The sequence below is a fragment of the Cyprinus carpio genome, chromosome A23 (assembly GCF_018340385.1).
Source record: "Cyprinus carpio isolate SPL01 chromosome A23, ASM1834038v1, whole genome shotgun sequence".
NCBI classification, from domain to species: Eukaryota; Metazoa; Chordata; class Actinopteri; order Cypriniformes; family Cyprinidae; genus Cyprinus; species Cyprinus carpio.
The window spans coordinates 7,941,433-8,067,417 of record NC_056594.1 but is presented as its reverse complement, the minus strand read 5'-3'; the positions used below and the strand labels follow the sequence as shown (position 1 = coordinate 8,067,417).

General features: G+C 36.9%; 4 protein-coding genes across 8 annotated transcripts; 3 read left to right on the top strand and 1 right to left on the bottom strand.

Moving 5' to 3' along the window:
* Positions 1 to 3,578: 3,578 nt before the first annotated feature.
* Positions 3,579 to 5,524, top strand: LOC109046443 (40S ribosomal protein S21-like). 2 transcript variants are annotated; one of them, XM_019064186.2, is made up of 6 exons: positions 3,579 to 3,676; positions 4,021 to 4,101; positions 4,308 to 4,371; positions 4,857 to 4,928; positions 5,044 to 5,099; positions 5,476 to 5,524. In XM_019064186.2, exons 2-6 carry the CDS (start codon positions 4,052 to 4,054, stop codon positions 5,483 to 5,485), a joined length of 252 nt encoding a protein of 83 aa, XP_018919731.1. In that variant the 5' UTR covers positions 3,579 to 3,676; positions 4,021 to 4,051; the 3' UTR covers positions 5,486 to 5,524. The 2 variants fall into 2 exon arrangements, with proteins under 2 accessions (XP_018919731.1, XP_018919734.1); XM_019064189.2 differs by having other exon boundaries at positions 5,044 to 5,109.
* A 2,367-nt stretch (positions 5,525 to 7,891) lies between these two features.
* LOC109047057 (acetyl-coenzyme A synthetase, cytoplasmic-like) lies at positions 7,892 to 21,026 on the top strand. Of its 2 annotated transcripts, XM_042712886.1 has the most exons (19): positions 7,892 to 8,669; positions 9,468 to 9,663; positions 10,957 to 11,048; positions 11,158 to 11,261; positions 11,467 to 11,539; positions 11,925 to 12,000; positions 12,550 to 12,658; positions 13,643 to 13,690; positions 16,105 to 16,242; positions 16,334 to 16,504; positions 16,633 to 16,766; positions 17,915 to 18,047; positions 18,135 to 18,191; positions 18,712 to 18,792; positions 18,895 to 19,003; positions 19,090 to 19,158; positions 19,376 to 19,552; positions 20,224 to 20,298; positions 20,389 to 21,026. In XM_042712886.1, the coding sequence occupies exons 1-19, from the start codon at positions 8,543 to 8,545 to the stop codon at positions 20,514 to 20,516; spliced, it is 2,097 nt and encodes a 698-aa protein (XP_042568820.1). In that variant the 5' UTR covers positions 7,892 to 8,542; the 3' UTR covers positions 20,517 to 21,026. The 2 variants fall into 2 exon arrangements, with proteins under 2 accessions (XP_042568820.1, XP_042568822.1); XM_042712888.1 differs by lacking the exon at positions 13,643 to 13,690.
* A 40,609-nt stretch (positions 21,027 to 61,635) lies between these two features.
* LOC109099725 (protein SOGA1-like) lies at positions 61,636 to 107,357 on the bottom strand. 2 transcript variants are annotated; one of them, XM_019113247.2, is made up of 14 exons: positions 105,967 to 107,357; positions 104,296 to 104,520; positions 98,563 to 98,721; positions 77,282 to 77,344; positions 75,348 to 76,661; positions 74,054 to 74,182; positions 72,681 to 72,806; positions 72,337 to 72,567; positions 71,540 to 71,686; positions 71,236 to 71,406; positions 66,530 to 66,790; positions 65,449 to 65,519; positions 63,911 to 65,363; positions 61,636 to 63,746 (listed from the first exon to the last, which is right to left on the bottom strand). In XM_019113247.2, the coding sequence occupies exons 1-14, from the start codon at positions 106,831 to 106,833 to the stop codon at positions 63,594 to 63,596; spliced, it is 5,370 nt and encodes a 1,789-aa protein (XP_018968792.2). In that variant the 5' UTR covers positions 106,834 to 107,357; the 3' UTR covers positions 61,636 to 63,593. The 2 variants fall into 2 exon arrangements, with proteins under 2 accessions (XP_018968792.2, XP_042568819.1); XM_042712885.1 differs by having other exon boundaries at positions 71,236 to 71,403.
* Positions 107,358 to 112,377: 5,020 nt separating this feature from the next.
* LOC109048673 (oxysterol-binding protein-related protein 2-like) lies at positions 112,378 to 124,619 on the top strand. 2 transcript variants are annotated; one of them, XM_019066318.2, is made up of 14 exons: positions 112,378 to 112,518; positions 116,805 to 116,946; positions 118,081 to 118,204; positions 118,508 to 118,583; positions 118,976 to 119,110; positions 119,309 to 119,406; positions 119,588 to 119,770; positions 120,093 to 120,200; positions 120,296 to 120,385; positions 121,283 to 121,409; positions 122,142 to 122,264; positions 122,529 to 122,652; positions 122,753 to 122,843; positions 122,927 to 124,619. In XM_019066318.2, exons 2-14 carry the CDS (start codon positions 116,910 to 116,912, stop codon positions 123,027 to 123,029), a joined length of 1,419 nt encoding a protein of 472 aa, XP_018921863.2. In that variant the 5' UTR covers positions 112,378 to 112,518; positions 116,805 to 116,909; the 3' UTR covers positions 123,030 to 124,619. The 2 variants fall into 2 exon arrangements, with proteins under 2 accessions (XP_018921863.2, XP_018921864.2); XM_019066319.2 differs by lacking the exon at positions 112,378 to 112,518 and adding an exon at positions 116,221 to 116,703.
* The last annotated feature ends 1,366 nt before the right edge of the window (positions 124,620 to 125,985 follow it).

Below are 125,985 nucleotides of genomic sequence, written 5' to 3'. Positions count from 1 at the left end.
TGGTGGTTCACGTCATTCCTTGACGGGTAGGTTTATGAAGGATATAAATGCAAATCGGGAGCCAAAAATAAGTTTTTCGAGATTTAAGCTAATCTCAGAATGTATTGCTTGTGAGTTACCTGATGGTTTTACTTACACTTCTTACACTTTAGTGTCTTTCTTCATACATCGAAACTTGTGTTATTAAATGAACAAAGATACTATTACTAAAGTTTATATTATTATTATTATCATAGTTCTATATATTTATTAATAATGTGTTATTAAATATATGTAAATGTATAATTGTTTAATTGAACATTCGTGTGAAAGCAATTGCATATATGGTCATTTTGATACCTTCAGCAAAAGTATCATTATTTTTGACACAAGCATCACTGATCAAGATACTATAAGTAGGTATGTGTATTTATAGAAGCATATTTTATTGCCTTTCTCAAAAGACCCTATTGATTTTGTGAGAGAAAAAAAAACTCTCACCTCCATCAAGCTCTTTCCCACACAATAAATTTGCATGCGATTTTTATCTTTTCCACCATGTCACCTTATAAAATTTTATAATCTCACCACAAGGAAACACATTCACAAGGTCATTCCCCCCTATGCAGCAAGTTTAACATGTTTACATAATGCAGAGGGAAAACAAAAAGCACAAACAATTCTGTACTGAGAGTGATGATCAGGGGCGTTTCTAGGATTTTCATTTTAGGGGGGCTCAGCCCCCAATAAGGGTATGATTAAAAAAAAAAATATTATTTGACTATTAGGGTAGGGTTGTATACTACTAACCTTATTGTAAACCACTATTCCATTGTATTCCCTGTATTTCATATATGGGAGTAGAAGTAGCTGACTGAGCCATATACAACACCGTAAAAAAAAAAAAAAAAAAAATAAGAAAAATTTAGATGTGGCCAGTCACTAGAAAATTTTGAGTTGGGAATGTAGATTTTTTTTTTTTTTTTTAATGAAGACTTCCTGATTCATTATTAGGACATTCATGTTTATTCTTTGACGATACCACTGCTTTTTCTCATGAAATGTACGTGGAAATTGCGCAGACAATTAAAACAACATAAGGTTTCAGTGACTGCAGTGAATCTTGGGAACACAGTGGTATTGTGTGTGTTGACTGCTGTGTACGTTCTATTCTCACCTGACTTGCTCATTTGCAGACCTACTCCCGCACGACAAGAAAAAAATGTGTATATCCATCTACAATGAAATATAAATTATTATTATTATTATTATTATTATTGAGCTTTTTAGCCTTTATAATCAACAATACGGTTGGTTATACATCAAGTCACCCCCTGAAAATTTATTTCATTTCAAATCATTTAACTAACCAGCTAAATATTCATTGAGAATATAGACAAAACATGTATTAATGTAATTGTCTGTTGGCAACATGTTTAATCTGTTCTATATGTATTTCTATTTATTAAAAATAACAACATGAATTATCAATTTGCCACTTCTATAAATCAGTTACTTAAAAAAAAAAAAAAAAAAAAACACACAAATCCCTTTACTCTACTCGCCTCTTACTCTAATATACAGTATGTATCATGATACACTAATGATTCATTATTACTTAACACAAAATTATATTTAATAATACAAAACAAAATAACTCCACATGACGTTTCTCTCTCTGTGCCCTTTAGTGCTTTCAGAAAATGATGTGTGTCTTTAATCATTTCTGTGCATGGCTGCATAATGTAATGCCAAAATACACAATAATATGTTTTAAATTTTAAAAAGTAAATTAAAATAAATTATGATCGTTTTCTAAAGTACGTTTTCATGGGTGTTAATCGCTTCATTTTTGTTGGGAAGAAAAAACAACTATCACACTGTGATGAGGGCTGAAGGTGAACGCAGCGAAGACGTATTGGTATTGGATGAGAAACCAAACTGTGTATTGGTCCAGTAACATTGGACCAATACTGAAGCCCCCCTAAAAAGGGCCTAGTGACGCCCCTGGTGATGATGCTACAGGGTAAAGTAGTTCAAGTGTGCTCAGTTAAGACATCATCGTTTTAAGTAATAGTTCACACAAAAATTCAAATTTAGCCTCAAGCCATCCAAGATGTAGGTGATTTTGTTTCGTTATCAGAACAGATTTGTTCACCAGTGGATCCTCTGCAGTGAATAAAAACATCACAATAATCCACACAACTCATTAGTTAACGTCTTGTGAAGTGAAAAGATGCATGTTTTTCAGGAGCAACTTTTTCAGGAGCAAGCAATGTTATGAATAGAGGACTTGTTTTTATATAGCTGAAAGCAACAGTTAAAACAATCTATTGTGAACTATTCCTTTAAGGTGTAAAGTCTATGAGAAATAGTGAAATTCAAGGCTGTAGACAGAGGAATTCCTTTTCTGTCGTTGTAACTCATCTGATGGTCCATGGACAAGAGTGCCCACAAGCTGTTCACATCTCCCACAGACTCTCGTAATGGTATTTTGCTGCAGGCCTTTGCAAGCCGGTGTCTATTGTTTAGCATATGGAGCATGACATCAAAAAACAGAGCAGGTGGGAAATAGTTGGCTGTATCTATTGAGGTTAGTTATTTTAGAAGCTTCATCTAAAAACGAATACACAAAAAAGGTGGTAATTTCCATGGATTGCGCATTTTCTTTTGTACTGAAATTAAATTCCAGTGAATTGTTGTTGAGTTATGTTACATAAATTATGTAACTTGACGTTTCAACTATTTAAAAGCTTGTGACATTTAGGATCTCTACAATGTATGCACAAGAATGGCCCGCAGTGGATGGTATAATATCTTGTCTCCACCCACACTTTGAGATGCCCATCATGAGGTCCACTATAGCTCCTGCGGTCAGATCCATCCCAGACTTGTGGTCCGTGTGTGGACATGAAAATTCAACTCATCCCTCTGATTGCATATTTCATAGATTCTCCCAATTTTCTATTTCATTAGAAGTCATTGTATTGTCATGATGGTTTTATTTTAACAACAGATTATTCAGTTCCATCATACAATGTGGATGGATTAAATCTGTTTAAATGAATGTTTGTGCATACATGTGTATGAATGCATGCTATTTAAAATCGTTTGACAGTCCAAGAAAGAAAGTTTCCCCAACTGAAATGGCGATTTCTTCCTCATCTATCTAAACGATTCCCACTCATTTCTCATTTCTGCCACAGTGAACATACATTTACAACAGAAGAATTCTGTTTCATTTCTCTTTCAACTTGGTGTCCAGTATACTTTAATTTGATGAACATAATGAAGTGTGTTGTTCTTGCTTTGATCCATTTTTAAAATGCTGATAAATTTATGTATCTATCCATTCATCGATATATATATATATATATATATATATATATATATATATAATATATATATATATATATATATATATATATATAAACAATAATGCATATTAAATAAAATGATACAAATCCACTGATCTATAATAGATAGATAGATAGATAGATAGATAGATAGATAGATAGATAGATAGATAGATAGATAGATAGATTCGTTTCATTTTGCTATTTAATATGCATTATTGTTTATCAATAATTATTAGTTTCCCATAAAGAGTTCGCACTCTTATTGTGTTTTTTTTTCGTGTTACGTCACTTCCTGACCCTTGCTCCTTCCTTTCCGCGTCGGCCATTTGTGATAATCGGTAAGAACATCACGAGCTCTAGTTTACTATGATATTTTTACTCGTTTGAGCTCATATTTATAACATATACCTCACACCATTTATGCACGGAACTGTTTGGTACCGCGTGTGTCACATATTCGCCGAGTGTTGAGGGTCGTGTGTGTTTTATCGCGAGAGAATGGCAGCAGGGCTGAGTCTCTACACGTGTGGGAGAGCCGCGCGCTCAGGCCCTGCGTCCGAGTCAACTCTCCCCGATTCAAATACAAGACTCAGTTCTGCTTCCAGCTTGTAAAGGAAGGTGTTTGTGTGTGAATAGATCTGTTTTCTGCTTGGACACTGACTGGTTTGATTGTTTGATGCAGACTGAGCTGATAGTCATCTGATAAAGTCAGGATGCAGAACGACGCTGGTGAATTCGTGGACCTGTACGTCCCTCGCAAATGGTGAGCTCAAATTGAGAAGAAGCGCTTGTTTGCTGTAGGAAATTTACTCATTAAATCCTTGATTTAAATTTCTGTGTTTATTTTCATAGTATTTTGAACTGTACGCACAGTTCGTTTATCTAGAAACACATTTACAGTTAAAATATTTTGTGAGCACATATTTGTATACAATTTGGGAAAATCTATTTATTCATATTTTTTTCTAGCTCTGCTAGCAACAGAATTATTGGTGCCAAGGATCATGCCTCCATCCAGCTCAACATTGCTGAGGTTTGACACTGTTTTGAGCATTACAAACCTATTTTGTTTTGTTTATGTGTGTATCTATGTGTATCATATAAGTTATTATTAGATTTTTATAGGTGTTTGAGATTTTATTTTGTATTGTAAATGAGGTTTTGGTTTCTTTTGATAGGGAACACATATTAGATCAAAAAATGTTAGCCTGAATGCACTGTAAGTCGCTTTGGATAAAAGCGTCTGCTAAATGCATAAATGTAAATCTACACATGTATATATTATTAGATTGCATGCTTATATTATTACAATTCTAAAATGCATTTTAGGCTGCATACATGAATAAACATAAAAACTATATTTTTTCAGTGACAAAACTGTTGGTATATATTGTAAGTGACAGCAGCCGAAATCACAACTGTTAGATACCAGTAGGTATATAAGTCAATTATTGTATTCTAGCCAACAAAATCTCAGCGTTGTGATGATTAATGAGCTTCTCCTAATGGTTTTTACAGGTGGACAAGGCTACAGGCAGGTTCAATGGACAGTTCAAGACCTACGCCATCTGCGGTGCTATCCGTAGAATGGTATGCTCAAACACGCTTTAAGGAATAGTTCACCCAAAATAGGATATTAAAATGTGGAAGCACTGATTCGTTTACATCTGGTGTGGTCTCAAGACGTTTGCTTTGTCATCTGCAGGGTGAAGCTGATGACTCCCTCCTGAGGCTCGCAAAGAACGACAGCATTGTGGCAAAGTAAGCCCATGTCAGTAAACCGCTGCTTTTTCATCTCCTTCATGATTTTTTCGGCAGGTTTTAAATGCTTTTTGAAACCACTAGTGTTAAGTTCATGCTTTAAACGTCCTGTAAGATTTAAGTTTTCCTATAAACAGTATCAGTGAGCACTTTTAAGAGTGACAGCGCAAATCGTCCTTATGTAAAATCATTTGTATTTTTAAGAGTCTTTTTAATAATGCATAATACTGATTTTAATAACTGTCAGAGTATTCACTGAATTTCTGCTGTTGATCAAGTTTGTGGTGTAATTGTAGACTGTTTAAATCAGACTGTTTTTGTTACAGGTGGATGCTGATTATGCTTGTCTCTAATGATTGTGTTTTTCTCTTTACAGGAACACCTAAAGGAAGTTTCTTTGTAGAATAAAAAAATCTAATTGGTCACCTGTGTTTGTGTTTTTAATATATGGTGTGAGCGCATGAGAATTATTAATGGATGCTTGGTTTTTCTAAGTGATGTGAATCATTAAAATGATCAATTATGAAAATATCAATTACCAATTATTGACTAAATCAGAAGGGAATTTTAATTATTTCAGGAAAAGAGAACAAATTGTGATGAAGTTATGAGAGCATTTGGTCTGTATTTGTTTTTTTTGACAGGATGTGGTTTAATAAGATTTACTGTCTTTTGCAATCTGTGAATGAGCATCAGAAGAGGCCAATGAATTTAATTTCTTTCTCAAATTGTATTGACTCTTCTAAAATATGAGACACCAATGTTTCAGGAGTTTAGGACACATGCTTATTCAATAACTTTTATTTCTTATTTGGGCTTATGTATTTAAAGGCATTATCAGATGCCAGTGTTTCCTGTCATAGCTATGAAAAGATTTGACTTCAAAAACAGTATCATAGCTAATAAAACATCTCTTGTTATGATTTTAAAGCGGTGTTTAACCTCAGAACAATCGCAAAGTAAAAAGAGGTGTGAAAAAGTCTGATTTTGAGGTAGCTGTATTTTAAAATTAAATGATTATAATGTAGTGTGTGTGTTTCTCTTCCTGATATACCCATCTATTTTAGGTAAAAAAATAAAAAGGCTATATACAGTGATAATAGGCTATAAGGACGGTCCTCCGTCCGGTAGAGGTCGTGTTGAGCTGCCGTTGCGCGTCAGTGACTGGTTCTGCCTCTAGAGGGCGACTGGGGCCCAGAAACAGTCTAGTGCCGCATTCAGGCCCGATTTTAAATATGATACAGATGAGAGTAAAGTTACACCCTTTGCCACAGTTTTTGAATATTAATCGTTTAAAGTTCATCTCATTTGGCATACTTGAAAGTTTAGTCGGAAATTGCAATGTGATTACCGAAAATAATAATAGAGTTATTCATATCGTTTAAAAGAGATGTTGTTACAATACCAAATGTTATCCCATACTGGCAATTCCTTTGGAGTGAAAACTGTTGCAAAACCCACTAAATGTATTGTTCAAAATAATATTCATATTCGTGTACTTTTGATTCGATTTCAAATAAATAGATGTTACTTCACCAATACAACCCCGAACTTTGTGGTGTTGATAAATTCAGAGACTGAATTTAAATAGCTATATATAGGCCCCATTGTATAGTTTTTTTTTTTTTTTTTTTTATTATGGTATAGCATAATTTTGTCCAAAAAAATAATGAAAACTACCTCCACCATAACCACAAAGGAATCACCTCTTATTATGGCTTACTTTGAAGAAGACTTTTATTTCTAATTACCATTAATTGTATAAACTATAGAACACTATATGCCAGTCACTATATGTCGATTAAATATATGAAAAAAATGAATGTTTATTTAGAAATTATCAGTAAACTATGTTTGTTTTATTTTACAGAGATGGTGACAACATTTTATTGATTTCTAATGCATAAAACAATGTGTGTCATTACATAAATTAATGTTTTAAGCACATTTTAATATATATTATATATTTAATTACATTAAATATTTAATTATATGTGTGTGTGTGTGTGTGTGTGTGTGTGTGTGTGTGTGTTATATATATAAATGTATATATATATTAGGGCTGTCAAATGATTAATCACGATTAATCACATCCAAAATAAAAGTTTTGTTTACATAATATATGTATGTGTACAGGGTATATTTATTATGTATATATAAATACACACACATAAATTATATATGTAGAAAATATTTACATGTATATACATTTATATATTTATATTCTTATATTTTATATTATATATAAATATATTTAATATATAAACATAACATATTCTTCTTAAATATATACATGCATGTGTGTGTATTTATATATACATAATAAATATACACAGTATACACACATATATTATGTAAACAAAACTTTTATTTTGGATGTGATTAATCGTGATTAATCATTTGACAGCCCTAAATATATATATATACATATATTATACATAATAAATATACACAGTATACACTATATTATGTATTATACAGAAATAAACAAACAAATAGGTCTGACCACATACTCATTTTGTTTTTATATATTATAAAAAGTTGTTCATTTAGGAATAATATGGTCTTAAATTTGAATATCTTAAAAAAAAGTTCAAAAATAATATGAGTTATTTATAGGCCCCATTGTATATTTTTGATTTTTTTTTCTTTCTTTTTTCTATTATGGTATTGTATAATTTTGTCCAAAAAAAAAGGTACGCTGTGAGTAGTAAAATTAGCAGAGGGCCTATAAGAAACAACATCCGGTAGATTAAGCCCCGCCCACCGAAGAACGCACGTTACTTGTCGTTCTAGTCGCGTACGTTATTTCTGCGCTTCAATGGCTGTCCTCCTGCAGACATACTGAGGATCTGCAATCCACGCGTGGAAGAATGACTAATCTCACCCTGCGTGCACGTCTACTGTGATTGCATGTTTGATTCAGTTAAAGACTGCATTTCCTCTCTAATTACCGGAGTTTTTCCAGCTTTAATCGACCTTACACAAGATCCCCTCGAACTGGAGGAGACCTGGTCTGTTTGACAGCTCTCAAGTGCATCTTGGTTTTTAAATATAACGCTAAGTTATATATTTTCTGTCTGTACGACTTATTCTAAATCCAAACTTCCTTTGTTATTTCGCCTACAATTGTCGGAGCATCATTTTAGCCTGTTTATAATAATAATAACAACAATAATAATAATTGCAAGTCCAGTTTTAAACGCGTCTCGGACAGCTTCTCCGTTAAATCCGAATCGACGCCGCTTCATTAAAACACAATAGCAGCGCAAATCTAGATTAAACTTGTGTTTTATTTGTTATTTCAGTCTCAGATGCACACAGCGGCTGTATGGGAGTGAAACTCTCCCACACGGAAGTGACTTACACACGTTAGGCCAGTGATCGCTGGTGTTTTTCTAGGAGAATTTGTATTAGTTGCGTCCATTGAATTGGTTATTAAAATGATTCCCGACAAGGCACCAGGCGAGGATGTGTTACACGCTTCAGCAGACTTGAAGAAACAGGCGCACATCCCCAGCTTTGAGAAATACAAAGAGCTCTACACCAGATCTGTCGAGTCTCCCGAGGGTGAGTTTCACTGGGCTGGTCAGTAACGGGTTAAAAACTGCTGTTTTAAAAGCTGCACTTGGCTGTGTCTCAAAGCATCGTGCCCCTGTTAGACAGCAGTTTTGGACATCCACCTATCATGATTTAAGTTGTTTATTATTAAAATGTAAGCATTGCATTTAATCTGTTACTGTAGGATCTAACCAGCGTAGCTGTGTTTAGCTGTTCGTGTATGTTTAAGGTGTTATTGTTATTTGCAATATAATTAAATGTTGTTGTTATTTTAATTCTAAATACTTGAGAAATAAAGCATTACTTGACCCACATGCACTTCCTAAAAAAATACAAAAAACACCACATTCCCTTGTAGGCATGCTTAAATAAAACAGTATCCTCTGTTTATATTAATACATATATTATATATTGTAATAGTGTTTTTGTTGTTATTTTTAATAATAAACATATTAACAACTATTGTTGGTTTTTTTAATACTTTAAAAATACTTAAAAAAGTGTTTATACTAGTACAATTGAAATATAACGTTTTTAATAATAATAATAATAATAGTACATCATTCATGCATTTATTATTGTTGTTTTTAAATATTTTTTAAATACTTTTAATAAATAAAAGTCCTTACTTGGCCCAAATGCACTTCCTTGAAAAGACACAACCAATTTATTTGAAAAAATAAAAAAATAAAATAAAAACATTATCTGTTGATAGCTAGGAAATTTGTCTATGGTTCTGCTCTGGATACACAAGTTATGAATCAGCTGTGCATTAATGTTCTGGTGTGTTCGTCCTGCTGTGTCCAGAGTTCTGGGGAGATGTCGCCAAAGATTTTTTCTGGAAGACGAAATACACCGGGAAGTTCCTGGACTACAATTTCGATGTGACCAAGGGTGAAGTTTTTGTGAAGTGCATGGAAGGTGCCACAACCAACATCTGCCATAACGTTTTGGACCGCAACGTCCATGAGAGGAAACTGGGTGACAAAGTGGCTTTTTACTGGTTAGTATTTGTGAAGTATGTGGTTTAAATGTTTCAGTGTTCTCCAAAAGTTGTGCATGTGACATTAAGTCTTTTCCATGAATTTTGAGGATGGCGTTAGTGTTTTGAATTTCAACGTGTCTACATTTAACTGTCATTTTAGCCAATGTTATTATACAAAACAACCTACAGTGCAGTACAGTACATGTAATAACTCTGAATCAACATTGGTTTATGATAGTTTCTCATGGTTTAACCTACAAATTTTCAGTAATCAGCTCAGTTCTTTAAGCACAATGTTGAGCCACAGTTGCATTCAGGTTGAGACCTGGATATTTGGCCACAAGTTTACATGGTATAGATCCCTTCCAGGTTACCTGAGTCAATATAATATTACTGGGCCTGGTCTATTAATACATTAACATGGCAAATGTTGTCAGAAGGGTAAGTCAGTGCAAAACAACTGAGATAAATTTAGACTCTCAAGCTGTTTTAGTAAATCATGGAAGCTCAAACCAGGTCCCTGCAATAGCGCTCCACCCAGTATGAGGTGCATCTGCAGTGTTGCGTCTTCACAGCATCGTTTCTTCATGTGCATTGCAATAAATCACTTTATCTGTGCTGGATGCTATGAGGACTTTTTTTGGCAGTCATTGTTCGCTGGCATTCAGCTCTACAAAAATAGCTTGTGAATTCTTTACGTGCAACAAATATTGTCCGGGGCAGTGGCTAGTTCTCTGCTTTCGCAACGCCAGTTTAGCAGTTGTGAAGTTTTCAGTCGTTTCTTGTTACGACATACTGTACGTTCAAATCATTTCACTTCTGCAGTCGTTTGTCTTTTGCCAGACTTTTCCTTTCTGTGCCGGAGCACGTTTCTATTTTAAGAATGTCAGCTGACATACAAAGTCAAAATAAAAAGCTACTTATTAACCCGTAGGGGACATTTAAGGGCACTTCTCACAACAAAATAAGTGTTTTCAGAAGTTTACAGCAATGTCAGAAACACTGAGAGTGAAAATTGAACATACAGGTGAATTTAGGAGATGCACAAACATTTTAAAATAACTTCTCTCTATATTTTAAAATGTAGTTTATTCCAGTGATGCAAAGCTGAATTTTTTTAGCATTATTACTCCAGTCTTCAGTGTCACGTGATCCTACAGAAATCATTCTAATATGATGATTTCGCGCTCAACAAACATTTCTTATATTTACCAATGTGGAAAACATTAGTGTGCTGATTAATATTTTTGTGTAAACTGAATGATTACTGTCGCTCATGGGAGTCATATTTCTGGACATTGTTTTGGACAGGGAAGGTAATGAACCTGGAGATGAGAAGACAGTGACCTACAGAGAACTGCTTCAGCAAGTCTGCAAGTTTGCCAATGTCCTCAAGTCACAGGGTAAAACACGAATGCTTTGAACTGCTGGTATAATAGTGACCAGCAGCAGGTTAAAGATTTGACATTGATATTGTGTATTAAGACGATGTCCTCTTCTTGAACTGTGCAGGCGTGAAGAAAGGTGACCGTGTATCTATTTACATGCCCATGGTGGTGGAGCTGGTGGTGGCCATGCTGGCCTGCGCTCGGATTGGAGCGGTTCACTCTATTGTGGTCAGTCCTTTGTCCTCTCTTGGATCTTAGCTGTGTTGACCAACCAGCTATTTCTAAACACATGTAAAAACAAAGTACCCAAACATGTTTTGCAGGGATTGTTTGTAGAAAAAATTTGCCACTGTGTCAAAAATTTCATACATAGAAAAACACAATAATTTGTTGCAACAGTATATTTACTCACATTTTTGTGTTCACAACCCAGTTTGCCGGTTTCTCCGCCGAGTCGTTGTGTGAAAGGATCATGGACTCTCAATGCTGTATTCTTATAACGGCAGGTAGGAAAAAATTAGATGTAATTTACTCAAAGTGTGTAATCTTAGAGCGGCTAATCCTAAAGTTAATCAGCTGCATTTCCATCGACTGCGAAAGAGCACCGCTTTTCACATTGTTCACAAGGCTGGGGATTAGAAGTGGTGTTAATCGTATTACCATCAAAAGCTGTTTAGCCTGCGGCTGTGATCTTTGAGTAGTGACAGGAAACTTGTGGACTATAACCATAAAATACACATTTCAGCCACGATAAGACCAGCATCTGTTATCACCTAATAAAAGTTTACTGTCTTTGTCTTTTTGGGATCATCTGTGAATAGTAGATTTTAGGTAAATGAAAAGTTAATAGAAGTTGTTTTATTGTGTGTTCCTCTCCCTTTCCTTCCCCAGATGGTTTTTACCGCGGTGATAAGCTGATCAGTCTGAAGCTTATAGCTGACGAGGCGCTGCAGAAATGCAGGGACAAGTATGATAAACACTAGTTAACTAGTGAAAATGAGCTGTTGTGCAGTGCTTATCATATGTGCATGTACTCAGAGTTATTAGGTTCAGTTTGTCAAATGAGGAATAGCAGCAGTAAAGAACGATGAGAGAAGATTGGAAAAATTATGCTCGTTACTGATTTGGTTCACTAATTCAGTTCTGAATCAGTTCCATTTTGGTCCCTGAATGATTCTTTAAGAAAACATTTAGAGGAAGAAATACTGGACTGGACAGTGTTTACTGTCTTGAAGCAGCATTTAGTCACGCAGATGGATTATCTTCAATTTCAAACAAATTAGGAAATATTACAATAATGTTTTTCACTTTTAAAATATTTTAAAATGTAATTTCTTCCAGTGATGCAAAGCTGAATTTTCAGCATCATTACTCCAGTCTTAAGTGTCACGTGATCCTTCATAAATCAGTCTAATGTGAAATGATGGGGACCTAATAAAGTGTCTACTGTGGTTGTGTACATGCTCGAGAGTGTCTCTTTCGTTCATTAATTCTTTCATGTCTTTTACACTGTCAGGTCTTTCACAGTGGAGAAGTGTATAATGCTAAAACACCTCACAAAGGAAGAGGAGGCTTCGTCTGGATCGCTGTCGCCCCCTGCGAAACGCGCCTGCCCCGATCTGCAGGTGAACTTAACCTCTTCTTAACCTGCTAACAGGCTTCACACTTTCAGTTTTTTCATCTTAATTTGTTTCTTGTTCATTTTGACATCTCCACATTGCTGCGGGTGTTTTTGTAAGACGTCTATAAGCTCACAAAGGCTTTATTTGATCGAAATACAGTAAAAATAACAGTAAGATTGTGAAAAATAATTACGATTTAAAATAACTGATTTATATTTTAATATGTTAAAATGTTAGTTATCCCTGTGATGCAAAGCTGAATTTTCAGCAACATTACTCCAGTCTTCAGAGTCACATGATCCTTCAGAAATCATTCTAATATGCTGATTTGCTGCTCAAGAAACATTTCTCATTATTATCAATGTTGAAAACAGTTGTGCTGCTTAATGTAAATTCTCAGATTTCCCCTCAGGAGCGCATGAGGCCATGGCTTTGGCACTATCCTGAGGTTTGAGTTGAGTTTATAATATAGGTTAAAAAGAAGCCACACACTTTGTGCATGAAGAAAAGGAAAAAAAACAAGTAAGCTTTAATGTATTATAACACCGGAATCAATGGAGAGCTGTCTAAGTAAATAAAGGGAATAGATTCAGATGAAAAAGTACTGCATTATCCCTTTGTTATTTTGTTTCTCAAATGTTAACTCTTGTCCTGTACATCTCCTGTGGAGTTTTGAGTCTTGCATTGTCCCGAGTGTTACAGATATCTCATGGTTATTTATCAAAGGTTTTGTCACTGTTGTAAATCCATAAAGGCCTGGCATGATTTCTGAGCAGTTGTGCTGAAGACCTTTGCAACAGTTGAATGTAATTGTGTGTACATTCGTCAATGCAAGATGACCTGTTTTAAAACTCTAATTCTAATAACGTCAGTTGGACTTTTACATAATATATCTTTGCCATTTCATTTCCTCCTCCAATGTGGGTCCACGTCTGTGTGTCCTTTTCCTCTTTCAGTGTAAGTAATCTCTCCATTAACCCCCTTTAGCAGGAGAAACAGAAAGAAAGAGTAAGGAAGGTCCGTCCCCCCCCACAGGTATTTCATGTCTTCTTTGTGCATAACTTGTATTGTTTAAACTCCTCATGTTTTATTAACACGGGTTTGTGTGCTCATGGGCGGCTCTCTCGCTCTATGGATGGCTTAAGACCTTTATCACTATTCTCACATTCTCTCAGAATGCAGTGTGTGTGTGTCTTTCTATGTGTGTTTGCTTTTGCAAATGCAATTTACACCATTTATGCATGCATCAGACTTGGCGTTCATCAGTAAATTATGAGGCAATAATTTAAAGGCATATCCTTGACTATTAAAAACTTGATGTCTTCAGAGCATTAAAGGGATAGTCCACCCCATAATGAAAATTTTGTCGTTAATCACTTACCCCCATGTCGTTCCAAACCTGTAAAAGCTCCATTTAATATATTTTGGATGAAAACCAGGAGGCTTGTGACTGTCCCATAGACTGCCAAGTAAATAGCACTGTCAAGGTCCAGGAAAGTATGAAAGACATCTTCAGAATAGTCCATCTGCCATCAGTGATTCAACCGTAATGTTATGAAGTGAAGAGAATACTTTTTGTAAGCGAAGAAAACAAAAATAACTTTATTCAATAATTCCTTTGTCAACAGTCTCCTCTGTCTCTCCATATCACCGTATGCTGTGTATGCTCTTCTGTATCATCCGCGCCACAACGATGCACTGTTTTATTTCTAATCAAAGCTAAATACACGTAGAAACAGTGCATCCTTGTGGCGCGGATGACACAGAAGAGCATACACAGGTGATATGGAGAGACACAGAGGAGACTGCTGACAAAGGAATGAAGTCATAATTTTTGTTTGTTTTTCGCTTACAAAAAGTGTTCCCGCCGCTTCATATAACCCAGATTGCATGTCTGATGGCAGATGGAGTATTCTGAAGATGTCTTTCATACTTTTCTGGACCTCCACACTGTTATTTACTTGGCAGTCTATGGGACAGTCACAGGCCTCCCGGTTTTCATCCAAAATATCTTAAATTGTGTTCCGAAGACGAATGTAGCTTTTACGGGTTTGGAACGACATGGGGGTAAGTGATTAATGACAAAATTTTCATTTTGGGGTGGATATATGAATCTTGATGCATATAAAATGTTTACTAATTCTTTATTACATTCAAAAATATCAACTACTGTTCAGTATTCTAACGTTCGTGGATGATGGTTATTATGAAGTGTTTCTGTTTGATCTGATCGCCAATTCTGATCCACGAGCTGGCACTGAAAACCTTTTACTGTGCCTAGTAAAAGTACTGATAGTCACAGCTCTGGTAAATGACTGGTGTGTCCTTGTGTCCATGTTCTAAATGATCTCCTCACATAAACTTTATTGGTCCGTTAGTGCACGATTTCATCACAGGTGTCTGGAAAGCTCTTATATCGTTATAGTGACTAGACTCTAATAGCTCTCCCTTGTGTTAGCAGTTGTATTCTCTCTCTGTGTAGTCCAACACTAACTCTCTCCTATGAGCTCCATGCAAATGCTCATATCACTTAAATGAACTCAAGTGCTCACGTAGTTTCCTCAGTCTCTGAACTGCATGAAAAACTAGATTTGTAGAGTTGTCTGTTACGTTCATGTCTCTCTTTGTTTGTTTGTTAGTGTTTTTGTGTTATTAACTCAACCTGATCTTTTCAGATGCTTTTTCTTTCAGTTTTGAGAACACCTTTGTCTAAAGCAGATGGGTTTCTGCGCTCCATTCACGTTGGTTAGATTGAACTGAATGAATCAAATAAGTCTGACTGGAATAAATACCACCATGAGCCTCTAAATAACGTGTTATATGCATTATTTGCATACAACACTCTTCACATTTCATCTTTTTGCTGATTTCAAGTCATTCTGGAATAAGTGTGTTTATAAGATAAATGGTTGTTTTCCACTTCAGTGACTGTTCCCTGTAAAAACGAATTGAAAACCCATTGTAATCAATCATACTTATGGAAGACTATAGGGCATGTTGACTGGAGGGTAAACGAGGAAGTAGCTGGAATTACTTTTTATAGAGATGTAATTGTAACATGATATAAAAAATAAAAACTTTCCAGAAAATATTACATGTTTTTCCAGTTTATGAGATGACTGGCTATGAGAATGATAAAGTACATAGATAACGCACCAGTTACACGGCTTCATTTTGTTGCACTAGTTCTACAAAACAACCAAATTCTCTTAAAAAGACATGTTATAACTACAAATTGGAACGAAGTAGGGACTTCTCTTGACTTGAAAGCAGCATTTGTTCTGTTCAGCCCAGCATCATTTACAGTTTACGACCTTCTCAGACTGATTTGATAACATCATGTTCCTTAAATGTTGTACCGTTCTCTGGAGTGTGACACCAGCAAGAGTTAACACAAGTTATATGGGCCGAGGTAACTACGAGCGCTCTCTGTGCTGTGATTGGTGCAGGTGCCGTGGAATCCTGAGGTTGATTTGTGTTGGCACTCTCTGATTGGTGGAGCATCAGAGGAGTGTGAGCCTGTCTGGTGTGACTCAGAAGACCCGCTCTTCATCCTCTACACCAGCGGCTCTACTGGGAAACCTAAGGTAGATCCTCCAAACAACCAACTGTGACATTTGCTTTCCATGCATATATCTCAAATATATATTTGTCCCTCTTTTTCTCCCACTCCACTAGGGAGTATTGCATACAGTGAGTGGCTACATGCTCTACACTGCGGCCACCTTTAAGATGGTGTTTGATTATCACTCTGATGATGTGTACTGGTGCACTGCGGACATTGGTTGGATCACCGGTCACTCATACATCACATATGGGCCCTTGGCCAATGGTGCGACCAGTGTGTTGGTGAGGGGAACAACTAATAAACACTTTTTGTGTCCGATTTTGCATTACACCCCGTGCTATCACTTTCTTTTAGTTAATAATATAATGACTCATCTACACAGGCATTTATTGTTGTCTTCTGTGTCTAGTTTGAGGGTCTTCCCACATACCCGGATGTGAGCCGAATGTGGGAGATTGTTGATAAATATCACGTCTCCAAGTTCTACACAGCACCCACTGCCATCCGGCTCCTGATGAAGTACGGCAGCGAGCCCGTTCAGAAGTACGTTTGTCGTCTATTGTGTCTGTCCTAGATTTAGTACACTAGAGAGAGGCTTTCCACAGTCATGGAGAATTTGCTAAAATCAGACAGTTGTGATTTCCGAGCTTGGAAGTCATGGAAATGTAAAAAATCTTAAAATTTAATGAAAAAAACTTCAAATAGGAAACGTGCATCACTGTTCAAAAGTTTATGCTTGGTACATTTGTTTATTTATTCAAGAATTTAATTTATTTTATTGAGCAAGGATGCATAAAATTGGATGAAGTCACTGTACAGACTTGTTGTTAAAAAAAAAATTATATTTAAAATAAATACTGTTCTTTTGGACTTTATATTCATCAAAGAATCCTAAAAAAGCATCATAGTTTCCGCAAAAATATTAAGCAGCACTGTTTTCAACTGATTATAATAAGAAATGTTTCCAAATCAGCATATCAGAATGATTTCTGAAGGATCATGTGACCCTATGATGCAGAAATAAATGACATTTTATTTAAAATTGCAATAACATTTCACAATATTCCAGTTTTTACTGTATTTTAATTAAATAAATGCAGCCTTGGTGAGCATAAGACACCATAAACGTTAAAATATTTTAGATTGTACAATTAATATTTTTCCTATTCTTTTTTTTTTTTTTTTATTCTTTTCTCTTTTTTTGTGAAATTCTTAAAGAATAGTCAAGAATAACTAGAAAAGTCTAAGAATTTATTGGTCAAAATGTGAAAACACTGACAGTCTGAAAAAGCTCTTTAAAACTTGCTTATAGAATGTTTTCATGGTTTAAATAATATGAAATATTTTTACTGACACTGTGTGTATGTGTAAATATAGAGTAGTGTAGTGTTTACAGTATGAAGTATAATGTTTAGGAATAAGTATTGGCTGTATTATGAAAGTGTATTTGTTATTGCCATTGCTTGGTAATGTGTTATCCATCTAGGACACTTTCTCCCATTGCCGGAGAACACTTGATGATAACACTTGATAGTACTCATCTCTTTGTGTTATGTAATTGCTCTGTATTCTGTCTTGCACTCTGTTTGCTTACAAACTGAGCGGTGTGCCTAAATCATTTTCTTGTACATTCAGGTGTGTCCTAACTTGTTAATGGTATTCAGAATAGTTTGCATGTTTGTTGTCGTCAGGTATAAGCGAACCTCCCTGAAGATTTTGGGGACCGTAGGGGAGCCCATAAACCCTGAAGCCTGGCAGTGGTACTACAGCGTGGTGGGAGAGAAGAGATGTCCGGTGGTGGACACCTTCTGGCAGACTGAGACGGTATGAACTGGATTCTAACAACACATATAACACCTGTGTTGCTTTTAATCCGTCTACAGTATGGTCTTTTGTTTGCGTCTTCATTAGGGTGGGCATGTGTTGACCCCTCTGCCGGCCGCTACTCCCATGAAGCCTGGCTCTGCTGTGAGTGAACCTGTGATATGAATGAATAAATGAATTAAAAAGTTTGGGGTTGGTAAGATGTTTTTGTATATGAAAGAAGTCTCTTATGCTCACCAAAAGACTCCTTTCACTAAGAGAAATCATTCTAATATGCTGAGTTGGTGCTCAAAAAACATTTCTTATTATCAGTATTAAAAACAGATCAGTATTAAAAACTGAAAATAACAGCATTTATTTGAAATAGAAATTTTGTAACATTATAAACCTCTTCAATTATTCGAGTGCATTCTTGCTAAATAAGTGTTTATTTTTTAAAAGGAAAAACTATTTTACTTACCCCAAACTTTTGAACAATAGTGTATATATTTGTCATGTTGCTAAAAGAAACAATTAAATGATACAAGGCTGATGCAATGTTCATTACCACAGAATATGTAAAATAATTTCTACAAAACATATTTGTTTAATTAAGCATAGTTTGGTACAGTAGAATTGCTTTTATTAATTTCTGTATGGTGCTTGTTGTTTTTTCATTTTGTAGACATTTCCCTTTTTTGGGGTTGTACCTGCTATTCTGAATGAGTCAGGGGAGGAACTTGAAGGCCCAAGTGAGGGCTATCTGGTAAAGTCAGTTTTGAAAATAAATGAATGTTCCTTATGTTTTCATGTTTTAAACGTCTTAACACTGATTAATCAGCTAAATTATATCCATTCTCTTTCTCAGGTGTTTAAACAGCCTTGGCCAGGTGTGATGAGAACTGTGTACGGGAACCACGAAAGGTTCGAAACCACCTACTTCAAGAAGTTCCCTGGATATTACGTGACTGGAGATGGTAATCTGTGATGTGATTCATATTTAGTTGGGCATCATATAATTGAAGTGCAGTGCTTTAGTTAAGGGTGTTATGTGTCTGTCCAGGTTGTCGTAGAGATAAGGACGGGTACTACTGGATCACTGGAAGGATAGATGACATGCTGAATGTGTCTGGTGAGTAGAGGATGAGGACATTCATTCATTCATTGTTTCTTTAATCTCAGTGTGGAGAGAGAAGATGTGTGGACTGGTGCAATCATTTGTCTCTTGCTTGTTTTCTATCTCTGCTGATATGACTCTAGAGATTTACGAAGCATTGAAGTAGCCTAATTAACAAAAAATGGCCTGTAATAGAGCACAAGCTTTGATATATTGGTGCTGGATCTTCCAGGGCACTTACTGAGCACTGCAGAGGTGGAGTCGGCTCTGGTGGAGCATGAATCTGTGGCAGAGGCAGCGGTTGTGGGGAGGCCACACCCTGTTAAAGGCGAGAGTCTCTACTGTTTTGTCACCCTCAATGATGGAATCAACTACAACCAAAAGCTGGAGGCGGAGCTTAAAAAGCAGGGTATGTGTAAATAGATTAATTCAGTCACTCTCATGTAAAAGGTTGGTCACTTTTCGTTCCACTGACTTCGTTCATACGCATATGAATGCGGGACACAGGCAATGCAAGATTGTGTGGATTTTGCGTTCCAAAGTTCAAGTTTGATGAACGCTGCCCTGCAAATTCGTATCGTGTGAAGACCAATAGAAGATCAGTGTGGTCTCTTAGCTTTATTATAAGAAAACAAACTTTACAGAAAAGTGATGTAAATTTTTACATTTTTGGATGTATTATATGTGGGAATTATGTTTCTTAAAAGGACACCGGAAAGCATGGTGTCATATTACGAGTTTAGCATTGTCTGTAGAAATTTTTGAGCAATTCTAGTGCATTTGAATTGCTCTTTTCAATACAGCAAAAGTGATTTTAAACTGTCACACTTTAATAAGAATAAAAAAGACCAAAAACAAGTATCAACAATAACAAAACTGCACTTCTGGAGTCATGAGATTGCTTTTGTTTTGTTTTTTTGTTTTGCTTTGTCTCCACTGAGAGATGTGTGTGTGTGTGTGTGTGTGTGTGTGTGTGTGTGTGTGTGTGTGTGTGTGTGTGTGTGTGTGTGTGTGTGTGTGTGTGTTTTGGTTCATGAACTACAAGTAATGGCTTTTTCACTTCCTTTTTTTTTCAAACAGTGAGAGAGAAGATTGGTGCCATAGCTACACCTGACTACATTCAGAATGCACCTAGCCTTCCAAAAACCAGATCAGGTATTAGTTTTGGACTGTTTATTGTTAGTATTTACAAAAAAAAAGTTGTAATATTTAAGATGATGCTTGAGTGTTCTTCTGTTTTATTAGGTAAGATTATGCGGCGTGTCTTGCGGAAGATAGCGTGTAACGAGCAGGATCTAGGTGACGTGTCCACATTAGCAGACAGCTCTGTGGTTGAACAGCTGTTTGAGAACCGCTGCTGTACTGCTGTGTGACCACCAGGGGCACCCATCACAACGCCGCCGTCTGGCCCCGACACCAGCTTCAGTTCTGGAGGGAAGAGGATGAGTCTGAGCTATAATGGAGTTTAGGATAACGCTAGTGGGCAGACAAAAACAAAAAAAGCTTATAACTGTATAATGTATAATTCCTACTGCAGTTTGCCGACTTTTTAAGAAATCTCTAGGAAACCCAAGGTTTGGGTTTGGCATAGTTTTAACTGCATTTTTTACAGGACCCACTTATATGTTAGAAATCATTGTTTTACCCCAAAATGTTTATTTTTATTATGTTTATAATTTCCTCCTCTTTTCTCCACGTTCAGTTCATTCATTAATCTTTATACGACTACACTGTCCTGCTTTAAATGTGCCAACAAAACCTCAAACAAGTCTTTTTTTCATTACTAAAACAGAAAAATAAGACTGTATATGTCATGATTTTGTTGTGTACTATGTAATAGCGCCTTTTAAAATCACTCTGCTTTGGTCGAAGGTTTAGTTTTTCACATTTAAAACTACACATTGTTTAGATCTTTCTGTACAAGCCAAAGCATGCATTAATATTTACCAGAATAACATGGTATCATCCAGGTGCCTCCAATGTTAAAACTTTACCATGTATATTTTATCCCTGGAACAGTTTGCAACTTTATGATAAAAGTTTGTGTGAGAACTGCTTTTATATTTCTCCAGGAAAGTTATGATTGACAGCATAAAGGCTGTATGTTGATTTGAAAACACACTCAACAGAAGTGAATGACATTTCTGACCTTGATGGTCATAGTCCTCTGAACCGAAGATGTTAAATATGTATTTTATATTGTGAAGCTATCCTCTCAAAAAGCTTTTTCAGGAGAAAAGTGATCGAATCCCAGCCGTTTCATGAGTGTATGGTGCGCTCATGCACCAGTGCTGCATCTCTGAACTGTATTTGTTACTATTGTCTAATTGATTTCTTCCATCTTGGCGTTAACTGTTTTGTTAGTCAAGTTTTGGATATTTCATAGCTCTTATTGTGGATGAGTATTAGCTGTCAATGCTTTTCTCAACCCCTTAAACCTTCACTAGCCTATATGAGCGACTGAACCTTTGTGTTTTTTACCCTTATGTTCCTTTTCATTCATTTTCTTGTAATCATTTGAGAAGAGCAATGTCTCAAACCAAACTGGGTGAATTAAAGTGCTGAAATTTTAAAAAGGGTTTGTCATGTTTTATGGTTTCTGCATGTGCCCATCCCTTCTGCTTTTTCATGTATGCAAGTTGCTTCTTAATTAATTATTTTGATCACATATCAACAATGATGAAGAAAAGTTTCTTGAGCAGCAAATCAGGTGAAGGATCATGTGACACTGAAGACTGGAGTAATGATGCTGAAAATACAGCTTTGACGTCACATGAATTATATTTTAAAATATATAAAAACAGTTAAAAAAATTATATTGGAATAATATTTTAAAATATTACTGTTTTTACTGCATTTGGGGGCAAATAAATTCAGCCATGTTGAGTTAAAGAGACTTAAAAAAACAGTAGAAGATCTGACTTTTTTTTTTTTTTTTTTTTTTTTTTTTTACAGTTTTATTATTTACAGTTATATTATTTAACGTTTCGTGCACGAAAACAAGCCTTTCTCTTAGCTCTGTTTTTGCTGTTGTACCTTTAAGACTTTGACTTCTATGCAGGTTGAACAGAATCAATTAATGAATCATTTTTTTGAGTCTTTTTATTAACCGGGTGATCCAGATTATAAATTCGAACTGAATGATTCATTCACAAAATTCGACTCACTGAATCAGAACGATAACAGCAGTGTTCGAATTAACAGCTCACGAAAACGAAAGATTATCAGTAAATTATATCTTTAATCAAAAACCATAGAATATCCTCTTAAAAGGACTTTGCTTTAATTTCTTTCTCATACAAAAACTATCGCAATACCGTGTCATGTCCTCTGAGCAACTTTTATGTACATTTATTTTGAAGATTAACAGCTGTGACCAAAAACAAATGTTTTATGGAAAATGCCTGTGAATATCTTAATAGATTTGTGTTCCACAGAAGAAAGAATTTCATATGGTGTTGAAACAACGTGGGTGACTAAATAAGGATTTGCTCTTTAATATGCACATACTTACTTTAATATATGTAGCATACGTTACTTTTCTATCTTTTGTGTCCATGTTTCAACTACACATAAAGTCAAAAAACCTCCACAAGATGGTGGTGATGCCCAACTGTTCACTTCAGGAAGACAAAGAGAAGGTCCTCTCTGGTTTATAACCAATTTCCATTACATAAAACCCTTTTCTGCATGAACTACACATTAATTAACCCATAGGTTCATGATTGCTGGTCTTTTGCTGGGTGAAAAGCCCACTGACCATCTGTTATTCAAGCCGTGTGAAAGTGATTGAATAATTCATGCCAGACTGCTCAGTTTGCTGTCTGGGGATTGTGAGGATCAGAGGGCGGTCCACTCATTTTTCTTTGTGTATATGTGTGTGTGTGTATGAAGGTAGGGAGTGGATTAATGTGACCATTTCACTGTCCTCACATTTGCATTTTAAACAAGAGATGATAAGGTGATACATTAATATAACGACTTATGGGTTGATAATCATTTTAAGAGTTGAGGTAACATACATTTGGCAACAAGAAGACTGGGTGGCATTGAGCTAATGTTTCTCTTCCCATATTCAGCTGGAGTATATTTAATATACAACATTTGTCTGCAGCTGGTGAACTCGTCTTACTCTCTCCATGTTGATGTTATTGATTTTCATAACACCAGGCTGTGTGTAATTCCGCCCTATTTTCAGCTCAGTACATTTCAAAAGTATAATAACACTCTTTTACACACGGTTACACTTTCGCCCTCTTCACGGATTTAATTTTCTCCTTTTTTTTTATTATTGCCACTTGATTTCTACTTCCATCCGTGTCTCCTAGACCTTTCATCTTTAGGCACTATTGATGTTTGTCCTGGGGTACTTCAGGGAGGCAACGAGCCCTGTGTCAGATAATAGCTCAGTATTTTCCAGGAGGTTTTGTTGTACGGCTGAAAGCTCTACTGCATCCTTGTCTTTGTGTCTGTTTGGCTGAAGGGCATAGGGTCTCGTGTTTGTGTGGACTGGGATGCACCGCAGTGAGAGGCAGGTGAAAATACACAGTCTAGTTTGACCTGAGGCTGTTTCTTTGTTGCTGGTGGTGCTTTAATTAAAAAATAAAGACTCTTATGTTACTTCATTGATAGTCATAACTCATAAGCCATGGAAAAAACACATTCAGTTTGCTATCCCATGTGCAAAATAAATTTAGTATAAATATGTATTATATATTGTATATATTTATATATATAACATTTGGCTCAGTAAGTGATGTTTACTGTGATATAGTGATTTATTTATTTGGGAAAATTAATACTTTTATTAAGCAAGGATGCATTAATATGATCAGAAGTGACAGTAAAGACATTTACAGTGTTACAAAAAAATGCATCATGATTTCCACAAAAAAAATAAAAAATAAAAATAAGCAGCACAACTGCTTTCAACATTGATAATAATAAGAAATGTTTCTTGAGCAGCAAATCATGTGACACTGAAGACTGGAGTAATGATGCTGAAAATTCACAAGAGTAAATAACATTTTTAAAATACATTCAAATAGAAAACAGTTATTTAAAAATGTTTTTATTTTTACTGTGTTTTTGATCAAATAAATGCAGACTTGGTGAGCACAAGAGACTTCTTTCAAAAAATAATCTTATGTATAATCTTATATAATACGTAAACTGTATTTACATATTTTAAATGCCTAATTCGTCTATCAACTACTATTTCAGGTGCATTAAAAAAAGCTGTAGCCCTATCAATACACAAAGAAATCATAATTTGTCTTTACAAAATTTCATATAGTAATACATAAGATTCATATGCACACATTTATCTTGTTTTATACCATTAAATTGGGCCACTTTTCCATCTCCTTCATTAATGTGAAGCATATGGCAGTAACAGAGATTTCTAATTGCAAAAGAAAGCAGATGCTTATGACTTAATATCCATCAAGATTCTTGGATACAGATTGATCAGGATACCTGGCTCTGATATTAAGATTTACAGTCTATACTATATACTAATGATTTACCTTTAGTTCAGTATCCACAAACAGTGAATTCAGTCTGACAAAAACGTCATGGTGCCATTGTCACCCGGTTTATATCCTCAGGTTGAGCCTCCTGTTGAAGCTGTCTGCATCGTTTCGTCTGGCAGACTGTAGGACACCCAGGGCGGTCTCTAGGGCATGTGTGTGTCTGTGTGTGTGTGGGTGTCTGTGTGTGTGCTAGCCCAGCTGTCGTCAGCGTTTGACCACTGAACATATGCAGCACAGAACTGCTGCCGTTGTTTCTCCTAATGGGCCTTCATTATACACACACTTGTCACACTCTGAGATACAGACAGGCCTGGGACAGGTGGGAGAATGGAAAGGCTGAAAAGATATAGAGCAGGGAACAAAAGGAGTCACGACGGATGCAAGAGCCAGAATGCATGTACAAGATAAGATTAACAGAGATGGATTAACATGGAGGAGGGCAGAATGATGATAAAAATATTCAGGAAAAAAAAAAATAATTTGTTAATACAGTATAATATGTTAAAATATTGTTTATAGTAAAATGTCATGACTTCATTGATTAATTTTGAATAGGGTAAGTTGTTAATACTTAATAGATCATTATGAAGAGGTAGTTTTACCAAATTACAAACTAATTTTGAAAAGGATAAATTGTGAATATTTATAAAGGACAGTTTTACGAATTTGTCATGAAAAAAAAAAAGAATAAAAAATGACTTTGTTGAGACTTATGTGAGCCTTTTTCTCTTTGAGAAAAATCTCAGTTTGCTCTGGTTTTAATATCATTATTGTCTGCAGTCACTTGAGATATTGAACAGATCTCATTTGTTTTCCTGTATCCAGGTAATCCCCAGAAAGTCTCCAGTGGACTTTCCCATTCATTTCCCCAGTACAGGGTGACAGAAAGAGTGATGATATTCCCCTTAAAACCCAGTTTCAAAGATGAGGATATTTCCCCTCTGCTTCTCTCCCTCTGAGTCTGATGGGATCTGAAACCGAAAATTAGGCTGATAGAGAGAAATAGGGTTGAAAGGGAGAAGAGGAGAGAGAGGGGTGCGTATGCTGCAGCACATGAACATGAGAGCAGCTGGTGATCTCAGCTGGAGATCTGCAACCCCAATCACAGCAAAGACTGTTCACTTCACTGTCTGCCATCACTGACGGCCTTCCAGCTCCCTAAACTCAACTGATACCGCAGGTGTTTAATAGCTGCTTTTAGACATGTAAACAGAGATAATTTACTTCACTCCTGTAGCCCTTGTGTTAAATTAATTATCTATAACTCTAGTGTCAGTGTAGACAGATTTGTTGATTATAATGGGATTAGCTTTGTTGCATCACATCACTTGCTTTTATTTGTATGTATTTCAAGGAATTTTCTGGGTTATCAACTCTATTTGTATGTATTTCAAGGAATTTTCTGGGTTATCAACTCGGCATTGAAACCCAATGCTGTGTCAGGACAGGAGTAGCCCTACTTAGATCCATCAGCACAGTCGCTGTGTTGAATTCACAATGGCTGAGTAAAAGTTCCAAGGAAGGACTTCGGTCCTTTTCTGGGTTTTAAACTCGGTTTTGTGTCAGGTGATGTTTGAGGTAATTGTATCCATAATTGGTTTCTTCAGATATTTATTGTAGTTCCAATAGAATTTTTTGTTTTGATTGATCCATTCTTCTATTATTTCCATCTCTCTTGTTTACTCTCATTGGTCTGTCTGTTCCTATTCATCTCCTTTCAGAAAACTTCGTTTTCATGTTTATTTTCATTATTGTTTCATTATTAAAATAATTTTCAGAAGCCATTCCTCCAGTCTTCAGTGTCTCATATACATTATTCTCATGTACTGATTTGCTGCTCACTAAATATTTATTATTATTATCCGTTGAATTCGGTTGTGCTGCTTAATATTTTTGTCAAAACCGTGATACATTTTTTACATTATAAAAATAATGTCAAATTTATAATTGAGTCTGTCCATGTACAAGTATGTATGTCTGTGAGTGAACTTCATCTGAAATGTTGCTGTGCAATCTATGCCAAGTCACTATGCAATCATGCATATTTATGGTGTTTATTTGTATGGTATTTTTACATCAGTAATCTTAAATATTCAGAATAGTCCCAGCAATTCCACAAGGGCTCAAGTGTGACCGTCTGTGAAGGTCATTATACTTCAGGAATGGGAGATGATGTTGGCCAGAGGCAGTATGGGGCTTGGGCTTTGCTTTGTTCCCTTTAGAGGCCTGTGAGACAGAAGCAATTAAGAATAGATTATTACATTGCCTTCATGTCACCTGCACAACTGTATTTGTGCATTTTCTGCATGTAGCCTCTACATTTGCATGTATTTACCTCCAGAGGGTGATTTGATTGGACAGAGTGTTCAGGGCTAAAGATGTTTTTTGGCTCAGGTGAGCCGAGCTTCTCGACAGTGTTTATGAATTATGGATGGTGTTCTTGCTGAAAGAGAAGAAGTAAGAGTGCTGAATTTTTTCTGGTGTGAAGAACACTGTCTGCATATCAACAACTAAACAACTGGTATAGGCCATGGGTGAACTATTATTATTGTTGTTTTAATAAATGTCAATATATCAGTTTTGATATGCATATAGTTTCTCTGCCCATTCTTGTTGCCATTCTCAGCCCAACTCCTTGTCCAAAATGTTTTCCATGACAAATCAAATACATTGCCATATGTATATAACATTATTAATCGAATAATCATGTAAATCATGTATCACAGGTTTCACAAAACTATTAAGCAGCACAACATTTGTGACACTGATAATAATCAGAAATGTTTCTTGAGCAGCAAATCAGCATACTGTATTAGAATGATTTCTGAAGGATCATGTGACACTGAAGACTGTAGTAATGATGCTCCAGCTTTGCATCACATAAATGCAGCCTTTGTGAAAATAAGTAACTTCATTCAAAAACATTACATAATATTACCAACTCCAAACTTCTGAACGGTAGTGTATATCTATATAGTAAAGGGAAGAGTAGGCTAGAAAATCTGAAAATACTCACAAGAACACGTTTAATAGTAATCATACTACAGTACTTCATCATTCTTCCTGTAGTTGTCCTTGATGAGATCAAGTTCATTTGCATACCAGCTGCATCAGATGTTGATGATATCTGTCACGTGACGTCTCCTATCTGTATTCCTTTAATTGCCTTTCTCACTCTCAGACTGAATTATTCTGCAGCTGAAGGGTTTTTCTGACAGTATGGGATGCAAAACGAGGGGTTTTGGGCAATTAGCTAATTGTGTGAGTGTCTGCAGTCCATTTACACACAAACAGGCATGTGTGCTGGGTTTGGTTAACTCTCTCTCTCTGTCTCTCTCTGTCTATTTATTTCAATTCACCAATCTCTGAAACATTTATCCTTGTTTCTAAAGAACAATGATGTGCACAAAGGCAGAGCTGTCATATAATGTGGCACAGAGAGGGGGTGCTGCAACTCTGACGTTAAGTTTATTTTTAAATGAATTTTCTTTTGTGTTTGATTCAGGATAATAGACAGAAGGAAGGAAATGGACCTTAAATGGTGCCAATTGGATGAAATAACAATGTTTAAAATTATGGGCTAACACTGTGAAGAATTGCTTGATAACAGATGCTACATTTCCATTTCCTCTCTCTGTCTCTGTTTCTCTCCTCCTGCGTGAAGCGAGAGCATTTTGCACAGGTCAGATCAATCTTTCATCTATTGGCCCCCCCAGCGTCTGCATAAAACACATTCGCACCATATATTCCCAGCAGCAGAGCCATCGGCGCCTGTGTGCGCAGATATTGTGTTATGGGTAATCCTAGATATCACATATGAGTCTCTTAGAAACTGCAGCATTTATCTCAGTCAAACAAACAGCAGGGCTGGTGATGGATTACAGCTAGAGGAGCTCACCCGTGGCAGCATGTCCTTACATGGACGCAGCTCTGTTGTTCTGCTCACTCACAGACTCTCAGCTAGAGTGTATGGGGTTTGTGCTGTTCTGCTGATGTTTTATTATTCTGGAAGTGATGTGAACTCTGTTTTGGCTAGGAACAGAGGGAAGAGAGAGTAAATCTTTGTCTCGCTATCTCTCTCTCCCTCACTGTCTGCCTTACACACAAACACACACACACACACACACACACACACACACACACACACACACACACACACACAAACGCATCAGATCTCCTGCTCTAGAGAATTCCAGGCTGTTGCCGTGGCAACCGTTTGTGCTGCGAGCTCCTCCATCCCTGCTGAGCCCAGTACAGAAAAAGAGCAAGACGGTATAGCACAACCCCGGTGGAAAAAAACCTAGAGAAAGACCCATACAGTCAGGGGAGACATTTAGAGAGTGTTTGACTTTTAGACTGTTTGCAGCTCTGAAAGTAAATATGGAGTTTTTTATATTATTTATTTATTGACATGGTGCAGCGGTAACATGTTTTGTGATATTTTGTGATATTTACTATTGCCAGTAATATGTTATTCTTTGAAGAGCGTTGGAGTAAATGATATATATGTTCCATAACATTTTTAATTTTCTATACATTTATGGATTTTGTTAGATCCATAAACGACAACGAATTTTTTTAACATTTATCTTTATATTAAGAGAGATTCTGTTTTTTTGGTATATGTATATTTTGTGTTATTTTATATTGTATCGCGTGACTTTGGCTAGAAGAAGAATAAAGGTTTTGTGCTAGAGAGTATTTTAACCGTGTGAAAAGCTCAAATTCATGTTTTTGGAACTTGTTTAAGTGTATAATAGTTTTTTTAGTTTAATTTCTTTCATGATGTATCTTGACAAAGAAGTAGTAACCTTTACAGTAACACTTTAGTTTAGGGACCAATTCTCATTATTACTTAGTTACTTATTAATATGCATATTACTATGTTGGCTGTTTATTAGTACTTATAAAACACATATTAATGCCTTATTCTGCATGACCATATTCTAGATCTCTTAATCCTACCCCATTTCCAAACTTAACAACTACCTTACGGGCTATTAATAAGCAGAAAATTAGGAGTTTATTGAGGCAAAAGCCGTAGTTAATAGTAAGTTAATAGTGAGAATTTGTCCCCAAACTACTGTGAAATGTGACCATATTTACACAAGTTATTGTCACTCATCAAATCCTTGTGGAAATGGCAAAGAATGGAAAATGACTCTGATCACCATTACGGATTTGTTTATTCATGTTTAACACTAATAAAATTTACCAAAATTCCCATGTAGCACCTTGGTAATGCCATCTATTTTTTTCACTATGTAGTAATACGGCATTCTTTAAAGCATCTCTACGTACAATGTAAATTTGTAGATTAAAAACTACAGTAGTTTTATATATATATGTATATATATATATATATATGTATATATATATATATATATATATATATATGATAGCATGTAAATACCATGTTGAAAAGCCTTGGAGTACCATGTAAAATACCATGGTATGGTACACAAATATGGTAATATGCCAGTACATTTCTGGATTTGATGATTTTTGTACACTCCTAGTTTTTTCAACATGGTACCAAGTTAATACCATGTTTTTCAAACATGCACTTTGGACAAGTAACGTGAAGAAACATAATTATCATGGTGCATGAGCATGCAGCCTTATGTCTCACGGGGGACTAAGAGGAATAATAATAATAAAAAAAATGAACATGGTATTATTTCAAGGTATTACCATCTGATACCACTGTACAGAATTTGTATGCAAGTCAAACTCCATTTAATACATACAAACCAATCACAAGCCAGCCTTTCCTTGATCTGCCACTGTGCCATTTATACTGGAGTGACATTTGGTCTTTAGGTTATAACCTGGGGGAAATCATAGAGCTTAATAAACAATGATGCAATTTCATCCTCTGTCAACTCAGTGCTGCGAGAGTGTTTGGTAAAACATGTCAATTCTGACTGTGCAAATGAGCCACGCTATGGCCACAGGCAAAACTCATCAATGAACACCACTAATGTCTACCTGTGCACCATCAGCTGTCTGACAGAGATTTATGACTTGACAGAACCAAAGCCTGGTAGATCAACACCGTCAACCACTTTACAACAACCTACACTGCGTTTGTGGATTTGCAAGTTGCATTATGGATTTGATCTGAATATTGGCTTCTAAACCCTCCCAAGTGCTCTGTTTATCACAGCAGTTGACAGCCGTCAGCTGAGCCATATGGCTGTGCAAACAATCTCATCCAGGCGTCTGGAAGGAGCTATTTCCTATTCAAGTCACTTGTCACTGTGTCTGTGTGCTGTTCAGATCCTGCTTGTTTGAGAAGAGGAGGCAGAGCCCAGTCTGTCATTTTCAGCATGTCACCTAATTATTATTGCAGTATGAATTGCCTTTTGTTTTGTTGAGAGGTTGCTTGAAGTTTCATGTTGTCTCATATTGGCGATGTCTTTGAAATCAAGGCAGTCTCAAGGTCTTAAGTTTGTCATGAGATGTATAATTGTCTCATTGTCCTGCTGGTGGAACTGGATTCTTCCAGGGTTCTTGAAGGGTTAATTATAGACACATTGAATTGCATGAGCCTTACAGGCCTGTCAGGCTGTCTTCTCCTCCCCTCTCTCTGTTCTTTTGTGTTCCCTTTAGTCTAGGTAGCTTCCCTGGAGTGATACAGTGCAAGGTCAGCAAAAATCTAGCTGAATGTTTTACCCTCAACCACCATCTCTCCCCTCTCTGCTTGTTCAAACAGCTTTGACTCTTGACTGTGAAGCATTTGGGATGCTGTATGAGAGAGTGGATAATGTGTGGATATTAATACAGTGACTATGGTGATGGACACCAGCACATTCCAGATCAAATGATCTATACTTCATTAGGCTTCTGTCTTGTTGGTGGTTCAGTTCTTCTCACAAGCCCTGCCTGGCACCGAGGTACTCTCTCTCTCTCTCTCTCTCTCTCTCTCTCTTTACACAATAGTAGAGGTGAATTTTACCTCTATATACTTCCATTTAAGGAATCCTCCCTTGCATCTGGCCTAGATATGTAATCACAGGGTCCACTGCTGACAACATCATCATCCATCTCTCTAGGAATGTATGATCCACACAAACTGTCTCTTAGACCTGGAGCAGCTATAAATATGAATGCCTGCAAAAAACAATTCATCATGAAAGTAAGTTCTTGGGTGCCTTCCAACCACTAGTAGATTTAGTATTGTTTGCGGAGAATCACAATTTGTGGGTGCCTTCCAACCACTAGTAGCTAGTAATCCTCCTCAAGTGTACATGAAAAAACAACAGCACATTTGTTTTGTTTTCGTCTGAGCGCAGCTGTGTGTGAATTTTGAGGGGCATCAAGTAGACATGATTTTGCCGCACGCTCTGTTACATAACTGAGCACAGCAGCTCTGTTGTCTATGGCAGGGGTGAGGTTGTTGAGGTCAGTGCTTAGTACACACAGGGCAGGACACAATGTTATCTGAAAGACGGCAAATAAAGACATAGACATTGCCTTGTGAATTTAGGATGGCATTGCCCATCAGCAGAGCCAGATAGAAGCTGCAGACTTTTCTTTTATTTTCTGTACTGTCAAAAAAAGATGTGCAAAAATTGTACCTTGAAGGGTCTGATATACTCACCATAAAGTTCTTTATCATTCTTTGCTTAGGGGTAAATGTGAATAACTTTGCAGCGGTATACAGTACTGTTAGTGAGCATCCTGATACCACCCATGCTGCAATATGTGCTGTGTAGTTTAATCGCATTAGCAAATAAATAGTGAGAAAACAGCCATTAAGAAAGCATTTGATCATAGTAATATGCAAATATTTGCACCAGCTCTGCAATTCAACACTCCAGTCAAGTCACATTAATATAGCACTTTATACAATAAATTGCTTTAAAGTAAGAGGCTTTATATGGAACCCCCTTTCCGCCACTGAATAAAAAATAAAACAAGGTAATTGTGACATTTTATCTCATTATTGTGACTTTTTTTCTCACAATTGCGAGTTTGCATCTTCCAATTCTTACTTTATCCTCAGAATTGCATGATATAAACTTGCAATTGTGAGTAATAAAGTCAGAATTGTGAGATATAAATGCATTTGCAAGTTTATATCTCACAATTTCAAAGTTTTTCTCACAAGTAAGACTTTATATCTTGCAATTCTGACCTTCCCCTCATAATTCTGACTTTTTTCTTGCAATTCTGACTTATTTTCTCAGAATTATGTGAGAGAAACTCACAATTGAAAGTTATAAAGTCCAATACTGAGGGGGGGAAACTATTTTCTTACAATTGTGAGTTTATATTACGCAATTCTGAGAAAAGAAATCAGAATTGCAAGCAAAAAGTCAGAATTATGAAGGAAAAAAAGGTCAGAATAGCAAGCTATAAAGTCATAATTGCAAGAAAAACATCAAAATTGTGAGATATAAATTTGAATTCATGCTATTCTGAGAAAAAAAGTTAGAATTGGATGATGCAAACTCGCAATTGTGAGGAAAAAAAATCAGAATTGAAGTTTATATCTTGCAATTTTGACTTAATTTCTTAGAATTGCAAGTTTGTTTCTACAAGTAAAGAGAAACTTATGAGATAAAAGTCTTATGAGATAAAAAGTTACAATTTACTTTTTTTTGTTATTTAGTGCAGAAACAGGCTTTTAATAGCTTCACAGTATATTAAACATCAAAAACAGTTGTGTTTGCAATTATAATTATAACTTCAGGGGCCTTATACTGTAGGGTATTGCCACAATGATATGCTTTTGTACCTCTAAAAGGGCACAATTTTTACTATATCTGTGGATTGGATTTGAGTGTGGTGTGTTTAAAATGTTAAACAGAGCTGAGAGATGTATACTTCAACTTACTAGAAAACTGTATGTGGGCCTGATCAATAGGGTTTAATGGGATTAATTACGATCTAGACAAAATTTTACAAAAAATTTACCAAAATTTCCTATTGTTACAAAACAAAACAGAAGAACAAAGCAAAAACCCATAGCAAAACAAGACAGGAAATAAAAATAAAAAAACACAAATCAACAAACAAAAAAGAACAAACAACCAAAAAAAAAAAAAAAATTACTGAAAACACAACGCCAAAAATAAACAAAACAATAAAACTAACAAATGTGCAAAAACTCTTCCTTTAGAGGTACAACAAATTGTCACTGGGACATCTTGGTACCTTATCTATCCCCAAAAGCTTCACATTTGGACATTAGAGTAGTAATATGTACCCATAAGGTACTTTTAACTAAAGTTACTTTTGCAAAACAAAACAAACACATGAGGGCTGAGAGATCATTACTAGAGCAATAAACCAAAAAAAAAACAAAAAAGCAACAGAGGCATTAAATGGTTTGTAGTGAAGTGTAGGAATGAAATAGACTTGTAGGCTTTTAGTGTATTTTAAGAGCATTTGTTGCTGATACAGCAGATGTGTTCATAAATCAAGGATTTCTGCATCAGTCACACATAAACCCACCATCAGAAAACCTCAGAATTGCTTGTTTGGGGTTTTGGGAACTGGCTTTTAAATGAATGGTGCTGATGAAAGCCCACATTCTGGTAAAACTACCATCTCCCTGTCCCGCTTTGATGCTTGCTTTGTAGTTTTGCTAATGGGTTCTTTGATGTGTGTATGAACAAGCACATTTTCCTGTTTATGCAAAACCACATAAAGTGTTTGACTGTGGAAATTTATCAATTAATATGTGAGCTTTTCTCTCCCTCTTAGCACTCTTTCTCTTCATCTCTGTCAGTTCAGTCTGGTATTGGAAGGCACTAAAACAAACACTATAGGCGATGGTGCACATATGAAGAACTACATTTGTACATTTTCTGAAAAAAATGCCAACGTCACGTACAAGTGCAACACAATGTGATTGCTAAGGTTTTGAGGGATTGTTAGCGTGCTTCTGAGTGTTTGCGAGGGAGTTCAGGTTTTTAAATATGGCTTGTGTTTCTCTCACAATGTACATCTAGAATTTATTTGCCTGTTTTATCATCTTCCAGCTGAAAAATTGTCTTCCAGTAGAATTGTAGTAGCAGGCTTTTCAGCAGTAAACCACTAGATCTGAGGTATCATCAAATACCTGAACAAAGATGCCATACATCTTGTTAAATGAAAGCATAGATGAAAGAATCTGAATGTATCATATAGTGGGATGGGTGTAGATCAGTCTGTGTGTCTGGCCTTTCCCTCTGAGCATTGAATATTTAATAGTGTTCTGGCTGCTCAGAGATCAGTCTGCTGCTATAACTGGCCTGGTTGTGAAGCTTTACCGTCTGACCAGCTCTGATTGAAACTGAAGCCTGGCTTTAATCCATGACCCTACACCAGTCAGACTGTACCGTTCAGGCGCTGGTCGTGCCTCCCTTGAGTTACTTCACGCTCTGATCTGCTAGATGTCATGGCTCGTCAGTTTAGACTGTTTGTGCATAAATCACTGTGCGTTTGACTTCTTTGTGCCAGCCTCCAATCAGAAGACATTATTTACAAATACTCATTTACACATGCCGTTGTGACTGTTGGATATGCTAATCTGTGTGGACACACCTGCCACTCATGAGCAGAAGGGCAGATTCTAGGTTGGTATGGATCGGGAAGGATTTTTGATATCTTTTTCTGGTTACAAATTTGTTGTAGGCTCATTTATCTCCTTTATATCTGCCTCCCATTCCACCAAAAAAGAAAGGAATAATCATTTAAAGAGAATTCCTCTGTACTACAGTATATTATGAGTCTCAATGACTAATTTAAATCTTCCCTCGTCTCAATTTTCAGTTGTCTTATTTCTTTTGTTTACTATTTCAGATGTTTCACTGGCTTTTGGGGGCAATCCAAAGCTGAATCATTTGCTCAGTGTGTTTCAGCAGAGGAGCTGCTCTGTGTGTCAGAGGGAAATCTGAAAGAGCAGCTGGACACTGTGAGAATCTGAGCGTTTCTCCAGTGAATTTTGAAAGTGCCATCAGTGCTTCTCACAAAACCGCTGCTGCTAAATTATTAGTTATACAGCTATATTTAACTTTATTGAACTGCTGTTTTAACAATTCATTTCATTCTTTCAACATTAATTCCGCATGAACATTATCTTTCACGTACCATAGTATATATTACACATACAGTATATCTCTTTAGAAATTTTTCCCATTTATTTTCAGTTGAATTATATTTGAAGTTTAGTGAAATTCACTGTTAAAAGACTCAGTAAATTAATCTAATTAATCACGTATTAATCACTCATCAAATTTAAAATTACCCCCAAAAGATAAAGATAAGCCATTATTGTGTCAGAGGAATGCACACATGGTACTCCCTAAAAATTCATAACTAATTAATTAGATTAATGTGTTGTCAACAGCCCTAATATATGTACACACACACACACACACACATATATATATATATATATATATATTCAGCGTGACAGATATTTTTATGTAAAAGTGAAACAACATACTTATTCAAATAATTAAAATATATAAAACAAAAAGAAATCATACTAAATGTTATTATATTTTAAATTATTGAAAAGTTCTGGCTGACAAATGGGTAAAACCTGGTATCACATGGCTACTCATGATGTAATAATGATAATGGTGAGTGATTTAAATGCAACCTATAGAAATCTGCATATCCCTACTGTATGAAACATAACAGGTACCACTCAATTTTTCTTATGAAAATATATAAAGGTCTATTTCACAGACCATAATCAAGAATAAATGCATAAATATATAATTTGTGAAGAGACTGATGAGATTTACTGTATGATAAATCATAAAAAGGATAATCTGGGGTCTCAAAATAGCATCAGTTAATCAGTCCCAGTAGTGAAGACACTATCTCAGCTGAATGGGCACGCCATGATTTCCCAGAAACGCCTCTAAGTTCCAGTCTTTAGGTCCGTCTCTGAGGTACGAGCCTGTATTGAACAGCCTGTGTGTTTTCGCCACTTTGTCTGATCTTCCAGACGAATGCGCACGGAGGAAGATAGATGTGAGGAGCAGGCCAGCAGTAACAGATCTCAGAGTTATTGCTCCCATTGACTGCTGAGTGATGGCGTTGTTAATGTCTTTGTGGGATAAATAGCTAGGAATGGGTGAAATTTACTATCTATTAAGCCACCTTTCTGAACAGTGATGGAAAAACCTAGTATTGATCCTACCTGGTAATCCTGTACAGACATGCTGTTGTTTAAAGCATGAGGTGAAATGAGGGGAAGAGGCTTTACAGCTGCACATTTCTCAAGATTACAGTATTATGGAGATCATTTGATTTGCAGCCTGTTACAGCTTGTTTGATTTCTCTCACTTTTTGCTACTTAAACAGTCTCTGTCTTTAACAGTACATTAGTTGCATACAGAAGGCTAAATGTGAGCTTTTATGTTTCTCTTATAGAAACGGTGCTTTATTTTCTCATTTCTGTTTTAAAAATAGGAATTAAAGTATATTTTTAAAATAAAATAATACTTTTATTTAGCAAGGGAGCATTAAATTGACAAAGTTACATTTATGTTACAAAAATATATTTCAAATAAATACTGTTCATCTAAGAATCAGATCAAATATTGAACAGCACAACTTCTTCAACAATATTAGCATATAAGCATATCAGCATATTAGATTAATTTCTGAAGGGTCATGTGACACTGAAGACTGGAGTAATGATACTGAAAATTCAGCTTTACTGTCACAGGAATAAATTACATTTTAAAATGTATTAATATAGAAAATAGTTATTTTAGATTGTATTAATATATTCACAACACTATTGATTTTTACTGTATTTTTTAATCAAATAATGCAGTTTTGGTGAACCTAAGAGACTTCTTTTAAAAGCATTAAAAAAAATTCCCCAGCTTTGAACAGTGATTGATTTCATGTTGCTTCTAGTAATGGCTGCAGCCAACCCACAAATGATTTCATAATTCATTATTTCATAATCATATTTTTTTAGAAAAAAAACTCATAAAAACTATCTCAGCAAGCTGCATAATTTGAGGTATCATTCATGTCTGTAGCTAAAATGGTGTGAGACGGGTTACAAGTTTAATGCTTTGATTTAAAGTTTTAGAATAATTAATAGCATTAGCAATAATGGCAATAGCAATAATAGCAATAATGAAGGTTTTTTTTTTTTTGTTTGGTTTTTTTTTTTAGAAAATGTCACTAATAAAATCTTTACTTTGACCAATGCAATAAGCTGATTTCATCCAATTAGAGAGATTTATTGAAAGAGAGAGAACACGAGCAAGAGGAATATTGAGGTACACTCTGTCTTTATTGCATAGAAATTCCCTACTGAATATTTGCCAACAAAAACTAGAGCAGCGCTGTCCAAGAGTTTCAGAGAAACTCAGACAGATGAAATAAAAGAGCACAATCCCAGGTGAGAGAGTCCAGCTCCCGTGGTTCTGTGTTGTTGTTTGTCCTGTTTTGGATGGTTGCACAAGATTTGAATTGCAACGCTTGAAATTTTAGAAAAGGATTCATTTACATGATATTTTGAAATCAAATTTCAGAGTGCCTACAGTAATCACACTGTGGTGAAGGTCATTGGGACATTGAAACTCATTTGTGTTTACTGTCCACTGATCCTGTAAGAGTAATTAATATGATATACATGTCCCTTAAAGGGGTCATATGATGCATTTTCAAGTTTTCCTTTCGCTTTGGAGTGTTATAAGCTGTTCATGAATAGATAAGATCCGTAAAGTTGCAAAGACTGAAGTATCAAATCCAAAGAGATATTGTCCAGAACAGTTCAACCCAAATATTCAGATGTGTGCAGCACATTTTACTGAGAACTGTTTCCTGAACCTGGGAGAGTAGCCTATGCCGGCTGTGCACAAAGGTTGTTTCTATAAAGTTGGGAAATTCCGACTTTATGTGCACTGAATATGATGCTTTTGATACCTTTGAAAATATCAGGTTCCATGAATATAGAATCTGATGTAGATTTACTGTTGATAAATATAAAAAGGATAATCTGGGGTCTCAAAATAGCATCAGTTAATCAGTCCCAGTAGTGAAGACACTAGCTGACAGATGGGCACGCCTATGATTTCCCAGAAACGCCTCTAAGTTCCAGTCTTTAGGTCCGTCTCTGAGGTACGAGCCTGTATTGAACAGCCTGTGTGTTTTCGCCACTTTGTCTGATCTTCCAGACGAATGCGCACGGAGGAAGATAGATGTGAGGAGCAGGCCAGCAGTAACAGATCTCAGAGTTATTGCTCCCATTGACTGCTGAGTGATGGCGTTGTTAATGTCTTTGTGGGATAAATATGCTAGGAATGGGTGAAAATTTACTATCTATTAAGCACCTTTCTGAACAGTGATGGAAAAACCTAGTATTGATCCTACCTGGTAATCCTGTACAGACATGCTGTTGTTTAAAGCATGAGGTGAAATGAGGGGAAGAGGCTTTACAGCTGCACATTTCTCAAGATTACAGTATTATGGAGATCATTTGATTTGCAGCTGTTACAGCTTGTTTGATTTCTCTCACTTTTTGCTACTTAAACAGTCTCTGTCTTTAACAGTACATTAGTTGCATACAGAAGGCTAAATGTGAGCTTTTTATGTTTTCTCTTATAGAAACGGTGCTTTATTTTCTCATTTCTGTTTTAAAAATAGGAATTAAAGTATATTTTTAAAATAAAATAATACTTTTATTTAGCAAGGGAGCATTAAATTGACAAAGTTACATTTATGTTACAAAAATATATTTCAAATAAATACTGTTCATCTAAGAATCAGATCAAATATTGAGCAGCACAACTTCTTCAACAATATTAGCATATAAGCATATCAGCATATTAGATTAATTTCTGAAGGGTCATGTGACACTGAAGACTGGAGTAATGATACTGAAAATTCAGCTTTACTGTCACAGGAATAAATTACATTTTAAAATGTATTAATATAGAAAATAGTTATTTTAGATTGTATTAATATTTCACAACACTATTGATTTTTACTGTATTTTTTAATCAAATAATGCAGTTTTGGTGAACCTAAGAGACTTCTTTTAAAAGCATTAAAAAAATCCCCCAGCTTTGAACAGTGATTGATTTCATGTTGCTTCTAGTAATGGCTGCAGCCAACCCACAAATGATTTCATAATTCATTATTTCATAATCATATTTTTTAGAAAAAAAACTCATAAAAACATCTCAGCAAGCTGCATAATTTGAGGTAGCATTCATGTCTGTAGCTAAAATGGTGTGAGACGGGTTTTTAATGCTTTGATTTAAAGTTTTAGAATAATTAATAGCATTAGCAATAATGGCAATAGCAATAATAGCAATAATCCAATTTTTTTTTTTTTGTTTGTTTTTTTTTTTATAGTTTTTGTCACTAATAAAATCTTTACTTTGACCAATGCAATAAGCTGATTTCATCCAATTAGAGAGATTTATTGAAAGAGAGAGAACACGAGCAAGAGGAATATTGAGGTACCGTTTGTCTTTATTGCATAGAAATTCCCTACTGAATATTTGCCAACAAAAACTAGAGCAGCGCTGTCCAAGAGTTCAGAGAAACTCAGACAGATGAAATAAAAGAGCACAATCCCAGGTGAGAGAGTCCAGCTCCCGTGGTTCTGTGTTGTTGTTTGTCCTGTTTTGGATGGTTGCACAAGATTTGAATTGCAACGCTTGAAATTTTAGAAAAGGATTCATTTACATGATATTTTGAAATCAAATTTCAGAGTGCCTACAGTAATCACACTGTGGTGAAGGTCATTGGGACATTGAAACTCATTTGTGTTACTGTCCACAACCTGTAAGAGATGGATATACATGTCCCTTAAAGGGGTCATATGATGCATTTTCAAGTTTTCCTTTCGCTTTGGAGTGTTATAAGCTGTTCATGAATAGATAAGATCCGTAATTTAAAGTTGCAAAGACTGAAGTATCAAATCCAAAGAGATATTGTCCAGAACAGTTCAACCCAAATATTCAGATGTGTGCAGCACATTTTACTGAGAACTGTTTCCTGAACCTGGGATTGTTGAATATGGGGGGTGTGGACTATGGTTGCTTTCTATAAAGTTGGGAAATTCCGACTTTACAAGGACAGTCTGGGCTTCTGACTCACTGCCTGTAAGTATGTTTTTCATATTTAAAGAATTTGCCACTGATGATTTAAACATGAGTTTTGAGCAGTAGAGTAGCGCTTGTTTCTCTGATCACAAATGCAGACATGGTTTTTTGCAACGCGTAAAAATACAGTATAAGTCATTATAATCCATAATTATGTCCCCACTGGATGCAACATATGCCTCATTTGTAATGGTTTTTATTGGTTTTGTCTTGTTGACTAAGGTTTGTCCATTAGACAAAGAACATTTTACATTTACATCATTGCTAAGTTTGCAACACTGCCGGGACACGGCATCACAGTATAGTAAGGGGCGTAACATTTCCGTCACACGCTTGAGGTATTTGCCAATAACAACACACTGGACAGCTGGCCAATCAGAGCACACATCGCTTTTCAGACCGATGAGCTTTGTAAAAATCGATGCGTTTCAGAAGGTGAGGCATAGAGGAGAAACAATAATGTACAGTATGTGGAAAATAATGTGTTTTTTAAAACTTAAACCACATAAACACATTGTATTACACCAAAAACACAAAATAATGTTCTTTTTTAGAAACGTCATATGTAATATAGGATTTGTGACTTTAAAGTGCTGTGCTGAAATTTATCATAGAAGTCATTGATCATATAAATCTATATGACATTTTAGATTTTCCTGTTAGATAGTGGTTTGGTGGAACAGTGACTGTGACTTAAAAACAGAGAATCAATGCTCTTTCTCAACATTCTATACATTTTCCCACACATGCATATTTCAGAGATAAGGATGTGCTGATGTTAAATGCTGAAGAGCATGTATGGAGTCAATATAATATCACATATATATATATACGCAAAAAAATAAAGTTTTGCAAAAGAAAATAAAGTTTTGCAAACGAAAATTAAAGTATTGAGGAAAATAATTTTGCTTTTTGCAAACAAAAATAACGTATTGCCAAAACATAAATGATACCGCGCAAAAGAAATGATTTTGCAATACATATTTTCCATGGTCTATATATATTTTATTTGCAACAACTGATTTTAATTTTGCGTGTCGGTTCTAGTTTTGAGCTTGCGCTGCATTTTTTCCCTGTGCGCTTCATTTTTTCTGCGCGATCTCGCTTTGTGGCGCTGTGACGTGGGGGTGGAGTCAAGGGGCAGGGGCGTGTACAAACATGCCTCCCTGGAAGTGACGTCATCGGCCCGAGACGCAGCTCACTGATCCAGGTACTGTCATGATGAGCAGATGCGAGTGGATCGCTTCCTTTTATTCACAGCATTAAAACATGCAGGTGATTTCGTTTTATTAACTTTATTAACAAAATGTATATGTGTATTAGCAGCATTTGCTCAAGTTAAAGAAGTTGTTACCATGCACATCTGCTGTTTATTTCTCTCGATCTGCAGTCTTTTACTGGCATAAAGTTGGCTTGACGTTCGATATTCGCAAATCTAGGGAACGTCTCTAAAGTTACATGCGAAACTACTATACACTTCTCTAACGTCAATAGCATGCAAGGATGACTAACAGTTGAAAACAACTGTTAACGGTTTTCCAGTTGTCAACTATAATGGCACACCTTTTATATTTTTTTGATAATTATAAAATAAACTGTATGTAAATATTGCTACTTTTCATTTGGACGTAAAACACTAATTTAAAGCTCAAATGAAAAACTGCAATATTTTACATATGATTTACAGTTTATTTTAATAATTATCAAAAATATGAATGGTGTGCATTAGTTGACACGAAGATGAACACTTTATAGTATGTTTTATGAAAGTGAGTCATTTTTGTTCAAATGCTATGAGCTTTCAAATTATGGCATATTTTAAATTTGAGCCCCCATTCGGTAATGGACAAATGAACATTTTTTACATTTGATTTACAGTTTATATTTGAATAATTATGAAAAATATGAATGGTGTTCATTATAGCTGACACCTAGATGAACACTTTACAGTATGTTTTATGAATGTGAGTCATTCTGTTCAAATGCTATTGAGCTTCAAATTTGTATTTAAGTGCAGTAGCAATATTTTACATATGATTTACAGTTTATTTGAATAATTATGAAAAATATAAATGGTGTGCATTATAGTTGACACCGAGATGAACACTTTACAGTATGTTTTATGAAAGAGTCATTCTGTTCAAATGCTATTGAGCTTCAAATTATGGCATATTTTAAATTTGAGCCCATTCGGTAATGAAAATTAGCAATATTTTACATTTGATGTACAGTTTATTTTAATAATTATCATTATAGTTGACACATGGATAACAGTTAACAGTTGTTTTCATGACTGTTAGTCATTCTCCTTGCATGCTAAGACGTTAGAGAAGTGTATAGTAGTTTCGCATGTAACTTTAGAGACGGTCCCTAGATTTGCGAATATCGAACGTCCAACGTCAAGCCAACTTTATGCCAGTCACACACTTTTATAGCATTAAATGTGAAATGTTTTCATTTGGTTAACTGCATGTGTATTAACAGTGTTTGTTTAAGATCTCTGAAGAGGACGCCAGCGCACAGAAACGTTCTTTGTTCACATTAGTTCAGAGTTACTGCTAGTTTTTAATGTAAAATATGCAATTCACTTCAAAACTAGAACGTACATCATTAAAGAGGTCTACAACTCAAGTTTTATCGATCTCGACTTCGTTTTTCATTTACCTAACTCCTGGCATAAATTAATAAATGACTGTCATTGTAAGATAAAAAAAATTAAGCTCGAATAATTTTGCCACGAGTTTAATGCATAACCAAAACCCGTGTGACCATAGCAACCTGAGATTATCATCAAATATTTTTATCCATCCCACAGTCCGTTGATCGTGTCTTAATATATGTGCATATAATTCTTTTTTATTTTTATCATTATATATATATAAATATCCAAGTGGATGCTGCACACTGCTGGTTGTGAGGAGAGACCCCCCACATGATCGTACAGCGAATGGGTGTACAACAATACATTAAAGCGCTATATAAAGGAATTGATTTTATTCACATAGGCTAACCGTATATAATAATTGATAATAATATTATATTAAATAGGGCTATATTTTTTATAATTGTTATGCTTATTTCCCACCCTTTTTAATTCGTGTATTGCTAACCTAATTAACGTTCTTTGTTAAATTAGCTAGTGTTTTCATTTACAAATGAAACTAGCGAATTATTCATTTATAATTCTACTTTATTATTATAGGGTTATTGTTAAATTCATCCTCTAACGTGCACTTCCAGTAAAAAATCTTTATTGACATGTCGGGCTTTTACAGTATAGGCTATTATTTACAAAACTCTTCTGTGCGCTGGTGTCCTCCCACAGGTTAAGAGATTTTAAACAAACACTGTTAATACACATGCAGTTAACCAAATGAAACAATACACATTTTAATGCTATAAAAGTGTGCACATCGAGAGAAATAAACAGCAGATGTGCATGATAACAACTTCTTTAACTTGAGCAAACGCTGCTAATACACATATACATTTGTTAATAAAGTTAATAAAACGAAACCATGCATGTTTTAATGCTAGTGAATAAGAGGAAGCGATCCACTCGCATGCATCTGCTCATCATGACAGTACCTGGATCAGTGAGCTCGGGCCGATGACGTCACTTCCAGGGAGGCATGTTGTACATGACTCCACCCCCACGTCAAAACAGCGCCACAAAGCGAGACGCGCCAGAAAAATGAATATGGAAAAAATGGGAAAAAAACATGCAGCGCAAGCTCAAAACTAGACCGACACGCAAAATAAATCAGTGTTGCAAATAAAATAAAGATATTACCATGGAAAATATGTATTGCAAAATCATTTCTTTTGCGCGGTATCATTTTATGGTTGCAATTCTTTATTTTTGTTTGCAAAAAGCAAAATTATTTTCCTCAATACTTTAATTTTCGTTTGCAAAACTTTATTTTCTTTTGCAAAACTTTATTTTTTTGCGTATATATATGTGATATTATATTGACTCCATAGAGCATGCCTCTCGTGTCCAGTTACTGGGTCCAGCGGATAGTCACGCAATCTAAAGGTCAGTGACTGTCAGACGGGCCAGCAACCGCACACACACACACAGCATCCTGTCCTCCAATCAGGGCTCTGATCTGAAAGCATTACTGGTGTTGTGAGGTCAGGAGGGGTCGTGCTTCTTCAGTGCATGCAGATGACAGGAGGATGAAGAGACGCTCTGAGAGCAGCCGGGTTTATTTTAGCTTTTTATTTTGAGCTTTTCACTGCTGGCTGAGGAAGTGTGTGTGTGTGTGTGTGTGTGTGTGTGTGTGTGTGTGTGTGTGTGTGCGTGTGTGTGTGTGTGTTTCACCAGTGCATTAGCACAGCACAGCTGGTGGTGAGGACACCGTAGTGGGGACCTGAGGGGCCCTTGGTATTTTCACTTCCTGTTCTGTACTGAAAAAAGGTGTAGTGTCTTATTTAACTACAGAAACAAAATGCACACACTCATACAGTGATGATGGCTTCTAAGAGAGAAGACAGACTGGGGAGTATTGTAATGTCAAAAATGCCATAAAAACTGTAATATTGTGAAATATCTGGTTTCTATTCTTGTGAGTCAAAGCTGAATTTTCAGCATCATTACGCCATTCTTCAGTGTCACATGATCATTATGAAGTTTTTATAATATGTTGATTTGATGTTATTATAATAATTTCTTTTTTTTCTTTATGATCAATATTGAAAATATTTCTAATATTTTTGTAGAAGCCATTCTGATAAATAGAAAGCTCAAGAGAACAGTATTTATTTGAGATAAAAATCTTTGTAACATTACAAATGTCTTTATTGTCACTTTTCAATTTAATGTATACTTTTTTTTATCTTAATGACCACAAACATTTTACATCTTATCCCTAAACTGTGTCAATTAATGTCACACACAAAACCACAACTGGAGTAGATTGCAGCATTAAGCGAAAGAAATACAATTTCAATATTGTGCAATTTATTGTGGTAATCAACTTTAGTTTTAAAATATTTATGTAATTTTTATAGGCCAAGTAGAAGTACATAAAAAAAATTTTTCTTGGTTTTTAAACATCTAAATGAAATGCTGTTGATTCAAAAAGTATACAATTTATGCCTTTTAACATTAAAAAAATAAGCTATAATCTAGACTTGAATTTTTACTTTTTTTATCTCTAAATTGTTATTTTGAGGCTGGTGCTCATGTGTGGTGATTAAACCCCTGTAGCTCATATGCAATTGGTTAAACTGATTGTATTGAACCTCAACGCACGCTCTTCGCTACAGGTGTTTAACATTAGTATCTCTGATATGAATCACACAGAAATAATCACTTTTTTGAGAGGCTCGTTTCTCTTTTTTTCTCATCTGCCTAAAACTCCCTTTTCTTCCCATGCACACTCTCAGATTCTCTTTCTTCTTCACCTGTCACCTTTTCCAGTTACCTTTTCTTTCAGCTAAAAAGGCTTTCGGGGTTGAGCATGTGGGGGCGATCATTTGATATATAAAAGTGCCAGATTACCAAGACTCTTAAAGAGACTTCTCTCCTCTCTTACTCAGCATAATAATAAGAGAGCAGCCCACACACCTCCTACATCATTTCTAACAGTGAAAGAGTCCTTACAGCTCCACCTCATCTTTGATGTGTAATTGAAGTAAATGTTGAATATCAAATCTAGGTATTATGTTCCCTTGTCTGAACCTTCATTGACAGTCTCGAGATGAAGTCATCAGAGCTTAAACTTGACCATCACTCCATAATTTCTAATCAGTCATGATAGAACCCAGAGATTTAGACTGATACCTGTGTCCCTCTTTTTTAATGAGAAGGTGGATTTTATGGCAATGGTGTCTGAATGGAGCATGTTAAGACTGTTCATGATTGATTTGTATGGTAATTTGTCATTTTCTTTGTTTTACCTACTTGTTCACAAAATGAACCCCTTACACAGGAGTAAACATCCTGATTACATTTTTATTTTGTGATAATTATTTGTTGCCTGTTCATTATATCTTATATGTGCACTACTGTTCATAAGTTTGGGGTTTTGTAAGATTTTTGATAAAAAGTCTCTTATGTTCACCAAGGCTGCATTTATTTAATTAAAAATAGAGCAAAAACAGTAATGTTGTGAAATATTATTACAATTTAAATCTTATTATCAACATTTAAAACAGTTGTGGTGCTTAATACTTTTTTGGAAACTATGATAAAAAAAATTCAGGATTCTTTGAATAGAAAGTTAAAACAACAGAAATAGAAAAAATGTAAATATTTAGCACTTTTTAAAATATTTGCCACTTTTGATCAATGGAATGTGTTCTTGGTTACGAAAAGTATTAATTTCTTAAAAAAACAATAACATCTTACTGTTTTGAACCGTAATGTGTTTTAACTACTAAATTCCTTTCATTTAACTTTTCTGCTTAGAAATGACAAGGAATAAATTGTGTAGTATTAAGTATTAAAGTTATTCAAAAATCACAGTATTAAAAAAGCAAATGTGCTAATGCTTTTACATTTTAATTTTAATCTTAATGTGAATCTCTTATAGTGTTATTTTGAAAAAAAAAAAAATGTGAGGACTTAATTGTGACAGTCACTGTGTCCGTATTATGAGGACAGTCTGAGAAACAATATGAAGAATAACTTTGCGTCTCAGTTGTGCAATGCATTATTCAGTTGTGTTCTTTTCTGTTTACTGCACTGCAGGTGCCATTAATAACTGAGATGAATGTTTGAGTAACAACAGATAATGGAATAAAATAATGCATTTTAAATTGCAAGTGCTGTACAAATGCATTTTGCATTTATGGATAAAGTTTATTTAATATTGTACATTTCCGAAATGCTTTTGGAAATGTCAAATGTTATTATGATGATTAATAGTGGCTTTATTATACCGTTAAAAGCAGTGTAGGTGTAGCAGATTTGATGTGTAGGTGATTTTAAGGACGTCAGGACCTCACAGTAGTATGGAAGGTGACCTGACTCACTCACAGCATTTGTTAAGGTGATGCAGATATTTATCATATTGTTACCGCCACCAATGAACGCCCTCACACCGACAAATTCCCTCACGGGATTCTCCTCCATTAGCGCCAGGGCATGCTGGGAAATATCTGCTGCTGTATCCTGCCACGTTGTTCCCTCCACGTTGACAACAGTTTCCATGGAAACAAGGACAGGGCACAGGAGGGAAATAGATGAGGGGTGCACAAAGAGAGAGAGAGTAGGGCTTATGTTCAGTTTCAGAGAAAGCAGAACTGTGAAATGGCTACTGTTGGCTTTTTTTAACAATAGATGTAATAATGAGAAAGACTAGTGTCTGAGGCATGTCAGTAATTTATCATATAAGTAATAGTGATAATAATGATAATTTATTTTTTAGCTGAAGGGCTTAGGATAAGATGCTTAACTTATTTTTCAATTATGGTTTATTATTATCCCAAAATATTTCCTGGTTACAAATATATGTGAGAAAATGCTTTAAATTTTTCTAAGACTTCTTGTTTTAGTGTGCATCACTGTGTGAGAGAGAACTTGAGAAAGGACATGGTCTCTTTGCTCTAAAATTAGTTTCTTATAGGCACATTTCCACATGGATTTTTTTACATACTAATTAACACCGTGTGAATGAAACCGCTGCAGATGAAAGCGCCTCCCGCTCGGTTTCCACACAACACACAGACACACAAACACAGACTGGATTCCTGCTGTAAGTGAGAAGCATGTGATCCAAAAGTGTTGACACTGTGATTTCTGCTTTAGCACAGACAGCTGAAATATCTGCTGACTCCCTCTCCTTAACCTGTTCTCATGTGTGCAAACATAAACAATAAACTTAAAGGGCATTAAAAAATGAATCACTGTAGAATCAAAGTCTGTGCAGTGCAGTAAACAATCATCATGTTATCCGTAAAGTCAGATGAGGTTAATAAGTGCTAAGGGTTAGTGATATAAGCAAACTCCTAAACCTAATCTGAGCTTAAACTCTTTGTTTCAATCTGTGTGAAATCATGAATGCTAACTAAAGCGCTCGGGTTGATGTGCTTGCTTATATGTCACAAGTTGTGACATATGACAATGAGAGAGGAGGAAAAAAATTGCCAGACAGAGAAGGAGAAACTTGAAATGATTGCTGTTGTGTAAGAAAAGTAAAATGACAAGTGTTCAAACAGAGAGATTTGTAAGTAAGAGATACATTTGTTCAAAGCGTTTTTTCTAATGGATGATATTTGTGTCAGAAGGGACTTTTACTTCCTCTTTTCTCCTTGAATTCCATTTTAACATAACATAATAACACCTGCAATACATTAATGCACTGATGAACATTTGCATGTTTTGAAGAACGCACCAAAAACCCAGTGCTACAGGGAACACACACTGCTTTAGTTAGTGGGTACTCCCAAGTAATGAGCTGTGAAGAGTGTGTGTGATGGATGGGAGAGTCTCGCTCCTGGTATCTTTCTTTGTTTTTCTCTCTGTTATCAGCACCAGACTTTAGCATTGTTCTGTTGTGTTTTGTCCTGTTTAGAGACAAATGCTGCATTGATGTGACATTGACAAATGAGATTTCTGTAATGAAGAGAGGTGATTAATCATAGTAAATGACTACAGGCCTGGTAAATGTCAATATCAGGTTTTCATTTGTTTGTTTTGTCTTGTGTTGAAAAAATGCAATTTCCAAAATGAAATGGAAATATGAAATTATCTACTGATTACACCCATTGTAAACTCTCAAACTCTTCCAGGGTTTTTCTGAATTAAAAAAATGGAAAGTATACTGTGTGTGTGTGTGTGTATATATATATATATATATATATATATATATATATATATTTGTATATATATATATACACACACAAACACACACTATATATATATATATATATATTTGTATACACGTACACACAAATACATCATAATTGTTTTTCCATAGTGCATTTCTCTCTTGTGACAATCTATTTGATATTTGAAGGAGAAAAGAGAGAATTTCAAGTACTCTCCTCTTGCCCCTGATACTTCCACTTGATTCTTCTTTTTAAATTGTGATTTTGAAAGCCAATAAAAGTTTTGAGGTCAAGATTAAATAAGGATTTTTTTTTGTCGTTTTTGTTCGCTTAATGTCTCTAGTACTGTGATTAAAAGAAAAAAGGGTTTGGCCCACAAACTCCTTGCATATCCATAGTATTTATGGCAACCTTATAAACTCAGCAAGCCTGAATGATTAATCAAAAACAGATTCAGAAGAAGAAAGAATAAACACTTTTTGATGTCAGTGTAGACTGCTTTTAAACTAAATGCTAAATGTCAATGAAAGCATTTACTTTTTTCAAGATTAATGAAAATATTCAATTAGCAATGTTAACAAAAAGACTAAAACCATGTACAAAAAAGCCAAAGCCTAAATAGAAACATTGTTTTCATTCTTTATGTCATAACAAATGTAATACCCAGCAAGAGGTGACTGTTCCTAATCCGTAACATGTTCTGAATGACACTGTTAACAGGGTTACTGTGTTTATAGGGTGTCCCCCAGGGCTCAGTTCTCGGCCCCCTCCATTTTTCATTTACAATCTTCAATTTAGACAAATAATCACATCATGTTTTCAGTTTCCATTGCTATACTCAACTCTGACACACAACTCTACATTATAAATAAAAGTTAGGCATATTTTATTATTTAATAAGTATATTTTAATTATTATTACTGTAAATAATTTTACACATTTAATATTCATTTGTTATTTAATATATTTAATATTCATTTATGGTTTGTTTATTATTAGTGCAAACAAATGTACTGTTTTATTTATAGAAGAGATTATGGTTATGATTTATGTAGTAATATGTAAATTAATGACTTGTGTGGTTCAGCAGACCACAACATGGAGGTGACAGAGAGATGGATTTAGCACACAAGCAGCTTCAAGCCAAGTGGTTTTGTGACATTCTGAGTGGACAGAAAGAGACATGACTTTGGGGTCAAGGGTGGGTGAAGCGAGCATGAGGCTGTAGAGGAGGTGAGATTAAATGTTTCCTTTATCTTTGCGATGAGACGTAGCCCCCACCATCACCTTCACCTCCCCTTCCTCTTTATCTCATCTTGTGAGACAGGGATATTCAACATCTGAATGCAAAGCTCAAGCCCAGAACTGCTATTAAGATGTTCAAAGCAGGATTGCAATGTATATTTCTTGGCTTCATTTCAGATCTTTCAAAGGTCTTGGGTGCCATATGATGAAGTAAATATTTGTTTGTTAGGTTAGAAAGCAACACGTCATAATGTAATTTGAAAATACAGCAGATGTCTTTCATGCCTGTCTGGTTTAATAATGACTTCACACTCATAAAGCTCTTCACACTCAAACTAAGAAAAGTAAAAGCTCTTAGCTACAGCATCACATACAGTGACATGCTGCTGTTCACTGTGGAAGCATTCAACACTCAGAAAAGACACTTTAGCAGGAAAACCAGCTTCTCATTTCACTCTTCTCAATTTTTCTTATCTTTCCACTCCTCATATGTGTCATATTTCACTCTTCTCATATTCATTATTTTTGACTGAGTGGCCTTTTTGTAGCTGTAACTCATACTGCAAATGACCCTTACCTGAATGAAAGGACAGTGTGGATTGGGGATAATAACAGTTGAGTGTATATATTAAAGAAAGAGTGAGTGTCTGTGTGTGTTTCTGGTGCTCAGTAATGCACTGCAATTCAAAGCAATTAAAATAGTCCAAAAAATATAGCACTCCCTCTCACCTTAAGTTTAATTGCATGTACAAATTGTAGGGAGGCTATAGCTAATTCTGTATTTGCATTTTGCAGCTTTGTGTGTCTGTATTAGTATGCAAGTGACTGGGACAAGGAATGCCTAATCCATGCACAGCCTTGATCTTTAAATGACTGCATTACTTGAATTATGTATTTATCCATAAAATATTGTCAGCTCATTCTCACAGAGAGAGCAAGGAGCATCTGAAAACACATTATAAGTCATTAAAATGCTGTCATTGTTATCATCTTGAACATCCCCTTTTGTGTCTCTCTATTGAGTTTCACTCTAAATATGTCCACAACAAACCTGTGATGAATTAATTATAAGGAACACCTGGCAGTTCTCTAGACTGTAGTCTGAGTCAGAGGAACCCACCCCATCACATGTAGAAACAACTGTTTTCAACAGATAATAAAGTTGTTGTTGTTGTTGTTGTTTTTAGCAACAAATCAGCATATTAGAGTGATTTCTGAAGGATCATGTGACACTGAAGACTGGATTAATGATGCTGAAAATACAGCTTTGCATCACAGGAAAAATACTTTTTAAAATATATAAAAATATTAAACCATTATTTAAAATTTTCATAATATTTCACAGTATTATTGTTTTACTATATTTTTGGGCAACTAAGTGCAACCTTAGTGAAAATTGTGTGAGAGAAGAGAGTGTTTACTATGAGAAAAATGATAATTTTGGTGAAATAAGAAGCAGAGGGATTCCTGAAGATGAGGCTGGAATAAGGAATGAGAGATACACATATAATTCATACATTTGTATAATTTCTACACATTCTTTTCATTCTAATACAGCTCATCAAATGTTTAGCAGTGCGCTGTTTCACTATTATATAATGTCCTTTCAGTAACTGTATGGAACACAGGTGGTGTCAGCTAAATACATTATTCATGAGGGTCTAATGTACAGCTCCACATGATCCAGATTGAGCACCAGAACCAGGGATAATAGCATAGCATAATAACATAGTATGCATACTATTTTTACAGTAGGCTATATATTAAAGATATTTTAAATGTATGCATTAAATATCCATTTACCATAATGGCAAAACTAAAATCACACAATCCAATGCACTTGACTTGACTGCACAGTTTTTGATGTATTACACCAAACAAATGCAATCAAATGCTGTTTCTTGCAATCAGTGTGAGAGTGAGACATAACAGAGACGTAACAATGTGTTGCTTCATGTGATAACTGCATGGAAAAATGTTGATTTCTTCTACTATCCTAAGACCTTCAAAGTCCCCTAGAGAGAGACAAGGATCTGTCTTTCTCTGGTACTTGTTTTTTTCCTTCTGCCATTGACCCAGATTTCCTGGCACAGCATGGTGGCATTTTGGCAAGAAACAGAGAGAGAGAGAAGAGAGGGAGAGAGACAAGAGGCTTGAACACCCGGCAGAGGTTGAGTGGAGTTCAAACTAGTTTAATCCCTAAAACTGATGTTGTTAACATATGGTTTATGGTTGTACCCTAACCTCTGGAGTACACTTGTGTAGTCTGAGCAGGGATTGGTCATGTAGCTGCTAAACTGTAATCACACAATATAAGCTCTAATTATGGGATGAACTTAATTACCATCATTCTGTTTGGTCTTGTGGTGTACTCTCCAGATTTCATTAACTCTCCTTATCTGTATTATGCTGTTTTGTCTTTACTCTGCCTCATCTTTTAACTCATCTGACCTGATTTTCAATTTCGGTTTTATCACGCTTTATTATAAATGAAGTCCTAACTAGTGACAGGATGCACACCCACAGGAAAGACAAATCACAAATTAGATTTTATTTCTTCTCCTAGAAATTAATAACATTAAATGGAGGGCAAATGAAAGCTTTTGCCTTTTGGATTAGTGTCCTCTAGAGATTCAGAAGAACAAGAAAGAGCTCAAGAATGTCTCAAAAAATGCTCCGTTTATATGCTCAAAGTATATGGTCAAATTTCAGTATTATATTTAGTATTAAACACTATTATAGGTTTTTATTAAACTTGAATTAGCTTGCATTTTTATGTTTTAAATTTTCATTTTTAGTTCAATTGTTAGTTCTTTTAGTTATTATTATTATTATTTTTTTTTTTTTACTTATGTATGAGGTGGTGATTTAAATGTGTTTCATGTGATTCATATAAAAACATGATTTTTAGAAGTAAACAACTGTCAGTGGGGCATAAGCATATCAAACAAAAGAAAAAATTACAAATGAGACTCATATGAATTACCCCCCAGTTCACCAAAACATAAAGTAGTTATGAATCGCTATGTGTTTATCTGAATAAAACACCCTATGGGCGTTTTCTGTTACACTTTCACCTAACAAAACTGTTTTTAGTCACTGCATTGTTGTGTGGCTATAATGCTTCTGTTTACTGAGAGCAGATTTGATTTAGCACTCTCATACTACTTTTTTTTTCAGTATGTCTATTCTACCTGCTTGTTTTTCCCCAATTTCACCCTTGGGAAACACACACCCTTCCTTCACATAGAGCACTGTGGCCAAAACACACCTCACAACCATCTCAGTGCACTGAGATATTTAGAGCGATATTTCCAGCTCAGGTTGGCTCAGAATCTGCAGCGACTGTTTGCCTGCATCCTGTGTTTGTATTTTATCCGCCTTCCATCAGTGTGACGGCTGACTGATGTGATCTGGCAGAGTAATTGCAGTCGAATGGAACCGTTTCATACACACAAAACGAGCTGGCTTCATTTGATGCCTGCCGTTATTTATTTGCTAATTTGTTCACCCTGTTGTTACTTTAATCATTTGCTTGCCAACATATGTAGACCTCAGATGCAAAGCAGACTGCAGAAGAAACTGTTCAAGACTCAGGCTACAGGCCTGTACATGCTTCTGGCTCTTTTCAGTAAGTTTGCTGCAGTCAACAGGGACACTCTCGTTTCCCAGCTCTCCTCCTCCAGAATGACCTCTGCATTAGTGCGGAGTATGATTAATTTGGGTGGGGGGCTTCAGTCTTGTGGGATCTCTGCCTAGCGGTTCAAAGCACTGACAGCTCTATAGCAGCTAAGTGAATTAATTCCAACCACTTTCCCAACCATTTGAGGGTTAGGAAAGGAAATAAAGGATGAATTTAGTGTTTTACTGAATGTTATACATTTTAAAGTTAAATGCTTCAATCTGGGCAAAATTAAGCGCTCCAACCCCTTTTCAGTGACCAGACTAAAAAGAGTAAAAAGTCTTTACATTGACCTGCACGTGGACTTTATTGTGGACTCAAACATCTTTTTAGTTGTGATAGTGTCTCAGTCCATATCACATTCACACTGGTATTTTTAAGAAGGGTGTTTTTTTTTTTTTACTAAATAATAATTGTTAATATTATCTCTATAACAGTAATATATTACTATTGCAATACAGCAGAACTGTAAATGTAAATGAAAATAAAAAAGTAGGTTAATAATTATTTTGCTTTTCAGTAGTAAAATGAAATACTGTATTCCAAGAGCTTTTATTTTGGCAGATCTCTCAGTTTCTGTGGCAAAAGGTTTACAAATGCTTCTCATTACAAATCTAGTTAAATGCTGTAATCAAATGTTGAAAATTATGTGAATGGAAAAATAAAGTGCAACTGGCACATGTACTTTTCCAAATGCACGTTAATCAGCGCAGGACAGCAAGCAATATACTTAGTTAATTTGATCACAATTGCAATTTTATAAGTGCACAAAGCCATATTACAATTTCAATTTTAGCTCAAATGATGCTTTGCCAAAGAAATCGTGCAAAACATGATGTTAGAGATCTTTTGTTATTTTGAGAGGTGTAAATGTCCTATCTGTTAGTTCTGTCATGAAACTCTAGATGGCACAGGCTGGTAAGTTGTTAACGCAAACTGATGATATTCACAGCATTAAAATACTTGGCAAAAGCTGATTGGTTCATGTTGCATTCACAGACAGTGAGCTTGCTGCTTTGCATTTAAATGGCTGTTTAGCATTCACTACAGAGTTCCTCCGAAACCCTCCACCTTCGCCAGCTCCACCTGTATAGATCTGCTGCGGGTTATTATACTGTATATGCTACTTGTGCAGCAGCAGTATGTCTTAAGTACTCACAGCACTGTATCGACATATGCATTGGCAGTAGCAATAATCTACAACAGCAATAAACAACAATGGCAGCGTAGCAGATCTATTTTCCCAAGACCAACATATCAACATTGCTAAAAATCTTCAGAGAGTTCTTATGATAGAAATATATATTTTGGTTTTGTAAGGAGTGAAATTATTTCCTTATAAAATGAATTATTTGTGAAGCCAGACTTTCTGGAACTCTCGCAATGCAAATGCAGATGCACCAAAACAATGGGCTTTGATCTCCTCGTGGAGCCAAACAAACAGAAAGGAAGATCTGGAAGAAAGACCATTTGCTCTTTGGTACATTCACCCATCCTTCCCCCAGGGCACATGGTCCAGGCAACTAAAAGTTGTTAAGCTCACATAAAACATTGACTATATCTTCAGGATTCATGATTGTAAACTTTTCATGTTTGGTGTCATTTTAAAGGTCCCTGTGCGATTGGTAAAATGGTCTCAATTTCATAGTAGTCATTTATATTATGAGAAAGATTGAAAACTTTTGTAGAATTGTGTTCTGCTGAGAAGGGGGTGTGTCCCCCTTTAGGGGTCTTTGAGAATGTTTATCTCCAGCCAGGTGTGACCCTGATGTGATCACGGGAACCTAAAAAACCAAAAGGTCTTTTATATTTTTACAACTGATTTGAAGATTTCTTTGTTATCTGGTCTGAGTATTTAAGGGAAGTGACAAAACACTACTGCGCGATTCTGTTGCCAGAAAGCCCGTAGTGTGGAGTGTATTTCATATGCTCCATACTATGTATCTTCCTGAAGTCAGGGATACTATTATTTATTCAAAAAATGTAATTGTGTTAAACACATTGTGCCTACAGAGCACACTGTATAGTTGTTTGTGCTATTACATGTACACATTGGCTAGTTAAGTTTATTCTCTAAAACACCTGAGTGCTTTGCTATGCATTTTAGACCATGTGTCTTAAATTAGGATAACTGTTACATGTGTGACTATGTTAAATTTGTGTGCCTTGGCCGTTCCCCATATGGCTACAGTGTCTTTGTGCAGAAGCAAAGTTGCAACACAACTACAATGTGATTTACAATTACACTATCCTTTCTAAATTGGCTTCTAATTGTTTTCATTATATAATTGGCATGATACAATTTTACCTGACTGATAATAAATTGTTATATTTGATTTATCCTAAACTCTCCTGAAATCATTATGACTAGTAAACTGTGAGGAGGCTTTTGTTACCGCAAATCTACGACCAGGATAGGTCAAACTGAAGGCTCACGAATGATAGGAGCAGTAGGCACGTCATCGGAGACCTTCTGATTTCTGTCTATCGCTGCTGTTAGCAAGTTGTATGGGAAAAGATTAATTAACTACACTTTTGTCATAAGCAAGCAGTAGGCGGCAGGCAAAACATGTATTAGTCTACCTACATCCTCTGACTAACATCAGACTGGCGAGTTTGTGGTCGTAAGATCCACGTGAAGCTAGCGTGAGACTTAAAAGAGACATTAGCTCCCCAGTGAACGGATAATTGAAAGTATAGTGAGTCCGGAATAATCAAATATCAAAATTGATAATCAACCTTTGTGATTAGTTTTTAAATAGAAACATTGTCTAAATTCAGTGATCACATGAAATTGGAGTCAGATTGAACACGGAGCTAGAATAAATTTACACTAAATTCTGATAAATTCAGAAGCGCAAATAAAAGACCGAATACGCATTAAACCTTTGACCAGGCCGCTGGATTCCGCTTTTTGGGCTGGCGGGCAGTTTGTTATGTAACTGTGGCAGGACAAATTAGAATTAAAGGTGGGATCATGTGTTATATACCTGAACTATCTATGCTGTGTGAGAGAGAAATTCAAGTGCTTTTTTTAGCAGGGGTTTGGCAGGGATTTACGAGATAAGCAGTACCACTGTCTTCTTATTCAAACTACATAAGCTCCAGTGGCCACCTCACCCAAGCTACTGACTTCCATCTAATCAGGATGAGCTTACAGGACATCTGACTCAGCATTAGAGCCAATGAAGAGCTTGACTCTGCTATCGAAGGGTTTGTGTGGGAATTAGGTCTTTTGTGCGTTCTAGTTGCATTCAGAATAGTGTAAGGTCAAGGTTTAAGATTAGTGCAAAATGTCTAATAATGGCCTTAGATATCATTGCACAACACCACAAAAATATACTTGAGAAAAACATTTACTGTAAAAGTATTTACTTTAAATTGATTGCTGTGATTATTCTCAAAACTGAGCTGACTTACTGTGCTTTGTGAGGCCAATATATACCTTGAAATTGCCAGAAAGACCAAATTATTATTGTAATTATTTAATAATTGTAATTTTAAAATTAATTTAAATGCAAATTATATTTGCGGCAACAACCTAGTCTCCACTTAGATGATTAGAAGATTGGTTATTAAATTAGTATTTTTAAAGGAGCATATGTCACAATGTCAACATAACAAGGGTGAATAGACAATTTCTGCATTTCTCAGAAAACGCATAAAATATTACAGAAAAAAAAAACTAAATAAATAGATAAAGTGTGATATTTTAATTTCGATAAAAGAAACAATTTAAGTAGAATTAATTGTTTTAATTCTACATAACCTATTTAAAGGGGTCATGAATTGAGAAATCAACTTTTATTTGAGCTTTTGATATATAAGAGATCACCGTAATAAAGAAATATCCTGTAACTTTCAGAACTGAAAACATCCTTGTTACTGAAATAAAAGCTTTTATTGACACCAGGCCCAGTGAACGCCAAATCCTGGACTGTGCCTATCTATGGGTTAAACACCGCCTCCACAAAAGAAAATCAATGCCTAATTCTGTAACCCCGCCCAGTGATTCGCGCATGACATAGTAGGGAAATAACATAAGTGGCGCTAAACTGGATCGAGCAATAAACATGCTGTTGAAGATCGCAAAATATTGTGCAGTGCCTGGTTGTGAAAGAACACAGTCACTGCATAACCTTCCTTTGGATTCAAATATTAGGAGTGAAACGAACTGTGATTGGTTGTTTGACATGGGCGGGCCTTGGCCAATGAAAGCTACCATGAATTCCAGACCTTCAGCCATCAGTCTGGCTACACAAGACTATGATGGACGTAGCTTGTCAAACAGACACACAGAAAGTTAGTTTACTATGCAAAATTGTTATCCAATCATAGAAGTGGGCATTTACTTCCAAGTCTTCAATGCTGCACACCTATAAAAACCAAGCATTTCTCGAGCCGGCCTCAAAACCATGGTAGAAAATAGCCTATTGCTTATTGATTTTGATGTTTTTGAATGTAAAATCCACTGAAAATGTCATAAGTGGACCTCAGATAACAGTATAAAATAGTTTTATAAAAGCCAGTTCATGACCCCTTTAAGTAATGGTGAAAAATGGATGATATTTAATAAATGGAAATAGCATTTAAAAATAAAACTCAGAAAAAGACTACACATTAATTCTAAAATATAGAAGTGAACACAAACAATCACTTATTTAGTTGTTAGATAGTTGTACTGAAGTTCATCCTGCCCATTTGTATGGGCAAGACAGCACTGGTTGCAATGTTTATGCTCAGTGGAGAATGAAATGAAATGTATTATTACTGTGAATCACAGCTTGAAAGCAAAAAACCCTCATATGACATTCAGCGTCACAGTTTTTCCCTTACGGTTTCTTTTCCCTTTTCTTCTCTGCCTCTTGCACTGAATCACACTATGAATGTTAATGCCGGTGTCATCACATTGGGACAGGAAATCTCTCTTCTTTTGAATGATGCAACTGTTTGGTCACATCCTGTATCTCTGTCTTTCTCTCTGCACTCAGATTCAAATGTAAACAAGTTTATTTTCAAAAAAATAAATAAATCTTGGCGGGTACAGAAATGATCCTGAAGAAAATCACAGATGTTCTTCCCTCGTGAACCCAACACCACACACACAAGCAATGATACACAAATGATCCTGAGTTTCCTTTCCGTGGTTCCATTTATCAGCTAGTGTTGTCTGTGAGTGTGAGTGTGTGTGTGTGTGTGTGTGTGTGATGTAAGAAGGAGGAATCCAGCTGGACTGAGACTCACAGTCCACAGCTGGACATGAACCATTATATCCTAGAGCTACATTTAACACACCACCCCATCACTCTTTCTACCCGCTTCATTTTCTTTTCCACTGTCTTTATTCCAAAGGGAAATAAAGAGATGAGTAATTTTCTCCACAACAGATGCATAAACAAATTTATGCTTAAATTAAAAGAATGTGCTCAGTTTAAAGACTCAGTAAAATGAATTAAAAAAAAATAAAATCTCTTAAAGTAAATAACGTCAATTTATTTTGTAATCAATGCTAATTCCTTTTTTATCATAATTTCAGATAACATATGAACAGTTATCTTATAGTAAGCTGATTAATTATCAGCTAATGTTTTGTAAATTGTGAAAAGTATAAAATTAAGTTTGCAGCAATAAACTACTGTAATCCCCAGCCAGATGCAAAAAAGGACAAAAAGTCTAACAATAAATTTTCAGCACTTTTATTTTTAAAATGTTTCTATTTACACAAAATCTTCTCATGTTTTTATTTCAGGTGAGGAAAGGTCAAGTTGGCAGAGACATTCAGTATATCCTACACAAGGATAGAAAGAGTACAAATTGTGTATTTATTTACAGTATATTTGTTTCAAGTTAAAACATTTAGAAAGTTTTCTCAGTGTCCATCTGTCATCATCGTTAATGATTCAAAAGAGATTTCAAATGGAAACAAAAAAGAAATATATACGCATTTTCCTTATAATAATTTAGCAGACAATATTGACAACAATAACCAACAAGGTGGTGTATATATTGCTAGGCATTAAAACAGGGTGTTGTGATGACGCAAGAGTGATGAAGACCAATATCGTGAGTGGGAAGGCCAATCAGTGAGCTGCTCCCATGAAAACAACATCTTTAAATCTAAAACCACCAACCACATGGCCTTTTAAACTTCTGTCACTGGTTTAAGAATTGCTATAAAACTGTGTGTAATTGGTATCATTTACAGCCTTCTGCTAAATTTGGGGAAATTTCCATTTTCAAACCAACAGTGGGGTTTGATGTAAGACTTGAGCATTTGATAAATTGACTATGGGAGCGCTCAGACGAAGAGCTCCTGAATTAAGATCATTCCCCCTGTTTTTTCAGAGATCATGTGACCAAAATCAGAAGCACTTATACTAAGACTAAATGGTTAAGGGGCGCTTGAAGGGACGGTACACCATTTATCCAATATGTTTACAAGTGGGCAAAGCTACATCATCAGACTCAACTCAGGAAACATTCAAACAAGTTAAAATGGCTTATAAAGAAAGGTTGGACTGATTACAATAGCAGATTTCACTCATAAATGTCCTCAAACTGTATTTTGGCTTCTCTTATAATTTACAATATACACTATAGACTGAATACAGACTTTGTCTAATTTTTGTCTTTTTCAAAAAAGGGGTTCAGTAGCTATCAGCAGTCTTCTGTTCTGAGAACATCTATTGTTTCATTGCCATCAGTAGATGGTTCCTCATAAACCTACTCCTAACAGATATCTTGTTTTTTTTGTTGTTGTTTTTAAAGGCACTCTAGTGACCTTCAAAATGAAACATGAATGGGTTAAAAGTAATGTAAGGTACAGTTTAGAGTTAAGAGGTAGCTGTGGGAGATATGGCAAGGCTGTGACAGATAAAGAGGAGACATTGTCTGGGATATAATAGGCTGGGTTTATAATATCTGACTCTTTTTTTTTATTGGCCAGACATTGAACAATTGAGAAATGTGATATTTTGACACTTTACTAATGCCCGATTTATAAAACAGCTGAATCAACAAATCCCTATGGCTCGAGAAAAGCATACAAAAATGTTTCCTCTAATGTACTGTCATTAAATCTAAGAAAAGCACCAGCAAAAACTGTCATTAAATCTAAGAAAAGCACCAGCAAAAAGGACCAAACTTCAGTTTCTGGCACACACTCATATTACGGTAACTGCATAGCTACATGAACGGTCAGATTATGGATTATATTTTGGGATTATCTGATAAAATGACACTAATCTCAAAATCTCACTTAAGAATTCAGGGTTTCAGTCTTAAGCATAATTCCGTTTATATATGTGATATCTGCATAATTAGTATTTTGTGAGGCTTTCAAATGTGTTCTGGAAAATAGGATTATGGGGTTTAGTCAGGGTAGACGACATGGCATGAATGAGGCTGTGAGATTGACGTACTTTCCCAAGTGCAGATATAGTGTATGGGTGTCCCATTTGCCATTTTAGGTTTCAAAAGGGTGCTTATGAGCACCCCCTTTAGGCCGATAAACAGCTTTTATGTGCACTTTTGCTGAGCCTGCACTGATGTAGACTCCACAGTTACTACCTGACAGTCTATGCAGCATTAGCTGACCAATGTTTTGACTTAAAGGATGACCACAAGCGCTTAGAATGATATTTAGAACAAGGTCTCAGTTCAGTAGGTTTTCTAGAGTCACATCTAATTTTCCCAACTCATGTTTTGCAGAGTTTTTCCAACACACAATAATAACACCTAGTAACTGACTTTACTTCTATCCCATACAGTCTCTTTTTTTTTTTATTCCCATCAAATGAAAATTGGTGCCCACCCTGACTAAGGTCCATTAGGTTTATTTCAGCATAATGATGGAGGATGAAGAGGTAGACAGAGAAAATAAAGAGGAGAACTGCAGAAGATGCACCCAGCAACATGTCTTCTGTAGAACTACCGGGTAGAATAAAAATGATAATTACACTTTAAAATTCATGAGGACATCCTAGCCAGGGAATGGAGATTTATATTATAGTGCTATAATGTTCAAACACAGAATAAAGTACCAAAGCAAACAAAACAACTGCTATCCTCCTACTCTTCAGCTACCAACGTGCTCTTCATAGACATCTTCAGACAGCATAATGAGAATATTTAGTTTTAAAAAGGACAGATTCATAATGCAATATGATCAATCATATCATCCAGTCCTTTTTTTAGAGAGAGAAATCCAAGGGTAGATTCAGAGTTTAATATTTTGGCTGGTTTGAAAATGGAAGATGATCCCAAGTAGTTGCAGAGTCTATACAGTAGTTGAAACAAGCTTGTTTGTTTGATGATTGTCTAAAATGAGACAAAAACCAAATTGATACCATGTTGGATTTAGATGACAACATTTTTTTCTTAACCAATGAAGGCAAAAGTGGTTCATTGTAGACTCAAAAAAGGTGAGTTGAACATGAACTTGTAGAATCCATAAAGGGCTGGTTATGGGACAATTTTACAGCTACTCCAAGCATTGCTGTTTGTGGTAGAATGTAAGGGCCACTGGGCAACTGTGAGAGAAATCATAATCTTACTGAAGGCCATGTTGAGGTTCTTGGTTTGTGTAGTTCAGTTGCATGCTGTATGTTCCCTTTATATCTACATGACTCCATTAAGACCTAGTGTCAAGTTCTTCCATGGGGATAGAAATGGCTGGCTAAGCGGTCCTATTGGCTGGATGAAGAACAGAGGAATGGCAGAGTATAAGGAGAGGTCTGACTGGATGACTGTGGAATGGTAGAATGATGGACTTTAAAGGCAGGTCTGGCTGGTTTACTCTGGAATCATGGACTTGTAATGTGAAATCTGGCTGGTAGACAGTGGAATGGTGGACCTAAAGGGGAGGTCAACTCTTTCCCCTTCCTTGGCATTAAAGTGTGCTGGTTACACTGAGGTCTGGTTCGGAAACTCTCCAGATGCATGAACTCTTCAAGGACCCATTGTTGTAACCCTGAAGACTTTTATTGACGGTATGATGTATGTGTTTGTTTAAGGGTGTGTCTGTGTGTATTGGCATGTGGCAGTGTATGTGGAGTGAGTGTTGACAGTTGTTTTCTTTGTATACTTTCTGGGTGTCAGAAGAAGCCACCCTCATCCTCATTCATTACTGGTATCGAATTGTTCTTCGGTTCCCATGGGTGGCTCTTGCACTGGATGTTTGCACTGGCCATGGGTATGTCTTGTGGTGGAACGGGAGTGGCGGGCAAAACAGGAAGTGACAGTTTGTGAGCTGCAGTCACAAAGTGAATCCTGCAAAGAAAAGAGATTTAAAAGATTTTAAGATATTTATTTTATTCAGGGTGTATGCTTTGGAGGAAGAGGGTAGTTTGTATGATACAATCAGATGTTCATGATTAAATGCAATCAACCAGATCAATAGTGGTGACACTAGAACTTGTTTTAGACTGTCTCACCTCCAGGGTACTAGAGCTTGAGCTCATTGCATCCTTTCCGGTGGCTACAAACTCGTCTCTTTGTGTTTTCATAAACCTCTTATTGACGATCTTCGTGATGTTGTCTGTGCCGATTAAGGCTCCAGGTGGGCATTCAGGCTTTGGTTCGTCAATGATCCCTGCTGGTGCAGTCCTGCCACAAACATTGCGCAGAAACTCCTGGACCAAGCCGTACTTCTGAGCTCCCGCTTCCCCCAGACCGATTCCTATGCTAGGACAAGAGGGTTTCCCAGCAGCTTGTCTCCCCGGGCATGTATTTGCTTTCCATAATGATTCAACACTTCCAGAGTGTTCCACCACACTGAAGAGACTGGTCAAGCCATCATTGAGGCCACTAAGCACTGGGCTTTCTCGGGTGGTGGTGGAACGTGCCCAGGCAGACCCATTCTGAGATCCACTACGGTTCTGAAGATTCCATACACTGCGATCCCTTGAGGATGTTGACGAGGTCTCGAGTTTGGATGAAGAGGTGGAGACCCTGCGGGTAAGCTTAGGTGAGCCATATTTCGGTGAGCAACATGGTCTATCAATGCGACTGTGGACTTTCTCTAGAGATGAAGAGATCTGTCGGGTACGTGCAGATGAAAGTGAGGCGGATGGACGAGGAGACCATGCTTTCCCTTGAAGGCCTCTTGTTGTTGAAATGGGGCCATCAGTTTGTAGGCCAATGCTGACAAACTGTGCTGTTTGCGTTCCTGTACTTGAAACACCAACTGTCTGGCTCCCAGTATCTTTGCTGCACTTCCTCTCCAGGGAGCTGGAACGAATGGCCTGTCGCACACAGTTGGTCATCTCCTTCATGTCATCACTAAGGTTGCCTGAAATTTCCAGTCCGTGGAATGGTGCAGAACCTCCCGTCCGCCCTTCAAGTAGGTCTCGATGCTGCTGTGAAAGTGAACTCAACCACTGCTCATAAGAGGATGAGGAAGTGGTCGACAAAGGTGCAGATGCAGCAGTCTGACCTGATGGATCTGTCATGGCTCCATCCCAAGATGATGGTCCTTGCTGAGGATCCTGCTGGGCCTTTTCTTTGACTGGCCTCCTCTCCATTCTCCTCACAGTTGGAGGGCTGTAATAGATGCGAATACCCGTCTTATCTGGAGCGGTGTAGCTTCTCTGGATGTACTCCTTGCTTAACTCCAGTCCTGGGAAGCTGCTGTTAGAGTTGGTGCTTGGGCAGTCCCATGTCTTAAACTGGTCGCCCTTCTCCAGCATTGCAGAATCATTGGTCAAGTACTTCCAATTCTTTTTGTTGAGATCACTTAAGTCGGTGCGAGCCAGAATGGAGGCAGGAGCAGTAGATTGATGCTGAGCAATATTGCAATCTGGTACCCCACTGACCTCGTGACCAGGAAGGAACAGACTGGTGTCAAGCAGACTCTTTAATTCAGAGAGGGAAGAAACTGATTTGGTCCTGTAACGAGAGAGTGTGGATTATCATTAAACAATCACGTCTGACAAAACAAGGCACAATTGAGACTTTAATCAAGTCAGTTTACCTTTGCAGTCCTGAAACACTGGTGGCTGCATCTCCTGAGACTTCTTTTTCAGAAGTTTTATCATGAAGAGACTGAAAAAGAAATTATCTATTTTAGAGAAGTTTTAAGAAGTGGCATGCCTGGACATCCCTTCGCACAGTACTCCCATTCATTCATGTGGTATTACTGAGTCAGTATTCTCTTAAGGAAATGAGGTCATTCAAAACAGCTAGTTTCCTCTGTGGGGTAATGCTGATGGTATGGTTCACCACATCTATGAAAATAGCCTAAATTCTCTCAGTGAGGCATGGTATCCAGGATGTCATTTACAACAAAGAAAGAGATGAGACTATATAGTTTTTCCGGTAGCTTGATTGTCACAAAAAGAAAGATGCAGAGAATGAGAGCAAGAAAGAGAAAAACTATAGTCTCATTCCTTTTTTTCAGCTTTATTACTTACAGTGTGGTTAGTACAGACACACTGACCATACTGTATCAGGCTTCTTTCCAATTGGACTACAAACACTGTGCACAGCCACATGGATATGCAAAACCAGCAGGTCCAGATAAGTGATGCAACATGCAGAAAGCCTGTCTGCAGGCGCTCTGCGGAAATATTTAGAGATGCTGTCATATCCACCCATTATGCGATGGCAGCCCCAAGTCAGTGAAGGAAGTGTGTCATGATGACATCCTCACAGACCCAAATAAAACAGCAGATTAAAAGGACTCAGAAAAACATGAAAGCAGGGGAACAAGATTTGGTAATACAAAACAAAGTTTCCAAGGCCTTTTAATACACTTGAAACTTTACCATAAAAATTACTGTTCATGTTCTTCTAAAACCATATGACTTTCTTCTGTGGAGAACAAAAAATAATTTCTGAAAAATCTGCTACTTTGAGAAAAATATGTTCCAAGACTTTTCAAAAATGCACAGAATTGTGTTTTTGTTTCCCCTGAAACTTGAAAGTGACAAGCACAGTCAGAATTTTTCTTTTTGTGTTCCACAGAACACAGTAGGTCATACAGGTTTGGAATGACATGAAGGTAAATAAACAATAACATGAACAAATCCTTTAACCATTATATGACATCTGACCTGTGTGCCTTTGCTCTGGACATCTCGTAAACGCTGTTCCCATTGACTTCTTTCCTGGTTGAAGTGCTCCAGAAGCTCTAGCCTCTCTCGACTCCAGTTCTTCTCACTAATCTGCAACTGTTTGGTGAGGTCCATCACAGCAGCGTAAGAGTCCGCCAACAGGTGTTGATGCTCCTCCCGCTCCTTTTTTAACGCCCCCTTGAGGTCTGGAGAATCCTTTTCACCCCCAGCCACAGATGCCTTCCCCATCTTACCCTCCAGCTGAGGATAAAAATAAAGTACAAAATGAGAGGGTGAGATAAAAAGAGAACACTTGATGTTTTCAAAAGTGGAACAGTAACCATAGAAACAGCCCCATGATACACAGTAAGCATTTGCAGTCAGATGCTGACAGCTGCACCATCCAGACATTTTATAGATATTTAGATATATAGATATTATTTGCCCTACACCATTAAATAAGCAGACAGAAGTGCAATTAAAGACTTTGTTCAAAATGGAAATTTACTCACCCTCAGGCTATCCAACATGTAGATGAGTTAGTTTCTACATTGGAACAGATTCTAAGAAATTTAGCATTACAGCACTTGTTCACCAGTGGACCCTCTGCAGTGAATGGGTGCCGTCAGAATGACAGTCCAAACAGCTGATAAAAACATCACAATAATCCACAATTCACATGACTCCAGTCCATCGATTATGGTTTTGTGAAGTGAAAAGCTGTGTGTTTGTAAGAAACAAATCCATCATTAAGGCATTTTAATGTTCACTCTTTGCCGCAATATGAGTCCATAATCCATAATAACACTTCCTCCAAAAATGTCCCTCCCCTGCTGGCCTCTCATATCAAATCCACCAGCATATTTGTTTAGAATCGTTTTCGCTTATAACCTGTTTTCACTGGAGAAAGCAATAATATGGTTGGAGAACTTGTAGATTAAGGTATTTTAGCCAGAAGCAACAAACTGAAGTTAAAACATGCTTTTATCAGCTGTTTGAACTCTTATTCTGACGGCACCCATTCACTGCAGAGGATCCATTGGTGAGCAAGTGATGTAGTGATAAATTTCTCCAAACCAGTTCTGATAAACAAACAAACTAAAACCTCATCACCTGAGGGATTTTTGGGTGAGCTATTCCTTTAAATATGCTTAAATGAATAAAAGTAATAATTACATTAATTAAGAATAAATCAAATAGAAGATTATTCTTTCAAGTAGTGTATTTAATAGGCTGCATGTTGTTTGCAGTTAACAACTTGAATTGTATAGGCTCTATACATCGTATTGGCAGTTTTACAACTACTTCAATCACGGCTCAGCCAATTAGATTGTTGTGATATTTGGTTATATTTTGTATTATGTTTCCAGAAATAGTAATTATGAAGCCAGCCTACTCTTTATCCCCCATACTCATTGAAATTCCTTCTGCTCTTTCAGTTGGAGCCACAAATCTTCAGAACTCATATATTTTGTGAGGGTACGCGAGTCAGGTTATTAAAACACACAGCCTGCTGGGAACTCATCAGACAATCAGTGACTAGCTTCTCACAGTGATAATGCCTAATGAGTTTTGCTTTGGATGGCAATAAAAGGTTAATGGGTTAATGAGGTTTAGTAAAGAGGGTGAAATACATTTGTTCCAGATACCTCCTCATAAACCGTAATAATTATAGGAAAGAAGAATGATCCAGAAATGTTATTTCTATTAGACTGCTGACGTGGCTTTGTGGATTGTGATTTATTTTAATCACTTTTGACTTGCATCATTAATTATTAATAGGTGACAATGTGCAGCACAAACAGAGGACTTCATAGCATTATGCTAACAACATTACTGGGGTCAATAGCCTGTCTTGTTAATGCAGTGATAAATCATTTTCTGTGACAGGTTGTTATTAGTGCCACGGAGGTCCCACCTCTCCCATTCCTTCTATTATTGCATGACTTATTCTCTGAACCACAGTCTTACAAAAACAAAGGAAGTGCAGATAAAAAGGAGGAGTGGCAGGGAGGAAGGGAGCCCTGTAATATCGACCTATTAGAGCAGTAATGGTGAAAGCGGCAATCTAGTGTCATTAGGTTCTTTGGAGAGCATAGGGCTATTGCTTTTGGTGCAATCTATGGTATGTGTGCTTTCTTTTTTTCCTGCTGTAACCTTTTCAACAACAAAGGGAAGAGAGTGAGTATTTTAACTAATCTAAACACAACTGATTGCATGCCCTGGCTTTCTACGCACTGATTAAGGCATCTACAAAGTAAACACACATGACTTATAGCTGCAGTGCAATTTTTGCTCCATTAGCAGCAACAAACAGATTAGCAAAAATAATGACTATCCAAATAGTTTTCTTGAACACTCCCCGAGTATAAAAAGTATTAGCAAAAATAATGACTTTCTTGAACACTCCCCATGTGTTCTACTGCATTTTGTTTTCTATTTTTTAGATTGTAGTCTAAAATGCATGCACCACTGTATTATGATATATTTACTTGTCTTATATTATATAGGCAGTTTTAAATTGCTCAGTTACCTGTTGTAGCTTATCCACATTTTTTGCATGTAACAGATACTGACAGTCAAAACTTGGCATTTTGCATCTTTGGCAAAATTCATTGCATCGTTACTTTATTCCATATTTGTTTCTAATCTGTAGCCTTCTGCGTTTATCAGACAGATCCACAAACTGTGCCTAAGTCCTCTTCCTCCCACAGCTCATTAATTAAGCCATTAAGAAGACTGCAGTCATGAATGCCTCTCAGAGTAAAGATATTAAACTCATCTTTCACCATCATGCCCAGAAACAAGCCACACACTCCCTCTCGGCCCCCAGTGAAATGCCACATTGCTGCTGATACACTGCAGATGGCTCACACAGCTCTCTTCCCAGACTACTGGTGCATGTCCTAACCAACACCAGATCAAATAACGAAACTACAGGCCACATCCAGCATCTTTTCAGCCTGTGTGACAGCAAACTGATCACAAGAAATGTATCTGGCTTCAGTATCCAAAAGCTCTTCTGCCAGAGGTTTCCAGAATGAGTCTCCCAAGAGGAATTACTGTAATCTGTGTATGTTAAATCAATGACAATGGCCCTGAGTGCAGGAGTTAAATTACCCAGTGAGATCAATGTTAAAGTAATTACTTTACACCTACAGTGCAAAGTACATATAAAATGATTCACCTCTATGGACTCTTTCAGATTTTATTGTGTTACAAGCCACAATCTATTTAACAGAGAATTTTCCCACTCAACAAAGTACTCTGTAATGTACTCTATGAATCAAACATTTTATTAAGTTATTTAAAAAAATAAGTAACAGAAAATGACTGCATGACTAATTATTCCTTCCACTGCTGTAAATGTTTAATAGGCGAATCTCTAAAAGACATTACTAACACTTTAGTTGCATAAATTACAAATACTATCAGTTTTGGTCTCTCTCTTCATACTATTAGTTTTCCCTCCAAACTGATTAGGGTTTCAAATAGTTCCAGCAAAGCAAGGAACAAACAGGGACGTGGGAACTATATTGTGAGAGGGGGGGCGGCGTTTCCATGGTGACGCGTCATTGCTTGTCACGTGACACACCGCAGCATCAACAGCGCTGAATGAATGATCTGCTTTTATGTCATTTTTCCTTTTTTATTCAGAATATTCACAAATGTGTTAGCTATGGCATGAAATATCTGATATTCCGATTGTCAAATACATGCAAGTGGAAGTATATTGTTGTTTAAACACCTTTATAACGATCGCATTAGTTGAGCTGTATGCGCGATGGGCGCCGCCATGTTAGATTTGTGCCGCAGACGCAGTTCAGAGAATCGGATCTGTTGGATTTACAACCTCTATGTTTACAACACGTGAATTCATCCACTTCTCCCGAAATACTTAAAAGTAAGTAGCTGGTGAACTGGGAATAGAATAGAGTAAACACTGAAGTTACTAACACAATGTGTATCTGATATGAATAAAAACGTGTCGAATTATAATGGAAAGGATTATTATTACCTCTTCCATAGATATCAGTGTGTATTTTACAAACTCTAAATGTATTGTTTTTTTTAGTACTTATGTGAATTTATATGTTTGAAACCTAAAATAAACAGTATGTGGTTGAAAACACTTAAAAGTTGTGATATATGACAGCTCTGAGCGCGCCTGTCTTTGGCTAAATTCAACATTTGAATTTAGCAGTTGATCATGTGATGCACTTGATCGTACGCTCCAGGGACCAGCCTAGACTGATTACACCTGTGTGATCGTACGTGCGAAAGGCTTAAAAACAATAAATTTTCTGACACAAAATCTTGAAGTGTAGGCTTAAATCAAATTCAGACATTTAAATTCAGATTCTATATATATATATATATATATATATAAAAAAAACAACGGAAAACGAAAACAACGAACAAAACCCCCCCAGCTGCCTGACCCCGAGAGGGGTGGGGAAAGGGGGGGCGGCCGCCCCCCCAGATTCTGTAATTTCCAACGTCTATGGGAACAAACTGTATTTTCAGGTAAAATGAAGACATCAAGATCTTTAGAAAGAAATCTTGGCACTAGAATTATGGAAATGACAAGTTATAATTCAGCCAGGTGAAGCTGAGGTCCAAGATTTACTCCCTGTCCTAATAGTTTAAATTGTCTGACTAACGTAATGTTGCTTCTCATCTGTTTGAACTGTCCTGCGACTCACCTGAGTGATAATGCTCTTGAGTTCCAACCGTTCGACTTCCCATGATGCTTTAGCACGGGCAAACTGCTGCGTTAACTCCTGTGAACTCTGACGCTCCTCGCGCAGCTCAGCGCTCAGATCCTGCAGCGCCACCTTCAGGTCCGAGACAGTACTTCCGAAACCGCTAGGCTGCTGAGGGCGACAGGAGATGGAAGTTAGTTACATTTGTGTAGCCTTGAAGACTTGACTATAAGGAAATCCAAATGTAAAGCATGTTAGTGTCCTGCAGAAGTTAGGTGTTTTGCCAGTCTCTGTTGCAACCCACCTGTAGGAAGCTTTTCTCTGCCAGGCTGTGCTCTTTGGGTGTGGCATTGAGTGGCTGCTCCTCAGCAGCTGACATCTTGTTGTCTCCATAGTGGGAAGACAGGCCATCTTCCTCAAGCAGGATACAGAGATCTTTGACACTGTTAACCTGGAAAAACATATCAGACTTAAATGGTATTTACAAAGTACACTACGGTAGTAGTACACCAAGGCTGCATTTATTTGATTAAAATAAAGTAAAAACTGTAATATTATTACAATTTCAAATAACTGTTTCCTGTTTTAATTTATTTTAAAGTGTAATTTATTCCTGTGATGCAAAGCTGAATTTTCAGCATCACTACTTGAGTCTTTAAGAAATCATTCATAACATGTTGATTTCTTATTTTATCAATGTTGAAAACAGTTGTAATATTAAGTGTTTCTGTGAAAAGCATAACAGATTTTTTTAGGATTCTTTGAATAATCGAAAGTTTAAAAGAATAGCATTTAATTGAACGTTGAAATAGAAATCTCCTGTAACATTATAATGTATTTACTGTAATTTTTGTTCAATTTAATTCACTAACCACCCACAATCCAGTTTAATCAGGCTCCAAACGTAAATTAATTTTGCTATGCTGATTGCACTCAGACCTTGTGAGCATGTTTTGCACCGCTTCCAAATTTGCATAATTCCTTCAGTGAATCAGGTGACATAACAATGTTAACAGTCTGTGCAAATAAATCGTGGTTCAGCACACACAATTCATTCCTACTGGATTCACCCTCAGCTGTTAAATAAAAAAGGTTCCATACCTCTAGGATATCCTTGCTCTCGGTGTCTAGTTTCTTGCCGAGTCTCCACTGTTTAAGGAGCCAGCGCAGCTTGAGGCTGATGAGGAGCAGGCTCTCTTTGAGCTGCTGTGACTCCTGCACCAGCAGGTTTCTCTCCTGACTCCACAGCTTCTGCTGCAGACGCGTCTGTAGACTCAGACTCTGCAGCTGGAAGTCTCGGCGGAGGAGAGCCTTCTGATTCTCTTCCTGAAGCTAGAGAGAGAACGAGAGAGAGACTGGATCAGATTTTAGGGTTAGGGTTTTGCTTTTTTCGGATGCTCAGTGTTTGATCTAAATTAGTACAGCATCTTTTAACGTGTTTGCACCTGAGAGAGTTTATGCGTGTCGTTGTGGCGTGCCTCTCTCTCCTGTGACAGCTCTTCCTCTGCTCCCTGAGCCTTCTCTCTTGCCTCAGACAAAAGAGCGTGCAGCTCGCCAACCTGCTCTGTCAGCTAGAGAACAGCATGAAAACAGAGAGAAGGAGAGAGAGAATGTAAGTAATTGGTAAATGCTGTAGCTGCACAGTATTTGTAATAAAAATCAATTGGAACAAATAGCGAAAAATGTTTCTGTGCTACAATGCCAAAATAATGACCATGTCAAATTAGATAAGAATCTGTCTGATTATGACATCAAGTTTGCAGAGAACACAGTCTGTATTATTTGTCTCTCTGTAAGACAATGGATTAGAAGTTAGAACACAACCCAGTCCTAGTTATTTTGCATCCTTAGTCCGTTTCTACTCTAGCAACATCAGTCCAACATTGAATGAGACCTTCCTAAATTTCAAAATATGAGATCAGAGCTTGATCACAAGATCACAGTTTCTTTGTGGAAATCACATTTGCTAGTTAGTGGATATGGTGGGTGATTGTTTGGGTGGAAACTGTTGATGGCTGGAGGTTTCATTGGAATGCTGCAAGGGCGTTTGGCACAGCGTGTGGGACACCAAATCACATAATGCGTTCTTTCATGATTTAAAGCTCAGCATAATGGACTATTTTTAATCATGATGTCAATGCTTTAAACCGTCTTTCATTTAAAAACTGCTTTTTATGAAGTCTTGTACAAATATAACAGATCCAAACTGCACCAAATTTACCAGAAAAAATAAAGAAGTAGGCCTCAGCCTCATAAAGCAGTCTGTATAAACACATCAGTTTCTGTACTGAGGTAAATATAGTGTAACGTAAGAACGTAGTGGGACTAGGGCAAAACTAAACCAGACTGGCAGTGAGAACTATATTGCTCATATCTCTGCATGGGTGAACAGGTCTTGTTTTATTTATGAACACCATGGGTATTTTTATATTTTAACCACATAAATATTCTTCAGAGTCTATGAATGTCCCATTTAATAGACTTTGCAGTCATTACTTAAACCCTAATTTCCCAATTCCCTATGAACCTTGGATTGACCGTAGCCTTCATTGTAGCTTCTGAGCTTTTAAATTTACCAATCATCAACTGAGAGAACTAAGAGCACCACTAAATCTATCAATGAGATTTCTGAACTTCTTGTTGTGCATTCTAGGTATGACTTATGCATGAAGGATGCACAACATGCTGTCTCAGATTTTGTCCAAAAACTGTCTAGGCAAGCAGTTCACTGGGTTTTGGAACACAGCCATTATGCATTCAATTGTAAGACGTAAACAGAAGTGAAATGTTTTTGTGTGAATATGTTTTAGTGCCTTACCAGATCCGAGTTTGTTTCCTTTAAGTTATATTTATCATCTTTGTTGCTGTCTTTGTGGCTGTTGCTCTCCTCCTCTGCCTTGCACGGGTGAACTTTGACCTCACAGTCTGGCTGGTCTCTAGAGTCAGGCTGTTGCATGCATGCATGGGCAAGTTAATGAAGGAAAACAAAAAACAACAATAAAAGACGAGCATGATAGAAGACAGACAAGATCAAGAGGATTATGATGAAGGAATTAAAAAGGTGATGTGTAATGTGGGTAAAAAAAAATACATTTATTTACATATTTAAACAAAATGACAAATGAAACGGGGGAAAAAAGTCATAATTATATCCATAAAACATCACCAGAAAATAAAACATCACAAGACAATGAAAAGTATGTAAAGGAAAAACAGTTTGGTCATTGTGGTACAAGACAAAATGGCGAAAAGAAAAAAAACGACAAGGAGTGAAAGCATCATCTTTGGTTTGAGGAGGAGGAAACAGGAAATGGGGTAGAGGGAAACGAAGGAATCATAAAGAGAGGGAGAAGAAGAAGAAAAACAAAGGAAGAAATGTAGCAGCGACCACAGGTCATGGTGCCCATGCAGTGAGGAAAAAGAAGAAGAGAAGGAGGAAGGGAAGAGTCTGGATTGGATCTCAAGAGTTGGGCCTCTAATGGAGCCTAAATGAATGCCTGTTCAAACCGCAAATGTGTCAGAAAAATGTAAAACCACAACAGTGTTGTATTGGACCCTACTGACTTTCATTAGATGAACAAAAACAGTTGAAACAGTATTCACAATATATTCTTTTATGTTCCATAGACGAAAGAAACTCATACAGGTTTTGCATGACATGAGGGTGAGCAAATGATGACTGAATTTTCATTTTTAGGTGACCTGTTCTCAACTATTATCTTATTTTGAAATATCTATGAATATCAAATAATGATTTTATACTTATTTGCTAACATGCATGGATTGGCCTGCTTATTATGGTTGCTTTAATACTCAGGTCAAATATGTATTGGAAACAGCAACAACAAACCTATACTATTGGGTCTCATCTGAGTTATCTACTCCATTAGAGGCCTAAACGCTATCCACTATGAGGCCTTATAACACGCTACAAGCATGCATTGTTTTAGTGGTCAACAAACCTTTCTAAGGGAAAGGACAGTGTAAATACAACTCAAAGATCTAGTAAAGCAACAAAAATTTAAATTGCTGGTAAAAACAGACAAAACTCCAAGCAAAAAAGAAAGAATAAAGATGCAAGGGAATATTTGACTAAGAGATCGTGTGCATACCTTCTGTTGGTTCGTGTTCTGGTTGAAATGAGCATCTGCAGGGTATGAGCAATTTGCTGCAGGGTCTTCTGCCTCAGACAGCAGGGGCATTAGGGACATCCCTTCCACACGCTCCCTCTCTGGGGGCTGCCCCAGGGCATCGACCCTCTCACTGAGCGCTTGTAGCTGAGCCTGGAGGGACTGCAGTCTGCCATGCAGAACCTCCACCAGGGGCAGCGTTGAGCTCTGGGTCTGGCTCTTCTCCAGTAGAACCGGTTCCGCAGACTCATTTGTCATAAGCTTATGATAGACGGTGTCTGGTGAGATACAGGAGGGGTCGGGTGACGTCAGAAGCTGAATGGCTGAGGTAACAAGTAGTGCCTGATCGCGGATGGCGAGAAGGTCTTTTATGCTGAGGCACTGAGCAGTATGAATGTGACTTGTTCCTGAAACTTTCAGATTCTTCTCCTCCAGAATATCATTCTGCTCATCACCAACTGGGCCTTCGCGGTACGCCTGGATGGGGACGCACTCAGCCGAGTCCCCTGCTTCAGCATCGGTCTCCAGCGCTGGACGTGCGGAGCCCTGGTTGGAGGCCAAGTCGCATCGTTGAAGGTTAGATAGTAGCACACGGTTCTCATACTGGAGCTTTTTTACTTTGCCGTTCAGATCTGTGATCTGAAGCCTTGCAGCAAGTAGTTCTTTATGGCTGGCTTCGTTTAGACCAGATCCTCCATCTTCAGAAGCATCAGGGATGATCGTGGGTGAAGTGATGGTTGTGGGTGACAACGGCTCTATTTCAGTGACAGCGGAAAGCTCAGACTTGTAGTGGTTGAGCTCGTTCATCAAGAGCTTGTTCTGCTCTTCCATTTCTATCAGGGAGCGCCGCAGCAGATCTGCCTCTTCTTCCACAAATTGTAGGTGGCGCTGTAGCTCCATCACATTCTCAGATGTGGAAAGCAACAGGTGACTTCCGACTCCACCCGTGATGCCGACTCCACCCGGGGAATCTTGGATCTTCATGTCGTCCATTTCAGCACGAAGGCCACGGTTCTCCACCTCCAACTCTACGATCCGTCGGCTTAGAAGGTTCGCCTCCTCTTCCACCAGTTTCAGGTGAACTTTGACCTCAGCCTCTCTGGTGTGAGGAGAATCGGCGACCTCTTCTACAGTAAGTGAGGCATCAACCTCTCCATACAGAGAACAATACTTTGCCAGTTCCTCCCTCATGGCCTCGTTGTCTTTGACCATCTTTGTGAGTTTCTTGCACATAAGAGCTGACTCCTCCTTGGCGAAGTGAAGCTGGCACTTTAGGTCTGAACTGTCCTCTGGAGGCTGGAGAGGAACATTTGCAGAGACCAAACAATTATTAGCCACTACAACATTAAACAATATGCTGTCCCTTTAAACCCCTTTTCCATCAACACAGTGCTGTTGTCAGAGCCAGTGGCCAAAGTGGCCTTGCTCCACACAGTTCTTGATGGAAAATCTGGCTCCGCACAAGCTTGTTAAACCTGCTGATCTTGAACCAGGTTTCTAAGTTTTCAAAACAACACTCTTGTTTGACTGACTCACCAAAAAATGCCAACACACGTTTGTCATGCTACACAACTACTCCAGTCTATTTTATCCATTTTATTAAAGTATCTGAACTTAAGATGTTTACATCTTCTCAAAACTCAAAAAAGTTGTCTGCCTCATGTTTTTGTAGGTTATGTATTGACAGATATATTATGGTTCAGTTCTTAAGTTCCGGTAAGAGAGATTATGAAGGAGTTTTATAGATACCCCTATAGGATCCCATATAGGATTACAACGACAATGAAAGTTTTAAAACACCTGCTTCTAAAAGTACATTACATGCTTTACTTTACCAGTCCTCTTTCAGATCGTAATAATGTCACAACTGAAGCAAACTAAGTCATCAAATGTATTGTAGTATTAGTGTGTTTTACCTGAGGCGATGCTTTTTTATCAGGTTTGTTGTTTGGTCTGGCACCTCTCTTCTTCAAAGAGTTCTAGAGGGAAAAGATGATAAATTAATTGAAAATATGTAAAGACATGAATGAGTAACTCTAGTTATCCTCCCCTCCCCACTGTATATCCACTCTGATATCACACCATCACTTCTGTCTCTCTCTTTGTGATATTTTCACTCATAAATCATAATTTGGCAGCAAACCAGCACGGAATTAAACTGATACACATCACAGCGTGAGGTATTTCATTGTTTCCATAAAAGAAAAAACTTATCCACTGCAGGAAATGGAGATAGGAGGAGGAGAGATATATATATATATATCAGATACATTGTAAAATGAAAAGCTGGGAGTCCTGGATGCTAATTAGTTAGTACAGGGTTTCAGCTGTGAGGAAGTACACAATATTCACAAGAACACAGCCTCTTGTATCTTATTGCAAAAACAGGATAACTTCTAGTGTATTTTTCCCTAAATCATGTAATTACACACATGTTTGTCTTCATTAAAAAAAAAAAAAAAAACAGGATTGGGTGCTTATGTGGGCTGACAAAATAGCACAGGTAAGTGGCAATGCAGCTTTTAATGGCACTAAACTGCATTAAACCATTGACATAACAGTGTATCGACCTTTTTGTGCCACTGTTTATTTAAATTTAATGTGGTTTGCTGAGTCTGTGGGAAAGAAGTCTGAACATAATGAGATTATAGCAACGTCATTTATCCCACTGGCCTCGTACACAAGGGCTGAACATGTAAAGGCTGTACAGTGTGTATGTGTGGCTTGTACAGGAGGGTTGCAAGAAAAAAGCCATTCCTCAAGAAAGGCTACATGCAGTCACATGATACTGAAACTGAATTATTTGGCCTCAACACCAATTGATATGTCTGTCGGAAATCCAATACAGCTCAGCATCTAAATAACATCATTCCTACAGTAAAGCATGGAGGTGGTTATATCCTGTTATGGGGATGCTTCTCTGCAGCAGAGACTGGAGCACTTGTCAGGATAGAAGGAAAAATCGATGGGGCAAAATGCCATCAGAATCTTGAGGAAAATCTGCTGCCCTCTGCCAGAAAGTTGTCAGTGAGAAGAAGGTTTGATGACCCAATGACCCAAAGCACACAGCAAAACACAGTGGTTGAAGGAGAAAAAGATGAATGGCCTTGCATGATCTAGTCAGAGCACAGACTTAACCCCACTGAAAATCTGTGGAATGACTTGAAGACTGCACTCCACAAACATTCATCATCAAATTGAACTGAACTTGTGCAGTTCTGCAAAGAAGAGTGAGCAAATATTGTAAAGTCTAGATGTGGAAAGTTAGTAGAGACAGAGACATATCTCAACAGACTAAAGGCTGTAATTAAAGTAAAAGGTGGTTCAACAAAATACTGAAAATACTGAAACAAGGCGGTGATCCTTTTTCTAATTCTGTTTTTTTCTTTTTTTTCTGACATGATGGTGTTATATCTTTCACTTGGATGTTATAAGTTACACTGAGTAAATACTGCTGGATAAAACAAAAACTGTGTCCATCTTCATTTCAAGCTGCAAAGCAACAAAATGTGATTATTTTAAAGAGGGGTGATTCTTTTCTATACCCACTGTGGGGTTTTCTTCTGTTTATGACTCCTCCAGCACAAACCCTCTCACAGTGACTCTAGTCTTTCCTAATCTGGCGCTCCACACAGTTATGATAAAATTCCATCCACTCACAAGGCTGATGCAATTCTGCCTTTCTAATGCAACAGAAGTGTGTTTCTCAAACAGAGTCTCTTTCTTTCACAATTTCATATACAAATGTACAAAGAGTAAAAATTGGCATTTGCAAGAAAATTCGTATTTTCCAGTTGGCCAATAACTTACATAATACATGAATAAAATTGGACTATATGAACAATAGTCTGACCCTCACCTATATAAGTAACATGCACAATTCAAATCAAATACAACCCAAACTGTGACAGTGTAAGATTTACCATCAAAGTTTATCTAGGGTTTGCAAGAATGTTTTTTCCCTCCAGAAGTCATGTGGCAACATGAATGTGGAATATTCCTCGCATTAAGCAACCAACATGAAGATATGGGGAACAAAATCACAATATAAGCAGTTATACTAAAGAGACTGACTCCGCTTGTGGAGACACTTTCACCATTGAACAGATAAATAATTCCTCTGTACAGGAACCTAAGACACAATGTTATGCTTGGTAAGAGATATTAATGGTCTGTAAACTCAGTGGCACTGGAAGGCATGACAAAACATTTTTGGACAGGTTATGGACTAACTTCCAGATTTTTTTTTCACATTCTGGGACTAACAACAAAACAATAGCCTGTTCAAAAACTGATCACTTCTGGTCTAAATTCTGCAACTACAAGTCTAGATGAAAATGAAGCAGCAAGAGATATTTTCTTTCACATTGTGACACATCCGAGTGCAACATATTATTGAAAAATAAAATGTTTGGCAGAGACTTGGCTCTGTGTGTTGGCTGCTGATTAGTTGTTGAAATTGAGAGTGTTCCACTCAAAAGTGGAGGCAGATGAATGTGAGTTCACAGGTACGGCTTTAAGAGAATTAAATGTTTTCAACGGAAGGTCCAGTTATTACATTTGGATTAGACATACATTTTACAAGTTACAAAAAAAAATATATATATATATTGAAACGGATGAATTTTTAGCAATAAGATCTATAACATGCTTTTAGAAAAAGTACATTTTTATTTCATGCCAACTTTAATAAGAAACATGATGGTAAATGTTTACTCATGTTCATCATTGCATAATTTTGTACTGCTAGCACATGCTGAAACTCTCAATCCAAGTAGTCTGTCATCTGATCACTGAATTGCTACCTGAATTTCAACACCATGAAACCTAATCCAGTTACTGAAATCTGATAACAAGCACACACACACAGGTCTGCTCAGCCGTGGCCGAATCTTGTGCCTGCTTGATTTATTATTATGAAACACACTTATCCTCTGACACAGGATGTAAGGAATAAGATGATGTCATGTTACAGTCAGGGATAAAGAGAGTTTCACAGTACTAAACAAACCCCATCCATCCTGAAGGAACAATATATATACATATATAATCACACTTCATTTCCTTTCATGAGAATAGAGGTGACAGAGAGAATGCTGGGAGGAGAGACACATTGGTAAAGGAGAATGAAAATAATTCCATGACAAACAGAAAAGACAAAAGGAATAAAAGGAACAAAAGGAGTAGTGTGTAGGGTTGCATAAATAATCAAAATAACACCAATATCACAATATGGCTCCAGATCATGGCTTTTTAGCAAAAGCTGTGATTATATTAAATATATGTGCTGCATGTTTTAGAGTGAAACACAGCACTGTGTTCATTTACACGTGAGCAGCTCATGATCTGGTGTTTCCGATATCAGTGGCTCAGTTCACAGTACATTTTGCTCTAAACAAACTTATGACTAATAATAATAATAATAATTATTTTATAGTCATATTGATTTATAATCTCAATTTTGGGCCACATTGTGTAGCCCCACAATCAAGCAAAAAGTGCATTATAAATCACAATCACAATTTTATCAGAAAAAGTTATCAGAAATTATTTTTTTCAATTGCTTGGATTACTTACACAGACTATCCCAAAACTGGAAGTAATATCATCAACAATGTTTCTCTTTGTCTTGACTTAATTTATTGCAAAGTCAAATTTAGACATTTACGCAAAATTGGATTAAAATCAGAATATCACCTCAAATGTAAGACTTTTTAAGACCTTTTTTTAAGACCTGCAGAAATAAAACTGATACCATCTGAGTGCAGAAGGGCAATGTCTATAGTTACATATTAAACTGTAAAATGACTGTAAAAAGCATGATTTATGGTTCAGATACAGGTTTTCACAAAAACAAAAAGTTTTATAAAATGATAAACTTCACATTTCAGCCTTTAAACCATTTTCAAGAGTCAAAAGTATTAACAAACAATTATTATCAATCATTATGTTAATTAAACAACAAATATATTTTACTTAATTGCTTAGATTTTTATAACGCATTTAAAATCTTCTTGTCGATCCACCAGCTCACATTTACAACTCGTTGTGTTTGCAGTGTAAAAACATTGGTTGATTTTCACACTGGTCTAAACAAAAACAACAGAAGGGCTTAAAAATGCACATTCTGCCAGCAGGTGGCGCTTTTGGAATGGCAGAAATAAAGTGGTTTCCCCGGTAACGGCATCACAAACAGCAGCACAGCGCCACACTTTGAAACATGCAGCGCTCATATTTATTTCATGAAATCATAGACTTTTGAAGTTTAATAATCACATCAAGCTGGTCTTTCCGTCCCAAATTTAAGACCTCATGAAATCATAATTGAGACTTTCTTGTACCATTTAAGACATTTTATGGCCTTAAATTTGATGCAGCTCAATTAAAGACTTTTTAGTAAGCAAAACATCTTGTGACTACAATGCATTGTAGCATGCAAAGTATTATAGTACTGTGTGTAATGTTTATCATTGCAAATGCATTCTGCTTCACACACTAATTAGGCTGGTTCCGTCCAGTAGGCTGAATGGAGTGCACACTGCACACCACTCCAAAAGCTGGATATAGCCAGAGAGAGGCCGTGGTAAATCCATTTTCACTTTGTATGTTTTGTCTCAATTCCCAGACCGCAGACACACGAGACCCCGACTGTTCCAGACTAATGGGTCCCATGACAACAGCTTTTGTGAGCAGTTCCACTGTAGAGTTCAATGGAACAAATTGATGAATAAATGGGGGGAGGAAGCTGGGAGAGGGAAAACAGGAAATCACAACCTTTCAAATCCATTTGACATGACGAGGCCCCTCTCCTCCTGCACAAATAGGCAAAACAACTTCTCCAGCTTTCTCTCTTACTAACTGCACTAAAACACAAGGGTGCTAAAAGCCAGATCATTAGCATAGCATTTTTCATAAAGCAACCGAGAGCCTGCAGGTGCTGCATGTTTCCCACACATATTCCGTCCCTCTGCACATGATTAGGAAATGAGATATTCTGTCGCTTTGATCCACAGCAACAGAATGTGTATTAGTTCACAACAGCAGGATAGCAATGATAAACCTTATGCCTTACACAAATCGCTGTGAAAATGTCCACAGCTCTCCCCAAACACATTTCCATTCTTCTTTATATCCAAAAGCTATCCACAGCTTTTCTGTCTACATTAACCTGACAACTCAAGACCAGAATCCACTTTAACCTACTTCTGTCAATCCTTATACCCACATGATGACATTTGAGTAAGATGGTCACAGGACACAGTTCTCTAGCATGCTATTTTTTTTACCCCGTTTAATGTTAGCCAAGGTGAATTGGAACAAAACTATGAGATTTCATCATGATTTCATCTGTGATGCTTCAAATTAAACAGGCTGCTTTTGGTACTGTACCTTTAAGACCTCAACATGTAAATGACCTCTAGTGTGATTGGCTAATCTCTATGAACACAGTTAGAGCATGCAGAACATTAGAATAAACATACAATCTGCATCAAATGCTAATATTTATTATAAAAAGAGTAAGGAAAATCCTTGTTAGATAATTTCCTTCAGTGGAGTCCTAATTAAGCACATACACTTATTCCTTCATGAAAAAAAAAAAAAACAAACACACACACAGGTGCATGCAGCTTCACTTTCTGCCAGGTTCTGCTGCTTGCATCTGTCAGCAAATCACTGTTTCCGTTTTACCAATGTGTCACATATTGTGCTTATCCTGTTCTTGGATTACTTATTCAGGATAAAGTTTTGGCATATAGCAGCGTTTGGCTCCAGCTTCCTCGCACTCAAGAAGAGTGACATATGCTTCTGTCCACCCGTGAGCGGGACGGTTCTTTTACATGCTTATCAGGCTGAGTGTTAATTAAAGCTGGGAAACACTTTTAGAATTACGCATGATGCCCTGAGGCCCATGAGAGAAACGCAGATATGAGTGTGTGTGGGAAAAAGAGAAGTGACAGATAGAAATAATTTCATGTGATCCTTCAGAAATCAACATGTTGATTTGATTTTCTTAGATGAATAGAAAGTTCAGCATAACAGCATTTACATGTATTTGAAATACAAATCTTCTCTAACATTATAGATGTCTTTACTGTTAACTGTCAACTTAATGCATACTTGCTGAATAAAACTATGGATTTCTTTCAAAGAAAAATCGTAACTGTGCCCAAACCTTTGAATAGTAGTGTGTATATATATATGTATATGTGTGTGTGTGTTCCTTATTCAGCACTTGCATCAGCACAGATGCATCGTAGAGCATGTAGAGCAAAGACATAAAGGTCACATGGGTTGAGGAACACTGTGTCCTTCAATCTCGTTCTGTTGCACCTCTACATGGATACATTATTAATGGGGCTGTAGCATATGAAAAGGTCCGTTCTGCCTCTTTCTTTCTCTCTCTTTGGCTTGTGGGAGTTCAACCTCTAAGCTTCTGTTGTGTGCACACTAAAAAAATTAAACAATAAAAAATTGGCGCCACTACAACGTCTCCCTTTCTTTCTATTATCCCTTCATTTTTACCTCCATCCTTGAGTGCGCTCCAGTGCCACTGTTTGCATATATCAACAATTTTAACATTTAAATGGAAAAACTGAAGCATTAATTAAAACACTGCAGACCTGCTCAACCATCTCATGAATATAACAGGATGCAGACCTGTGAATTTCTGGTTGACAGTTGGCCATCACTTGAAACAGTGCGTTTTGTGCTGTTTGGTGAAATTCAAAAGATTAATGACTGAGAAGCAGAGAAGAAAGAGGTTGTGAATCACACCTGTACTGAGCATGAAGTAATTGCTCCCAGGTGTGGGCCAATCAAATCTAACTACAGCAGCCTGTTTCTCATTAACACCACTGACACAGCAATCAAAAGCACTCATAGTTTGTCTTTCATCCAGAAAACACTGTCAGAAGATCTCTTTATTTGTAACCTGAGAGAAAATTAAAACAAAGACCATGTTAAAAAGATACAATTTATTCCCGTAGATATGACCATCTTTACATTTACATTGATGAGAACTGCCTATACACCAGTTTAGAATCAGCCTGAAGGAACTGCCCCCTTCATCTATGACCTGTCCTAGATACCACCAAAGCTTTGGATCGAGTATCTGTCCTCATTTCCTGCATGAAAGACGGGAGAGAAACATTTAGCTCCCCACAGCCACATAAACTGCTCTTTGTTTTTTATCTCACCCTCCCATTTCAGAGGAATTCAATCAGGAAGCCCATGTGCTTGTTAGAGAGAATAGCAAGCACTTGACGCTCATTAGCGTGTCAGCTTGTGAACCCATGTGCTCTTGGTGGATGAAAATTCTCCAAATATTCTGCTCACTTTGTTCTCTCATTTGTATTAAGAATGACATTTGGCGTTCAGAGAGGGAGGCTGGTATTGGAGGAGGTTTTAGGAATCTGTGGAAAAGACCGAAATAGGTCAGATTCCTCAGTTTACAAGCATAACAAAGGATGAAAATATATGGGTAAAGTTTGTAGATTTGTAGACATCTGAATGGTCTATTCTTCACTTTTGCCTGAGCAGACAGTCTGTTCTAGTCCTGAACTAGAACACATCTAAGATTCAATTTAATTTAATTTTCAATTTGCAGCAAAATATATCAGGAGAAATTCTCAAATCCCAAGAGCCTATATGCAAAATCTGAAAGTCAGAGCAGGAGAAAATATGATGGACAAGTAAAACACAACAGCACTGTATCATAGGATATGGGAGGGAGGTCCTGGAGAAAGCCATCCATAAGCATTCCCATTCATCTCAATGGCAATTGTTTGGCTGGAGAAGGATCTCCATGGAAGTAGGCGATTTGAAATCGCAATCAATTCTGCAGCCAGGCTGGTTTGAGCTATAAATGCATCATGACAAAGGCTGACTGCACCACAAGAACATACCACAGTCCAAAACACTAGCGACAATCCTGAGTCATGAAGTCAAACTCTATTACACTCTTTTAAGGCTGTCCAAAAAAAACCAGACATTTTTGAAATGGTAAATCTACTATAATATATAATGTAAGTAATAATGATTTATATGCTTTCCAAAAATTGCTTGAGGTAGTGTAGTTATGGCATACTAACAATGCTAACAAACCCCTTGAGGAGACACTTTATATATTTCATTTTTTCTATGGTTCACTAGCTTATCTCAAGCACAAAATTAGATTACTGATGCAGAGAAGTCATTGAGACAGCTACAGAGTTAGTGATGGGTAAAGAAGACAGGGACAGTTACAGAAATTTACATTCAACTGATGTGTGATTACCGGTAAAGCTCAGAAGGAAATGTTTTAGATAATGTCGCAGCAAGCCATTGGAAAATAATTATTAGATTATTGTAATGGTCAAGCATTTAGATGGTCATTATGGAGCAACATTCACTAATATGTTTCAATAGACCACAGTCCTATAAACCAGAACGATTTATCCAAGAGCTATGTAATTAGATTGTGAGCCATTTAATGACTTGTTAATCAATGGCCTTTCTCTATTAATGAAGATACTGGTCTATAGTACATAAAACAATTGCATCTCAATCAGTATTGAATGGATTTGTTGTCAAATCGTAATTGTAAGTCGCTTTGGATAAAATCATCTGCAAAATGACTAGATGTAAATGTAAATTGCACTGGATGAACAAACTGGAGTATGAATTCAGTATGATAGCATGATGAATCAGTACGCATGCTGGTTGTATTTTGGTAGTTCAGTTGTACTGTAATTCAAGGCATACAGTAAATATATTATTATATGTGCACACGCAGAGAAAACTGGGGGTAATACTGAATCCCACCACAATGCAAATGTTTAAAATCAGCTCAATGCCTTAAATTTTAAGGCCTTGAGCTGATTTTCTGGGGCATTTTTCTTCTGTGTGTATATATGTCTGTGTACTGTATGTCATGACTTTATGCACTATAAAAGAAAAAGAAGCAGAAAAATAAATAATCAAAATTTACTTGCTTTATTACACCAAAAAAGTATTACAAATATCAATTAACCAATACTAATCAAACAGAAATTATTTTTAACTACATCACAGATCCACTTTATTACACCAAAAAAGTATTACAAATATCAATTAACCAATACTAATCAAACAGAAATTATTTTTTATATAAATGTATTCACATAAATTCTGCACATATTCAACATATATTTTATGTTATCCGTATCTATACCTCGGCTAAAAGTTTAATAAATCTGGATATTACAAATATAAAAAAAAATTTAAATCCCAAATAATGTTGAATTCCAGGGTCACTTTCAGCTTTTTTTTTTCTGAATCTAGTATATACTGTGCAGTATGTAGTAAGGACTACAGTAATACTCCATTCTAATAGAGCTGTAGAAATTATTTTTAACTACATCACAGATCCACTTTCTGCTGGCCATATCACCTCAGGTTATTGGTCTAGACAGATTACACTGATGAGGTGAGCAGGTCACTGACCTACAGTAATAAAACCATTTTGCGGAAGATAATCACTGAAAGTGTAATTCTGATATGATGAAGTAATCAATCTCACTCTCTGCTCACTTCTCAAGCCATTATATCTAAAACAGAAGATCCTAACTACAATCACACTTCACACACACACACAGCGCTTCTCCAAAAGCAATTTAATAGCTTTGTCTGTAATGAACCCATCACATTTTACGATGACTCATAAATCTATATTTAAACCACAGGATTCCCATTTTTGAAAGGCTAAAATAATAAGAGTCTGCAGATTCTAACAAGCCATAATGAATAACCCTTTAACAGATCAGTGAGGTGTACAGACGCAGATGATTGTTGATAGTTAGTCTTATGCAAAGGCAGTGAAGCGAAGACTGTTATCCATGCTCTATAATAAAATCAATGCAGCAAAGTGCATGGGCATGCTTTTCTATAGCACTCAGTGTGTGCATGTCATGAAAGTGGAAGATTGTTGATTGACCCAGATGAGGTTCACAGGACGTGGAGTTCCCAAGAGCCTGGATGTGAGGAGACATGTTTTATATAAGATCCATCTCATACTCAAAGTCAAAGCAACAGCTCAGGGGCAGACTTACCCATTTGGCAAAAATCGGTGACCGCCTTGGGGCCCCAAAAGCCAAGGCTCCCTAAAATGCTTTTCATATACAAGATTTGGTTGCTCTTTACGATATTTATTCCCACGACAACTGTCTCCATGTCCGCGCTGAACGTGCTTCTTGTGTATCCTGCCTGTAGCAAATGAAAATATCATGCATCTGAGGCTGTAATTAAATATTGAGTAACAGTCCATATTATATGCTTATTGTTTTAAATGCCGCTTACTCGTTTATGAGAAGGACCCAGGCAGAGGATGCACACACAATTACTTTTTTGGTTAATATAATCCTTGTGGTGTGTAAATGTAAATTCCTCATAATTTTTTTCAGTTTCATTTAAATTTGTAGTTAAAATAACTAAAATAAATGTATTTTAAAATTAGACAGCCTTTGGAGAGTGTAGGCAATTGGACTATATTTCTTTATTTAAGGGCTATATTTTTTTGGCTATATATTTTGGCAGAGAATGAATGTGCATTTTCAATAATCCAGTCTGCAGTTTTTGTTCAGATCAATGTGAAAATCCACCCACATTAAATTAATGTAATAATTTATAATTCTGACTTATCTCTTTTCTTAAAAAATGGTTTAAAGGCTCAATTGTGAGGTTTATTATTTTATATAATTTTTTGTTTTTGTGAAAACCTATATCTCAACTGTAATTCAATTGCTATTTCGTGGTCAACATGAAAGAAAGCCATATGTTCATGAAAATGTAGAAACACTGGGCACAACAATGGGGCACCATTGTGCAGCAGCAAGCATCACAACAAAAAAGCAACCTCAAGGTTGATCTAGGTAAATGTGTGCAAATGTTTAGGGCCCCATTCCTATATTTTGCCTGGGGCAACCAAATCACTAAATCCACCCCTGCAACAGCTTACTGATCTGATTAGGAAGAAAGTAGAGGATCTGAGATCTAACCACTTAGCTTCACCTAAGAGACCTGTGAATTTGATCAGAGGACATGAGGCGCTAGTTGTGTTGTGTTATGACACTGTAAGCACTTGATTACGGTGTTCTCACACGTCACTTCCTGGCTGTGCTACTGCTTCACGCTGGTACCTATCTGTTTGCTCTCTGGACTACTTTCTTCACTCAGTAATACTTGGATGACTGACCTGACCTTTTTCGTGATGCTGTCACACTGATCAGCTGCAAGCCCTCTCCTTTCCTTTCCATATCCTCCTCAACATCTGATACAGTGAGTCCCCACTCTCTTTATCATTTTGTGTTGTCAGTCCTCGGTATGGTTGGGTAGCCTTCGCTTCTGTGCATTGTGTGGATTGTGGATTGATACGGTTCTGGCTAACGTAGTTAAACCAATAATCTGTGTGTGGGACCTGTTGGCTTTTGGTCATGTTGACGCGTAACCATTTCCAGGTTTTGTTCCTTGGTTTTTTTGTGCTGTTTTTGGCTGACATTAATAAAGTGACTTCTCCTAAGATGGCCTTGCAATTTTCTTCTGCTCAACTTTAAAAGGTTCTCTCCGCTTGGCTTCAAACACTTATAAATAGTGTGAACAACTTGGAATTTTACGCAGACCCCACTACATACACCGTTCACGGAAGAAACTTCAGACTTATCACTGCTCGTCTTCAAATAATATTCCGGTTATCTGTACCAACACCCTTGCTTGTAGTCAACTCTGGAAATCTGAGACATTACGCTTTGATCCCGTCCTATGTTCTGTAATACTGCATTTTCAAATATGCAGTGAACACTCGCTCCTTAACTGATAAAGCATCAGTGCTAAATGACATTATCATTGACGCAAAACTGGACATGCTACTTTTGACGGAAACCTGGCAAATGCCCAAATGACTTTCTCAATTTAAACCTTTTAACTCCACCTGGGTACATCTATTTCTCTCAACCTCATCTCCATCGTAGAAGTGGAGGGCTGACTGTAGTTTGTCATGAGAGTATCAAAATATCTAAGATGGAGTTCCATAACGTTGCATCTTTTGAATATATTGCATTGAAAATGACTGGCAAAACATTGATGACTGTAATCTTAATTTATCGACCTCCAAAATTTCATGCAGATTTTTTCTCTGAGATTAGTGAGTTACTTACTCTTGCCTGTGCTAGTTATTCATCAGTAGTTTTTCTGGGTGACTTTAATATACATGAAACCACTATACAATGCAATGAATTGATGTCTGTTCTGGACTGTTTTAGTCTAACTCAACGTAACTTTTGCTACTCACTCCGGAGGTCATATACTGGATCTTATATGTACATCTGGATTATATAATATTCTTGTTAGTGGAAATGGTTTAGTCTTTTCTGATCACAAACTGACTGTTTTAAGTTTTGGTTTTCCAATTATCGTAAAACCTGTTTTGTGGATCCATCTGCTTTTTCTGATTCAGTAAGGGTTTTTACCTTGTCAGATTGTTTATCCAATTGTCCATCTCTGAAATATGCAGCATCTATAACAATAGCATTTCCCAAATATTTGAGGATCATGCCCCTATTAAAACTAGACTGGTTCCATCTGCACATGTTGCACCTTAGTTCACTCTGGAACTTCGAGCAATGAAAGCTATGTGAAGTCGCTTGGAAAGACTGTTGTTCTCATCTGGTTATGTTTGAACTTGTTTCACTTTGGTTCTTTGTGGAATGAAAGCTATGTCTGCCCTAAATGCTGCAAGATCCTCATATGTTTCTTTTACTTTTAAGAATTCCATGTGCAGGCCCAAATCTCTGTTTGCTATGGTTAACAAACTCACTAACCCTCCACAACATGTTATTTCTGGCGTTTGTGAATGACTTTTTTAATTTTTTCTCAGATAAATTAAAGTTAATCACAGAATCTATTTCCAATGACACTCCTCATACAACTGACTCAGATGTTAACCTGTTGTCAGCTGACTCTGCTCACTCAACATACTCTTTCTGCTTTTACTCTGACTACTTCTGCTGACATAAGTGATCTAATTGTGAAGTCAAATTCTACATCCTGCCAGGTTGATGCCATATGTGTTCCTGAGGTAGAACCTTACATAACACATATGATTAACTGTAGTTTAGCATCTGCCATAGTTCCAGCAGAATTAAAAATGGCTGCGGTGACCCCGATCCCCCATGACCCCCATACTTAAAAAAACATGAACAATTATTATAAATTTACCATTCTTAAGTAAAATTCTTGAAAAAGTTGTGGCTTCACAATTGAGATCTTACTTAAATGCTAATGGCCTTTTTGAAACTTTTCAGTGAGAATTTTTATTTCATTACATAACATTGAAACTACTCTTCTTCGTGTGGTTGATGACATTCTTCTGTCTATGGATTCTGGGTTAATAAACATCTTCTAGATCTAAGCTCTGCATTTGACACAGTTTGCCATGAAATACTCATCTCTCGTCTTTCTGATATCGGTATCACTGGTTCAGCTCTTTCCTGGATCATTTCCTACATGAGCGATAGGAAATATTATATCACCATACAAGGGTATAAATCTGTCACTGCTCCAGTCTCACAGGGTGTTCCTCAAGGTTCAGTTCTTGGCCCACTTCTGTTTATCATTTATATATATCCACTTGGTGACATCATACGCATGCATGGACTTCAGTTTCACTGATATGCTGATGACATTCAAATTTACCTAACCACCAGCTTTGATAGGCCATCATTGCCTGACTCACTTACTGCATGCATCAGGGATATCAAGCAATGGATGTCTTTGAATTTCCTAAAACTAAATAATAACAAAACGGAAATTCTAATAATTGGCTATGTTACATCAGTCAGAAGGATGGACCTGTCCTGTGAAATTGATGGGGTTCATGTTCTTCATCTGTCCGTAATCTTGGTGTCTTATTTGACTCATCTCTATCTTTTGCCTGTCACATTTCTTCAGTTGTTAAAACTTCTTTTTTCCATCTTAGTACTATTGCACGTCTTCGATCTTCTCTAACTCCAGCTAATACTGAAACCTTAATTCACGCATTAATCACTTCCCGTCTGTATTATTGCAATGCTCTATTTCTTGGTCTGTCTAAAAAACTTATTGCAAGGTTACAGTATGTTCAAAACTCCACAGCAAGAGTTCTCACCTCCACCAATCGCTCTGTTCACATTACTCCTCAATAGCATGATCTTCACTGGCATCACGTATCCACTTAAGATATGCACCTCCATATCTGTCTGACCTATTGTACTCTTATTCTACTTCCCGGTCCCTCAGATCATCTGAGCCAGGTCTTTTTTCCATTCCTTGTTTTCGGCTGTCCACTTTAGGTGGTAGGTCATTTAGTGTTAATGCCCCAAAACTATGAAATTCACTACCCCTTACACTTCGTGATATATCTTCTTTGTCAACCTTCAAGACTCAGCTAAAAACATATCTTTTTTTAATATGTATTTTGGAGAATATGGATATATGTGGCCATATGTGTCTGTACTGTGTATGTGGGTGTATAAATGTCTCGAAAAGCATTATGTAATGTATGATTTTATTTTCTTTTGGTCTGTTAGGTGCTGACTTCACATCTGAGTGGCTTGTCTTAAAGAGGAAGCATAATTGCACAATATGGTGTCATAATCCATTTTGAAAACATCAGCCACATGGAAAGACTTATCGGACGATGCCGGTATTTAAAAAATTCCAAATATCAGCCGATATATTGGTCGACCACTAATGTAAAAGCCTAAACGTGTGTATATCTGGTAAAAGGAGTAAGGACTTGTCTTCTGTATGAATAAATGCTTCTGTTTCACTTTTTAACATCTCACATATTATAAACTATATTGTATTGAATGACTTGGTTACATTATATGGACTTTTTAACATAATCAATAGCATAGCAAATTAAATTCATTTAACCTCAGTCCTGAGAAACACAAGTGGACGGGAGATGCATGACCCAATTGAAATAGCACTGAAGATCAATACAAGCTCTCTGTGAGAAAAAGCTACTTGCACAGTTGTTAGAAATATCTGTGCCACAAACACACTTTCAACTGATTCTTTCAACACTTTAAATTGTATAGCTTCTGTTGTTGTAAAACTGCAAGGTTGTAAAATACCTTTTTTAAGTTTGGGGTCAATAATTATTTTTTTATTTTTTATTATTGATTAAAAATACAGTAATATTGTGAAATATTATTACAATTTAAAATAACTGTTTTCTATTTAAATATATTTTCCAATGTAATTTATTCCTTTGATAGAAAAGATGAATTTTCAGCATCATTACTCCAGTCTTCAGTGTCACATGATCTTTCAAAAATCAATTTAATATGCTAATTTGCTGCTTGAAATATTTTTTTATTATTATCAATGTTGAAAGCAGTTGTGCTGCATAATGTTTTTGTATAAACCATCAGGATACTTTGATAAAGTTCAAATGAACAGCATTTATTTCTTTATTTATAATCTTTTGTAACATTATAAATGTTTTTACTGTCACTTTTGAACAATTTAATGCATTCTTGCTGAATAAAAGTATTTTAAAAAAATATTATTGATCCCACACTTTCTGAAAATATGCCACTAGCATTAAACAATAATGAAAAGAAAAAAAAAAAAAAAAATTCAGCTATTCAAACAGGTTAGTATGTACTTGTCTGGACAGTATTTCAAAGATTGTCACAGCAGGGAACCTGACAGATCTAATCTCATGCTAAACTTCTTTCAAACAGCTGATCTCAGCTGGTTTCCACAGCCACAATCTTAATACATGACATGTATATAATAACCTACAAGCACTGCAGCATTGTCACTATCATTATATGTGTTTCTGTATGTGTGAGTATCAGACTTAAGGGTCCAGACATCAATCACACACATTTCCCTTTCTGCGCTTTCTTTGTCTATCAGTTCTGCATAGTGCTGAGCTCAATGAAAAAGAGCTTACTCCCTCCCTCCCAGCAACCTCTTATTGTTTGTTTTGCCTGTGCCATTTGTTCAGTCATGTAATTCTCAAGAGGAAGCAGTTGGAGATTACAAGCTCTCTGTCTGATGTGTACAAACATACACACACATACAGAGCTAACAAGTGTTCATATAACATCAGAGCCTTGGTTAAAGACAGACAATGGCTTTCATTTAAATGTGCAAATCGAAATACTACTACAGTGACTTTGATGTCAGATCATGTAAGGACTGACATCACAGACCCTTTAAAAAATTAGACCCTTTTTTACCAACCTGCCCAACACGTCCCCTGGGTCTGGTGATCTGACATTCAAAAATAGCTCTTACGCATTAAACAGCTCAAAAAGAAAAAGTGGAAGACATGATGAGTGACAAACAACATCACCAGTCAATCAGTCTAGTCCTGTATGTGAACATGAGAGGATGTCATGCACACAGGCATCTGCTCTTGCCTTTAGTTTGAATAAAGGCTGTAGAAGTGTGTATGACAAGCCAGAAAATAATGTAAAACCTGGTTTAGCTCATTTGTTTAGAAATTACAATACTGTTCAAAAGTTTGGGGTTGGTAAGATTTTGTAATGCATTTATTTAAATTTTATTTTAATTTTATAAAGTTTTCCACTCAAAATTTCATTTACTGTATTTTTTAATTATTATTACATTTATATATAATGCAACATTTTCAGCATCATTGCTCCAGTCTTCAGTGTCAAAAATCATTCTAATATGCTGCTTTGGTATCAGTGTGTAAATGCCTGTAGTCTAACCTATATAGAGCAGTCCAGGCCTGAATGTGTGTGTTCATGTGCTTTGCATGCTTCAGCCTTATGTGTCTTGTGTAGTATGTTCCTTTTTCCATGCAAACCATTACTAGAGCATGAAATCACCTCTCACTCCCTGAGGAAAGACCATGTATTTGTATGTGGATTAAACCAGGGGTTGGTTGCACTTCCTGTAATACAGGAATACAGGTACAATATTAACATTGGTGTTTGCTAAGGCCACCCTCAATATTACTCTTCATGCTCATAATCATTCAGTAGAAATTTGGACAAACCCCTAACTCCAAGTAGTAAACTCTGTGCTAAGAACACGAATGATACCCCTTGTGAAAAAGAAGTGCATTTAGTTGTATTAATTGTGCTTAATTTTAGTGTACATCAAATCTTAAAAGTGTATTTAAACTGTACTTCCAGACTTGAAGATTTACTTTAAAGTACAGCACTCTAAAGTTCAACTTGCTGCATTTTAATATATTTAATCTAAAATGTATTTTAATTTTATAGCAATTAACATGCAATTACAGGTGCATCTCAATAAATTAGAATGTCATGGAAAAGTTAATGTATTTCAGTAATCATATCCAGGTCACATGTGTGTGAGTATATATGTGTGCTTTTCTCACTTGCTTTTATTCTCAGTTTTTTCCCATCATGTTCCAAACCTCGAATGCCATGTGCTTTGATGCTGCTGTACATGTCAGACTATACAATACAGAGAAACACAGCAAACACAGCAGCCAAGCCTTCCTGGCCTCAAGACCTCACAAACCAGCAGCTATTGTGCCTGCCTTTACCTCTTCTTCTTTGTGTTATTTAGAGCAATGTAAATATCACATACAATGAAAACTGGATATTGTAAATATTTTTTTATCTTCACTGATCTCAAAAATATCTCAGAGTTTAAGAACACACGCTTTGACTGTGTGCATTGTGCGTTCATGAATCAAATTCACTGAATAGTATTATAACAGACAGAATAGGGCAATTTGAAAGAAAACACTATAACCACACAAACAAGAACAACAAAGTATCATGGTACAGGATGTTACCAGGGTTACTGGACCATTTATGTACCATTAGGTACCTTAGAGTACCATGTAAATATAGTGATCATTCAGTACTTTCCAACACCATCACTGTATCATGGTAAAGCCACTGTAAGGGAAAAGTAAATCAATTTGTCTTAAAATGACAAGGCGCATCGATCTGGAAATGGTTTCTTATAATAAGATAGTTGATATGTGTTTGCTGACTTATGTATGTATTTATTAATTAGATAGTCTGTGAGTCAGCGGGTCATCATTTCATTACTCTAGTTCTGAAAAAACAGAGTTACATGACCACCTGCTGAATCCCACACCATCCCTCAAACTTTCAGGGACTTTTAGGAGACCTCTGATTATTCTGGAATGCTCAGAAGATAGCATTTTCCACATCTAGTGTTTGTTTCCATCAGAGCAGCTGATGCTGAGTTAATGAACCCTGCTTCAGTGACCCTGCACTTCCTTTCTTTCTCAGGGTTTTCCCTTCAGAACAACACAAAGATGGCAGCTTCCTGAAAAAAAATATAAATAAAGATTCCGTCAGCCTCATAGGAATGTTTCCTCAATCACAGTCTAGAAGGGCTCTGGATCAACAAATAAGCTGTATATGGATAATCCCACTAATACATGCTGTTTGTGAGACACACTGGGCTCTGAATGATAAATGAACACATGAGCTATGGGTATGAATGTGTATTTGGAGAAAGAAAGAAACAGCAGTAATAAGGTTCTGCTCTTATCCTAACCTTTACTGTACCGATGTCTATTAAACACCTGTAAAACAGCCCCTCCACCATCAGAAGGCCATAAACACACACAAACACACCCTCTTACGCCCCCAGCAGCAGTAGACATGTGAACCTAATCACCCTTGAGACTTCACGCCAGCTGTAGTACCGATCGATACTGGTTGTGTGTTAAACGAAGTATTGAGAGAGAGTTTGAGAAAGAGGGATGGAGTATAAGGAAATTGAAAAGTATTTATAGGACTGAAAAAAAGAGGACTTTTGGGGTGGAGTTTTATCTAGATTAAAAAAAGCAGCAAGCTTTCATCTTGATTGTTTATTTTTCTGCAACACAAAACACCCTAGCAAAATAACAAAAAGAAAAAGAAGGAAAAAATCTATTTAAAATACTAATAATAATAATTAAATACAATACAATACAATACAATATTAAATTAAATTAAATTAAATTAAATTAAATTAAATTAAATTAAATTAAATTAAATTAAATTAAATTAAATTAAATTAATGTTTACACAAGGGATTCTGGAAATGTATTGTTTTTCACCATAATTCTTATGGGTAAAAAATACAAATTTGACAGTATTTTACAGTAAAAATACATATTATGTGATATTAAACCACTTACAATTTTTCACTGTATGATAACAGTTAACCAGGTAGATAAGTTTTAACTGTAGTCCTTTTTTAGTTTTTTTTTTTTTTTTTTTCTGTAAAAATTACAAACATGTTTTACAGTGTGCCATTGTTGCAGAAATATACTAATTTGAAAAAAAGCGTGAAAACATTTGTGAGCCTAAATGGTGCTGAACTGCTGATCCATGTTTGTAGCGATAGAACAGATGAAATATGTCTATAGAAGTCAAAAATAATGTACAGGCAATCCTTATCAGGAACTTGATGCAAGTTTATTAAAGAAATTAGCAATAATTAATAAATAAGCTATAATTATTTTATACAGAAAAACACATAAATCTAGCACGGCTATTTAGGAAATCTGTCAATTACAAATACAGTTGAGCTGTCATTACACAAAAATATTTCACTGCAGAATGCCATGATTAACCCATCAGAATCGAGTTTTTGTTCTAATAAATGTTTATACATCTCTTTCATCCTGTACTTTGTGATATCATGTTCAGCCAGATCATCTTGCTTTTCATGTAAAGATCTATCGTCTCTTACCATTCTTTGAGTCATATCTTGTCTTTTCTGGAAGTTCAGCTGAGTATGAACTCTCGCTGTGTACCATAAGTGCCCACTATGCCAAGAATTCAGTCCTCAACAACAGAGAGTGGCACGCATCCTGCACTGGGCTTTCAGCCAATAAGAACGCAGAGCAAACCTGTGAGCCGAGCCAAAGCAGAGCAGCCGAGCGAATCAGAGCGCTGGTATTGACTATCACAGCGGTATACAACACCCCGGAAAATGATTCTCAAAGAAAAGAGTGAACCAACCAATAATAACCATTGCTTCATACAATAATGCATTCATTACTTTCAATCATGCAACAGACATTGCTAATAGAGCACAGACCAACCATTGAGCCAACGTATACCATCCTGCCAATGATCCATTACTCAGAACACAAAGAAACATTTATCACCAAAAGAATGCAGGCCAAAATAGAGAATTAGCCAAACACAAGGAGCATGCTTTATGTTCCTCCTCGTTAAACTGTCAGTAAAGAAAATCTAATGCTAAATTCATGTGCTCCCCGTCCACCCGAGCTGACATTTACACAGAGAGAGTCAACAGATCAGTCCGAGCGAAGTAACACACATAGAGCTCTGACTACAGCGAAGCTCTGCACCTCAACATAAACGAATGCGTCAACATCAAGAGTTCTGCCCCAAGCTAAATTAAGTTCAATATAAACACTTTTCCCTTCAGAAACCTTCCCTGGAGCTCCTAATGGAGACTTTTCAGAGAATCTGAAACTAATTAATGATCCCATTTTCCCCCAATTAGCAACTTCTTACAGAACTCACACTAATTTTCCTCTCTGCAGCTAAAATCGCCAAAAATGGACAATTTTAAATCCAAATGGCCTACATCTGTGGTCAGAGACATGTGACTTAAATTCTATATTAACCAATATAGGCTTATGCACTATATTACTTGGCAGAAGAATGTCTTATTTAGGTTATTATTATTAGTGCTGAATTCTAAGGCAAGGAACATTATTTTGATGAGGAATAATACCCTCACCAAACAATTTTTGCCCAGTGAAACAAGCTAGAAAATCCCCCAAAATCCCATAGACCTACAGTAAAGAAAGGACCTGAGTCATATTTATGAACCACAAAATCATAGAGATTTAGAGGTGGGATCTTTTCACTTAGGCCAGTAAATAACCACCTAGCAACCACCTAGCATTGCCCAATAGCACATAGCAATGCTCTAACAACCACTCAGATTCACTTTATCAACCACGTATCAGTTCTCTGGTAGCACCCAGACTACACTAGCAGTATCTTTTCATAATGCAAAACAACACAACACTGTGGTCAAATTCACAGCCACTCATTGCATTTCCAACAAATTTGATACGTGTCATACTTAGAGTATCTACAGCTCATTTTAAAGCCCACTTGGTATCTACTCAACATCCTGAAAGTTTCTAAAATGATCAGTTATCTCTCACCTCTCTGGCCTTCTCCATCTCCGCTTGCAGGACCTGCTTGGCCACCTCCAGATCCTGCAGTTTCACCCTCAGCTCCTCGTTCTCCTGCTCCAGACGAGATCTCTTCTTCTCCACTGCGTCCAGTTCATTGTGCAGACGGATGGACACGTCTTTTGCCACCTAAAACAATGACAACAGTTTATATGAGGGGAGCATTAAAAATATTCTTTGAAAAAAGGTATTCTGTGAGCTGCCTACAAAGACAAGCTTAGTGAAAAATAATACGAGATGGTGAACAAGGCAAGAGAAAAATTTATATGTATTTAAATATTACAGAGAAATGGTAATAAACATAGTACATTTAATGCTGATAAAAACAGAAAAATTGTTCAGTGTACTGTTAAATACTGGTTTAAAATATTGCACACTGTAGCAATTAATCCTATCATAAAATGCTTCCTATTTTTTTCACTTTTAGCTTTGCCAGTGAAAAAAAGTATTGAAAATGGTTGGTTCATAAGTCTATAATTCATGTCTCCCTGAAGGTAGAGGAAAGCTCATTAAAAGCGCTTGGTCATAAAGCTGCAGTAACTTCTTAAGGAGGCAATTATCTGTGTTGGGCAAACAAAGACAGAATCTGAACCCATCTCTATCACAGACACACATACTGATGTATGGAGCATTTTAGCAACACAAGACTATTTTTCATTACTGACAATGTTGGTATGTTTCTAAAGGGCACAAATAAAGGAAGGATGTAGGTTTGTGTGAGAGGAATGAGGAAAAGAGGGTCTCCAGTCACTGAATGGGGTAAATGAGGATTGTGAAGGGCTAAGAGGAGAAGCACAGTCCCAGTTTGTGAGGGAGGGCTTTCTCTTCTCCGCGTGTCTGAACCACAGCCAAGGTGCAGCTGGGTACCCACAATGCTCCTCTGTACCAACGCCATGCTCTAATTCATATCAGATCCCTCCATTTCTCATTCTTTCCTTTCCTTTATCTCACCAACAGCCTCTCTGCCTTCACTTCAATTTCTTTTTGGCAGGAGCTATAAACACCTTTGTTTATCTGTCAATGTTGTGGAAGAAACCAACTAAAAGCAGCAAAACTACTAACTTAACCACATTTACAGTAGTTGTTTTCAAATCAGCTTGGAAAAAAACTGTTCAGTGCATATGGTACATTATCTCACAATTTATGGTGAAAATTGTGAAAATTACATTTAGAATTACATTTATATATTAAAACTACAATTTTATAAGTAAAATATTAACTATTTATTGACAAATTGATTATTTACTGATAAACAATAATAGGATATTCCCAGAAGTCAATGTGTGACCCATATCATTTATTTGCTTCCTATTTTTGTTATTAGTTATGCAATTTTGTATTTTAGTTTAAGTTAATGTTTACTGCATTATAAGTGTCATGTGAGTTACTCTGATGGTGTTTTGTCACAGTTCCTAAAAAAAACTTTTTAATGAACTGTAAGCATTTTTTAATATATATATGCTGTAAAATATATCCAATACTATTTTTGATTATTTATTAAAATATCAAAGACATATTCAGGTATTAACTGTGAAATATACAGTTACCAAAACACCATAATTAAAGCCTGAAACATTTTTATTCACTCTGTGTTTGTGTGTTTCTAAACCACAGGCCCAGGGTTTTATGGTAAGTGTGTGTCTGTATTGTCACACAAAAGCTTTAATTACCAGAGCTCCAAAAGTGTCTGTTGGTCCCTGATTATTTGCATTCACTCCTCCCTCCTTCCTGTCTGGACGCCAACCACCTGCCTTTGTCTGACAATAATGTCACGGCCTGTTGTCATTTTTACATGCAAAAGGAGATAGACACCTCTAGATCCACAGGGAAAGGGGTAGTGAAGCACTGCAATGTCGTGTGAGTGTGTGTGTGTTGAGGTGCTTTGTTGTCCGCCCCTCTCACCACAGCCTGATGTGGAAAAAGCTGCCATATCTGAGCAAATGCAGAAATCAAAGGAGTGTAATGACCCTTCAAAGGCCAATAATGGCTCATTTGCATGTGGCCATGACTGCTTGTCAGCAGACCTTGGTCACACATGTAAATGGCTCTGTGGAATTTGTTTGTCTTTGGGTTTGATTATATGTGTGTTTCGCTCCTCTCTGATCCTGCTTTTCAGGATTGCTCCGCCTCTCTGCTGTGCAAACGGTTTTAAATGACTTCCCTCCAGATCTGGTTGCAGCTGCGGGACAGCAGCCTGGACACATTCACACTATAAACTCAACCTTACCCTGCTTAAAAAAACAAGCTGCCCTTTGGTTAACCTCTAAGCACACATGCAGCTCAGATGAGCCTTATGAGGACAGTTCAAGGGCACCTTATACTGTTGTGTTGAAAGAAACCCATTAACACAGTTTCACTATATTTTTAAATGGACTGACACTTCCAGCCATATGTCACTCGAGTGCATTTTACAAATCCTGCAATATTGAGTAATAGAGTCAACATAAAATGGCATTTGCAAACCATTTTACTTACATAATGTGATGCATTTCTGAGTGAAATGGGATATTCAGTGAGATAAAATGTAGGGCAAGTAAAAGGAAACTTCAGCTTAAGTCTCCTGCTTCTCAATTTTTTTTCTAGAAAAGATACCCTAGTTATCTCAAATGTGCCACCTCTAGAGTTTCATCTCAGCTTAGGATCTGGTTTTTAAAGCAGGGCTTTGTCTTGCTCCGTAGCTGTTTGACGTGTGAATGCAGCACATGGCTGATTATGCATGTGCACTCCTCACATAGATGATAATGCGACTCGAGTCACTCGACCACGAGTGGACCAAGCCAGCTACACAATGAGGAGATATGCATTACTATGTGTCTCTTTCTCTTTCCTCTTATCTCCAGGATGCTGCTGCTAAGCTGATATCTGAACAGGCGAGGGCCAAAATGACCAAACCATATTTTCCTTGCTTATCATCATCTCTCACCCTCACTTCCTCTTTATTATTCTCATTCTGACCAGATAATTATTTTTTCTGCTCAGGGATTGCTCTTTTATAGCTCAGGAGACTCAATGCAGGTCTCATTATGAAGTATACTTCAGCTGTTAATTTTTTCAGCTGTAAAAACAACTCTGCAAACTGTGTAATAAAGGCACTTGTTTATAATAGACGTGATTCAGTTTTAACACACTAGTCTATCAGAACTTCCTAATTTTTGCTTCCTACATCTGTAATCATTCTCGTTTCTCAGCTGTTGTTTTGCATGAGCACATGGCTGGAGAAGCTCAGATGGATAACTCCAAACCCAGTTTCACAAGCCACAGCAGCTGATGAGATGGTGTGGAGCTGTTTTCCGTCCTTCCCCTGACAGATCTGGGAGACGTTGCTCTCATTGGATGAGAAATGAGGCCAGTGCTTCAGAGAGCAGGAAATGGTGCAGGGATCTTACAAACATTCAGATCCTCCATCAACCCTTTTCACCCCCACCCCCTCCTGACCATGACATCATCCCCTCCCCCTTCATCCCAAGAGACCAGAGAGAGATGGGAAGAAGTCAAACATGGGAAACTCGAGTCCAGGGAGGAAAATATTTGTTTTGCACAGCCTCTTGGTCAAAATATCACTAACCTCTGAATGGGGTTCATTCATAAGGAAAGTACTGAACAATAACTGATACGTGGGTCATGTGCTTTAACATCTGAGCCCCAGAAAGTTCACAGAAATCAAGGGTTTTATATAAAACATATAAAACATTATGGCCAGATTGACTGATCACCAGATATTCTGTCATTTTGAGATAAAGAGCATGGCTCTCTTGAATACTTGTATACACAACCAAACAGAGGAGCATCTGGCTAAATATATGCGTTATTATATTTCTTTATATTTGTACTTGTTATTGTCTAAATTATTTAATGTATGTTTAAATAAATATGTTAAGAAAGTTTATTACAAGCACTAATAAACAAATACTAAAGTTGTTTATATTGCAACAACTAATAGTAGTAGAAATATAATTAGATTAAAAGTTGATATAAAAACTGCATTTAAAATACGACTATCACTATTATATTATATTATATATATATATATATATATATATATATATATATATATATATATATATATATATACACACACACACACATCACTATTTCAGTACTGTTTGTTGCACTAGTTATCTGTAAGGCTGACTTAGCACTTCGATCTGCACAATGCTTTGATGCTGTGCTAGGCTGAATATAAAGAAACAATGTCCTTCCTCCTTAAAGCCTAGTGTGCCTCTCGCAGTGATAGCAACCAGTATTTCAACCAGTTGAGTGCACAAGCGCTGTGAAGATCAGTGTAATCTGACCTGGCTGTGCTGGTAGTGTGGAGAGACAATTGACCCTGTGTTAGGAGGCTCCTGTCAGCAGTTAAAGAATTCAGCAGAGGCTAAGATGTTTTTTTTTTTTTTTTTTTTTTTTTTCGCAGACACCATCCCCCTCCTGTGTTTCATGCCACATTGATTGTGTGCTGCAGCCTCTGATCCTTACCAGCTGTGTCCTGAGTGGTAAAACTTAAGTATGTGACAATGTAGACTTGTTAAAGACCAACACATTCAGTCTCAGTAGCACAAAGAGCTGCAGCATTTACTTGGCAGAGGAACTCACTCTCCGTCCTCTTTCTCCCTCTGTTACTGTAAACAAATCAGCCATGTAAAAGAGGAATACAGACAGCGAGGCTATGCTGATGGGAATGACATCATGGTTATTTCTCTTCTCACTGACAGACCAGAGAAAGGAAGTATTGTGTCCTCAGCCATGTGAGACAGTTGCCTGTGTGGTGCATAACATGCAGCCTAAAGCATGATCTTACAGTCTACTGTATACGTTTACATCATTATTTTATGAGATTCACTTCATTCTGAATAAAGGGACCCTCTGAAAATAAGTACATTTTAGCATACTTTCAAAAGAGTAATTATTATGGAAATAATATATTTTAAAAGAATATACTTGGTTACAGATTGAATGTACTGTGTTCAGACCCTTAACTGCATGTTATTTACAATTACATTCAAATGTATTATAGTTGACATTTATATTACTGTAAATGCAATTAGTTGAATTTAAGAGTGTTTTTGACCCACTCTATCTGTAATTTCATAATTATTCTGTTGTCATTGAAATATGGTTAAAGTGTGTTATATATACTGACAAGCAATTATGGTAAACTAAAATATACTTTTATGTCATTTCATGTATTTAAATATATTTGTAAAATCTCATTTGCATTTTCCAATGAAGTTGCAATTTAGTGCATTAAAAATATATTAACTTCAACTGTAATATCTAATAACACACTACATTTAATAGTACAATCAGGTATTTTACATGTGATTTACTGTTCGCCAAACCATCAAAATAAGTGTACTTCTTTAAAGCATGACAAAAGATTATTAAAACAATGATTTCAAATTTTGAGATTATTACAAAGTGCACTTTTAAGTGTGTTGAGAAACTACCTTAACGGCACTTGAAGTACACTTAAATGGCCTTTTATTCCATTAAAATTATACTATCTACAAACACAGTTTCTTAAAAAGATTATTTTAAGATTTAAAGTAAACATTTAATACAATTAAGCACACTTCATCTTCACAAAGTGTAGTTTGAGTCGAACTCAACTGAGCAAGAAATCACTTGCAGCTAACAGAATATGTTTGGTGGCTTTGCACCTTCACTCCAACTGAATTATTAAATGACACAGTAACTCGCTCTAACCTTGACGTCTTGCTCCAGTGTTTGGATAAGCTCCCCGTCCACTTGTCCGGTCTGGGCCACGCGGATGCTGCGTCTCTCTGCCTTCTTGAGGCGGTACTTCAGGATGCGGCACGTCTTGTTGGCCTGATCCAGCTGCTGTCTGAGCTCCTGGAGCTGATAGACATCCTCCTCCATGTACATGTCCCTCATCTCCAGCATCTCAGAGCGAAGCTCCTCCATCTCATCCTGACATTCAAACACACACAATCCATCCTTTTAGAAATGACTATGTGTTTTGCAAGGTTTTTCGAAAAACATCTTGGACATTTCATTTACACGTAGAAGGGCTGCCAATGGTGCCACCTCAAAAAATGCACATGATGCTCCTGACCCAGGATCAAGAGCAGCGTGAAAAGTCCTTAGAGATGCTATCTGTATCAAATGTATTATGCAGTATTATGATTTTCCTCGAGACCGTTTTACTACGGAGTTTACATAATAGCGCCATAGAAAGCAGTTTTGCACTAAACCCAAATAAATTATTTATACCTCAAACAGGTAAAAAAAAAAAAAAATGCATGCCGCTTTCAGAGGCTGATGGATGCAGTGGGCCACCGCGTGCTGTCACACATTTCCAGTGAATATAGGTCAACTACTGCAGCGCGCGTCACGTGCTCAGCGCGCGTCACGTGCTCAACGCGCGGAAAAACAATGGCGTGAAAAGTGGGCGCGGGCGCAGCGGACTGAGTGACCGCTGCAGCATCTGTACAAACAGCTGCATTATTCAAGCAACGCGCATCGCGCGGCGAGAGCAACTAGCCACTAGCCTTTTAACGCTTTTACATTAGGCATGGCAAATGAAATAGATTTGGTCCCGTCATGGTCTTGTGATAAATTAAAACCAAGATTACGAGAATCACTGTTTATCTCTTACATAGCAATTCTGGAGAAATGACAAACCCATATTATAGTAAACAAGGATTTTAAATGTATGCCTTGCAACATGAGTGAATGCAGTGTTTCCAGTTTCAGGAACATAGACATTTCATTTAGATAATAATATATGGCATGGCAGAAACAGTATTATACTGGTTAACCCTGCAAAAATGTACCATTGCGACTGGTTTCCACCAGAAAATTATAGTTACTAAAGTTATTTTGACTAATTACATGGTAAAACATATTTTCATCATCATAAAACGCCTTGTTTCCATCTCACACCAAATTCTGTCATTTCTACTTGCTGTTATGAAGTTCTTAACTTAATTTTCCTGATTCAGTCATTCATTTCTAGGTGGGCTAAAGTGTAATTAATGACCCACTTTAATTTTTGAAATGCAAGAATCTCGCAAGCTGGTTATTTTGGAGGATTTCATGTAGCATTATAAATGTTCTTGAGATCAGTAGGTTCTTGGCTGTTTAAAGCACCAACACATCGATTGTTTCTGAAGAACTAGACAGTTACATCAAGTTGAGCCTTAACCTGAATGTAGCAACTAAGATATTTTGGTGGAAACTGTGGTTGCCATTGTGCTATACGGCAACGGCACTGCTTTGATTTTACAATTTTACAATAATATATATATATATATATATATATATATATATATATATATATATATATATATATATATATATACTATATATATATATATATATATATATATATATATAGGCTAATCATTATGTTACCTTTAAATAATCATTCTCCGACCTGAGTTCCTCTATTTCCCTGACTAATTCCTCATGCATCCCGTCCATTAATTCCTCAGTCAGGTCCGAAAACGCCAGGGACGTGCTGGCGGGCATCCTGCTGTCGAACGAGGTGAGCGAGCGCTCGTCGCCGGGAGAGACGCTCCCCTCTGCGGTCTCCATTCCCAGCGAGAGCCGGTCTTTCTCCACGCTGGTCTTGGTTTGTCCACTCTTGTCCAACAGTCCATGATCCGCTGGCGCTTTCTCGCCGTCGATGCCCCCGCGGCTGCTGGTCTCGGTGTCGCTGCTGAGCGCATCTGTGGAGACTTTATTCTCCTCGGAGGCGCAGTCGGAGAGCTCCGAGCTGCTGTCGGTGGGTGAGAGTTTCCCCGGAGCGCAGCCGGAGTCCTTGCTCAAATCATCCGATCCGATGCTGGCGTCCGAAACTTTTCTCCGGCCGCTTTTATTAGACTTCACGCAGCTCTTCTGAGAACCGGGCGCGGACAGCGCGGGTTTGCCGGTGGGTTTACTCTTCTCTGTTTTTGTCTCCTTCCCGGTAACCGGGCTCCGTCTGGACACGCGGCCACCTAAATATATGGCCCCTGGTTTAACGCTCAGCGTCGGAGTGCCGATACCGCCGCGGATTTTAGTGAGGGACCACCCGGGCACATCTTTGGGTCTTGCTGGAGACGGTGCCCGGTGTATTTTCTTTTTCTCGGTAACTTGTAGCGGCTGTGCAGGCTGCTGTGGTGACGGCTGCAGCTGCTCTTGTTCTCCAGTGCTGCTCTCCATTTTCTGCTTTTGCCTCTTCTCCTTCGACGAGACAAAATGCGTCGGGGAACCGGTGTCAACCTTTGTCTTGGTCATTCATTCCGTTTACAAGACCCGAATATAGCTGAAATGTACCTCCTCTCCCCAAACACAGAAGTTAAGCTGGTAAACGATTCACACCAGATCAGCCGACATCTAACCCGTTGGAAATCCAAAAGAAAATGTGATTGCTTGGTTTGAGACGCGTCTATTTTCTTTTATTTACCACGTCTGCAAGATATTCCCCGTGTGAGTCCTCAGTTTAGAAGTGCGGCTGCTGCTCTGCTGAGTGTCGGCTGGAGGGTTAGTTGGGTGTCTTTCTCTCCGCCCAGATAGCGGCTCTGACGAATGGATCTGTGGAGAGCCTCGCACGCAGAGCACTACTGCCACCAAGACACGGCGCATCGAGCCTTCATCCTGAAGTAGCCTAGGGTTAGGAACTGACAGTCAGCCGGTTCTTAATCAGAACCTGTTCTATTCGAAAAATTTTCGATATACCGTACTAAAACAGTCTGCCAGCATCTGTGTTCCAGTAGTGTGAACAGTTCATTTGCGGTAGCTTACCTATTCACTGATTCTCCAGTGCGAAACATACTGCTACCAATCTATTCCGATTCCCGAACCAATGACTCGAATGAGTCGACTCTTTTAAATATCATATAAGATAATACTCGACTAGTGTATTCCCAAAAACATTCAGAGCAAAAAATACAGTTCGATTCCATAACTAATGGCTTTTTTGAGCTGTTTCTTTTTAATGAATCATTAACATTCAGCGTGACAATTTTATTCCGATTCGCGAATGAATGGCTCTTATGAGTCGGATCCTTTAAGTGAATCACAAACACATACAGGTGTCATGCCCAAAAGCATCGTTAGCTACCATTCATCCCCTCAAGTGTTGGCCGATTCCCAAACGAATGACTCTTGTGAGCCGAATCTTTTAAGTGAACTATAAACTTGTAGGACAAACAGTGTAGTCCCAAATTTATGAGTTGTCCCAAATTTATTAATTAACTTTTTAATGATTTAATGAATCTAGAAATAAAATAGGATAGTATTCATTTGAGTTATATAAAACTTAAGAAAGCAGGCTAATGATTCTTTTAATCTTTAATTGTTTTATAGATCCATAGTCAGCTTTGTCTTTTGTTTTAGCTTCGGACATTTGTCTATATTGGCTGATCCAGAAGAGACCAGGATTAGCTGTCATATTTTTGACATCAGTGAATATTTCTCATAGGTTAACTTTTAAAAATCAGTTGATGTATCCAGTCTTCTTGGCTACATAAAAAGATATTAATACATTATTACTGCCTTACTGACAAAGGTGGTGCTCCCCGAACTTCACATAAGCACATAGTTAATGGGTTTACCCACGAGAACACCCTGCTGGAGACAGGACAGAGAAACTGGTTGCTAACTGAGCTGTTCTCAGTGCCACATGAAAGAAGGGGATTTGTCCCAATCCTCCAGAGTCTTTGAGACCGAGACAGATCAGTGAGAGGCTTCACTTAATCAATCCTCCAGAGTCTTCCTTTATTGAGAGTGATGCTTGTATGTGCAGTGTTTTCCTTTTATGCAAATCTTGTTTTATTGCCTGTCCTCCAACAAAAACGACCACAAAGTGCAAGCACCTTTACGACCTATATTTCGTTCCAAAGTTAAGCGGTAGCGGGCATTGACAGTATTGCGTCAGTGTTTTAACCTTTTACCATGCAAGGTATGTGTGTACTTTTTTACACCGATCTCACAGTAATTCGTACATATTATACTAGGTGGCTTATTTTAGACCTACCCCACTAAACCTAACCCTCACAGAAAACTGCATTAGATTTAAGCATATACATTTTACGTGCACGTCCATTCTCTGGGAGACCCTGGCATGATTGTATATCAAGTATAATCAATAATCTAAACTGAGCTACACGAGACAAACAAGCGTGCATTGATGGACATTGTTTGCTAGGGGCGCAATTGTAGTATACGCTCTGATGGGTCGTATTTCAGGGATTTGGACAAACGACCTATACGAGCGTATTAGTTGGAGGACAGGTTGTTTTATTTATCAGATTTAGATAACACTAAACTGCAAGAAAGGCGAGACTGGCATTATATATCAGAAATCAAAATAACACAAGTGTGCTGATGGCATTGTTTGCTAAAAAACTACTCAAAAACATATTTAAAGTACTGATAAATGAGACTTTTTGAATGGATAATGTAAGATTGAAATTATCTGTGCTGTGTTGAAGCGTTTAGGGATTTTGTTACTGTTATGACTGTAAAGGCCTTGCCACACTAGACTGAGGAATGCAAAACCCACAGGGAGGCACAGAAAATGTCCCCAGTGATGTTGGATATTACATTTCTATTTCATGGTGGGCTTAATTAATGTAAAACAGTATTTTAGTCCCCTGTCCTATATACTTGGCCTAAATAACTGTGATAATGAAACTAACAGGATTTCTTCTGTTGTTGCTCTGTCTCTGAGGACTGGGACCCCGCAGTCCTCTGGTCTCCATGTAATGGTGTTGGTGACAATGACAAAAGTGGGTTCAGAAATCCTTTTTGCTCAGATAAGAAATACATTTTGTGGACTCTATATTGTTTGACTTAAGGATTACTTTAAGGGGAAAAAAAGGATTTTTTAAGTTTATTATTTTTAATTGAATTAAATAAATAAATAAATAAAGCAAGCATGCATCTGAGTAGCCAAAAACATGGGAAATTGAAGAAAAAACCCATATCATCACAACAGTGTCTCCAATTTTTCTCTATCCACTCACGAGGAAAAGGTCACCAATAGGCACTTTGGATTTCATAAATAAAACTAATAAAATAGAAAATTAAATAAGATAAAACATGAAATAAAACTCCTATATTTTTATTTATATGTATATTTCTCATAAAATATTTTTATTGATTAATTGTATTAAAGCAAGTTGTAAAATACAACTTTGGAATGTATTTTTGTGGTACTGAATGTTAGATAAACTATCTAGATCTAACTATCTAATGTAAAATTAATTTAGCGTGAATATTATTAGCATAATAATATAGTGATCAGGGAAGTATTTTTATAATATATGTTTTAAAGAAATGTGGTTGCAACACTGTTGCCTATTTTTATGCTAACAATTGACATAAATCAGGGTATTACGCTTTATTTAAATATGTGGGGCATTTTTTGGTAGTGGGGTTTCTTTTTATAACTTTTAATTTTGCCTCCTGAGGTTGTTAATCAGTATTTTCCGAGTTAAGCATCTAATTTCTATGAGATTGCTATGACCATTTGTTAAATAAAACATAAAAATAATAATTGTTGCAACTTTTGTAGAGTTTAAGGCCCTATTTAATACTATCTTTTTCTCCCAGAAGCTTTACATTTGTATGACAGATGTGTAGGACAAGTTTCTATGTTGTTCATGGGATAAAATATATATCGGTTCTAATAAAAACAAGTTTCTTATTTGTATGTCATAAAGTAGTTATTAATGCCAATTTTTACAAATCTTTGGTGTGTTTACAGCAATTGTATCTTGACAAGGGTGGATATTACAACATGTGTCAGAGACAGGCGCTCCAAACAAATAATTTGACAGATGTTTTGTGTGTTAATTTAACCACTACTGCCACCTAATGGTCACATTAACCAATCACAACACGGTTATCACTTCCAGGGTTAAAGAGAGAGGATAAAAAATAAAACCTGGACAAAGAAATGACCCTTGCTTGATACCATAAAATGTATTGTATATATTATGCCAATATTGTTTCCAGTTTTCCCAATATTCTTGTCTGACCGTAATATAAAGATTTGCTTTACACATACAGAGTCAAACTCATGCATCAGTGATGAGAGGGCAGTTCTTTCTGTACAAGCAGAAACAAAGGCATGTTGTACAGGGTCAGTGGGTGTAAATGGTGTGTGTAATGCTGGATGAAAGAGTCCTTTTACTGGAGTTGTGCTCAAGTCCCACTCTTTAGTCCTGTGAGATCTGCTGGAGTAACAGTGCAGGAGTAATAGTACCCCGATGGTGTACAAAACAGCAGGATGGTTTTTGATGAAAAGTTATTATTTTGCCTAAACCACTGTGTTTTATTGCTGACAGCTGACTGGCTGTTCTGTTCTGGACGGATGAATATGTGGCTCTAGGATCTGGACAGCACAAAGTCATCTCATAGCTGGAGAACAGTTACACCATACTGTATATTTTAACCATCGAGGCCAATATGTCAAAGTGACATCTGTTTTTCAACCAGCCTCAGAGGTGGTTTCCAGTGCACACATTTCAATAAGTACAATTAAGCAGTGAGGTCAGTGCTGTACTGAGCTGCTCTCAGGATATCAGTGGCATCTGCCTTCATTATTAAAGAGATACATAAAATAAACAGACCAAATTTATATTATTAATGCACTAGCTTTTCATTACACTCAATCGTTTCCGTGCTTCAATAGAGACTGCAGTATTTGTGGATCATAGCAGGATACTGCTTCTCTGCACTATTTTACATTTTCATCAGTGACCTCTGGTAATGACTGCTCAGCGTTACATGAATTGTCTTATTTCTTGGAATGAACATTAGCGTAAATTGAAACGGGAGTAGCATGACAGGTGCTTCAAAGAACAGACTGTAACAAATGATAAGCAAGGTTGTGCTGTTCGTTTCAAAAACTTGATGTCAAGATAATGTGTAATAAAATGATTGGAATGAGAGGCAATTATGGGTGTTGCTCAGAGAACTAAATGTATGTTTCAAAATTGCATCTCCACCAAGATGTCTCATATATATATATGTATATGTATATATCTATATATATATATATATATATATATATACACACACACACACACACACACACACACACACACACACACACACACACACACACAGATATATAGCGTGTATGTGTATACAATTTATATAGAAATTAATTATATTAAAATATGACATTAAAATTACATAAATAGGATATTATATTAGAATTGCATATATTAATATATATACACTATTGTTCCAAAAAACATATTTATGTGGGTAAAAAATAAACAAATCTGCCATAACAAAACATAGTAATATGCTATATATCATAATTAATAAAATACAGTATCTACCTTTTTTTGTCATTCTAATATTAAATTAATGTGAGATTTATTTCATACAAATTTTCTTGAAGCGATCTTTTTTAGATTCCTTCTGCTATTTTTAATTTAATTTTAAATTTAATTTAACTTAAAAATGAATGTAATTTAATTTAAATTGATTTAGTAACAGCTGCGGGTAATACTTGAAGTTAAAACAATAACTGTAACTATGAAATTTTATGTACATTTCGTGGAAAACGGAAACTATAGTGACTTTGGTCCATTTTTGTAAAGATGTTTTTAATTAATTAAAATAAATCAAATAATTAAATTGTGTATGCATTTATTTGCTGTTATATATGAGACATATTTATATTTATTGTGTCCCATATTTAGATATTTAAAAAGTAAATGTTATTGAGTTGAAGTGAGCAAACGCTGCATCATCAACGCATTGTGCACATGATTGTGCAACTACAATGCAAACGGTCTTACTCTGACGTAACCCTCAGGCGACGAAATTCCCGCACTATAATTGGCCGAGACACAAGTCAATCATAACGCCCATCTCGGTCTCTTCCGGCCGTGTGTCAGCCCTTCTGCAGCAGCAGCATCCCTGCCCAAGAGGAGCGAAATTCAGCCAGCATCACAGGTATTGATTTTCTTGTCTAAAAGTAGCTTTTTGGACTCATTCACGCCTGTATTTAAAGGTTTAAAGCAACGCTCTCCAGCGGACGAAAAGCTCTCGCGTCGTTGCTAAGTAAGTTTGTCAGCTGAGCTTTAGCCCGTTAGCATCTGTTTACAGGCTCCGGCTGTGCCTCTTAACCGAGGGAGCTGCCTACATGCACAACACTTATGAGTGAACACTGGAGAAACCCAACGAGTAAACCAGAAATTCCCAAAAATGTTGTCCGGTTAAGCAGTTCACCAGGTTTTGGGACACAGTCCAGATTTATGAGAGTAAGAGTGCTGACTATTTTGGTTCTGTTTTTATATTTTCTACGCAGCAGCTATTCACGTTTGACAACAAAATCAAACAAATAAACAAAACAATATCCAGAAAGGCCTTGTCTTTTGATTTGCAGTATGAGTTTTAGAGGTCGAACCCTGTCGTGTTGAGTTTGAGGGCTGTCAGTTTCCTATTAAAAGTAAACAGACGTTTTGTAAACGCTTTGCTTTCAGCTGTTTTCATCTGTTTAAGTGTGTTCTCATTCTGCACCGACATGAACAATTCGTCTTATTACCTGGGGCTTGTTCAGTACATGACTGAGACAGAAGTTACTTGAACTTTCTTTACTGCAAGACAGAGTTTTTAATTTCTGTAAGTCATCCCAAACGTCGTATTTTAGCAAAACTTACCGGTTTTGGCCAGAGGATATATTTTTATTTTCAATGGGGCTTGTGTCTTAGTGTTTGACTTATTTGCATTGTGTCATGTTGACTCATTTAATCTCCAAGGCTTTTAATTGCAGCAACTGTGTTTATATCTGATAAAAACTGATGTAATTTCTGTGTAGCCCTTAGAAGTCGGTACATTTCTGGTGTTAAAGTGGGTAAAAGGGTACAGTATTGTAAAGTGGGTCTGCCATGTGGACCGCTGAACAGTTATTGCTTGATTTCCGTTCCTGAGGTGTTATATTGTGTGTAGCTTGGGGCAAGTCTGTAGACAGATATACTGTAGAGGAGTATCAGGACACATTCCACAGAGTAAAGCAAGGTGTCACTGCCTTGTTTTATGTGCATGCTGTGTTTTATGGAGATTCCCAACACCGCCTTGACTTGCTCACGAGTGTGTGTCATTGTCAGGTATGTGCTTGCACCTCTTCGAAGTAGACTACATTCCAAAGGTCTCAATGAAACTGATTCATTCCACTTCTGAAATCTCATGGCTGTTTGTGTGTTTGCTTACAGTCACTTTATTAGGCAGTCATGTCCTTTTGAGTATTTCCTCTGCCACTGGTACCTATGCTAAAAACCTTCACAAATGTTCACAGATTTGGAACACCCATCATTCTTAATAAACTCTAAATTGTCTTTAGAAATTAATCATTACATCACTTGTTCACCAATGGATCCTGTGCAGTGAATGGAGTCCGAACATCACAATAATCCACAAGTGATCCACACACCACTCCAGTCCATCAACTAATGCCGAAAAGCTGTGTGTTTGTAAGAGGTTTTTGGTGGTCAAGTGTCAGTGCTTCCCTAGTTATTTTTGTCTATGATGTTTTAATCAGGCTTCTTGTCCAGTCGGGCAAGAAAACTTCTCTTTCGATCTGGGCCGATCATGTGGAAAATTGGCTAATTCCGGTCCCTTGCCAGTCGATCGGTGCATGTCTAATTTTAAGACTTAAATTTTTATTACAAACACGCAGCTTTTCACTTCACAAGTAGTTCATTGATGGACTGGAGTGGTGTGGATAATGTTGATGTTTTTATCAGCTGTTTGTAACGGTGGCACCCATTCACTGCAGTAGATCCACTGGTGAACAAGTGTAATGTTAAATTTCTCCAGATTTGTTTCTATATCTTCTATCTACATCTTGGATGCCCTGAGGGTAAGAAAATTGAGCAAATTAAGATTTTTGGGTGAACTATTTCTTTAAGAATTTAAGTCACTTTTTTTACCATGTTTAAATATATTAAATCTAATAAATGCACAATAAATTCGGCAGATTTACCCCCAGAAAAGTGCAGGAAACCAGCTGATTCTGTCCGAGCCTCCTTTGGGGCAAATATCACATTAAAGCGGTTCTGTCAACCCTTCATTTCCCAAATTGCATTGCTGTCCCCTCGTTCAGCCAAACAGGATTCTGTTCAAATGCGACACAGGACCTGGATGCTGCATCTCGTAAGACCCGGGCTTCTCATTACCGCATCTGCACCTGAGTCTTTATTTTTCACGCAGACATAGTGCGTGATTATCGGTTGCCACGGCACCCGTATTCGGTCGTCTCTGATTCCGTTCCTCTTGCTCCTGGGAACAGATCTGAGATCATTACTCTAGCACAACACTGTGTCTCAGTGGACGGCTGAGACGGTCGTGTTATTTTAACATTTCAGCTGATTGCAGAACACTTGTTTTCTCATGTAGGTGAAAGTGCATCAGAGATAATGTATCAGATTCTGGTGAAAACCTTGGGCAATACCATCTCTCGCTTTGTCTGTCGTCTTTGATTTCAGAGCACTGATGGTGTCTCCTGTTGACCCTTTGGTTATTTTGACATTGACTCTAATGTGTATTTAAGGGGATAGTTCACCCAAAGATCTAATTTCTGTTATTCTTGTGTTATTCAAAACACAACTGACTTCCTCTCTTTAATGGAGCACAAAAAGCTGATCTAATTCCCTTTCAACTCAAACTCACAATCTCAACTTTGAATCTGGTCACCATGGTTAACAGACCTCTAGAGGCGATAATTATCAGTGAAAAACCTTTTCAGTCTTTTTGTCACACAAAGCTGTCATATGACTTGTATAGTACACAAATCCAGTAAATTATTCAGAATTTCTCCTATATATATTTGCAGATACATGCACACATTTTTCCTTTTACCCAGACCAATCAACCACTGGAAAAATTCATACAAATATATTGAATTAAATTTCTGTTTAGTATTAATTTATGCTCTGTAATACTTTATAATAAGTTGCATATGGAAAAATGTTCCTATTATGTTAAACGGAAGTAAGAAAGTCATACATGTTTGGAACAACATGAGGGTGAGTAAATATCAGTGTCGACAACTTTTTTTTTTTTTTAGGTGAACTATCCCTTTAAGATAACATCCCACACCATTACATCCCTTTTCTTCTTTGAAACCTGACTTTCTGCATTTTTTGAAAAACAGTTAACGTTACGAGTTGGTCTGCCTGTGACAGAGACAGCTGAAAGTTGTCTTCCGTGCTGAAGTTACTCATTTCCTACTCTCTGTTTTACTCACGAGTCGTCTGTGTGGCCTGACCCCTGACATTTTCCCTTTAAAGACTCATAAATAACCTTGACCTGCACTGAGAAATACAATTCCCACTTGAACACAAGCATCATGTGATTTGGGTCATCAGAAACCAATTAGGCCTTGCAAAGTGGTTGAGATGCTTTTGAATAGCTGTTTGAAAATTATGCTGAACAATGAGTTGATTCATACGTGCAAGGAAAATAGATTTTAATATCATCTGAATTGAACAATCGAGTGATATTTGACCCTTTAATGTTTAATCAAACAATCTTTTAGCCCACTACAATTGAATTGAAAAGGTATTTTGTTTAGTGCTTTCAAAAGTATTGCAGATTGTTTGGTTGAAGAAAGAAGAGTAGCAGTGAAGGACTCTTCAGCACTGCTTGATTTGTCTTTGCTTTTCAGTTTTCACGTTACTTAAAAACAGAGTTGTCCTGGGGCTGTAATAAAACTGCTAATTGCTCTCCATTAATTTGTGCTCGGGGAATTCTTTGAGCATAAATGGCAACCTACTAGAACAGCCCGGGAAAGACATTCAGCAAGCTTTCTTTACCTCTTACCTTGCAATAGCTACAAGGTTGTGTAGCTGGCTAATAGATTTTAACCGTGCTAGAAGCATTCCCTCAGGTCTCGTCCAGACTGAGATAAGGCTGTCCCGTATGCGTCACAGTACAGGTCTGTTTGTCAGGTTACACTCTTTGGAAGCACTAGCCAGTCTAAAGTTCAGTTCTAAATCAAATGTGTTCTTGCATACAAGCCCATGGGAGGAGACCCACACTGGCTCCACCTCTCGTTTCAAGAGTGGTCGGCTAGTTTCAGTCAAACATGACGGATGAATGGCTGCATAAATTTAGACTCTAAGATCATTGGGGGAACAGGTGAATGATGGGATTTTTGTCCCATTAAATGGACTCTAAGGTGCACAGTTGAGTTGTTTTCTTGTTTGTGAATCTGGTTTTGACTTTGTGTCTCTCCACAGGTGTCTCTGTTTTGGACGTGGTTGTTTTAACAGGTCTCTAGAGACAAGAAAAGGCAAAGAGAGACCATGTTTTAGAAAGCCCGTGTTGGCAGCCCATTCTCTACAATGAACAATGAAGATGAGTTCTATGATGCCGTCACAGGTGAGACATTTACATGACGTGTGATGGTAGAGCTGCTACAAAAAAATAATCAGTAGTATATTAAGTATTTAATTAAGTGTTTATTTACGTCTATTCTCACTGCTTTCTTGCAACTGTTTAGCATTGTAATCACAGAAATTGTGCACATAAATGTAGTGGTGATGAATGGATATTTGAGTCAAAAAGGTACCTCTAAAATTTCTAATCCTAAAGGAAATTAAGTTGAACTACTTGATTTGTGGTCAGAAGTTGTTTGTAACGTCACCTCTGTGACACAAGCCCGTCTGGAGCTGTCGCATGTCATGAAAACATTGCCATTCTCTCAGCGCTATCTGAGATCACACACAGCATCATTAAACAGCTGTGTTTTCTGAGGACGATCTCATTTGTCCCCTATTGTGAGTGGTTTGGCCACTGTTGATTTTGGCCTTCAGTCTTGTGTGTTTATGACAGATCGGCCGCAACGTAGCGTGCTGTTCTGGTGTCGGCTTACCGCAGTCTGTTGATGGCTTCAATTATGTAGTGCTGTGTTCAGATGGTCTGATGGCTTCTGTCATTGCTGAGGTGAAATTAGATGAAAATAATATAATGAATTAGTAAACAAGGCAATACAGACTTTGGCAGGCCATTGTACTGGGCTCCTGAAGCCTGATATCTTTCATATCAAGTGGTACAAAATGTGAAGGAGCTGAATTTTATACTATGTTATTAAATAGTGACATAGTTAATAGCTGCATGTTGATATCAGGTGTACCGAAGATATTTGGTGAGATTTGGTGGCTGTTAGCCAGTGTATATTTATAAGGGGTTGCTCAATTTAGGGTTAAAAAAACTTTAATTGCTATTTTTCAGACGAAAATTGTGGGAAAAAAATCCAGGTTTGCTTTGCCTGTTTGTATATGTAAAATATTAGTAAACTGTTAATAAAAAGTAGTTAACTATTAATTATTTTGATTAATTGTGCAGCCCTAATTTTATATATTTTATGTCATTTATTTCGTAGAGTAAAATGTTTTATTTATTTTGAACATTCATTTTAGCAGTATAGTTTTTCTGTATCGTATTTCAAAAATACTTTGCTTGCAGACATGCATCTAACTGTCTTTGTAAATTAGATGTGATTGTGTGTCCCAGGCTTGGATTCAGACGAGTCGTGTGAAGGCACATCAGAAGCCAGTTTTAAAGATGCTGTAGTGTATGTCGGCGCTCAGAAGAACAATGGAGCGGTTCCTCAGGAGAACGGAATTAAGAAGCACAGGTAGAGCCAGATTCCAGCGCTCTGACCCATATGCTTTGTCTCTGCCTTTAATCTCTCTCTCTCTCTCTCTCTCTCTCTCTCTCTCTCTCTCTCTCTCTCTCTCTGACATCTTTCTCTCTCTCTCTCTCTCTCTCTCTCTCTCTCTCTCTCTCTCTCATCTAGATTCTTATTGTTCTTTTCTTATCTTTATAGTTCATTCTCGGTCATTTATAATCTGCACATCTGCATAGTTCTATGTGTTGGTACACTTAAGAGATGTGTGTCAATGTTTATGAAAGGGAAACCATTCTTCTGCCCTCTTAGGTCGTCTCTTCCTGCCCCCATGTTCTCCAGGAATGATTTTAGCGTATGGAGCATTCTCAAGAAATGTATTGGACTGGTAAGGATAAATAAATAATCATTTTAGCAGCAAGTTTAGCATAATTTGCAGTGATTATCTTTCAGATATATCAACTTCTCAGAGAGGGTGACATCTTCTAAATCCAGATCCTCGAAAGTCCTCGCTGAAGATGCTGTCAAGCTGAAAGTTTAATTTTTTTTAAAAACTGTGACTCAGGACATTCTCTATTCGTTTGCACTCCATCCAGCTGTTTTTTTTTCATTCAAGAATGTGTGTTGGGGCCCCTTAAAGAACATGTGTGAACACTGTCTGTTGTACATGGCTCTAAAGCAGCTAAAATAACTACTAGTCAACTAGTTTGAAAATGTGAACTCGTGAAGATGTAGTGATGTTTGGTCCTGCTCAGCCTGTTTGCTGGTGCTGTTTTCTAGGAGCTGTCCAAGATCACCATGCCCATTGTGTTCAATGAGCCCCTGAGCTTTCTACAGAGAATCTCTGAGTATATGGAGCACACATACCTCATCCAGAAAGCCTGCTCACAGTCTGACTCTATAGAGAGGATGCAGGTGAGACCACACACTCCTCTTAAAGGCAGATTGTTGAGCCTGGACTTTATAATTAGTGTATGATTTAAGTATAAGCTAGGGCCAGGTCTCAAGATTAATCAATTAAGTCATGACATTTACTGCAATGTGTATTGTGAGGCAGTTTACTAGTATTACAAACCGGTCTTTAATGTTACATGTTTTTCTGTCTTTCTTTTGACGGTAGCTGCCTTCGCTGTGTCTGCAGTAGCATCTCAGTGGGATAGAACTGGAAAACCTTTCAACCCGCTTTTAGGAGAAACCTATGAACTCACACGGTAAAGACACATCAGCAGAGAGTTTAATAACAAACTATGCTGATAAGATTTGAGGATGTTGTTAAATGTGGGTTAGATCAAAATTGCTGTGGAGGGAAACTGGTGTCTGTCATTTATGTAATTCTTCTTCTCCTTCCCCTAAATGCTTCCTTCCTCCTCTCTTGTTGGCTTCTTTTCTCAGAGAGGATCAGGGTTTCAGACTGATCTCAGAGCAGGTGAGTCACCATCCGCCAATCAGTGCGTTTCACACTGAGAGTCTGGCAGGCGACTTTGTGTTCCACGGCTCCATCTACCCCAAACTCAAGTTCTGGGGCAAAAGTGTGGAGGCAGAGCCTAAAGGGACCATCACGCTAGAGCTTCACAAGTGAGTGTGCCGTCTTTGTGCACACACATGTACAGACCCTGATAGACACATTCCCTGATACGTTCTTTTTTTTTTTTTTTTGTACTGTTTTGTTTGATATTACATTTTAAATGTAGCTTACGGTGTTTTTTGTGAGCTTTCTTGCTGTCTTTGTGTCCATGAAAAGGTTTATTGATTATGTGAATGAGATTTTCCTTGGATGAGTCAGTGGTATCCTGGTTTGATTTGAGAGCAAAGGGTTCTGGGGTTGCCAAGTAACTGCCTGCTCACATGCTTGTGTGTGTGTGTGTGTGTGTGTGTGTGTGTGTGTTTATCCTCACAGGCATAAAGAGGCATACACTTGGACGAACCCTTTCTGCTGTGTACACAATATAATTCTTGGTAAACTGTGGATTGAACAGTATGGCACTGTAGAAATTGTCAACCACAGGTAAAGCCAGACTGTTCAGTTTTTATGACCCATCTATTCTATTGTGAATTCACAGGGTCCTGTTTAAATGATTAATGTGATGTGTGATTGGTTAGTACTGGAGAGAAGTGTGTGCTGAACTTTAAACCCTGTGGGATGTTTGGAAAGGAGCTGCACAGAGTTGAAGGTTACATCCAGGATAAGAGGTGAGATCCTGACTCACTTGATTTATATGAGGAAATTGTCGCATTGATCAATATATCAGTCGTCTTGGATTTATACTAACACCTAGCAGCATGTGGTCAAATGAGGTGACCCGTTCCATGTACATTTTTTTTTTTTTTTTTTTTTTATTGGGATACTGACATGAATGAAGTCATACGTACAGTTAACTTCTTTGTGTAACATTTTTTCAAATGATGACCTCAAAGATTTTAACGTTTAGAAAACAGACACCTTTGATACCCTTGACATTAGGCACTGAGTTAATAATTAAGGTGCAATTAAATGACTGGAGATGCCAAGTCATGTACAGTTAGTTGTAGATGTTTGTAATCTACTGCAGTATCCAGCTGTATCAAGAATTGGATCAAATGTGTGCCAATGTCCCGTTGGTAGTCATTGCTTCTCATTTGCATAATGTAAACTCTTTAATGGTTGTTGTTGTCTTAAATGGTTAATTCTGATAAAAAATGAACCCAAAAACCAAAATGTTACTATCCTCTGTTAGCCAAAGACTAGTTGATAAGCAGTCTAACTACATTATAATTAATGAATTATAAATATCAGGATGGCATCAAGAGCATGGGGGGCGATCAGAATTATTTTCGACACATCAATAATAAAGTCAACTAGAAGTAAGCTGAATGGAGAAAATGGGAATCTGACTCAAAATAGCTACAGAGAGATCCTGAAAACCTTATGAATTGATCCGTCCACTTACTGGTGAACAGATATCTCTTTTTATGTAAATGTTAGCTTTTGAAATAAGCTTGCTAGCTAACAACTAACATGCCAACATTTCAATGGATTTAAGAGACATTCCTGTTTCTTTACTGAATGAATACAGGTTTTCTGTTCTTTCCTCTGTGTGTCACGTGCAGTAAGAAGAAGTGCTGTGTGATCTATGGGAAATGGACAGAGTGTATGTGGAGCGTCGACCCGCAGGTGTACGAGGCCCATCGGAAGCTCGAGAAGAGAGGAACGACGGACACTAGAAAACAGAAACAGGTGTGAAAGATAAAAACGAAGCTAATAGTGCTAATCCATGCTGCTTCATTCCCTGACTGCTAATGCTTCCACTAACTGAGCTCTTTATCTTTTTAAAACTAAACCAAAGCTTTGTTCAAGTTAAGGTAGCAAAGACAGAGATGTAGACATCTTCTACTGTCTGTAGTGATTCATGGAGTGTTGTTTTAGGGTTACTGAACTGTTTGTATTGGTGTGTGGTTTAAATACGTGCTTATATATGTACAAAAGAACAGTGTAGGTGTAGAGAGAGCAGGTGTGTTAAAATACTCGCCATACCTTAGACCTTTGCCTCTGTTCAGGCTTTTGTCAGTTAATTTGTTTATTTTAACACGTGTCCCTTTACATGACAACATACCCAGTGTATTGCTATATTTAACAGACACTCAGTGTGGGAGCTTAATTGACAATTCATCTTCTGTGGAACATAAAAGAAGATATTTTGAGAAATGTCTCTGTGTATTTGTTCACAGGATAGTTTTGCAGAAGAAACTAAGTTACCAAGTGACATTTGTTTTAAACAAAGAAATCGCGAGCTCACTTTTCAAGCCAAACTTTTCTCAAAAAGAACATTTTAAATGCCACTTGATTTGATATCTTGTCTGAGTTTATGCTTTTTCTGAATACTGGGTATTGTGTGAATAATAAAAATTAAAGAGTGTTAGGGAAGGTTATTGTTCTGTCTGATTGTTTATACTGTGTACTTGCACCAAGGAGGAGCCAGAAGCCGTCAACGAGGATGCTGATGAAATGCCTGAAGTACAGGAGACTGTGGCAGTGATTCCTGGTAGCACATTATTATGGAGAATATCATCGAGACCACCTCATTCAGCTGAGGTACACACTCTGATCACTGTTATGTTCATGTGCATTAACCTGAATGCACAAAACAAACTCTTATACAAACTGATGATTTCTTAAAAGGGGAAATACATTACATTATGAATATCTTTTCTGTTGCTTTTAATCAATTTAACACATCCTTACTGTATAAAAGTATTAATTTCTTACAGACCAGACGTTTTGCTGACACCAAACTCTTAAACGGTAGTGTAGTAATGGTGGTCTACCTGATTTTAAATCACTTCTCTTCACTTCTAGATGTATAACTTCACTAATTTTGCCATGACGCTGAATGAGCTGGAGCCTGGCATGGAAGGAGTCCTGGCACCAACAGACTGCCGCCTGCGGCCTGACATCAGAGCCATGGAGAACGGCAACATTGGTAATGAAGTTATTAAAACCCCAAACCAGCCCTACAGCGCCCCCTGCTGTCCATACAAGCTACAGACTAACATTTGATTTCATTGACTTTCTTTGTGCAGATGAAGCCAGCATAGAAAAGGAGAGACTGGAAGAGAAGCAGAGAGCATCTCGTAAAGAGCGGGCCAAAGATGGTGAAGATTGGTCGACTAGGTTAGTGTTGCTCTGTTTTTGCTGCTCTCCGTGTGTGTGTGCTTTATTTATGCATCATTTTAAACCTCTCCTACTGTGTTTAGGTGGTTTCAGTTAGGCACAAATCCGTACACAGGATCACAGGACTGGCTGTACACTGGCGGCTACTTTGATAGGAAATACACAGACTGTCCTGATATCTACTGATGAGGAGGTGCAAGTTCAAATGGCAAAGGTTTCGTCACCTCCTTCCTCTCTCTCTCTCTCCGTCTACACCAACCCTCTACACGATGCACCACACTGCGTCCAACTGAAAACGATAGCGCTTATGCTTTCATTAATATTGAGCTGCTTCCATATTCAGCACTTGTGTTTATGATTATGCTTTTGTCCTTTGGAAGCGTCTTCCCTCACTTCCCATCAGTCCTTTGGGTTTTATCAATGGAGGAAAGCATCAAAACAGCAGTGGAAGAACCAATTAGCCTTTTTCTTCCTTTGTACGTACAAACCCCTCATCAGAGCCCCAGTTTGTTCACTGTCAGTGATGCTGGAGCTTGATAAAGATGTAGTTATATAACCAATAAAATGTGACACTGAAGTGCTCTGGCCGTTGTCCATGTACAGTAGGCGTTTAACATATGAAATCTAATTCCAGATGTTTGAGCGTGAAGTTGATCAAGCATTAGTGAAATAACGATGTAATGTTTCGTGAATGATGATGAATGTTAATAATGAACTGTGGGTGCGTGTAGATGTGTGTGCGCTTGTGGCAGTTAATGTAAAAAGCCATAGATTTTGTTTTAATTGGTACAATATTTTGCCTTTTGGATTTTCAGATTAAGCTTTACGTAAAATAGCCTCATCGTGCATTTTAAAAATGGCCTCAACAGCTGTTTTTCTTTTTTTCCTTTCACTTCATGGTTTCCGCAGAGACTCATGGGATGTAAAATAGGCTGAATGTACCGACATTAATCTGTTGTTTTAATAAGGCTCTGTTGACATACTGTAAATGCACATTTTCATATTTCACAGGTCTTCTAATGTATTGGTGTCACACTAAATTGTTCCTCATGCACTATCCATCGAATTTGTTTTATGAAAAGTAGGTTGTCTTGGGTTGTTTTATCCATCAGGATTTGCATCCGTTATCACCGTTCTCAAACATAGACATGTACACTGTGTATTTGAGAAACTGACAAAATCTATGCAACCCATCAAACTGCTCAAACCCCACACAATATTTCAGTCTTAATGAACCTACAGAATGGCAGCTTATGTAAGTGTAAATATTTGAGAGAATATTTCCTGCCTGTAGATGCCATGAAGAGTATTTTACACCTAATCATATACTCATTCATCATAAAAGCGGTTCTTTTCATCTAGAGATGATCTGAAGTGTGCAGGTCAAATGAGTTCGTTTGAAGCACACCCATGCAACCATTGTGTCTCTTCTCAAGTACACAAGCGTGTTTTGTTTCCCACAGTGCCTGACTTTGAACACATCAGTGAGTCACTAGTACTTCATCTTGAGCTGTTTGTTTCGCACTTAAAGATTTATTTGAATATGTTAGACATTTTATTTAATCTTCTAACCATCGTTGCCCTCGTCTGAGTACTAAACGTCAACAAGAATGTCAGAATATATTCAGCATCTGTTAGTCACACACATCACATTCAGTACACTACTTGTTTTGCATCCTGTATTGTATCTGTTCCTTCATTAAATGTACATTTGATTATTTGAAAACTAGCGTTCTAAAACTAATATTCCACAATTAAACTATAGATTTTATTTTATGCGGCTTTGTGTCAGTTTATTGTGTAAGTGGAATGACTAAGCGTTCCTCTTCACTGGATGTTATATTTTCAATGTACAAATATCTGTATTCTCCAAGATGCTGCACATAGATTTCTAGCAATCATAAGCACATAGCTCCTTATTTTGTGCAATGATTTATTTTTTTATAGTATTTGATTTTCTTTCCTCCTTTTTTTTTTTTTTTTTTTTTTTTTGATCATGGTGTCATAAGGTATTTTCTCTGTGAGATGAGGGTTATACTTCGTTTTTGAACAGAGTTAAAGCGGATGCCATTCCGGTGAGAATAAATTCTACTAATTGAAATTTTAGTTTGAATGTGTTGATCCTTTTGGAATTAAATAAATTACATTACATTGATAAAACCTCTCTGTTTCATTCCTTTAAAAGCAGGAACTCTGCACTACTAGCTGGATATCAATAGTGTTCTGAAAAAGTCTTTGTGGTTTATAATATTGTATATTGTATTAGGCTGAATATTGATATTGATGTGCAATTAAATAAAAAGGTGTTTTATCTTGATAGCAATACTGAATGCAAAGCATGGTATAAATGTATTTCACTCATATAGAAACTGTCGATATACCAGTTTTTTTTCCCCCGTTTGTTTTACTTGTATTGTAACTCAGTCTTTTTGAATGATTCATCATTTTTCATTCCGCTGCACTGCTTTTCTGTTGTTTTTCTGTGTAAACATTAAAAGTTCAAGTTTTAACAAAAAATCTCTCTAACCTATTTTTGATAACCTGCTCATATTTTTATTCATACCCGTCTAAGTGGCTGGAAACGATGGCACTCTTAATGAATTGATGGTTTGTTGCTGAACCCAGTAATGGCTCCAAACTCCAACCAACCATACTGTGATTTTACAGTAGTATGTTTATAAGAAGCTTCAGTGTTGGTTTATGTCGTCATTGAATATTAATGTGCTTTTATGAAGTACAAAAAATTTGCATGACAATGTAATGGATTTTAAAACTACTACAATTATTTATTAATTAAAATCATTTTTTGGGACCCCAAACACAATGTATCATGTTTGGCCCTTTGGAGGGCAGTCTGACCTTGAGAGCCCCATCAAAAATCAGCTCAATTAGTATTTTGTATATTTTTGCATACCACATTTATATTTAATTACTTACTTTAGTTTTCTAATGCTTTTCGTCCACTGCAAGATCCAATTTACAGTAGTGTAGTCCAATGAAAATAAAGTTTTCTGCAATTTTGTATTACTATATCTGCACCTTTAAAACCTATAATATACACAGGCTTTTGTAATAGTTTTTAATTGATCTCACTGGTCTTCTCTAGGCAGTGGAGTAAATCTGTGTATTTGTTAGGTTTATG

Bases quoted from the DNA above. Each gene is read 5' to 3' on its own strand.
- LOC109046443 (XM_019064186.2), top strand. From the start codon at position 4,052: ATGCAGAACGACGCTGGTGAATTCGTGGACCTGTACGTCCCTCGCAAA. The intron at 4,102-4,307 runs GTGAGCTCAAAT...ATTTTTTTCTAG, and splicing joins CTGTACGTCCCTCGCAAATG to CTCTGCTAGCAACAGAATTA. The intron at 4,929-5,043 runs GTATGCTCAAAC...TGTCATCTGCAG, and splicing joins GCGGTGCTATCCGTAGAATG to GGTGAAGCTGATGACTCCCT.
- LOC109047057 (XM_042712886.1), top strand. From the start codon at position 8,543: ATGATTCCCGACAAGGCACCAGGCGAGGATGTGTTACACGCTTCAGCA. The intron at 16,505-16,632 runs GTGAGGGGAACA...TTCTGTGTCTAG, and splicing joins ATGGTGCGACCAGTGTGTTG to TTTGAGGGTCTTCCCACATA. The intron at 19,159-19,375 runs GTGAGTAGAGGA...TGGATCTTCCAG, and splicing joins TGACATGCTGAATGTGTCTG to GGCACTTACTGAGCACTGCA.
- LOC109099725 (XM_019113247.2), bottom strand. From the start codon at position 106,833: ATGACCAAGACAAAGGTTGACACCGGTTCCCCGACGCATTTTGTCTCG. The intron at 98,722-104,295 runs GTTAGAGCGAGT...TCATTGTTTTAG, and splicing joins CACTGGAGCAAGACGTCAAG to GTGGCAAAAGACGTGTCCAT. The intron at 65,364-65,448 runs GTAAACTGACTT...CTCTCGTTACAG, and splicing joins AGTGTTTCAGGACTGCAAAG to GACCAAATCAGTTTCTTCCC.
- LOC109048673 (XM_019066318.2), top strand. From the start codon at position 116,910: ATGAACAATGAAGATGAGTTCTATGATGCCGTCACAG. The intron at 119,407-119,587 runs GTAAAGACACAT...TTCTTTTCTCAG, and splicing joins GAAACCTATGAACTCACACG to AGAGGATCAGGGTTTCAGAC. The intron at 122,653-122,752 runs GTAATGAAGTTA...TTCTTTGTGCAG, and splicing joins CATGGAGAACGGCAACATTG to ATGAAGCCAGCATAGAAAAG.